This window comes from Coregonus lavaretus (genome assembly GCF_964263955.1).
Source record: "Coregonus lavaretus genome assembly, chromosome: 14".
NCBI lineage: Eukaryota > Metazoa > Chordata > Actinopteri > Salmoniformes > Salmonidae > Coregonus > Coregonus lavaretus.
In genome coordinates, this window is record NC_140001.1 from 26,463,786 (window position 1) to 26,607,964 (window position 144,179).

Here is a 144,179-nt window from a genome sequence, read left to right on the forward strand (position 1 = left end):
GCTTGTGGTCATGCATACCTATGTACAGTATGATAATGTAATGATCTCTCCCAATAATGTGCATTTATGTAAACAAAAATACATCATTCTCCCAGACCTTTGGCATTTGCTGCCAAAGCTATTATGTTTGTTGGTGGGGCCTTGCACTCAACTGAAGTGTATAGGGGCATAGAAGTGCATAGGAGCTTTTTAGCAACAGTGGGTACCTGTGGGTACCTCAGGTAAAATCTGAATAAGAGAAGCCAAGTATACAAGGGTAAGAGTCATTTTCTAAAGCGAGACAGAAGTGGCAGAAGTGTAAGACAGCCAGAGAGGTTGTGGTGCAGAGAGGTTGAAGGATACATCTAAATCAGTAGAGTACAACGTTTAAATTGTTTATCACAAAATTGTTGTGCATATCCTAATCTAAATTAGTTTGATGTGTGATTCAAATGCTCTGCTTGCTTTACAGGGGCATAAGTGAATTATTTCTCTATTGCTCAGTGCACACATGCTCTTGCCCTTGAATTTACTGCACTTTAACCAAAGAGAGATTTAAGACCTCCAGTCTGTCCTCAAACCTTGTGTCTTGAGGGATTGGGTAGAGTCTATGTGCTGTCTCTGGAAATTCTCAAAGACACTTCCATATTTTTTATGGTACTAGGACTTGAGCTTTGTGTGATATTCCAGATGCTCTTTGGCCAAGGTATTGTCAGGTTACTGCATATTTATCTTGACATGTTATCTGTTGGGTCATCAACACACAGGTGGTTACAGTACATTACAGTAAATTATAAATATTTAAAATAGCTTGTTAACAATATTTGTGTAATAATATTGCAGCTCTCAAAGTGCTTAAAGCTCTGATGCTATGAACCAATTGCTATTCAATAGATGTAAATTCTACTTCTAACAAGTATTCCAACTTTTTGCATAAAGAAAATGATTCTGAGTTATTTGTAGTTGTATCTGTGTGAAGGCTTAAAGTTATATGCAACTGAAATATGATTCAGTGTAGGTGTTACACATGGCTTGTTTTTCATCCAACAGCGATTCTGAGCATAGTACTTGTAGTTTGAGTTACATACTGTTTCTTGTATTTTCCTTGAGTCTCAACCCTCACCCCTTCTTCCCCTAATGGTATCAGACTGAAACCGTTGGAGGGGGAGGTGACAACTGGAAATGTATTTTGGGGTCCATGGATAGTTTGTTTTCATATCAGGCTGCAGGAAATGGATCTTGGAGACATGTAACTATTGGTTTCAGTACTTTGTCACATTTTTTAAGAGACATACAACACTATCAGTGATGTCACTATTATAAAACCTGTATTTCTGCATGTTAGCTGTTCTACACTGATAACAAACCCAGAGTAGTATTCATCATCATGAGTGGTCTGGGCTATCTGCCTAAAATCTCCAGGTATGCTAGTAATGTGCCCCTATCTGAGCTGTTTAGTCTCTGTATGGTTTGAATATTCTGGGTGCACTTTGACCCTGCAGAATACATTTCCTGGCCCGTTGTGTTTCTTTGTCTACAACTGGGTCTGGCATGACTTGGTTTCCCACTTCCCCAGCCCCTTCAGATGGTGGGGTGCTTTTACTCTCTTTATGACCAAATAAATCTGACCGGTGCCAAAGAACAAAAAAAACATGGGATTAAAATTCCCCTTTCGCTGTGTCTTGAAGAGCCCAGCTGCACGGCGCTGTTTGTTCTTCAGAGCGCGCTGCAGCTGCACAGCCAAGCATTTAAAAGTAAGTAGGCCAGTGCTAAGCAGAAATGACTTGTTTTTATTGGCACGTACAAGCCCTTTCACTAAGTGATAATTGCGTTGCAGAATTCGTGGCGAAAAGAACAACAGTCTGGTTAAGACCATTTTAATGTGCGCAAATATGTTTTCTGTTTTTGGGTGTTTTGGAGTATTTTATGCTGTTAGTAAAAAAAAAAGATATATATATATATTTTTTTACAGTAGCTCTTTTCAACACAACAGTGTGACTTTCACTATCAACTAGCACTGTGGGGTGATTGGTCAGTGTGTCCATCATCAGATAAAGACAGAACGTGGTGAAGTAGTGGGAGGTATTGTGATGCATGAGTGATTCCTAAACACAAAGAAAGAATGTGGAACGGCAGGTAGGACATGTCTGTGGGGAGTATCTTCCATGCGATTGGTCAGACGGTTCAGACAGGTTGAATGTGAATGAGCATGACCGCTCAGCAGGTTTATGAGTACCTTCACATCTGAATGCACCCTTTCAATACTTGGCAAGGCCTTGGGAAGGACTGATCCGTCACAGAGGGAAAGGGGGTCAGCCTTTCACTGAATATCCTGATTTGCTCTACCAAAACAGAAAATCTATGCCAGCCCTTAAACACTGAAAAAGAAAAACAAGTTGTCCAATCAAACAGGATGACCTCGACATTTGAAGAGAGCCTTCAGTATAATTCCACATCACCTGAAAATAACCCCTGTATCTATTTTTCACCTAGAGTGTTTTCTCTCTGAGCTAATACATAAAGATACTATATTATCGTAGATCAGCATAAAGAGATGTCTCCTCTGCTCATTAGTATAGTCTCACCGACGGTGAAGAGAAAAGTCTAGAAATAACACAGGCCTATTTTTCCACAACATTCATTCCTTCCACACCCAAATCACAGCTGTAGACACATGGTTGGTGCTCAGGAGCACGAGGCAAATGCCTGAAGAAGGTTGTGTAGTAATTTTATGGTCCAGAGTTTTATACACTAACACATAAAAATGATGGCTTCCAGACTGTCCATTATATTGGACAGGATCTTACGTGAAAAAGGGAAAGAAAAAAAACTATTAAAAGTAATCCATGAGCGAAATGAAAGATCCTATAAACTGGGAATAACTGCATCTTCTCCTGTGGATTCATACTGAGGAATAAAGCTCGGACACTAAAAACATGTAAAAGACTTGTGGTACAGTTTCCCAAGGCCAGAGAAAGGAAATAGTCGGACAGTTTCTCCCTGACCTCTTTACTACCCCTGTAACCTCTAAACAACCCCCACAGGGGATCCTGTCTCTATGTGTAAAACAGACAGTCAAAAAGCATCCTGGAAACTCTAAACCCCAAAGAATCAGGGGACATGAGGAAGGCCAGTAAGCCTGTACATAGCAGGGCTCAGTCAAGAGATAATCTGTGGCCCACACAGACCAGGCGCCCAATTTATGGTGTTGAAGTATGGCCTTGGCCATTCCACAGCACAGCAGAGCACCACGGTTATTGTTGTCTTTGGAAAGTAAGCAGCTTTAGTAAGGGCAGTGGTGTGAAAACCATCTCTCTACTTCAGTGTCTGCTCCAGTCCCCTGTGTTGACATATAGGACAGGTGCAGCTGCTCTCTCAAACCCTATCAACTAACCACCATCAATACACGCACGCACACACACACGCACGCACACACACACACACAGCTTGGAGGTCACAAGATGCGGGTTTATGTAGACAAAGCCATTTTCTTAAATATCTCTGCAACAATCAGCAAGGCATTGCTGGGTTAACACAGGGCCCACAGAGATGAAAACAATGGGTGGATTCTTCTTGGTTGAGGATGGCTATGGGAAATGGCAGGGATGCCAGTACTGATAAGTGACTGAGAGTCTCGAGTTACTTCCAGCTGTCTACAGCTATGCATGCCTCTGCTCAACGTATGGTTCATGCATAATGAAAACCATCTCATACACGTAAAACTCCTAAAATCTGGCGGACATATTAAATAAAGTCAACATCCTCTCACTTGTATAGGGTTTACATCACAGGAAAGGACCTCCAATCCTCCAAGGAGCTCTGCTGTGCATCCTCAGCTGACACAACACCAGACAGTTAAAAAGGGCTAAAATGTGTGATGGCAGAATGGGAGAGTCCCATATCTGGAGAGAGCCTCAAGTTATTTTGCACAGTCCAATACAGGGGACAATAGAGTATATTACGTTTTTAACAGTGATTTAGATAAATTACAGTAATCTTGCATTGGCATGCCAACTGCACTAATTGTGAATAACCTAGCCAGAAGGTATAGTTGATATTACTGTAACTTTACATTTGTACTGGATTGTAAAACGTAACATTTTTTACCAGAGCTTTTTTCAGTTTTGAAAAGAATGAATTGCTTCAAGCAAACGTGGAAAGCATCAAGTAATTTTTACAGGGTAGTTAGTAAAATTATGTTGTCATGCATGGCACTCTTCCCTTTTCAGTTTTCATTAGAGTGTAAATGGGGTTAATCTAGAGTTGTATATGAATGATCTCAACAGGGCAGAGTACAGTGCTGGCTCAGTCACCGGGGACAAACAGGGTTATGTGGAAAACAAGCGCTGCACTGCATTAACATTACCTCAATACCAGCGAGTGCCTCTTCCTGTCCATTTGGAAAATATAAGGACGTTTTCAAGAGGAGAGGAGAGTGCATTTGGCAGGCTTTGAAGTTCTCAGAAATAATGCTCCTTAAAAGAAACCTCTGCATTACAGAACACAAACAGGTATTTCAATCAAAGGCCCGCGTAAACCGTAAACACACAATGGAAGATGCACTGATACATGTTTCCTCTTTTTCCTCTTGACAGTGTTTTTGGGGAGTCTCATAAAGCAGAACTGTATAATGTATGATAGGATTATTCAGTATGAACAATTTAAAATGTGCTCATATGAGCTTTAAAACGGGCTAAATTGGGATTATATTCACTGTTAAGATTCACTGAATTTATACAGAGATAATGTGAATCTTGCGTGTGAGCAAAACGTAGTTTGAATCAATGTAAAAATGAACACCTTACTGTATCTTTTATTTTATTTTCTCTGCACAGTTTAGTGTTTCAGTTACACCCTCTTGGCAGTAAAAACTGTCATCTAATATAGTGTCATCATACAGTCTTAACTACCACGTACGCCCTACCAGCTTGAAAAAGGGGCCTTTCTTTAGAGAAAACGGATATGAAGTTAATTAATAAAACGTATGATTGCATGAGGCACTCCCACTAAAAGTGCTGTCTGTGGAGGAGATAGGAGGGGGAGAGAGACAAATAAATAAACATGGGGACATGGCTGTATGAGTTGCGGGTAGCCCTGTCAATCAACAAAACATCAGAAAACATTCTCAATGAAGTGGAAAAAATATGTGATTGCCTCTGAATAACAAAGGGGAAATGGTAAATTTTGTGCTCTAGTAACTTCCGGAACAACTCTAATAAACAAGATCTTTCAATAACAATAAAGGTGTTATGGAAAAATCCCACTTGAAGAGAGAACTTGTACGTTCTGAAGTATATCAAATCAAAGATCAGTATGACAGAAAAGAACAACGTATTATTTTTCCACCTGTGAAACCAGTTATATCAGTTCAACCTGCTTTATATTCACAGTTACTAACTGGCTTCATTGTTACATTTGTGACACACTGAATGGCCCTAAGAGTTACAGTGGCTTGCGAAAGTATTCACCCCCCTTGGCATTTTTCCTATTTTGTTGCCTTACAACCTGGAATTAAATTTGATTTTTTGGGGGGGTTGTATCATTTGATTTACACAACATCCTACCACTTTGAAGATACAAAATAAGACAAAAAAACAGAAAACTTGAGCGTGCATAACTATTCACCCCCCCAAAGTCAATACTTTGTAGAGCCACCTTTTGCAGCAATTACAGCTGCAAGTCTCTTGGGGAATGTCTCTATAAGCTTGGCACATCTAGCCACTGGGATGTTTGCACATTCTTCAAGGCAAAACTGCTCCAGCTCCTTCAAGATGGATGGGTTCCGCTGGCGTACAGCAATCTTTAAGTCATACCACAGATTCTCAATTGGATTGAGGTCTGGGCTTTGACTAGGCCATTCCAAGACATTTAAATGTTTCCCCTTAAACCACTATGCTTAGGGTCATTGTCCTGCTGGAAGGTGAACCTCCGTCCCAGTCTCAAATCTCTGGAAGACTGAAACAGGTTTCCCTCAAGAATTTCCCTGTATTTAGCGCCATCCATCATTCCTTCAATTCTGAACAGTTTTCCAGTCCCTGCTGATGAAAAACATCCCCACAGCATGATGCTGCCACCACCATGCTTCACTGTGGGGATGGTGTTCTTGGGGTGATGAGAGGTGTTGGGTTTGCGCCAGACATAGCGTTTTCCTTGATGGCCAAAAAGCTCAATTTTAGTCTCATCTGACCAGAGTACCTTCTTCCATATGTTTGGAGAGTCTCCCACATGCATTTTGGCGAACACCAAACGTGTTTGCTTATTTTTTATTTTTTTTGGCCACTCTTCCATAAAGCCCAGCTCTGTGGAGTGTAAGGATTAAAGTGGTCCTATGGACAGATACTCTCTGCTGTGGAGCTTTGCAGCTTCTTCAGGGTTATCTTTGGTCTCTTTGTTGCCTCTCTGATTAATGCCCTCCTTGCCTGGTCCGTGAGTTTTGGTGGGCGGCCCTCTCTTCGCAGGTTTGTTGTGGTGCCATATTCTTTCAATTTTTTAATAATGGATTTAATGGTGCTCCGTGGGATGTTCAAAGTTTCAGATCTTTTTTAATATCCCAACCCTGATCTGTACTTCTCCACAACTTTGTCCCTGACCTGTTTGGAGAGCTCCTTGGTCTTCATGGTGCCGCTTGCTTGGTGGTGCCCCTTGCTTAGTGGTGTTGCAGACTCTGGGGCCTTTCAGAACAGGTGTATATATACTGAGATCATGTGACAGATCATATGACACTTAGATTGCACACAGGTGGACTTTATTTAACTAATTATGTGACTTCTGAAGGTAATTGGTTGCACCAGATCTTATTTAGGCGCTTCATAGCAAAGGGGGTGAATACATATGCATGCACCACTTTTCCGTGATTAATTTTTTAGAATTTTTTGAAACAAGTTATTTTTTTCATTTCACTTCACCAATTTGGACTATTTTGTGTATGTCCATTATATGAAATACAAATACAAATCCATTTAAATTACAGGTTGTAATGCAACAAAATAGGAAAAACGTCAAAGGGGATGAATACTTTGGCAAGGCACTGTAAAAAAACATGTGTCATGTTCATGTGTGGATCTATACGTACAGTGAGGGAAAAAAGTATTTGATCCCCTGCTGATTTTGTACGTTTGCCCACTGACAAAGACATGGTCAGGCTATAATTTTAATGGTAGGTTTATATGAACAGTGAGAGACAGAATAACAACAACAAAATCCAGAAAAACGCATGTCAAAAATGTTATAAATTAATTTGCATTTTAATGAGGGAAATAAGTATTTGACCCCTCTGCAAAACATGACTTAGTACTTGGTGGCAAAACCCTTGTTGGCAATCACAGAGGTCAGACGTTTCTTGTAGTTGGCCACCAGGTTTGCACACATCTCAGGAGGGATTTTGTCCCACTCCTCTTTGCAGATCTTCTCCAAGTCATTAAGGTTTCGAGCCTGACGTTTGGCAACTCGAACCTTCAGCTCCCTCCACAGATTTTCTATGGGATTAAGGTCTGGAGACTGGCTAGGCCACTCCAGGACCTTAATGTGCTTCTTCTTGAGCCACTCCTTTGTTGCCTTGGCCGTGTGATTTGGGTCATTGTCATGCTGGAATACCCATCCACGACCCATTTTCAATGCCCTGGCTGAGGGAAGGAGGTTCTCACCCAAGATTTGACGGTACATGGCCCCGTCCATCGTCCCTTTGATGCGGTGAAGTTGTCCTGTCCCCTTAGCAGAAAAACACCCCCAAAGCATAATGTTTCCACCTCCATGTTTGACAGTGGGGATGGTGTTCTTGGGGTCATAGGCAGCATTCCTCCTCCTCCAAACACAGCGAGTTGAGTTGATGCCAAAGAGCTCGATTTTGGTCTCATCTGACCACAACACTTTCACCCAGTTCTCCTCTGAATCATTCAGATGTTCATTGGCAAACTTCAGACGGGCATGTATATGTGCTTTCTTGAGCAGGGGGACCTTGCGGGCGCTGCAGGATTTCAGTCCTTCACGGCGTAGTGTGTTACCAACTGTTTTCTTGGTGACTATGGTCCCAGCTGCCTTGAGATCATTGACAAGATCCTCCCGTGTAGTTCTGGGCTGATTCCTCACCTTTCTCATGATCATTGCAACTCCACGAGGTGAGCTCTTGCATGGAGCCCCAGGCCGAGGGAGATTGACAGGTCTTTTGTGTTTCTTCCATTTGCGAATAGTCGCACCAACTGTTGTCACCTTCTCACCAAGCTCCTTGGCGATGGTCTTGTAGCCCATTCCAGCCTTGTGTAGGTCTACAATCTTGTCCCTGACATCCTTGGAGAGCTCTTTGGTCTTGGCCATGGTGGAGAGTTTGGAATCTGATTGATTGATTGCTTCTGTTGACAGGTGTCTTTCATACAGGTAACAAGCTGAGATTAGGAGCACTCCCTTTAAGAGTGTGCTCCTAATCTCAGCTCGTTATCTGTATAAAAGACACCTGGGAGCCAGAAATGTTTCTGCTTGAGAGGGGGTCAAATACTTATTTCCCTCATTAAAATGCAAATCAATTTATAACATTTTTGACATGCGTTTTTCTGGATTTCTTGAATTGTTATTCTGTCTCTCACTGTTCAAATAAACCTACCATTAAAATTATAGACTGATCATTTATTTGTGAGTGGGCAAACGTACAAAATCAGCAGGGGATCAAATACTTTTTTCCCTCACTGTACATTTAGGCAAACTTTGAAGTTGTGGACAGTGGAGCGAGACTTGAACCTTTAAGGACTGTGATAGAGGGGGACAGCCAGTGTGGAGTCTGACATGTCTCTCTATCCAGCCACACATACATGTCACAGTGACTAGGTGGACTCCTGTAGCTCAGTTGGTAGAGCATGGTGCTTGCAACGCCAGGGTTGTGGGTTCGTTCCCACGGGGGGCCAGTATGAAAAATGTATGCACTCACTAACTGTAAGTCGCTCTGGATAAGAGCGTCTGCTAAATGACTAAAATGTAAATGTAATAATGTGCTCAACATAACACTGCAGATCAGAGCAGAGAAAAGAGCCCCTATAACACCTAGAAAACAGTGAGGCAAATTCGTGACTAGGAGGCTGGAATTAGCTCTGAATTAAACATTACTTTGATGGGAAACTGATTGAGCGAAGATTGGCAAAACATAAAAGAATGACCTTGAATTTGCTAAAGCAAGGATGGATAGGCACAGAGTATCCCACCCCTTCTCTCTCTCTCCCTCTCTAGTACACACACACCACACACACTCGTTCTATTTCTCTCCTTTCGCTCTCTCTCTTCAGAAAGGAAAAATGGGCACAAAGTCACGTACGACAAGCCAGAGTTGAGAGAACAACTTCAAAGTAAGGCAGATGCAGGGACAGCACCCTCTGAATACATTTTCTGGCCACCAGTCCATCTGCCCTCAGGCTAAGATTGTGGCTGTTCTCATCTCTCCTGACCCCTCATCAGTTCCCAGTTAAAATGAATCCCTCACTAACAAGGAAGACAAGGAGAAAATGAGAGCCAGAATAACATGATAAGAGTGGATATTTAGAAGAGAGAGGGATTCTATTATCAACTGTAGAAGTGCTATAATGGGTTAAACAGCCTTCAATTTTATTCAAGAATATATAGTACATATTAATGAAGCACTACTGTATTAATCATTACCTTGCTGTATACTCCCTTGAGTTTTCACTTCATCATACAGGTAAACAGTGAGGGAAAAAAGTATTTGATGCTGATTTTGTACGTTTGCCCACTGACAAAGACATGATCAGTCTATAATTTTAGTGGTCGGTTTATTTGAACAGTGAGAGACAGAATAACAACAAAAAAATCCAGAAAAACGCATGTCGAAAATGTTATGAATTGATTTGCATTTTAATGAGGGAAATAAGTATTTGACCCCCTCTCAATCAGAAAGATTTCTGGCTCCCAGGTGTCTTTTATACAGGTAACGAGCTGAGATTAGGAGCACACTCTTAAAGGGAGTGCTCCTAATCTCAGCTTGTTACCTGTATAAAAGACACCTGACCACAGAAGCAATCAATCAATCAGATTCCAAATTCTCCACCATGGCCAAGACCAAAGAGCTCTCCAAGGATGTCAGGGACAAGATTGTAGACCTACACAAGGCTGGAATGGGCTACAAGACCATCGCCAAGCAGCTTGATGAGAAGGTGACAACAGTTGGTGCGATTATTCGCAAATGGAAGAAACACAAAAGACCTGTCAATCTCCCTCGGCCTGGGGCTCCATACAAGATCTCACCTCGTGGAGTTGCAATGATCATGAGAACGGTGAGGAATCAGCCCAGAACTAACCTGTATAAAAGACACCTGACCACAGAAGCAATCAATCAATCAGATTCCAAATTCTCCACCATGGCCAAGACCAAAGAGCTCTCCAAGGATGTCAGGGACAAGATTGTAGACCTACACAAGGCTGGAATGGGCTACAAGACCATCGCCAAGCAGCTTGATGAGAAGGTGACAACAGTTGGTGCGATTATTCGCAAATGGAAGAAACACAAAAGACCTGTCAATCTCCCTCGGCCTGGGGCTCCATACAAGATCTCACCTCGTGGAGTTGCAATGATCATGAGAACGGTGAGGAATCAGCCCAGAACTACACGGGAGGATCTTGTCAATGATCAAGGCAGCTGGGACCATAGTCACCAAGAAAACAATTGGTAACACACTACGCCGTGAAGGACTGAAATCCTGCAGCGCCCGCAAGGTCCCCCTGCTCAAAAAAGCACATATACAGGCCCGTCTGAAGTTTGCCAATGAACATCTGAATGATTCAGAGGAGAACTGGGTGAAAGTGTTGTGGTCAGATGAGACCAAAATCGAGCTCTTTGCCATCAACTCAACTCGCCGTGTTTGGAGGAGGAGGAATGCTGCCTATGACCCCAAGAACACCATCCCTACCGTCAAACATGAAGGTGGAAACATTATGCTTTGGGGGTGTTTTTCTGCTAAGGGGACAGGACAACTTCACTGCATCAAAGGGACGATGGACGGGGCCATGTACCGTCAAATCTTGGGTGAGAACCTCCTTCCCTCAGCCAGGGCATTGAAAATGGGTCGTGGATGGGTATTCCAGCATGACAATGACCCAAAACACACGGCCAAGGCAACAAAGGAGTGGCTCAAGAAGAAGCACATTAAGGTCCTGGAGTGGCCTAGCCAGTCTCCAGACCTTAATCCCATAGAAAATCTGTGGAGGGAGCTGAAGGTTCGAGTTGCCAAACGTCAGCCTCAAAACCTTAATGACTTGGAGAAGATCTGCAAAGAGGAGTGGAACAAAATCCCTCCTGAGATGTGTGCAAACCTGGTGGCCAACTACAAGAAACGTCTGACCTCTGTGATTGCCAACAAGGGTTTTGCCACCAAGTACTAAGTCATGTTTTGCAGAGGGGTCAAATACTTATTTCCCTCATTAAAAGGCAAATCAATTCATAACATTTTTGACATGCATTTTTCTGGATTTTTTTGTTGTTATTCTGTCTCTCACTGTTCAAATAAACCTACCATTAAAATAATAGACTGATCATGTCTTTGTCAGTGGGCAAACGTACAAAATCAGCAGGGGATCAAATACTTTTTTCCCTCACTGTAAATGCTATGTCGCAGTGTGTTGCTTTTGGTTCTTACGTGTATAACAGCATGTTTTTCAGCAATAGTACTACATAGCTCAGTGTCAGTGTGTTGGAGATTTTTTGGTTCAGGAGGAACCTATGTCATTGTAATGAATTTTATAAGGTGATTATTTAATATTTGATTGGGTAAATCATTCATAAGTGTGTGGTGTGTAAATGAAGGTAATTATGTCTACTGGGACACAGTATCAAAATCACATACACACATTCATTTAAGCTTCCTCAACCATCACACACATACACACACCACACACACACACACTGGAAGGAGTCAAAGGACTAATATGTAATGTGATGCAAGTAATGGGTAAGCACCAACAATCGGTGGTAGAAACTATTGTGGTTGTGGTTAGGTTATCCATTTGGACATACAATAGAGCAAGAGTTTTCTATGCATCATGGGAAAAAGGTTTTCTATAATGTGCTGGGCATGCAGTAGGGCAAGAAGAAACTGAGATGTAGCCCTTGGGGCAAAAATTCACCTGCATGTGAGGAACTCTAAGATGGGTCTATTGTTCATGATCACCATACCTGCAATTCATAGTGATATGGTACGCATGTGCAAAACGCGAACGCGCACGCACACGCACACACACACACACACACACACAGGGGGAGTGGGGCTCTAATGAGGCCCTTGGAGACCCTGCTGGATTGTCAATCAAGCCTCTGCATGCTGACACGCGGTCGACAATATCAATGATATTTTTCCCAAACAGATAAAAGGCTGTCAGATTGCATCAGAAGAGAAGGAAATCAGAAGTCCATAGGAGTTTCAGTGAGAAAGGTGAAGAGGGAGGGCTGAGAGAGGACATGAGGAAAGAAGAGTAAAAGAAAAAGAAAAGAGGGCTGGAGTAAAAAAAGAATAAGAGAAAAAAATGAATGAAAAGCCGTAGAGAAAGAGATTGTGGGCATGGAAAAGATGATGATGGTGAAACTTTTCTTCCCTCCAAATGTACACTATACAGTCTATACAAAAGTATGTGAACTACCCTTCAAATTAGTGAATTCGGCTATTTCAGCCACACCCATTGCTGACTGGTGTATAAAATCGAGCACACAGCCATGTAATCTCCATAGACAAACATTGGCAGTAGAATGGCCTTACTGAAGAGCTCAGTGACTTTCAACGTGGCACCGTCATATGATGCCACCTTTCCAACAAGTCAGTAGAGCTGCCCCGGTCAACTGTAAGTGCTGTTATTGTGAAGTGGAAACGTCTAGGAGCAACAATGGCTGCGAAGTGGTAGGCCACACAAGCTCACAGAACGGGACTGCCGAGTGCTGAAGCGTGTAGCGGGTTAAAATCGTCTGTCCTCGGTTGTAACACTCACTACAGAGTTCCAAACTGCCTCTGGAAGCAACATCAGCACAATAACTGTTCGTCGGGAGATTCATTAAATGGGTTTCCATGGCCGAGCAGCCGCACACAAGCCTAAGATCACCATGCGCAATGCCAAACGTCGGCTGGATTGGTGTAAAGCTCGCCACCATTGGAGCAGTTGAAACGTGTTCTCTGAGTGATGAGTCACGCTTCACCATCTGGCAGTCCGACGGACAAATCTGGGTTTGGCGGATGCCAGGAGAACGCTACCTGCCCCAATGCATAGTGCCAAATGTAAAGTTTGGTGGTGGAGGAATAATGGTCTGGGGCTGTTTTTCATGGTTCGGGCGAGGCCCCTTAGTTCCAGTGAAGGGAAATCTTATTGCTACAGCATACAATGACATTCTAAAGGATTCTGTGCTTCCAACTTTGTGGCAATAGTTTGGGGAAGGCCCTTTCCTATTTCAGCATGACATTGCCCCAGTGCACAAAGCGAGGTCCATACAGAAATGGTTTGTCGAGATCGGTGTGGAAGAACTTGACTGGCCTGCACAGAGCTCTGACCTCAACCCCATCGAACACCTTTGGGATTAATTGAAACGCCAACTGCGAGCCAGGCCTAATTGCCCAACATCAGTGCCCGACCTCACTAATGCGCTTGTGGCTGAATGGAAGCAAGTCTCCGAAGCAATGTTCCAACATCTAGTGGAAAGCCTTCCCAAAAGAGTGGAGGCTGTTATAGCAGCAAAGGGGGGACCAACTCCATATTAATTCCCTTGATTTTGGAATGAGATGTTCGACAAGCAGGTGTCCACATATTTTTGGTCATGTAGTGTATTTTCTGTTGTGCGGCTCCTCCAGAATAATATTGTAGATCTGTTTACTATGAATCGTTCAATAAACAAAATGTTAATTGTCACATGCGCCGAACAAAACAGGTGTAGACTTAACCGTGAAATGCTTACTTACGAGCCATTTCCCAACAATGTAGAGTTAAAAAGTATAAAAAAGTAGCTAAATAAAAAAAGGAAATAGTAACACAATAAAATAACAATAACGAGGCTATATACAAGGAGTACTGGTACCGAGTCAATCTACAGGGGTACGGGGTAGTTGAGGTACAGTTGAAGTCGGAAGTTTACATACACCTTAGCCAAATACATTTAAACTCAGTTTTTCACAATTCCTGACATTTAATCCTAGGAAAAATTCCCTGTCTTAGGTCAGTTAGGATCACCACTTTATTTTAAGAATGTGAAATGTCAGAATAATAGTAGAGAGAATGATTTATTTTAGCTTTTATTTATTTCATCACATTTCCAGTGGGTCAGAAGTTTACATACACTCAATTAGTATTTGGTAGCATTGCCTTTAAATTGTTTAACTTGGGTCAAACGTTTTGGGTAGCCTTCCATAAGCTTCCCACAATAAGTTGGGTGAATTTTGGCCCATTCCTCCTGACAGAGCTGGTGTAACTGAGTCAGGTTTGAAGGTCTCCTTGCTCGCACACGCTTTTTTCAGTTCTGCCCACAAAGTTTCTATAGGATTGAGGTCAGGGCTTTGTGATGGCCACTCCAATACCTTGACTTTGTTGTCCTTAAGCCATTTTGCCACGACTTTGGAAGTATGCTTGGTGTCATTGTCCATTTGGAAGACCCATTTGCGACTAAGCTTTAACTTCCTGACTGATGTCTTGAGATGTTGCTTCAATATATCCACATCATTTTCCTTCCTCATGATGCCATCTATTTTGTGAAGTGCACCAGACCCTCCTGCAGCAAAGCACCCCCACAGCATGATGTTGCCACCCCCGTGCTTCACGGTTGGGATGGTGTTCTTCGGCTTACAATCTACCACCTTTTTCCTCCAAACATAACGACGGTCATTATGGCCAAACAGTTATATTTTTGTTTCATCAGACCAGAGGACATTTCTCCAAAAAGTACGATCTTTGTCCCCATGTGCAGTTGCAAACCGTAGTCTGTCTTTTTTATGGCGGCTTTGGAGCAATGGCTTCTTCCTTGCTGAGCGGCCTTTCAGGTTATGTTGATATAGGACTTGTTTTACTGTGGATATAGATACTTTTGTACCTGTTTCCTCCAGCATCTGCACAAGGTCCTTTGCTGTTTTTCTGGGATTTATTTGCACTTTTCGCACCAAAGTACGTTCATCTCTAGGAGACAGAACGCGTCTCCTTCCTGAGCGGTATGATGGCTGCGTGGTCCCATGGTGTTTATACTTGCATACTATTGTTTGTACAGATGAACGTGGTACCGTCAGGCATTTGGAAATTGCTCCCAAGGATGAACCAGAATTGTGGAGGTCTACAATTTTTTTTCTGAGGTCTTGGCTGATTTCTTTTGATTTTCCCATGATGTCAAGCAAAGAGGCACTGAGTTTGAAGGTAGGCCTTGAAATACATCCACAGGTACACCTCCAATTGACTCAAATGATGTCAATTAGCCTAACAGAAGCTTCTAAAGCCATGACATAATTTCTTGGAATTTTCCAAGCTGTTTAAAGGAACAGTCAACTTATTGTATGTAAACTTCTGACCCACTGGAATTGTGATAAAGTGAATTACAAGTGAAATAATCTGTCTGTAAACAATTGTTGGAAAAATTACTTGTGTCATGCACAAAGTAGATGCCCTAACCGACTTGCCAAAACTATAGTTTGTTAACAAGGAATTTCTGGAGTGGTTGAAAAACGAGTTTAAATGACTCCAACCTAAGTGTATGTAAACTTCCGACTTCAACTGTAATTGAGGTAATATGTACAGTAAATATAGGTGGGGGTAAAAGTGACTAGGCAATCAGGATAGATAATAAACATAGTGTGAAAGTGTGTCTATGTGAGTGTGGCATCAATATGCATGTGTGTGTGTGTGTGTGCGTGTGTGTTGGAGTGTCACATATTGACGCCACACTCACATAGACACACTTTCACACTATGTTTATTATCTATCCTGATTGCCTAGTCACTTTTACCCCCACCTATATGTCAGTGTGTGGGTAGAGTCCAGTGAGTGTGCATAGAGCCAGTGCAAGAGAGTCAAGTATGTGCCTCAGATGAGGGCAACTTGTTTCTGACTTCAACTAAATGATCAGGCAGATCCCTTTTTGACTGTTGTAATCATTGTAATATTTATGCCCTTCCTCACTAACACTTCACAATTTTTGTTTTCAGTACAGATCAATAGATACTGTACATACATTCCATGCAGGAAAAAAGGACTATATGAAGTTTAAATGAATATATAAAATGTTCCTTTGTCAGCTTCACAGCCGTGCATTTAAATGCACTAGGCTACACTAGTATTTAATGCTGAGCCTCGAAAGATGCACAATTTCCAGGGCTGCACTTTTTGTCACAGAAAATGTAGGTTAGGGAAAGTTTGCATGTGACAGACAGGTACTATAATATTAATGCACAGTGACAGGTACCGTTTGACTATTTTTCTTCTTTGCCGCATTTCTGAACTGATCTGACAGTGACAGCTATAGACATGATTCATTATAGGTGATGATCGGAGGGGGGAGGTGCATTTTAATCTTAAATTACAATGAAAAAGCATTTTATTTATCTTTGAGAATATAGCACACCTCTTTGGAAATATATAAGTATAGTAGAAAAATTTCTTTAATAATTTATTTATCCTTCTTATATTAGCTGCAGTGGGTATACGTGTTGGCATTGTCCCTGTTTAATAGTCAACATCACACATGTAGATTCCCCTCAATGGTACCCCCAAAAGCCCCAACTTTTGGGCATCATGCAGCCAGGGTTAGTGCAATGGCCAGGACAGTCCTGTCTAGGTGGGAGGGCTGGATATCCAACATCATAACAAGAGGATTTCATTACCAAACCAAACCTAAAACTCTGCTAACAGACCCTGCTTATTCCATGCTGCTGGGCCATGCCTTTCCAAGTGCATTGTTCCAGGAACACACACCATCACACAATTAGCATGGCAGCGTGTAATTAAGACTATTTTACTGAGCCTGTCATTATCACATGGCTTTAGCTCAACATGGTTGCTGCATGCTGCTGCTGCTGGGTTCACAGCTTGGACAGGAGACAGGGATGCATGGGGGGCCAGTATGAAAAAATAAAAATAATAATAATACAAAAAAATGTATGCAATCACTAACTGTAAGTCGCTCTGGATAAGAGCGTCTGCTAAATGACTAAAATGAAAATGTAAATGACATGAGCATGAGAGACAGTGCTGCTGCTCGATTCAGCAGCACAAAGAAAATAAATACATTGTTGTTGGAGGATTAGGTATTTCTAAAGATTACTGTATAGTATTATCATATCATATTATCATAATTATTGGTCTGCTTGATAGAAACCCCAACTTCACTCTCTGTCAGAAAGTTAAATTCTGTCAGTAAGTGCCCACTAGAACAAACGTTTATGAATATTACTTTCTCTATTTCGTAGAATAATTTGCCTAATAAATATGGCCGGCTACGTTGTAATTTAAAAGGTTTAAATTAAAGTATAGACCTATTAGTTGACATTGTCATGGATCTTGGAAGCATTGTTAGTCACATAATAACCATTGATATTTTGCTGATGTTGAAACAACAGGATACTATTTCCATATGAATGGTAACGTTGTAATGTATAATATGGTCAAACTGTTCCTTTAAGCATACCCGTCTACATGGTGAATGAAGTGTCGTTTTTCAGCGTTAACTCCTCCTTTGCATTCTGAACAAGCAGCGCTTTTTCTTCCACTTGAACAACAAAGTAGTTTTTAAACGCATTCCCCGTTAGCTAATGTGGAGGGAAAGAGTTTTGTTTTGACCTACCCGAAAATATAGATTTGGCACCGGATATCATTTGACAGTTAACGTAAGAACATACAAAGGTCAGTTATTAAAGGTAAACTTCCTCGAAGTAAATAGAGTTTTGATCGAAACTCTTGACTGAACGAGTGTCCTGCGAAGAAAGCAACAGCTGTGGTTCGATTTCCATGCTTATAATAAGACTAATCTTTTGCCTGTCGAATTGAAACTCACATATGATATTAGGAAGTGAAATTTGACGTCATCCTTGAATTTCAATTGGTTCATGCCCAGTTTGTTTGCCTGTGAGCGTCTCTGGAAGAATATCGAAGTTGCATTCTTCAGCACCCATACGGAGGGAAAGTGGGTTACAACTAACCCACTGGGAAGAGTGAAGAAGACACTTTTGCGAAGTTGCTTTATCCGGCTATTGACGCCGAAATTAAAACCGTTGCATTTGGTGGATTATTGGAGAGTTCATCATCATGGAAAAATTGGAGATTATTCAGTATATCAAAATGGAGATGTGAAAACGTGGCATTTTGTTTTCATACTGTCAGTTTTGGGTTTATTCTAGTGCGCAAACTGGACGGTCCCCCCCCTTTGCAAATAGACGATTTGTTTCTAATTGTTGGAGCGATCGTGCATTCTTGTCAACTTTATCAGGGAGAAACTTTTTCATCAGAAAAATGCCACAACTTAACGGAGGCGGTGGCGATGATTTGGGGGCGAATGATGAAATGATATCATTCAAAGATGAAGGAGAGCAAGAGGAAAAAATATCCGAAAATGTATCAGCGGAGAGGGATTTGGATGATCTCAAGTCTTCGTTAGTGAACGAATCGGAAAACAACAGTAGCTCGTCAGACTCCGAGGTAAGGCCGTTATATGCTGATCTGAAGTCTGATCTATTGCAAAGCTTGTCTATAGGCGTTATCCTACATCCCCGTTGCAAAATTGTTATTTTTGGTATAGCCTATTGCTGATGTAGACTACTATTACATTTTCCCCCTTCTTGTTCTGTGTGTGCCTCTGTCCTTGTCAGCAAGCAGAGCGGCGCCCTCAACCAAGACCAGACTTGGACAGTTACGAGAAAACCAGGGATTACTTTAGTGAAGGTAAGAACTGTCACTTGCAATGCTACATTGTTGCATTTGCTTTACTATTGTTTAATGCACTTCATATGTATGTGATGTCCTTTCTCTTTACTGATATTCATGCTCTGTCCCTGCAGCACTCAGAAGACAGCAAGATGGTGGCTTTTTCAAGAGTCCCCATTATCCTGGGTACCCGTTTCTTATGATCCCAGATCTTACCAACCCCTACCTATCCAATGGGGCCCTGTCCCCTAGCGCAAGAACGGTGAGTGACCATAACAAAGTTAATCTAGAATGTAGGTTACTCTTCAGTGTTGCCAGTAATCTGCGTTGCTTTCCACAGAAGGCATGTGTAAAAATTGGTTATGCACAGCCAGACCGCCATATTCCCTTCGAGTGGCCTCTCAAGGAGTAGCCTAATGAACATTAGTTCTTTGTTCTTTTGGGATTTTTTGCCCCTGTCAGACTTCTGTAGGGTACTAACTGCAAACTTTTAGGCTCGATCTCTAATTCACATGAAGGGCATGATTTATCTATGTGTTGATCTATTTATTTCGAGGCAGAAGTGATTATGATAAATATGAACATTTAGGTAAATAAATTCCAAGCCCATCTAATGTTCCCTAGAGACCAATTTCAATAATATGCATGAAGAAAAACTTTGCAATAATGATAACTTGTGGGTGATAGCCGACATGTACTCTTACAGACATACACTTTATGCACAGGGCATCATCAGATGTTGCAGTCAAGAGACCTGGGCAAAACATGATGTAGCAGGCCACAGTAGTGTCCCATAACCTGTCTTGCTGAATGTGCTTATTTTCATGAGTTGAATATCCTTTCAAAATTAGTTTTAGCCCAGTTATTTACCCAAAATCATATGCCCATGATTTAGAAAGTATTTTTTTTCTTTAAAATTCTGCCTACTGTATGCCTACTTGTACCAATGTATTCCAGGTTGTGTGGCATATTATGAAAAAACACTGAGACTTGCATGTTCAGGCAAATTATCGTTTTCTGCTTAAAATATATATTTTTAGGACATAATATAACTTATCACCTTAGATATCTGTATGCATTTCATGTAGATAATGTTATCCATTGTGTATATAATTAACAATTTAAAAATGATCCTTTCCATGCATCATTATCAACTAAAAACAATGTGGATAGTGCAAACGTCATTAAAATACCACCTAATGAAATAATATTGTTGTTAAGAGCATTTCCATCCCCCAATCCTTATCTCACCCTAAAAAGCAAGTGCTTTGGATGGGACCAGTCAAGCATTTCAGTGAAAAGCAATAACCCCCCCTTCCTTTCTCTGCTTTCCCTGCCTCCTTTTCACTGTTCCAAACCAACTCTCCCTGCCTCCCTGTACCTTCCATTCAATTAGGGAGGCGTTTGTTGACCATTGTTATTCTGAGCAGGCACTTGATGGCTTCATTGGAGGTCTCCATTGGGCCTCATTAACTAAATGGCTACTCTCTACACACAAGTTGCATACCACTGTGGAGATCCTCTTTTGTTCCTCAAGCCATTTGTAGGGATAGTCAATTAGCATAATTGTTGCATCAAATTAGCATGCCTGTGTTTATTCCTGTTTAATTTTAATTCTCATATGGCCCATGGACATGATCTATATCTATTGCAATTTTTGCCTTAATTTCGGTTCCTTCGATCTATGGTTTGAATCATACTTCATTTTTGTACACTCCTTGCCGGAATTTGGCAATGAGATGAAAAAAGTGTTTCTAATTAAGATTATTTTCTTTAGAAAATGTTGTATGATCCATTTTTGTGCAAGCAATCCATGTTGCTCTCTCACATCATAAAAATATTAATTGTGTGGACAAATATACAATATTTCCCTTCTCACCTCTTCCTTCTGGATGTTTTTCCTCACTTCCTCATTTTTTGTGTGCAAGTTGACCAAATGTAAATAATTTCAGTGCTATCAGAACGTTTTTGTTTTCTGGGTGTTTTTTGCAAACGTGCCAGGCCCTATTTACTAATAACCTTATTTATATTGAAAACCAATTCCATATTGTATTCCTTGCAGCACTTAGAATTTTAGCAGAACTTGTGATCAAATATCGTATTTATTATGTTGAGGTAGTGAAATAATAAGTAAATACATTTTGGTTAACCCTGTCTTGACCTCATGTTGTTCCTCCATAACCCCTCACACAAAGCATGCTGGGACCTAGAGCTCCACCTCCGCATGGTTTTGATTTGGTTCAGAAAAACAAACTCTTAAACAAAAAGTTAGTTAGGAGGGCTGTCAGTTTTTTTTCTCTCAATGTTATATGCTTTAGGGAGGGATCCACATTCCTTCTAAGCCTTTCCAATTTGGAGCTATATCCCCTTAATGATATGGGGAGGATAGAATCAGGTCAATGGGCTGGATTGAGCCCACTCTGTCAATCACCACCACCATGGTAGAGAAACCACAGTGGCTGGCTGGAATACTCAGGATATTTACTGAACAAGTAGTCCTAAACTGTGACTGCACATTTACTGGTATTGCCACATTGAGCTGAATAAAACTAATTGCCTGGGATTTAGTAGAAAATGCTCTGAATTAGAATAATCTGATAATTTATAATCTTTTAAGCCTACAATGACAGTTTTTGAATCGGTATGCCGAGTTGGATACAGCTGCATTTAATAGAGAATACTTGTCACTGGTCTCTGCTCAAACATTGGGTTAACAAGTTTGTTAAACTAATGAGTTCCACAGTAACATTTGCTCTGTACAATTCTTCAAGGTTTCCTAATTGGTTAGTTAGCTGGAGAGTGTGACTGAGGTCTCTATACAGGCTCATATAGTAGATAATTAGTCTTGTTGAGTTTGACAGCATTGCTCCAGATTTGGGCAGAGTTATGAGTTGTTCCTGAATGAAGGGCAGAAAAGTTAAGGCTTTCAAACAGAATACCTAACTGCCCTCAAGCTGCAGATTTTAAGTTATGAAGATATTCTACGGTACTTTTGTATACTTTTTAGCCATTCGTTCTGAAAGAAACTCTCATGAGCCAAAAGTGGTCCCTGAAAATTGCGTACTACGTCACAAATGTGCAGATATGTGCACCACGTCATTGTTCTCTCTCTCTCTCTCTCTACTGTGTGTGCGTCTTACTAGCTGTCACTCAAATGGAGCAGGGCTGAAGCTCATTGGCTGAAACTCAAATTGCTAGGGGGCAGGCCCACGTTAGGGGGTAAATGTTGCTTTCAAACTAGGGACTTTGTGGCTAATTGAGGTAAAACAGTAATTCTGCTCATAGATTATGCATGTATGAACTACACATTGGCACATCCAGCCCAAAGTGGGAGGTAAAAAAATACTTACTAGTTGCCAAAGTACCGGAGCATGTCTTCAATTTCAAATCAGTTTCATACAGTCCCGTGTAGCTCCGTTGGTAGAGCATGGCGTTTGCAACGCCAGGGTTGTGGGTTCGTTTCCCACGGGGGGCCAGTATGAAAATGTATGCACTCACTAACTGTAAGTCGCTCTGGATAAGAGTGTCTGCTAAATGACTAAAATGTAAAATGTACAGTAGTTTGGTGTTGTATTCTGTTCTCGAGCTCAGTTAAAACAGAGTTCAAAATACCTGTACAAATAGAATAAGGAATGTAAACACAGATATTGGAGCAGTAAAGGTACATCAACAACACTACCTTCCTTGCTTTATTCCTAGTCCTGTTGAACCAACCAACTGATAACAAGCGTAATGGATGTATCATGACTTTAGTAGTAAATAGTGAATGTTTCATATCGCTAACCTTCAGGTGGAATTGTTAGGGAAGTCTTGCTTTTTCTCCCCAAGGTGCATTCTCTCTGTCTCTGGGACAATGCTGTCGACATCTCCCCCTTCTGGCCCCCCAGTAACTGGATAAAATAATTGCAAACAATGTGATATAATTATTTTAGAAATGAATATTTTAAGTAATATAGAGACTATGATAATACGTGGGCATTTTCAATCAATTGATATGGCATGTTTTTGAAGAAGTAATGTAATATCCAGATGAAGAGAGCAGTGACAGATGAATAAGCATTATTCATAGGCTTCTCAAGAGACCAGCATGCTTTCCCAGAATACGCCTTGTTTCTACACCTGAGTCCAGTGTTTCTGGTTTAAGCTAGTATGGTATGTCAATTGTTTTGAGGCACAACTTGAGAATGTCGATATGACAGCCCTATCGTGAGCAATGTAAGACACTTTGGCTCAGCACAACACAAATCCCTAGAGGGAGAAGCATAACTGATTTAGTGGCTGTTCTGAGCTGAAATTCCACTGTAATCCGCTGAGAGTTCAGGAGGAACTTTCTTTTTGGAATTAAGTTTTACTAGACTTTTGTCATGGGTGGAGGGCCAAGGAGGCTTTCCCCTGTGAGGTAGAATATCAGATTGTTGTTTTTAGGCCTAGTGTAGATCGATGTAATTAAGAACTCACAGTGACGAGTGCTGGAGGAGTTGTTCAAGACTACAATGTTCATCGGCCCTATTATATTTTAGTCAAGATTGTTTTCTTTTTAAAAGGGACACCCTTTGTACAATGTTGTCAGTAAACAGTGATTTACCTCTTGTGTGAGAGGTGTCAGTCATGTCGGCTAAAGTCAATTGAAGAAAACTGACAACATGTATGCTAGTCAATCATGGGCTTTGAAATAGGGGTGCCACTATGTCTGAACATGTCAGTTACTACAATTGCATGCCTCTCTGACGTCTTCATTTTTCCAGTCTTGCTGATGGTTTTGGTGCTTAAAAATGTGTAGACAAAGAAAAGTAAACAGTGACATTGTCCTGTTGAATAAAAGGACCCCTCCTTGTATAAGCAAATAGTGTTTGTGTGGAGCTGTCTTTTCATCAGGTAGGACACTGCCTTTTCCACTAACCTTGCAGTCCCAATGGTGGAGGTGAAGGTGGAGGGGTGGTTGAGGAGACGTGAGCATCAGGGGAGGTTCTGTGGGTGCTCTGCTACAGAGGGAACAGTGTCCAGGGCGCTCATTCTGACAAGCCTCGATGCTGTGTGCGACTGCTGAAAGTAACCTCAATGTTAGCTTGCACATATATTTTTTTTACAAGGACTGTGTAAACAGAGCTAACATTTTTTTACTATGTTTATGTTTTCAAAATGTTTTTTTTCTTCAAAGGCAAACAAATCTACATCAATTTAGTAGCAGCTTTTCAATTAAAGAAAGATTGCATGCGCCCTCAGGAATGTCAAGGCCAGCTAACATCTCACCTCTAAAATGATTTATTTATCATAAATGGTCTTATTGTTTGCAATGGGGGAAATTAAATGCCCAAAAAGCATAATTATTTTGCTAAACTGAAGTAAACTACGGATCTGTAGAACGGTGTTCTACTAATACTTTAATATACAGCTCTAACCCAGATTAAAGTTCTGATATGTTTTTAAAGACTGTTTGAAAACCTTTCTCTAGTACCCACCCATAGTAATTGAATGAATAGAGTATAAACCATGTTTAACACCATAGGAGCTTGGTTTTACGCTTATGATAAAGATGAGGCATTTGCATTTGTTTTGATTTTGGCATTAACGTTTCTACTGATTACTTCATGCAGTGGTGAAGGTGCTACTTAGGTCATTGCTCTGGAATCTCAGCCCAAATCTCTTCCTGTGTCTCGGGGAGGAGGGATATTTCTCTGTATTTCTTCTTTCGAGCTGAGGTTTGTTCATGTTCGGTTCGTAACAGCACTTGTATTGAAGTGTGTGAAATGGTGCCAGTCCTGGTCTCTATTCCTTCCTCTTTGGTCTCTGTGGAAAGCATGAGCTGGCGTCAAATCCTCCTGCCACCCCTCGCCTGCTAGCTCACCACCTACCCACCCTCCCTCCAGCCTGCCATTAGAAATTCTGTTTATAGCACTCGCTGGCTTCTCAAGAGCAGGGCCCATCAGGAGCATCTCGGCACCCTTTGAGGAAAGGATAACCACCCCCTCAGCCGCAGACTCCCTACGTTCTGTGACATCAATGAATCCTTTTGAAGTTCCAAGATGAATATGTGTGCAAATGTGTTTTTATCAATTTATCCCAGAGATGTGTTTTGGTCTGACCAGAACTACTGCAGAGTTTGAGATGTAGTACAGTACTTGTCTTCATGAAAAAAATGTGGACTACTTTTTGTCAAACTTGATAGATATTTTGCCAGCCAAAGCATGAATACCTTTCAAATCCACTTTGATAGCATCTGTTTTACATAATACAGTAAGTAGAAATGTGTATGTTTTGTGAAACAAGTCACCTGGCCTAGTTTTCCAGGTTTAAGTTAGGATCAGGTTGGCAGGCATCTGAGTAAGTGTTTATCACCATGAGTCAATGGCTTGAGTCAATGTAATGTTGTCCAACATCAAACCCCAGCAGCAGGTTTCAGGAAACCACACATGTGGATCATATATACCTGTATATCACTCATTTCACCTAATATATCTTCAACATTGTTACTGTGAAGGCAGTTTCCTGACCTTCTCCATGCCTGAAAAGAAAAGACAGCACAGCACTGTATGGTGTACATGGACTTGCTGATATTTGCAGCTCTTTTTTAGCAGATTCTCTTATTTTTCTAGCGTCTTTGGGATGGGCCTTGACGGGGTTCAGTGAGTCAGAGGAGCTAAGGTAGTAGAAATGCAATTTGATTCTCAGAGACAAACACGTCAACTTCAGCATGAAGGTAAGGGCTAAGCCATGTCACCGCCAGTGTGATATGTGGAATTCTCCCCCTAAACAATGGAGCTCCTAGCAAGGCCACACAGCTGTTAACTGTATTGAAAGTAAAAAGGTTGCCATGACATGAGCAGGAGGTTGTGGGGGCTGGATCATATATCATATGAATGCCAGCATGTCTCATGCTCACTAATGTCTATGGTCTCCGGTATTAGGAGTAAGCCTCCGTTTAGGAGGGAGTTTGGCTCCCTGGTTTTATCAGGGGGTCTGGGTAATCAATCTGCCTCCAAGGTGATTGGGTCAATGGCTGATTGATGGGGACGGGGGCACAGTGACGGCACCACTACTCAGGGCTTTGGGATTCCTTGTATGTGGCCCTCACTTTGCGGAGCCCTGTTTTATATTACATTAACTAAGGTTAGCTCTCAAAGTGTACACTAAAGTCTTCATTCCACGCTAATAAAACCTGATTGTACGGCAAAAAAATAATAAATCTAAATAGGTTTCATCAGTCTGGTATTACAAACAGCTGTTTTCAGTTTAAGCTGTGCAGGCAGAAGGAGAGGGGAGCAGGAAGGTAAGAGGAGAGATTGTTGATGAGATGTGGTGGTGGGAGCATAAACTGGGGCAGATATAGGCCTCGCTATTCCTTCGCTTGTTATCCCGAGGTCGGCCAGCTTCCAGACCTTGAGGCTCTCTCTTATCTGAGGGATTCTCTCCCCCACAGAGCTGCACTACTCTGCTGTGGACCAGAATACTTTGCCCTTCCCTCACAGGCCAATCAGAGGGCTGCAGGATACTATCAGATTTTACAGATCTAGATTCCCTGGTACTTAGATATTAATCTGGTCTCACTTAAATGTATATAAAGGCCATGGAAATTATTTTTAAAGGCTTACTCTGCAACCTTTACTTTCAGGAACGCAGGATAAAGTAAGTATAGTAACTACTGGTAGGGTACCATAGGTTAATAGTGTTTGTGAAGTGTATATACTAGTATGGACAGATTAGACTCTCCAACATGTACTATATAAAGAAATGGATGGGTATCTTTCCAGCATGAGTTTAGTTGTCAGTGAGCGGAGCAGCTGTTGTTCATGTTGAAGTTGTAAATCAGTGTGTCTCATTCCAGCACTGCTGGTCCTGGCTTAAGTCTCCTGGTGAAGGGAAGTAGAGCCAGCACGTTGCACCTGCATGCATTCTAAAGGTCCTAGATACCACAGTAACACAGTAAGATGAGGACATGTTTTCTTGGACATACATGGGCATTGGACATAAGTGTCCCTCTGTCATAAGACCTACATACTAGGTGATTACATGACACTTTGAAACATTTGTCAGAAACGTGTGTTAATGAACATGCAGTCCATGTAATCAATGTCAAACAAGTTCACTAAAGTGTGAACTGGTATGCTACTCCCATTTCAACTCCTATTACAATTACATACATATTTACAGTGTAATAACACTAGTGTTTATAGTACACTAGTGTAATGTAAGCTTGCATACATTTACAAGCAGCAGATGGATGTATTGGAATGTTTCTTGGAAGAGAGTAGACGCTACCCATTTTTTCTGAATTTCAACATTTATTAAATCACTTCCGAAATTAAGCTTCTGGAGATAAGGATTAACTTGTTGAGTGGAGGATGTCTGGCGAAGATGCAAGACTTTCAAACAAGGTTCTTTGGATAAGGCATGTAGGTGGAACATCACTTTTGGACCTGTGACAGTCCTGAAAGCACAGCTGATGGACACTGACAGAGCTTTCAGTGTAATGCCATAACTGAAATGGTTATTTTGTTATCATTCAGCTTGTTGATGTGGATGTTGTCCTAACATTAAATTCCCCATTGCCTCTGGGTGCCTTAGCTGCCTCCAAATAACCCCTGTAAACCAATTGTACTTGTTAAGGAGTCACAATGTTCTGCAGAGCATCAAATTTGATTAAAGCAAAGACACAAGTCATCTGAAATGTGTAGCTTCGTTGTCTCCACTTGTGGATCTAGTTAGTCAGATGAGACACAGCTTTTAATTGTTGATTTGTAGTTTTTATGGCCTTTCATGGAATATATCAAACCATTATGCAATGTTCTTGATTAACCATGAATAATACACACTGATGAATTCCAGCTGAGATCCTCAAGCATTGGTTTCAAGTGATTTGGGGATTTCCCCTTCTCCTGCCTTTTAGAAGGGACATGCACATAGGATTGTCTACTGTTCGCCAGCTGAGAAAATTAGCACCTCTGAACAGAGTGTCGGTAGTCAATCTCTTTTGTGTTCACACAGCAAAGACCTTGAGGTCGTCAGCCACTCAGCCTTGTTAAAGTACTCCAAACCAGAAGGTGGCTGTAGCGTTGTTTGGCAATGCATGTCCGTGTGTGTTGCTTAGTTTGTGGTCTAGCTTCCAATGTTAGCTAGCTAGCTAGCTGCGCTAATGTTGCTATTTTGTAGAATGCCCATGTTGATACAGTGCCTTGCAAAAATATTCATCCCCCTTGGCGTTTTTCCTATTTTGTTGCATTACAACCTGTAATTTAAATTGATTTTTATTTGGATTTCATGTAATGGACATACACAAAATAGTCCAAATTGGTAAAGTGAAATGAAAAAAATAACTTGTTTTCAAAAAATTAGAACAAATAAATAACGGAAAAGTGGTGCGTGCATATGTACACCGCCTTTGCTATGAAGCCCCTAAATAAGATCTGGTGCAACCAATTACCTTCAGATAATTAGTTAAATAAAGTCCACCTGTGTGCAATCTAAGTGTCACATGATCTGTCACATGATCTCAGTATATATACACCTGTTCTGAAAGGCCCCAGAGTCTGCAACACCACTAAGCAAGGGGCACCACCAAGCAAGAGGCACCATGAAGACCAAAGAGCTCTCCAAACAGGTCAGGGACAAAGTTTTGGAGAAGTACAGATCAGGGTTGGGTTATAAAAAAATATCTGAAACTTTGAACATCTCACGAAGCACCATTTAAATCCATTATTAAAAAATGGAAAGAATATGGCACCACAACAAACCTGCCAACAGAGGGCCGCCCACCAAAACCCACGGACCAGGCAAGGAGGGCATTAATCAGAGGCAACAAAGAGACCAAAGATAACCCTGAAGGAGCTGCAAAGCTCCACAACGGAGATCGGAGTATCTGTCCATAGGACCACTTTAAGGCGTACACTCCACAGAGCTGGGCTTTACGGAAGAGTGGCCAGAAAAAAGCCATTGCTTAAAGAAAAAAATAAGCAAACACGTTTGGTGTTCGCCAAAAGGCATGTGGGAGACTCCCCAAACATATGGAAGAAGGTACTCTGGTCAGATGAGACTAAAATTGAGCTTTTTGGCCATCAAGGAAAAGGCTATGTCTGGCGCAAACCCAACACCTCTCATCACCCCGAGAACACCATCCCCACAGTGAAGCATGGTGGTGGCAGCATCATGCTGTGGGGATGTTTTTCATCGGCAGGACTGGGAAACTGGTCAGAATTGAAGGATTGATGGATGGCGCTAAATACAGGGAAATTCTTGAGGGAAACCTTCCAGCAGGACAATGACCCTAAGCATACTGCTAAAGCAACACTCGAGTGGTTTAAGGGGAAACATTTAAAAGTCTTGGAATGGCCTAGTCAAAGCCCAGCCCTCAATCCAATTGCGAATCTGTGGTATGACTTAAAGATTGCTGTACACCAGCGGAACCCATCCAACTTGAAGGAGCTGGAGCAGTTTTGCCTTGAAGAATGGGCAAAAATCCCAGTGGCTAGATGTGCCAAGCTTATAGAGACATACCCCAAGAGACTTGCAACTGTAATTGCTGCAAAAGGAAGCTCTACAAAGTATTGACTTTCGGTGGCTGTATAGTTACACACGCTCAAGTTTTCAGTTTTTTTGTCTTATTTCTTGTTTGTTTCATAATAAAAAAACATTTGCATCTTCAAAGTGGAAGGCATGTTGTGTAAATCAAATGATACAATCTATTTTAATTCCAGGTTGTAAGGAAACAAAATAGGAAAAATGCCAAGGGGGGTGAATACTTTCGCAAGCCACTATACTAGCCAGATGGCCACAGCTAGATAATTACCTACCAAGATGACGAAGAAACAATTTAATTCACTCTCCGTAATCCCATACTGCCAGTGCCAGCCCATAGCCAAATGTTTAGCTAGCTAGCTAACGTTAGCATATTCATTAGCTAGCACAACATAGCTGGCTAGCTAGCTAAGGACACTGCACTAACTCGGCAGCTAACAAAGGCAGTTGTTTCCAGGAAACTAATCCACTGTGATTTAAATATAATGTCAATACTAGCTACTGTGGTTAGATAGCTTGGAGAATATATTTAGTGTTGTGTGCATTGTGTCTGTGCACTTAGCTAGCTGCCATCCCATAGCCTACATTTTCATATGGGGCGACAGGTAGCCTAGCTGGCCAGTAACCGAAAGGTCGCTGGTTCAAATCCCAGAGCCGACTAAGTGAAAAATCTGTCTGTGCCCTTGAGCAAAGCCCTTAACCCGAATTGCTCTTGTAAGTCGCTCTGGATAAGAGCGTCTGCTAAGTGACTAAAATTAAAACATTTTAAAATATGAAGTGTGACTGGCTTATGACATTTAACTGTGGATGTATGCACTCACTAACTTTAAGTCACTCTGGTTAAGAGCGTCTGCTAAATGACTAAAATGTAAAATGATGTACTGAGAAAATTCCCTATTTTTTCCCTTTTTGTTGTCATTCCTGTTGGCTCCCCCACGTGGGGGGTTGTACTCTCTGATTGGCTCAAAGTCAAGTTGTTGGCCACTGACTAGCATTGCGATTCTACAAGTGGAAATGGCAAATTCATCACTATCGGGTCAGCACGCAGCAGGTACCACTTTTGTTCTAACAAGAGAAGGAGTGGCCTCCCACTGTGATAAGTACCTATCAGCAGTGAGATTCTCTGTGTTTTTCATGCTTTAGATTATCCTTGTGATTCGTTCATTTGACTCTTGTCCTTATTTGGCTTAAAGATGTTTTCAAAAGTTTGAAACAGTTGTGCCCTAGCATGATTGATCAATAGTATACTAAAGGAAAATACTTCAAATTAGTTCTGGAAAAATGTCCAGAATTAAACATGTTTAAGAGAGGGGTCTCTATATGTGCAATGTGCAGTTGCAATATGGCGAATCTTTGGAATGATTAAAGATGCAAACTCCTCCACACCTTCCATTGGTATAATCTCTCATCCATTTACATGGTTTGATACAAAATCCTTACAAGTGTGAATGACTTATTTACTGCATATTCAGACCAGTTGGCTACATTAAAAAAGCTCTAATCAAGCCTATATGACATGGAGTAAGCCAAGGAGTCCTTTTGTTTGATTTGTACATGGGCTGGAAAGGCCTGCTATTGGAAATCCCTGAAGCAGGCTTTGGGGGCAGGTCTGATTCTCGTGTGAAATGGGAAGGATCTATAGCTGTGGGCTGAGTTGACTGGGGCTGTATGGGTGTGTTGGCAGTGAGAGTGCTGGTCATGAATAAGGTCTTTGACTACCTCAGACTTGCCCTAAAAGGCAGGACAAAGACTCCAGGGCAACGACTTCGAGCCTCACAGCTGAGCTACAGAATGCTGCCTTCGCCCAATGTTCCTCTCTGCTTGCCTGATTTTAAATACTACAGTGGCTTTAAGCTTTCTGGAGACCAAGGCTCACATTCACTTCTATGCGCCACATTTGCCATCAACATTCTCCAGTGTTTTTGTTTACAACATGCTACTGCTAGGAGGCTATTTACGTGAGCTATTGTGTTGAATCTTTGGAAGAGCGGTGCATATACCTCAGTGAGTTCCTTATAAACAGACTGGTGATTATTTGTTTGTTTCATGTATTTTTCGATAATGTGTTATTAAATGTTTTTCTCTCCTTTGCTATAACTCATAATAGTCTGGGTTTAGCAAAGCCCCTCGTTAAACATGTATAACTAGCTCCATGGAACCTCTCTCTCGCTTGTTGTTGGTAACCACAGCTTTGCTTGGCGTCAGTCGGGTGAAGTTGTTCATTAGGGAACAGTGTTGTTTGCTCTCGGATAATACAGAAGTGTTGGCAAATAAATGAGATTAAATTAGATGAAGACTTTGACCTCAAATTAGTTGTTTGCTTCATTATTTTGATTGAGCTGTGTGCTACCCCATGGTTTAAGATGCGCAAAAGAAAAAAAGGCACTAAATCTTATCAGCAGAGTTAATGGGTCAGTTCAGCCCTGTCCAGACACTCTCTCCCCATAGGGTCTCCTGTTTCAGATGTCACTCAGAGCTTTGTTTGCCCCTCAAGGTGAAGGGTGAGAGGTCAAGGTTCAGGGCCAGTTGGCTGAGTGGGCACCAAACCCCACCGAGCACATCCGTTTCCTTTTTCACACCAGCCCTAAGCTATGAAAAGAGAGGGAAAAAGCCACACCATTCTTTTTTTCCCCCTATCACAATGACTTACCTAAAATAAATGTTGAGTTTCACTCTAATTCATTGATGTGATTATGGTGGTTAAATACTTTCACATGGATGTAATGACATTGGCTTAGAACTTATGCTTGAGATATGGATATGGCATCTTTTTGCAAGCTACGCTAGTGCCATTGTATAACTGTGATTTGTTCAAAGAGGATATTGGTATTTTTGCTGGAGGCCTACTTTGTTGCTCTCCCTCAATAATTACCTTTCACCTCAATACATAATGGCATTTAGATTTATTGAGCTTTTCAACGTCTGACTTATTATTTGAATGTGAAAAGTCATATTGTGAGGTTTACGCAAGGACACTCCATCTCGAGCGCCTATCAAGATCAACAATCTTGTTTTGCACCTCAGCAAAATTTCACACCACACATATAAAAGACTCCCAGCCTGTATGTCCATAACACCTCCAGAGTATGTGAGCCAAAGACCTCACTCTTGTCAGCCCCCACCAACAACTCCAGCCTCTTTCCGCCCCACCACCCCCACCCCCAAAATGTCCTCCAGTCAGGTTTATTATGCAGTTTCACGCAGACCAAAATTGCAGCTGCATGGAGAGCAATCTGGATCACATTATCTCAGGCGCTGTGATTTATAAATTGTTTCTCAGGCCATAAATCCCTACTGTAATTGTACACAAGCTCCCCTCTCCCTTCTCTCCCCCTCCCCCTTCTTTCCTCCATCAGCTTCCTCTCTCTCTCTCTCTCTCTCTCTCTCTCTCTCTCGCTCTCTCTCGCTCTGAGACACACAGCTTACAGTGCTCGGGTCATCTTACATTTTTTGCAGAATTGAGCACTTTGGATTTGGAAGAAGTTTGTTGCATTGTGAAGTAGGACAGGTTTTGTTTTTTAGGAAAGAATATATCTGAATATAAAGATATTTTCATCCACTCTCCATCAACAAAACAAATATGTGAGCTAAACAGCATGTGCGGTATTGCTATGGCCAGTGGTGATTGTGGAGAGTGGTCGGTGTTCAGGTCTGTGGCAGCGTGGTCTTGGCTCTACATTCCCGAACACTCTCAGTGTAATTGGTACACTGCCCTGTCCCTGCCTGGGAATCTGATATTTACTGCAGCCCCTGATCATAATCACCTTGCCCCTCTCATAAGAATGTATACAGATTGAATGATCGTAATATGCAGCGACTGGAATATCTTTGGAAAATGGCAAGGTCAGCCTTTAGTTGATGTTTGTGTAGTTACACCATCTTTATGGATTTCAAGATCTTACCATTGGCATTTAGTGGCACCCATTCTCCATGATATCATTGGCATTCATCAATACTATTGGCTAACATTGTGCCTTTGGTACTTCCCATCATGCCTCTCAGATACAGATAATTTTATTTAATTTGACATGGCATTTATTTAGATTGTTTTATTTCTTTAAGCTCACTGAATTTCATCCATCTCCCTTTTTCCTCCAAACCCTCTGAAAAGTATTTGTTCCAGAGGTTTTTCTTAAGTATTGACAGGGACTGAGAGGTTCATGTGTGCTTAGGAAGGTGAAGATTCCCTTGGAAATGTTTACTACTCCATTGTTTTGCTCTCAGGCGACTTGGTGATCCTTGAAGAGGTTAAGGACCTTATGACCCAGGCTCATTTTGCTCCATGTTCCTCCTAAAGGCTGATGTTTCTGGAATTAGGGAACTGGCAAGCAGGAGTATGTGCTGACCGCTTGCTCTGGGTTAAATTAATTTAAACTCTTAGGAAACCTTCTTAGGAAAGTGTCATTTTATTCACGTTTGTACTAGTGAACATTTGAATGATTTTGTATTGTTGCCGTCGTTTGACGCATTTTAACATTTTTGTCTAGAAAGGTGAGTTAGCAACACAGTCTGACTTTGTCTGATTAATAATTTTTATGTGAATATGATTTTTTAAGTCCAAAATGCTGCCATATCAAACTTGAACAACTTGACTTGGATGTATGGGCTGTAGTACCGCAAGAGGAACATTGTGTTCAGGCATGCATACCCACAGTGTGCGTGTACGTGTGTGTGTTTTAGAGAGAGAGAGAGAGAGAGAGAGAATAAGTTAGCAGTGGGGTGAGAGGGATGTCAGGCAGTAAAACTGAGATGAGGCAGGGCTGAGACTTCAGGCCCTGAGATTTGTGCCTGCTTGCAGTGCAAACACAGGAGGCATCTGCAGGCAGCTGGGGGGGGGGGGGCTTGGGGGGGGGGGCTTGGGGGCTGCAGAGAGAACACAATCATCCCTCTGTTTTCATAAGACTTGTGGTATGTGAGACCAGAAACAAATGTGTTTAATTTAGGCCCTTTTTCTCTCTCTTCTTCTCCCCAGCACCCCACCCACCCCACTTTTTCAAACTGACTTTTTCTAAAAGATGCTTAATGGCCTCCTGGCTCTGTCAGCTGCTCTGAGGAAGTTTTTAAAAGATGAGACAAAATCTGAATGTGTGCTCTGTCTGAAAAGCACTTAAAGAAAAGTTGGCAGACTTATCATCAATTAAGATCAAATTTACTCTGAGGTGTAAATATTTATCTATATTTTCTGGAAAAAGTTTATTTTTACGTTTCTACCTCAGTTTAGAAGTGATTACTGTGTAGCGGTATTTTCCCTGTTGTGTGGGTGTATGGCGGACTTATTATTGCTTCTTAGCTTGGCAAGCACCATACACTCCATTATATTGGTAACCCATGCTGTCTCTTTTAGTCAATATGTGTTTTGGTTATACATGAAAAATGCAGGTTTCAATTATGTAATTTGTGTAGATGTTGCACATTTATTTCCCTCCCTCGCTCTCTCACTCACACACACACACACACACACACGCACACACAGAGTTAATTTGATTTCTCTGTTGAGCTCTACAGGAAACATCCAGCTAACCACTGTTAACCACCACATGTTCTGGAGTTAATTACACAGAGGTTTACAGCTGTGCATTTCAATGAAAGTAGGCTGCTCCCCAAACAATAAAATGGTGTGTTCCTGCACAACTGGACAAACAATGCCAGTAGAAATGATGTGAAAGACAGACATCTCCTTCGTTATTGGTGTAGCATGGTTTGATATTGGACTGCATTAACACTGGGCTTACCAGAGTAGGCTATCACAATTGAAACCAGATACTCCAGGTATGGAAAACCACATAACTGACTTTACATAATTGAGTGCAACAGCATGGCAGCCTCCTCTCCTCTCATGCCAGACGCATTATTATTTTCTTGTGGCTCTAATTATACGTTCAGTTTTATTTGACCTGCCTGTTGTTGTGTTCTATAATACAATTGCTCACTTATTCCAAACTTTCACCCCAACAAGGCCTCACAAAGTGCTTATTTTCCTTAACCACATCTGATTGAAATGGCCTTAAAGTCAATTAAATGGAATTAAAACTATACTGTGCTTCCTTTAAAAAGGCATTCACTCTGCTGCCGTAGCAACACACTTTAAGCTCTGGCTACAGGAAGCAATAATTCAGGATCACATAAAAAATAAAAAATAAAACTGAAATAACTGCTTGAGCTGCAAAAATGCATAGTCTCACTAAAGCCACTGTCTTTTACTCTCTAGTAAAACCCTCTAGGGACTATTCAGAAAGGCCTAAATAAGAGTTAGCTAAATCCAACACATAACTTGGGCTTACACTTCTTGTTCATGTAAAAAGAGATTGTGTATTGAGACTGAAGTCCAAATTCATTAGTGGGACTTTACAAACAAAGCCTAATGTTTGCAGTCTAAATATCTCAGGGCTTGAAGACCAGTTTGGCATTTTTCAGAATATGCATGAGCTAGTCATATGACACAAAAGTTAATTGAGTTCAATGAAATTGAATCTCTGGTATGTTTGTGTAATATTTAGAAGTCTTTTCCCTGTTGAGTATCAAACCAATACGAAAAGTGTGGATGAATTGGCAAGTATTTTTTTTTTTCTGTGTCTTAAACCTCAACTTTGTAGCTTGTAGATGACCATGGCAGTGATGTCAGCTCTGTATTGGACTAAGACTGATAGTTGTAAGAAAGCATCGATGGATGTTATGTTGGATTTATCTGGGACTCTTTGGCACAGTGTGTAACTTTAGATTACATTTTAGTCATTTAGCAGACGCTCTTATCCAGAGGTTGAGAATCTTGGAAAAGTCCCTCCACTGTGTTTTTAAGACCTCCCTCAGCCTGCCTTCCCTCTTCACTCTCCTCTCTCCCTCTTTGCACTAATAGTTATTTTGTGTACAAGAGAATGTTAAGAGGCAAATGAGCCTGGCCTTCATAGGCCATGTTGCCATAGAAACCAGTGCACTCTGGATGGCTGACCTTTGACCCAATTTTCCCCGGCTGTGAATAAAAGAGTAGGGCGACAAACCGGGTCACAATAGAGGCCCAACGAGCTGAGGGAGTGCCCCTGTCACAGTCACTTAACTTCACTCCTCTACTTACTAATGGATACTTCAAATGTGCTAGCCATTAGCAGGATGCTAGTGACACTGCTGGAAACAGCGGCCTTCTCAGGGTTAACCCCACACATAAACTGGGTGTTTGCTCTGGGTTGGGGGGCATTTTAGAAATATCATCCTATTATTCACATATCCTATCACACGCATCTATAATTTTTATGTACTCAGATTCAAAATGGCCTAGTTGGTAATGTATCCATTTTATGGCATGTGCATTTGACACACAGTTTTTCCTGAAAATACAGTTTTGGGGGGGATTATGGTACCAACACTGATAAGGACATTGAATGTCTCTTTTTATTGCCTTGGAGTAGTTCATCAATTTTTACGAGACACCAAGATATATGTAAACACTACATTGTTTGGTTTGGTTTAGTTTAAGAACATAACTGTTTAAGGAAATATTTGTCTTTAATGTGAAGAGCATCTTGTTATTTACTGACAACCCTTTAAAGGTGGCCAGTGTATATCTATGTTTAGGTATGAAATGATAAATACAGTGTGTGGATATATTCACAGTAAAGAATTGTTATTTCCATCAATTATGTAGGCACCATAATATTTTACTCATGTTTTATTTCTCTGTGTAAATTCCTTAGTTTTCCTCAGGATTGTTTTCATTGACAACTTCCTCCTAAGGTAATCCACTTTACTGCAGAGAGTCAGACTGGATAATGGGCTGTTTTTCCACTAGGGTCATTCCATGTTATTTCAGCCAGCCATGACACCCACCATCTCAGAATTTTCTGAAATATTTTCTGTAATTAGAAACAGATAAGATTAGCATTCCTGCCACATTATTTTGTTGAAATATAATTTTATCTCTGATAAATTAAGCTAATTGATTGCACCCAAATTGGCAATTTTAATTTATAGGATTCATATAGTATTCAATATTTACATTTACATTTACGTCATTTAGCAGACGCTCTTATCCAGAGTGACTTACAAATTGGTGCATTCACCTTTATGATAGCCAGTGGGACAACCACTTAACTTTTTTTTATTTATTTTTTAATGTTTTTATTTATTATTATTTATTTTATATATATATTTTGTGGGGTTGGGGGGTAGAATGATTACTTTTATACTATCAATAAATATAGTACCTAACATCTGATTTGAACCAAACTTTTTTATAACAATAAGACATGAGGAATCCAAAGAAATTATCAAAAGCCACCAACAGTCGCCCCCACACCCACACCAATCCCACCCTAACAAGAAGTATACAGTATCAGTTCTCTATGTCTGACAAGTAGTATGTATACTGAACAAAAATATAAACGTAACATGCAAAATTTCAAACATTTTACTGAGTTACAGTTCAAATAAGGAAATCAGTCAATTGAAATAAATCCATTAGGCCCTAATCTATGGATTTCACATGACTGGGAATAAAGATATGCATCTGTTGGTCACAGATACATTTAAAAAAGGTAGGGGTGTGGATCAGAAAACCAGTCAGTATCTGGTGTGACCATACAATGTGAATAATCTCCTTCGCATAGAGTTGATCAGGCTGTTGATTGTGGCCTGTGGAACGTTGTCCCACTCCTCTTCAATGGCTGTGTGAAGTTGCTGGATATTTGCGGGAACTGGAACACGCTGTCATACACGTCGATCCAGAGCATCCCAAACATGCTCAATAGTGAGTATGCAGGCCATGGAAGAACTGGGACATTTTCAGCTTTGTTTCAGAACATTCAATTCTCTGCCAATAGCGCTGGTGGACATTCCTGCAGTCAGCATGCCAATTGCACGCTCCCTCAAAACTTGAGACATCATCTGTGGCATTGTGTTGTGTGACAAAACTGTACATTTTAGAGTGGCCTTTTATTGTCCCCAGCGTAAGGTGCACCTGTGTAATGATCATGCTGTTTGATCAGCTTCTTGATATGCCACACCTGTCAGGTGGATGGATTATCTTGGCAAAGGAGAAATGTTCACTAACAGGGAGGTATACACATTTGTGAGAGGAATAAGCCTTTTGTGCTTATGACATGGTACCAACACTTTACATGTTGCGTTTATATTTTTGTTCAGTGTAGATCGGTCTCTGAGTATTATTTCTTCATCCTATGTAATGTATTCCCAGTGAATTTGGTGACGTTTTTTTCCCCTGTTCAGAGTTGTTAGGTTTATGTCCCATCCTTCATCCTTATATTACCAGGTTCTGACCACTAGATGGTGCTGTTCCAGGTGATTTTATTTAATTGTTCTATCCCCCCACACCTCAATGTTAAAGGGATATTTCACCCAAATTCCAAAATGACATTGGTTTCTATACCATGTACGCAGTCTATGGACAAGGTATGACTGCAATCCAGGCTTTGGTTTTGTTTAACTGGCCGTTGTCTCAAATGCTTACATTTGTGGCACAAATCCAAAGCAAGTCAATAGTACCTATATTGGCAATTCCGCGCTTCATATCCAAATCCTCTATAAGTACAATCATTGAGTTACACAATACATTTGTAGATACTTCAGGATGATTTGGACATGAAGCGTCAACATTTTAATTTAGGTACCATTGACCTTAATTGGATTTGTGCCACAAATGCTAAAAAGTTAGCATTTGAAACAGTGGACAACAAAACCAACGCATGGATTGCTGTCATACCTTGTCCATAGACTGCGTACAGGGTATGGAAACCGATGTCATTTGGGAATTTGGGTGAACTATCCCTTTAACATTGCGGTGTGGAGATTCTTCAAAAAAGAAATAACCCAGAACAGCACCATCTAGTGGTCAGAACTTGGTAATATCAGGATGTAAGATCAACCTAATTTAAATTACTAATTCTCTGAACAGGGGGAAAAAACATCACCATACTACATGTCAGACATAGAGAACTGATACTATATACTCGTTGTTGGGGTGGGGTGTGGAGGGTCTGTGGGTGGCCTTTGACCCTTTCTATGGATTCCTCATGTCTAACTCATTGTTAGAAAAATGTTTGGTCCAAATCGGATGTTAGGTATTATATTTAATGAATATTATATGAATCAATTAGCTTAATTTTTCAGATCAAATTATATTTCAACAAAATAATGTTGCAGGATTGCTAATCTTATCTGCGTCTAACAACAGAAACAATTTCAGAACAATCTGACATGGTGGGTGTCAAAATGCTCTTTCTTGTGCTTTTTGAGGTGGAATGACCCACTAACAGCTATTTCTGTGCCCAGTAGCAGCCAAGCTGACCAGCAGAACTGCTTGTCGTTTCCCCATCAATTAACCACTAATTAGCACAATGAGGGCAGGAGTTGCCTATGTCTATGTAATTGCCCGCAATGTCTGCAAACAATGGGTCTTAATTCAAACTCTGAGACAAGGTGGGACTATTTACAGCAATTGTCTTTGCTCTGCAAGCTTATAATTGTATGTCATGCATAGATCAAGTGGAGGTGTCAATGGCTCGCATAAGCAGGTGAAATGAGCGGAGAGAAACGGGGGGACTATGGTGTAAGGTTTGACAGGGCCAATGTGTGGAGCTGCTATTCATATGGGTAGAGGATCATTAACACCTCACTCTAACAGCAAGCTGTGTGGCCCATTTGTTTTCTGTTGGGGGGCAAAAGAAAACCATGGGGAGAGGCTCTCCACACAGTAGGTGATTGACATTATCTGCTGGAGCAATCCCTAGAAGCATTCCTCTGCCCCTGCTGTTTGGAGAGGAGAGGGGTGGGAGGGGGCTTGATGCCACAGCGCAAGGCAGCTTTAGGGCAGGTCTGTGCTGGAGTGTCACTGTCAATTAATCTGTTGCCATTGGAATCTTAGAACAGTGTATTAACATTTTATAGTAATTTGGTTAGTCATTTGTAACCTTAAATGTAACCATAAAAAATGGGCCTACAATAGGGTTTTTAGTCAAGATTGCTCTTTAAAATAGACACTGTAGACACTCCAAAAACACATTTTTGTAGTTTGTTGGACTATAGAACAAAAGACCCTCAGGACGTGTCATACCATTGACATCAGATTGATAACACTTTTTTAGAAGGATTTGTAAAACACTCCAAAGTCTGCAGATAGTAGGTGGAAAAGTTTGGCATGTTTTTTCTGTCTCTCTGGCAGAGTGTCTGATTTACTTTGACAACAAATGTCCAGACATCTGCCTCTCCTCTCCTCCATGCTCTGATGTTGCCTGGCCAGCAGTATGGCACCACACACTTCAGAGATGACAAAGACACTTGGCTATGTTCCCCCTGCTCTGTGAGAGAAATGTAACAATTAGAACCCAACTCTGGCAGTCAATATGCCCAAGAGCATATGCTGTATTCTCTCTGTTCGAAAAACCAAAGGGCTTCATCTTGGCTTTTTGGAATTTTTTTGTGGCGACTTTGCCACCTTTGTTGCATCTGGGTCCCTGACAAGTGCCACAGTATTCTACTGATGTCTATTTTGAGTTCTGGAGGCAGAGGGAGGCTGGAAGACAATTAGAGAGGCATGGAAATGGATCAGATATTTGAGGAAGTTGACTTTATTTGCACAGCTCTCACAGCTTTCTATCTGACACTTCACTAGAGCAGTCTCTACAGTGAAACCAGCGTCTCGATGGAGGCCAACCATAGGCCTGCTCAAATTGTGTTTGTTTCTAATGCAATTAAGGGCATCTGCAAAGCATTACAGGACTGCCTGAAGTTTACTGTAAAATGTAATTGCTGATTTTAGTTTATCAGTGGTTTCAATCTTTTACAGACAATTCAATAAGACTGCAGCCATGGGATCCTCCTTTTCAATAGTAACTTCCTATTTACCGTGCCTTCCTTTCTGTGTTTTTAAGTAGCTTTTTATTTTTGGGGGATTTAATAAAGTATCCTAACCAGGTTTCTGTGTTATAGTCAAAAACACCATTTGGATTTGATTTTGATTGAATAGGGGGGCTTGATTCTTAGCCTAAATCAGGGGTACGCACTAGATTAAGCCGCAGGCTGATTTTTGTCGGAGCGGATGGTCAGAGGGCAGGAACATAATTCTAATAATTTGTTCACTGCAAATAGACCACAACTTAGCCCAAAAATAGATTGTTTAGAAAATAAGAATAATTTCATACCTAGATTACATTGAGACACGATCATGTCTCTTTTTTTGGGTGAGGGGGGGAATACTTGGTGAACCAATTTTCTAAATGAAACACATTTTTAACTGAATTTCTGGTCATTTTAGCAACCCCTGGCCTAAATGTTCTGTTATTTTGCAGAGAACATACCATTCCCATTTGGATTTGAGGCTTCCTCCCCGAACTTAGAGTGGGTGATCTGAAAAGTCATAGTCAATCGATCCAAAAATGTTTATTTTTAATTCACAATCTGTAGAAGCAATGAGAATAGAAAGGTTCAGAACTTTTGTAAAACATCACAGTACGGTTGAAATATATATGGCAAATAGAAATCCTATATGGATGGTGTTAAGAGATAGATGGGAGGTATTGAATGGAGTTGAAGGATGGGACTAATAACAAATAACAAATAATAACAAGATAACTAATAATGGATGCATACTGTGTCCATAATAAGTATATAGGTTGTATGTTGGGAGCTTTTGGGAAAGAGCACAGTTAGAAAGATATGGCGTATAGAAGCAAACCGGATGGACATCATGAAAATGATCGGAGAGGTTGAGAGTAGAAGAAGTTCAGGAGTAAAAACAAATAAAATATAATTATTGTAAAATTGACTGTGTCCATAAGGTGTAGATAGTACGTATAGGCTGGAAGTAGAGGGCATTGTTGTTCACTAATTTACCCCAAGTAGGGAAAGGATGGCGAGGTTGAAAAGGAATAAAGGGGAGTATATATATAAAAAACATGGGGGATTGGAAGTGATGCAGACAATTACATTGATGGAAGTTACAATCTATCTGCAATATTAAACTGATCTACCCCCTTAAAATAAAAAAATAAATAAAAAAGATCTTCATGAGGAACACTGATCTTTTGTCAGTGATCTCTCTTGTGCATTCGGAAAGTATTCAGACCCCTTCCCTTTTTCCACATTTTGTTACGTTACAGCCTTATTCTAAAATTGATTAAATTAAATGTTTCCCTCCTTAATCTACACACAATACCCCAGAATGACAAAGTGAAAACAGGTTTTTAGAAATGTTAGCAATGAGACTTGAAATTGAGCTTAGGTGCACCCTGTTTGATTGGACATGATTTGGAAAGGCACACACCTGGCTATATAAGGTCCCACAGTTGAAAGTGCATGTCAGAGCAAAAACCAAGCCATGAGGTCGAAGGAATTGTCCGTAGAGCTCAGAGACAGGATTGTATTGAGGCCCAGATCTGGGGAAGGGTACCAAAAAATGTCTGCAGCATTGAAGGTCCCCAAGAACACAGTGGCCTCCATCATTCTTAAATGGAAGAAGTTTGGAACCACCAAGACTCTTCCTAGAGCTGGCCGCCCGGCCAAACTGAGCAATCTGGGAAGAAGAGCCTTGGTCAGGGAGGTGACCAAGAACCCAATGGTCACTCTGACAGAGCTCCAGAGTTCCTCTGTGGAGATGGGAGAATCTTCCAGAAGGACGACCATCTCTGCAGCACTCCACCAATCAGGCCTTTATGGTAGAGTGGCCAGATGGAAGCCACTCCTCAGTAAAAGGCACATGACAGCCCGCTTGGAGTTTGCCAAAAGGCACCTAAAGGACTCTCAGACCATGAGAAACAAGATTCTCTGGTCTGATGAAACCAAGATTGAACTCTTTGGCCTGAATGCCAAGCGTTACATCTGGAAACCTGGCACCATCCCTACGGTGAAACATGGTGGTGGCAGCATCATGCTGTGGGGATGTTTTTCAGCGGCAGGGACTGGGAGACTAGTCAGGATCGAGGGAAAGATGAATGGAGCAAAGTACAGAGAGATCCTTGATGAAAACCTGCTCTAGAGTGCTCAGGACCTCAGACTGGGGCGAAGGTTCACCTTCCAACAGGACAACAACCCTAAGCACACAGCCAAGACAACGCAGGAGTGGCTTTGGGACAAGTCTCTGAATGTCCTCTAGTTGCCCAGCCAGAGCCCAGACTTGAACCCGATCGAACATCTCTGGAGAGACCTTAAAATGGCTGTGCAGCAGTGCTCCCCATCCAACCTGACAGAGCTTGAGAGAATCTGCAGAGAAGAATGGGAGAAACTACCCAAAAACAGGTGTGCCAAGCTTGTAGCGTCATACCCAAGAAGACTCAAGGCTGTAATCGCTGCCAAAGGTGCTTCAACAAAGTACATAGTAAAGGGTCTGAATACTTATGTAAATGTAATATTTCAGTTCTTTTTATTTATGGGGTATTGTGTGTAGATTATTGAGGGGGGGAAAAACAATTTAATCAATTTTATAATAAGGCTGTAATGTAATAAAGTGGAAAAAGTCAAGGGGTCTGAATACTTTCCGAATGCACGGTATATATATATGTGTGTGTGTGTGTGTGTGTGTGTGTGTGTGTAAGAGTGTGTGAGGAAAGATTGATAAAAAGCAGTTGAATAACTGAGGCTCCCCTGAGTTGATCCCTGAGTTGTTTTGCTCCCTCTTGCTCTCCTTGTGTCTCCCCTACCACAGCCCACTGTACTGTTCTCTCTCTCTCTCTCTCTCTCTCTGTCTCTGTCTCTGTCTGTCTCTCTGTCTCTCTGTCTCTCTCTCTGTCTCTCTGTCTCTCTGTCTCTCTGTCTCTCTGTCTCTCTCTCTCTCTCTTGTTAGTTGTGTGTAGTTGACTACAGTGAGGTAGGAACTGCTGAGGTAGGGTGTGTAAGGTAGAGTAGACATTTGCAGGGAGGGTAGTGGAAGATGGTAGTTTGAGGTTTTTTTTCTCTAACCAGCCGCTCCATAGAGTACAGTGGCAATTATATAAAGGAGGCTCGCTCTTCTGAATGTAAAAGTGCCTCAGGGCATGTTCCCCAGTCCTGGTAGAAGCTGTCAAATAAGGGAAGGAGGGGGTGGGGGAGCTGGGGGTAGGCATGGTCAGGGTAGACCAAACGCTCACAATGGGGCTTGTTTCGTTTGTGGAGGGACTTGTGAATGACATAGATTAGACAGTGAAAACTGTATTGTTTTGGTTTTTCCCCCAGAAAGCAGCATTCATTAGGCAGTATGCACAGCGCAGAATACATTTTCAATGGGGAGCTAGCAGCCTCTAAAAGCAAGGGCCTTTTGACAGTTGTATGGACTTGGGCCCATTAGTTGGAACCTGCGATTCAGCCTTGAGCAGTGTGGTGAAAATGAAAAGGGCTGATGTCAACTCCAAGAATTCCCCCCCTTTTAGATGGGAATAAGGGTCCCCCTCACTCAGTGCTCTATTGGACCTCAGCTGTCAGGAAACAATACCCTCTGCCTGCTCCGACAAACTCACTCCTGAATGTTTTTTTCCCCTCTCTCCCTTTCCCCCTGCTGTTATAATGTATTTTCCATTTTTAACCCGCAGTCATCCAAGTTTCCTTCCTCCCTACAAACTCAGAGTGATGAATGAAGCTTTAAAATCCTGCACAGATGATTGTCAACTCTTTTAAGCCTTGAATAGGCTTTTGTCTTCTTTCATATGCATGCAGTGAGTTTTCCCCACCATATATACATAACTTTGTGCAACAGTATAATTCATGAATGAAAGTGCACAGCCTTGGTTTATGTAACGTGAGGAAACGTGCCACGTCTTATTGTACAATATGACTTTTTCCCATGCAAAATACTATTTCATTTGTTTGATTCTGGAATGTGGATTTTAGAAGTAAAACAGCAGGACACAGTGAGGGTATGAGTCAAATATGATGTGTGAGAGAGCAAGAGAGAGAGCATGTTTAAGTGCACTAGCCCCTGAATCAGCTGAGCTGTTAAAATGGTCTTAAAACCTTCAGATCATTACAGTGAAACAGTCAAAGGTCGACTGATAAGACCCAAGCCCAGGTGGATCAGGTTGGTTACGGGGACTCTGAGGTCCACATCATCCATCATTTTCTCTCTATATAGCCTGCTTCTGATCTAGCCATTTTGGGGAGTGTCATACTCAACATAAATTACACTACTGAGTAATGTGCTAAACAACTAGCAACTAGTGGATACATTACTAAACAGCAATGCTGTTACATTACAACTGACACATGCAGAGGTGTTGGAATCATGTTGATATTATATGCCCAAAAGGAAATTCAGATGAACTATGATACCACATATCTATGTGTGCATGCACAAATGCAGCATAAGCTGAAATGAAAACCCTTTTAATTAATTTGAAGTCGTTGGATACCATGGAGAAAATCCACATGCATGATAATCTGCTGTATCCGGTATTTAAACTGATTCACAAATCAGATGGCGGCGCTCTGCATCGAACAGAGCACCAGCTCCACACAGCACCAAGACTGATAGGGAAAATATATTTGAAACATGTTGCTTTCAGGAGATAAAACAACTCCTGTATACATGATCCTGTTCCATAGCGAGGACGCATGGGTTGGGCTGCCATAAAATAACAATTGTGTTAAAAACTCTGTGGAAAGGAAAACACTAATGCTCCAGATAATGATAACATCTATGATAACAAGATGAAAACTGCTAACAGTGAAAGTGGATTAGTTTGGTTTGGGTCAAAAGGCCAAAATAATTCACCAGGATGCCATAGGCTTAGTGCTGAGACCCCACCCCTGCCTTTCCCTCCCCTTCTGATGGAGCTTCCTTCCAGCTGTCCCTTCCCACCCGCTAGTCGATGGGCGACCACAGCTGGACTCTTGGTTTTCCCTGACAAACGGTGATTTCACAGTCCCCCTCCAGTCTGCTGTGTTCACTCCCCCCCCGCTGCCAAAAGCCAGTGTCTGACTCCAACAGCATATGAGTCTCATACAGGTGTCTGTCAGTTATGGCTCTCTGCTGGCTCCTACACCATTTATGACATGGTCTGCTCTGGAATAGCTCAACCATATTTCATGCAATTCAGTTTCAGCAAGTATTAGCGAGTTAGTCTAAACACATTATAGCAAGTTAGATAATGGCATATGGTGTAAAATTATGTGAGTGGTAACTGAGTGTGAACCAAGCGGATTTGGTATTATTGTATAAGAAATACATTCCTTTTCACTCTTTTAATTTAAATTTATCTGAGGCATAATACTGCCCCCCCCCCCATGTTTTTGTATGCATGTCCATTTTGTATTATTTCAGTGTCCAGACGTGTGTGTTTCATGTTACTCATTCTTCACCCCACAGTACCTGCAGATGAAATGGCCTCTACTGGATGTCCCTGGAGCTGCCGTACTCAAAGACCCCCGCTCCCCCACCCCAGGACATCTAGTGAGTACACCATACCATCCATCCAGCCACTCCTGCATCCCACCCCAGGACACCTAGTGATGAGTACACCATACCATCCACCTAGCCACTCACTGTGTCTAGTAACGGCTCCCAGCACCCTCTACTACTACATCATTACGACAGTCATTCCATACCATGAAGTGGGGAGAAAGTAGAGCAACGTATTGTGACTTAGGTCATATCTGGGTGATCTGGGGTTAGGGAAGTGATCTGTAGTTGTGCTCAGAGAGCCACCCTTGGTCACCGCTGTGGTTAAATAATCACAGACTCAGCCTGTGACCTCAGTGATTCCGGCTAGACGGGTCTGTTTAGTTTGTGGTGTGTTTGTCGGATTGCATAAACACAATGATGCACTTGACAAAGTTTTCATTGAGTGGCGTCAATGGGAAGCTGTTGTCAGTGGGAGCAGTGTTGGCCTTGCCCTGGGGAATCCAGAGCTTCTCTGTGGCTGACTTCACTCTCAATTGGAAGCCAATTAAATATATTTTATTACAGTGCTGACCTGTCAGTGACTCTCTGAGTATGGCTCGTTTGTCTGTGGGACACAGGGCTCGCTGTGCCCTGTTTTGTTTATGCCAATGGATTTTATTTTATTTACTTAATATATGACATTATGAAATGCATGGGCCTGCATTTTAGGGCAGCAAAAAAATCTGAATAAGAAGCAGAGTAATCGCAATTGAATTAGGAGGAAATGAAAGGGGCTATTGAAAACTGACGTGGACACTGAGGTCTTTGGCTTGGTTCCATGCTGCCCTACCTGGATCCATGCTGCCCTACCTGGTTCCATGCTGCCCTACCTTGGCTGAACTCAAGAAAACCTACCAATGTTTCTCTACACCAATTTGTAAGTCGCTCTGGATAAGAGCGTCTGCTAAATGACTTAAATATAAATGTATGTCTGTGCGACCTTCATCTTTATTACATTTTACATTTTAGTCATTTAGCAGACGCTCTTATCCAGAGCGACTTACAGTTAGTGAATACATCTTTTTTTTATACTGGCCCCCCGTGGGAATCAAACCCACAACCCTGGCGTTGCAAACGCCATGCTCTATCAACTGAGCTACATCCCTGCCGGCCATTCCCTCCCCTACCCTGGACGACGCTGGGCCAATTGTGCGCCGCCCATGAGTCTCCCGGTCGCGGCCGGCTGCGACAGAGCCTGGATTCGAACCAGGATCTCTAGTGGCACAGTTAACACTGCGATACAGTGCCTTAGACCACTGCGCCACTTTATTGAATGTCTACATTGAACCAGGAAGGTTGATAGAGAGAGACTTATAATGAATGAGGACCAGGACTTTGACATTCAGACATGTAGGATTTAGCTGATTTTGAAGGAGAATATTTTACTTATTTAAATTGCCTAACTTTAGATTTTGTAGTGGACAGTTTGCTTGTTCCCATTTCAAGTCACTGTCTCCTTTCTCTTTTATATTTTCTTGCCCTTCAGCTAAATCTCTTCTGGCAACAGAGTATTTTACAGTGGTCATGTTAACTAGAAGAGGAAGTAGCCATGCTAGATCAGGTGATCTGAGACATAGGGTCATCAGATGTGTGAGCAGAAGCATCCTTTGATACCCAGGCCATTCAGACTGAAACACCCCACTGTGCCCTTACCCCCACCATCCACCACCCCCACCACATCCCACCCCCACCACATCCCACCCCCACACACACCATAGCCATAAGCCCACATGCCCCTCTGGTGAGCTGCTGCCAGGGAGCCAGGCTGATTATGTGCTCATTACCCCAGCAGCAGAGAGGGGGAGAAGGGGGGAGCTCCCCAGGCCTGCAGGGCCCCAGCACTGCACTAATGAGAGCAGGGGGAGTGGATGGGGTCCGTGGGGGTCCAGGGATTACTGCCCAGGGGCCAGGGCCAGCCAGAGGGACCTGAGGAGAGGGAGCCGGGGGACAGCAGCATCTTTATGTATTCCTGCTCTCTTCTGCAAGCACTCATTACATGTTATAATTGTATATTCATGATGGCTGGCGTGGAGACAGAGTTTTTGTCTGGTATTGATTATGTGGGACTTCTGGAGATGACCGTCAAGAATGCACACACATATACCTTCAAAATCTTCAACTGTTCATGCACATATGACCATTCATTGATTTTACTTATCTGCCCTAGAATGTGTTTGTTGAAAGGCCTTCCCTCCCCTTAGTTGCTTTGCTGATTAATAAGTAATTTAGCAGCAGCACTTTAGCAGTAATGAGATGATGAAGCCATTGGTGATGATCAGATTCCTGGTGACTCAGATCATCAAGTGTCCCTCACGGTGCTTGGCCTGCAGCAGACAACAATGTGCATTGTAATGAATGATGGAGCTGGTCTCACTAGGACTCCTCTCGCTGTGTTAGTGGACCAGGAGTGAGAGGAGTCTGTGAAATAGAAATGAAACCCTTCTGTGCATATGAGAAGCCCGGGAACAGGGAAGGCTGTCTGTCCTGTCGCTGCTGTGCAGATTGGGTCCATAAGGCCCGTATGCTAATCAGAGCCTGCTCCGGCCGAGGTCCTCAATTATTCACGAGACAGGTTTGTTTAGCATTCAGTTGGTATTGCTTTTGGTAGTATGGGGGGTGGGGGGTGGGGGGCTGGATATGGAGAAGGGAACGAGCTTGTCTGTGAATACCACCCCACCGCCCCCATATCACACCCTGTGTTCGGAGAGCTGCCTATTCATGCATTATACATCAAAGGCGATGCAAGGCCAGGTGATGCATTGTGGGTGTCAGCCTCAGCCTTGTCAGTCACCAGTAGCGGTAGGCCAGCCGGACTAGACTGGACTGAACAGGGAGAGAGCTGCCTGCCTTCTGGTTCCTCAGAGCAATAACACACTCCTCAAACTAGACTAACTCCGCCTGAACATCACCATGGTGATCAAGCTGTCAATAGCACACACTTCCGCTCCTTCAGGTTATTCTACCATTCCTACTGATTTCTCCATGTTAGACCTGTCGTTGGTAACAAGTGACTCACTGTTAAGCAAGTTGACGAAGCAATGTGGCTTCCTAACGAAGTCTTATAGTCCTGACTTCAGTGTCTATATGCCCAGTCCAGTCATCAGATCATCAGTACTCACAGCTCAAATATGGCCTCCTGTTCTGAATTTGACAAAGACAGAATAATTATTACAGCGCCATCATGATGTCTTGGTCCCTGTGTGTCAGCAGCATGTCATAACTCACTTAGTTGAGTATGGCGGTCACCTGCTTTCTTGTTAATTGAATTGAAGTGGTAAGACCTCAGCATTGACATGGATTTGCATTCCAAAGATGGCTTCTCCATGAAGTGCCTGTTGCATTTTTCAGCACATTAGACTGAGCAGAAGTTTTTGTAAAGACGTTGACAGAGAATGGTACAGGTTGGGTTTGCCAAAGATACTTTCTGCTAGCTCGCAGTCAAAAATAGTTTGAAAGACCTTTGACTGGGTGTCCTCTGAGATTTGCCAGTGTTGCATTACGCATTGAACAACCAGAGTCCATCATGAAATCAAAGGCTTTGGAAAGCCTACACTGAATACTGATGGGAAGGCTGCAGTCCTTCCACGGCTCTGCAGAAACACTGCTTTTATAGACACACACTGGACTTAGTACCTCAGTGAAAGTCAAATATAGGAACCAGGTCCCAATATCCAAGTACATAGCCACTAATAAACAAGAAAGTGCACTTTAAAAATTTGCTATAGATAGAAGCAATGTTCCCTCAAAACATTTTGGGCACTGAGCAGATTTCAGGTCTGCTGAACACAAACTTGAATGTTGTGAAAATTCTGTGCAACTTCTGGCGCGCGTTTATTGTGAACACTGATGCTGTACCCGCTTTAAGGTACAGTTATAACAGTGGCCAAGTAGGCTACTGTGGTCATAATGTAGGCCTATCAGAGTGGCCTAACATCAAAAAGAATGGAGAAAATGCATCTCATAACATTTTAACATGGAAATAGCTGTTCTATCCTTCAGCCTACAGTAGCAGCCAATGTGTGCTGTTCATTGTAGGCCTACATTCCGTAAGACTTTTGGAAGAAATATGCAGGGCTTGACATTAACCTGTTTATCCACTTGTCCTTCAGACAAGGAGGTGACTGAAAATGTGTTGTTTGATGCAAGAAACCACTTTACAAAATAAAGTTACAGTGAGGGGAAAAAAGTATTTGATCCCCTGCTGATTTTGTACATTTGCCCACCGACAAAGAAATGATCAGTCTATAATTTTAATGGTAGGTTTATTTGAACATTGAGAGACAGAATAACAACAACAAAATCCAGAAAAACATATTTCAAAAATGTTATAAATTGATTTGCATTTTAATGAGGGAAATAAGTATTTGACCCCTCTGCAAAACATGACTTAGTACTTGGTGGCAAAACCCTTGTTGGCAATCACAGAGGTCAGACGTTTCTTGTAGTTGGCCACCAGGTTTGCACACATCTCAGGAGGGATTTTGTTCCACTCCTCTTTGCAGATCTTCTCCAAGTCATTAATGTTTCGAGGCTGACATTTGGCAACTCGAACCTTCAGCTCCCTCCACAGATTTTTTATGGGATTAAGGTCTGGAGACTGGCTAGGCCACCCCAGGACCTTAATGTGCTTCTTCTTGAGCCACTCCTTTGTTGCCTTGGCCGTGTGTTTTGGGTCATTGTCATGCTGGAATACGGGCTGAGTCGTGCCTGTCAATGCAATAGAATCCTACTCCGGTGCGTTCCGCCTACAAGAAAAATTCATTTACATTTACGTCATTTAGCAGACGCTCTTATCCAGAGCGACTTACAAATCGGTGCATTCACCTTTATGATAGCCAGTGGGACTATTTATGATATTTTTAATTTTTAGAGTATATTTTTTATTTTCATTTGTTTTATTTATATATATATATATATATATATATATATATATATATATATATATATATATATATACACACAGTGGGGAGAACAAGTATTTGATACACTGCCGATTTTGCAGGTTTTCCTACTTACAAAGCATGTAGAGGTCTGTAATTTTTATCATAGGTACACTTCAACTGTGAGAGACGGAATCTAAAAATCCAGAAACTCACATTGTATGATTTTTAAGTAATTAATTTGCATTTTATTGCATGACATAAGTATTTGATACATCAGAAAAGCAGAACTTAATATTTGGTACAGAAACCTTTGTTTGCAATTACAGAGATCATACGTTTCCTGTAGGTCTTGACCAGGTTTGCACACACTGCAGCAGGGATTTTGGCCCACTCCTCCATACAGACCTTCTCCAGATCCTTCAGGTTTCGGGGCTGTCGCTGGGCAATACAGACTTTCAGCTCCCTCCAAAGATTTTCTATTGGGTTCAGGTCTGGAGACTGGCTAGGCCACTCTAGGACCTTGAGATGCTTCTTACGGAGCCACTCCTTAGTTGCCCTAGCTGTGTGTTTCGGGTCGTTGTCATGCTGGAAGACCCAGCCACGACCCATCTTCAATGCTCTTACTGAGGGAAAGATCTCGCGATACATGGCCCCATCCATCCTCCCCTCAATACGGTGCAGTTGTCCTGTCCCCTTTGCAGAAAAGCATCCCCAAAGAATGATGTTTCCACCTACATGCTTCACGGTTGGGATGGTGTTCTTGGGGTTGTACTCATCCTTCTTCTTCCTCCAAACACGGCGAGTGGAGTTTAGACCAAAAAGCTCTATTTTTGTCTCATCAGACCACATGACCTTCTCCCATTCATCCTCTTGATCATCCAGATGGTCATTGGCAAACTTCAGACGGGCCTGGACATGCGCTGGCTTGAGCAGGGGGACCTTGCGTGCGCTGCAGGATTTTAATCCATGACGGCGTAGTGTGTTACTAATGGTTTTCTTTGAGACTGTGGTCCCAGCTCTCTTCAGGTCATTGACCAGGTCCTGCCGTGTAGTTCTGGGCTGATCCTTCCTCATGATCATTGATGCCCCACGGGGTGAGATATTGCATGGAGCCCCAGACTGAGGGTGATTGACCGTCATCTTGAACTTCTTCCATTTTCTAATAATTGCGCCAACAGTTGTTGCCTTCTCACCAAGCTGCTTGCCTATTGTCCTGTAGCCCATCCCAGCCTTGTGCAGGTCTACAATTTTATCCCAGATGTCCTTACACAGCTCTCTGGTCTTGGCCATTGTGGAGAGGTTGGAGTCTGTTTGATTGAGTGTGTGGACAGGTGTCTTTTATATAGGTAACGAGTTCAAACAGGTGCAGTTAATACAGGTAATCAGTGGAGAACAGGAGGGCTTCTTAAAGAAAAATGAACAGGTCTGTGAGAGCCGGAATTCTTACTGGTTGGTAGGTGATCAAATACTTATGTCATGCAATAAAATGCAAATTAATTACTTAAAAATCATACAATGTGATTTTCTGGATTTTTGTTTTAGATTCCGTCTCTCACAGTTGAAGTGTACCTATGATAAAAATTACAGACCTCTACATGCTTTGTAAGTAGGAAAACCTGCAAAATCGGCAGTGTATCAAATACTTGTTCTCCCCACTGTATATATAGTTTTTTTATTTTGTTTTTATTTATTTATTTTTGTGGGGGGGGGGTAGAAGGATTACTTTTATACTATCCCAGGTATTCCTTAAAGAGGTAGGGTTTCAAGTGTCTCCGAAAGGTGGTCAGTGACTCCGCTGTCCTGGCGTCGTGAGGGAGTTTGTTCCACCATTGTGGTGCCAGAGCAGCGAACAGTTTTGATTGGGCTGAGCGGGAACTGTGCTTCCGCAGAGGTAGGGGGACCAGCAGGCCAGAGGTGGAAGAACGCAATGCCCTCGTTTGGGTGTAGGGACTGATCAGAGCCTGAAGGTAAGGAGGTGCCGTTCCCCTCACAGCTCCGTAGGCAAGCACCATGGTCTTGTAGCAGATGCGAGCTTCAACTGGAAGCCAGTGGAGTGTGCGGAGGAGCGGGGTGACGTGAGAGAACTTGGGAAGGTTGAACACCAGACGGGCTGCAGCGTTCTGGATGAGTTGTAGGGGTTTAATGGCACAGGCAGGGAGCCCAGCCAACAGCGAGTTGCAGTAATCCAGACGGGAGATGACAAGTGCCTGGATTAGGACCTGTGCCGCTTCCTGTGTAAGGTAGGGTCGTACTCTGTGAATATTGTAGAGCATGAACCTACAGGATCGGGTCACCGCTTTGATGTTAGCGGAGAATGACAGGGTGTTGTCCAGGGTCACGCCAAGGTTCTTTGCATTCTGGGAGGAGGACACAACAGAGTTGTCAACCGTGATGGCGAGATCATGGAGCGGGCAGTCCTTCTCCGGGAGGAAGAGCAGCTCCGTCTTGCCGAGGTTCAGCTTGAGGTGGTGTTCCAACATCCACACTGATATGTCTGCCAGACATGCAGAGATGCGATTCGCCACCTGGTTATCAGAAGGGGGAAAGGAGAAGATGAATTGTGTGTCGTCTGCGTAGCAATGATAGGAGAGACCATATGAGGATATGACAGAGCCAAGTGACTTGGTGTATAGAGAGAATAGGAGAGGGCCTAGAACTGAGCCCTGGGGGACACCAGTGGTGAGAGCACGTGGTGCGGAGACAGATTCTCGCCACGCCACCTGGTAGGAGCGACCTGTCAGGTAGGACGCAATCCAAGAGTGAGCCGCGCCGGAGATGCCCAACTCAGAGAGGGTGGAGAGGAGGATCTGATGGTTCACAGTATCAAAGGCAGCAGATAGGTTTAGAAGGATGAGAGCAGAGGAGAGTTAGCTTTAGCAGTGCAGAGAGCCTCCGTGACACAGAGAAGAGCAGTCTCAGTTGTATGACCAGTCTTGAAACCTGACTGGTTTAGATCAAGAAGGTCATTCTGAGAGAGATAGCAGGAGAGTTGGCTATAGACGGCACACTCAAGAGTTTGGAGAGAAAAGAAAGAAGGGATACTGGTCTGTAGTTGTTGACATCGGAGGGATCGAGTGTAGGTTTTTTGAGGAGGGGTGCAACTCTTGCTTTCTTGAAGATGGAAGGGACATAGTCAGCGGACAAGGATGAGTTGATGAGCAGGTGAGGTAAGGGAGAAGGTCTCCGGAAATGGTCTGGAGAAGAGAGGAGGGGATAGGGTCAAGCGGGCAGGTTGTTGGGCAGACCGGCCGTCACAAGTCGCAAGATTTAATCTGGAGAGAGAGGAGAGAAAGAAGTCAAAGCATAGGGTAGGGCAGTGTGAGCAGGACCAGTGGTGTCATTTGACTTAATAAATGAGGATTGGACGTCGTCAACCTTCTTTTCAAAATGGTTGACGAAGTCATCCACAGAGAGGGAGGAGGGAGGGGGAGGAGGAGGAGGATTCAGCAGGAGGAGAAGGTGGCAAAGAGCTTCCTAGGGTTAGAGGCAGAGGCTTGAAATTTAGAGTGGTAGAAAGTGGCTTTAGCAGCAGAAACGGAGGAAGAGAATGTAGAGAGGAGGGAGTGGAAAGATGACAGGTCCGCAGGGAGTCTAGTTTTCCTCCATTTCTGCTCGGCTGCCCGGAGCCCTGTTCTGTGAGCTCGCAATGAATCGTCAAGCCACGGAGCAGGAGGGGAGGACCGAGCCGGCCGGGAGGATAGGGGACATAGAGTCAAAAGATTCAGAGAGGGAGGAGAGGTGGGTTGAGGAGGAAGAATTAGGAGATTGGAGGGAGAAGGATTTAGCAGAGGGAAGAGATGATAGGATGGAAGAGGAGAGAGTAGCAGGAGAGAGAGAGCGAAGGTTGCGACGGCACATTACCATCTGAGTAGGGGCAGAGTGAGTAGTGTTGGAGGAGAGCGAGAGTGAAAAGGATACGAAGTAGTGGTCAGAGACTTGGAGAGGAGTTGCAGTGAGATTAGTAGAAGAACAGCATCTAGTAAAGATTAGGTATTGCCTGCCTTGTGAGTAGGGGTGGACGGTGTGAGGGTGAGGTCAAAAGAAGAAAGGAGTGGAAAGGAGGAGGCAGAGAGAAATGAGTCAAAGGCAGACGTAGGGAGATTAACGTCACCCAGAAATGTGAGGGGTGAGCCATCCTCAGGAAAGGAACTGATCAAGGCATCAAGCTCATTGATGAACTCTCCAAGGGAACCTGGAGGGCGATAAATGACACGGATGTTAAGCTTGAATGGGCTAGTGACTGTGACAGCATGGAAAATCTATTGCATAGTTAGTTTTGCATAATAAGTCTTGCATAGTTATTTTTGTTTTCGGTATGTTTCATTGAAAGTGGCTAATATTGGCAATTTCCACAGTAGAGGGGAACATTGATAGTGTAAACTAAAGGGGAAAACTAGAAAGTTGAGTAAAGTTCAATCGTATGCTTCTCTACACGGGCTGATATTTCTTCTGCAAGGGAGTCCCCGGGAAGCTGCGCGCCCGCAGCTTAGAGGGAACATTGCATAGAAGGTATCTACACTGCTCAAAAAAATAAAGGGAACACTTAAACAACACAATGTAACTCCAAGTCAATCACACCTCTGTGAAATCAAACTGTCCACTTAGGAAGCAACACTGATTGACAATACATTTCACATGCTGTTGTGCAAATGGGATAGACAACAGGTGGAAATTATAGGCAATTAGCAAGACACCCCCAATAAAGGAGTGGTTCTGCAGGTGGTGACCACAGACCTTCTCAGTTCCTATGCTTCCTGGCTGATGTTTTGGTCACTTTTGAATGCTGGCGGTGCTTTCACTCTAGTGGTAGCATGAGACGGAGTCTACAACCCACACAAGTGGCTCAGGTAGTGCATCTCATCCAGGATGGCACATCAATGCGAGCTGTGGCAAGAAGGTTTGCTGTGTCTGTCAGCGTAGTTTCCAGAGCATGGAGGCGCTACCAGGAGACAGGCCAGTACATCAGGAGACGTGGAGGAGGCCGTAGGAGGGCAACAACCCAGCAGCAGGACCGCTACCTCCGCCTTTGTGCAAGGAGGAGCAGGAGGAGCACTGCCAGAGCCCTGCAAAATGACCTCCAGCATGTGCATGTGTCTGCTCAAACGGTCAGAAACAGACTCCATGAGGGTGGTATGAGGGCCCGACGTCCACAGGTGGGGGTTGTGCTTCCAGCCCAACACCGTGCAGGACGTTTGGCATTTGCCAGAGAACACCAAGATTGGCAAATTCGCCACTGGCGCCCTGTGCTCTTCACAGATGAAAGCAGGTTCACACTGAGCACATGTGACAGAGTCTGGAGACGCCGTGGAGAACGTTCTGCTGCCTGCAACATCCTCCAGCATGACCGGTTTGGTGGTGAGTCAGTCATGGTGTGGGGTGGCATTTCTTTGGGGGGCCGCACAGCCCTCCATGTGCTCGCCAGAGGTAGCCTGACTGCCATTAGGTACCGAGATGAGATCCTCAGACCCCTTGTGAGACCATATGCTGGTGCGGTTGGCCCTGGGTTCCTCCTAATGCAAGACAATGCTAGACCTCATGTGGCTGGAGTGTGTCAGCAGTTCCTGCAAGAGGAAGGCATTGATGCTATGGACTGGCCCGCCCGTTCCCCAGACCTGAATCCAATTGAGCACATCTGGGACATCATGTCTCGCTCCATCCACCAACGCCACGTTGCACCACAGACTGTCCAGGAGTTGGCGGATGCTTTAGTCCAGGTCTGGGAGGAGATCGCTCAGGAGACCATCCGCCACTTCATCAGGAGCATGCCCAGACGTTGTAGGGAGGTCATACAGGCACGTGGAGGCCACACACACTACTGAGCCTCATTTTGACTTGTTTTAAGGACATTACATCAAAGTTGGATCAGCCTGTAGTGTGGTTTTCCACTTTAATTTTGAGTGGGACTCCAAATCCAGACCTCCATGGGTTGATAAATTTGATTTCCATTGATAATTTTTGTGTGATTTTGTTGTCAGCACATTCAACTATGTAAAGAAAAAAGTATTTAATAACATTATTTCATTCATTCAGATCTAGGATGTGTTATTTTAGTGTTCCCTTGATTTTTTTGAGCAGTGTATATCAAAAGGTAAAACGTATAGGAATTTGATTATATAATTATATATTATTTGTTCATATACCATGTTAATGATTAGACGTTGATTTAATAATTATTCTCTGCTTCCTCTTAATAAATTCTCCATGTTTTTAGCTTGGGCAGTTTTCAACAAGCAGGCAGGCCAATGCAGAGCCCATCTGGCTCCAGATTGCACATGACGGCAATCACTGCCAGGCTCAACGGCATTTACCGTCGGGCTCTCATTGAAAATAATGACATCCGGTTTGCTGTCTACAGTCGTGGTCAAACGTTTTGAGAATGACACAAGTATTGTTCTTCACAAAGTTCGCTGCTTCAGTGTTATGAGAAATTTTTGTCAGATGTTACTATGGTATACTGAAATATAATTACGAGCATTCCATAAGTGTCAAAGGCTTTTATTGACAATTACATTAAGTTTATGCAAAGAATCAATGTTTGCAGTGTTGACCCTTCTTTTTCAAGACCTCTGCAATCCGCCCTGACTGATGGCAGCCCATTCTTGCATAATCAATGCTTGGAGTTTGTCAGAATTTGTGGGTTTCTGTTTGTCCACCCGCCTCTTGAGGATTGACCACAAGTTCTCAATGGGGTTAAGGTCTGGGAAGTTTCCTGGCCATGGACCCAAAATGTCTATGTTTTGTTCCCTGAGCCACTTAGTTATCACTTTTGCCTTATGGCAAGGTGCTCCATCATGCTGGAAAAGGCATTGTTCATCACCAAACTGTTCTTGGATGGTTGGGAGAAGTTGCTCTCGGAGGATGTGTTGGTACCATTCTTTATTCATGGCTGTGTTCTTAGGCTAAATTGTGAGTGAGCCTACTCCCTTGGCTGAGAAGCAACCCCACACATGAATGGTCTCAGGATGCTTTACTGTTGGCATGACACAGGACTGATGGTAGCACTCACCTTGTCTTCTCCGGACAAGGTGTTTTCCGGATGCCCCAAACAGTCGGATAGGGGATTCATCAGAGAAAATGACTTTACCCCAGCCCTCAGCAGTCCAATCCCTGTACCTGTATCAATTGTACCTGTATCAATTGGTAGAGCATGGCGCTTGTAACACCAGGGTAGTGGGTTCGATCCCCGGGACCACCCATACGTAAAAATTTATGCGCACATGACTGTAAGTCGCTTTGGATAAAAGCGTCTGCTAAATGGCATATTATTATTATTATTATTATTATTATTATTATATTATTTTGCAGAATATCAGTCTGTCCCTAAAGTCTTTCCTGGAGAGAAGTGGCTTCTTTGCTGCCCTTCTTGACACCAGGCCATCCTCCAAAAGTATTTGCCTCACTGTGCATGCAGATGCACTCACACCTGCCTGCTGCCATTCCTGAGCAAGCTCTGCACTGGTGGTGCCCCGATCCCGCAGCTGAATCAACTTTAGGAGACGGTCCTAGTGCTTGCTGGACTTTCTTGGGCGCCCTGACGCCTTCTTCACAACAATTGAACCTCTCTCCTTGAAGTTCTTGATGATCTGATAAATGGTTGATTTAGGTGCAATCTTACTAGCAGCAATATCCTTGCCTGTGAAGCCATTTTTGTGCAAAGCAATGATGACGGCACGTGTTTCCTTGCAGGTAACCATGGTTAACAGAGGAAGAACAATGATTTCAAGCACTACCCTCCTTTTAAAGCTTCCAGTCTGTTATTCTAACTCAATCAGCATGACAGAGTGATCTCCAGCCTTGTCCTCGTCAACACTCTCACCTGTGTTAACGAGAGAATCACTGACATGATGGCAGCTGGTCCTTTTGTGGCAGGGCTGAAATGCAGTGGAAATGTTTTTTAGGGATTAAGTTCATTTTCATGGCAAAGAGGGACTTTGCAATTAATTGTAATTCATCTGATCACTCTTCATGACATTCTGGAGTATATGCAAATTGCCATCATCAAAACTGAGGCAGCAGACTTTGTGAAAATTAGTGTTTGTGTCATTCTCAAAACTTTTGACCACGACTGTACCTCGTGCCATCTAGACGCAGCATAAGTAACATAATAAAAAAAATCTCCATCAAAATCTGTCAGTTTAAACTAGAGATACAGTATCTAGCTTTTTGAACGGGCTGCATATCAATCCACCTTATCTCCCTATGTCGCCCTTCCATACCTGAGGTGGAAAGTGGCAGAGCTACAGCGCTGTTTGTCAGACCAGGAGACATTCCGAAAATTGGTCTTCTCACAAAAACGGCTGTAGCATCTGAACGGCCTACAAACTAATATGACCACCCTATAGAAAGGGGAGACTCTCATAAACACAGTGATATTCTCAGTTTTACACATGTTAAGTTTGCTGAAAATAAACGCAGTTGACAGTGAGAGGACGTTTCTTTTATTTTATTTTATTTTTTATATATATATATATAATATTTCCTGAGCTTTCTTATATCTCCTAGATATAGGACAGACACTTCAAAACCGTATTCTTTATGATTCTTTTTTGACTGTCTGTTTTGCGATTTATGAATGTATTATTCTATGGGCTATAGTAGTAAAGGCCAAATTCAATATTTTATGAAATAAATTTTTTGGGGCCTACCTAAAGGGGTCCTAAAATTCAAAATCAAAAAGGTAAATGATCCATGACCTTCTTAAAACAATTCCATATGTCAGCTTAGAACCAATTGCCATTGCCTTTGTTTTTAAAACAATTTTTATTTAATTTTAGCCACTCATAATATTCAGATCTAGAGGGAGGGCAATACCTAATAAGCCAGTAGAAGTTGATGAGGTAACCATCTATGTCCCTAAAGGTAGACCACAGAGGGCCCTCTCCTCTGGAGATGGTTTAAGCAGGTAGGCCGCTGGCCAAAAATGGTTTTGCATGTGGACAGCCCAAACCTACAGTACATATTTCTGTTCCATACTTTTTTTGGCTTGTTCTACTCAAATGCAGTCTGGTATCCATGTTGAAGCTGGCGCTGTTAAACTTAAAAATCCATTCTGAGCAAACATGTGATTGGTGTATTCCAAAGTACGAATTATTAATGCAGAATTTCCAATTCTCACTGAAGTGCTTCCCAAAATGTGTTGGCACTGAGATCTAGAGGTCTCAAACAGCATCCACAATATAGGGGAAATTCTATCACATTGTACATGAAGTAGAACAACAAAGCCTGCCTAAAGTATACATGACATTTGAGCACTGGGTTTTCTACATAATTCAATAATGCTTTATGTAACCATGATATAATATGAAAGCTTTATCCGTATCATGGGTTCTTTGTTTGTTTACACCTAATGTGCACTTTGAACAAATAAATGTACTTCACCTTTTACAAGGCGTTAAACATTTGAAGTTAATTTTATCTTGCTTTGTATTTGTAAATATTATCCTCATCACAACTGGCATTTCTGAAATCAAAGCAGGCTTTGGAAGCAGGAGAAACAAGTTTGCTAAGACTTAAAAAGGGGGAAAGGTTGGAACTGCTATAAAAAGGGGCAGAAAAAGCATGCCTGAAATTTGGAACAATTCTAAGCAGCGTGAAGTAAGAGAGCGTACAGCCGTCTCAATGCAAACCTTGTTCCCTCCTGGACCTCATTGGTTAGACGAAAGGTTGAGAAGGAGGTGGGGAGGGATACTGAAGAAAGGTTAGGTTTGAGGAACAATATTCATTTCTCCCCCCCCCCCACCCCTGACCCTCCCATGTGACGAGTTGGGCCAACAAGCGTTCCATTGAGCGGGGCAGCCAGGGGAAATGACTGAGGCTGAACGCTGCCTAATGAAAGAGACGCTGGTTATTATTACCATCCTCCTCCTCCTGGCTGTCCTGGCCAGCTCTAGTGCAGTTAGCTAGCAGACTATGGGGATCTGGAGTTTCTCTGGCACCACACAGCTCTATTAAAAAAGCTGAAATAACAATGAGTTTGCTCCAACAAAATCTAAGTTCTTTAACTTCTTGAAGTGTATATCCCAACTCCCATTGTGATTTATGCTGTATTGTGAGTGCTTTGAGTGTATAGGATTTTATTCCCTTAGACCATATAGATAGATCTAGTACCAGTGTAGTGTACTCAAACCAAATCAATGAGAGAACCTACAAAATTGTTTAGGGGTAACGTCATCCTACACTCCGATCAATTGAGGGCTGAATATTGTGTGGGTGAGTTAGAGGCGTGAGATAAGGGATCCAGCCATGTGTATGGGCATTGAGCTACCTAGAGTACTTACAGGTGTGACTTTTGGATCTTGGGCTGTGTTGTTTTGCCTGTTGAGCTGAACAAACAGTTCTCTCCTCCACTAAATGGCCGTAATGGTGTTGGCATGTATCCACTGGCTTTCACTGTGCCTTGGTGGGGATCCAGATTGCATCATAGGGCCCGTCACACGCACAGCCACAGCCTGCTTTGTTTACCAGGGAGGAAGGGCGGCAGCCAAACAGGCAGGCACAGACATAGGGGCTCACCTTTACACACATGACTCAGTGATACAGTGACTACCAACAACATACAGTGCATTCAGAAAGTATTCAGACCCATTGACTTTTTCCACATTTTGTTACGTTACAGCCTTATTCTAAAATTGATTAAATTATTTATTTTCCTCATCAATCTACACACAATACCCCATAATAACAAAGTTAAAACAGGTTTTTTGAATTTTTTGCAAATATATATATTAAAAAAATATTTTAAATAAAACCTTATTTACATAAGTATTCAAACCCTTTGCAATGAGACTCAAAATTGGCCTCAGGTGCATCCTGTTTCCATTGATCATCCTTGAGATGTTTCTACAACTTGATTGGAGTCCACCTGTCGTAAATTAAATTGATTGGACATGATTTGGAAAGGCACACACCTGTCTATATAAAGGTCCCACCTAAGCCATGAGGTCGAAGGAATTGTCCGTAGAGCTCCGAGACAGGATTGTGTCGGCACAGATCTGGGGAAGGGTACCAAAAAATTGCATTGAAGGTCCCCAAGAACACAGTGGCCTCCATCGTTCTTAAATGGAAGACATTTGGAACTACCAAGACTCTTACTAGAGCTGGCTGCCCGGCCAAACTCAGCAATCGGGGGAGAAGGGCCTTGGTCAGGGAGGTGACCAAGAACCCGATGGTCACTCTGACAGAGCTCCACAGTTCTTCTGTGGAGATGGGAGGACCTTCCAGAAGGACAGCCATCTCTGCAGCACTCCACCAATCAGGCCTTTATGATAGAGTGGCCAGACTGAAGCCACTCCTCAGTAAAAGGCACATGACAGCCTGCTTGGAGTTTGCCAAAAGGCACCTAAAGGACTCTTAGACCATGAGAAACAAGATTCTCTGGTCTGATGAAACCAAGATTGAACTCTTTGGCCTGAAAGCGTCACGTCTGGAGGAAACCTGGTACCATTCCTACGGTGAAGCATGGTGGTGGCAGCATCATGCTGTGGGGATGTTTTTCAGCGGTAGGGAGTGGGAGACTAGTCAGGGTCGAGGGAAAGATGAATGGAGCAAAGTACAGAGAGATCCTTGATGAAAACCTGCTCCAGAGCGCTCAGGACCTCAGACTGGGGCGAAGGTTCACCTTCCAACAGGACAACGACCCTAAGCACACAGCCAAGACAACGCAGGAGTGGCTTCGGGACAAGTCTCTGAATGTCCTTGAGTGGCCCAGCCAGAGCCCAGACTTGAACCCGATCGAACATCTCTGGAGAGAACTGAAAATAGCTGTCAAGCTTATAGCGTCATACCCAAGAAGACTCGAGGCTGTAATCGCTGCCAAATGTGCTTCAACAAAGTACTGAGTAAAGGGTCTGAATACTTATGTAAATGTGATATTTCTGTTTTTTTTTTATAAATTTGCAAAAATGTCTAAACTGTTTTTGCTTTGTCATTATGGTCTATTGTGTGTAGATTGATGAGGGAAGAAAACAATTCAATCAATTTTAGAATAAGGCTGTAACGTAACAAAATGTGGAAAAGGTCAAGGGGTCTTTATATTTTCTGAATGCACTGTACCTTCATGCTCACTGGCTCCATGGTGGATTTGGAACATTATGATGCAGAGGGCTATACATGTATGTCAATGAAAATGTCATATGTCAAGCATCATGCACAACATGTTACAAATGTCAGACTGTGTTATCTGTATGTTATGGATGAGCCTATTTCTGTGTTTGGAGACCCAGGGAGACCAGTAAACCCCTGGTCTATCCTATCCTCTCTCTCCCATGTCTAAAGTCCCTCTGTGTGTTCCTCTTGTCTCTCCTACAGTCCAACAAGGTCCCAGTGGTGCAGCATGCTCACCACGTCCACCCACTGACCCCCCTCATCACCTACAGCAACGAACACTTCTCCCCCGGAACCCCTCCCTCACACCTCTCCCCGGAGATCCTTGACCCAAAGACAGGTACACACACAACCTCATGGAATATGATGTTGCTGCCTAGTATAGCCTCTGATCCAAAGCATTACATGGCTTGCATTAAACTTTAACTGAGGTATGTCTGACTTAATCATCGGTTAATTTCTTAGAGAAAATGACCTTGACTGTGACTAGTAAAATGACCTAAATGCTTAAGTTGTCCCCTCTGTGTTCCCTTCAGGCATTCCTCGGACTCCCCACCCATCAGAGCTCTCTCCGTACTACCCCCTGTCTCCAGGTGCAGTGGGACAGATCCCTCACCCTCTGGGCTGGCTGGTGCCACAGTGAGTAACACACAGCATTAAATAGTACAGTCCAAATCTCATATAGTATAGGAGAAACATTGACTACAGTCTGATGCATTTCTTGAACTTTAAAGCACATTCTGATGTAGTTTTAATATTAAAACACTGTCATATTTGAGATATGTATGATAAATACTTCACATTCTATGGGTTTTGTCATGGGTCTTGTAATCAATTTGAATGGTGCTGTTCCGCAAGCAGGGGATTGCAGTTGATGAGGGCTGGATTAGTGCTGCTGCGTTCTCTCTCAGCTGTGTCTGATCCTCTTCTCACTGGTGCCTCTCTCTCATTCTCAGGCAGGGCCAGCACATGTACTCTATCCCACCAGGGGGGTTCCGTCACCCCTATCCCGCCCTCGCAATGAATGCATCCATGTCCAGGTGAGTGGATCTCTCTGCTCTAGTGGTTATATTACACTCTGTAGTCATGTTTCTGATGTTGTCATTGCTGATTTAGTTTATAACAGTATTAGGACAGGGGTATCCAACTATGGACAGTCAGTGGGGTAGGGACTATAAAGGAATGTGGGGGCTAAGTCTTCTAAAGATGAGATCTGACTTCCTTCCAAAGAGAAAGTGAACAGACTATTGGCATTCAAAACCCTACCCGGTAGACAGCACTGTCTTTTCCTGCTCAGGCCAATATTCTGAGTTTCTCTGCTACACACACACACAAAGATGAAAGGGCTAAGAATCGATTAGGACAAATCAAAGCTCATCTGAACCGACAACTCCCATCTGATTTAACTCTCTGCCCAACTGTCAAAATTGGAAAGATTTGTAGCGAGCCTTCCGGTGCTAGTATGGGATGAAATATTCATCAGGGTCTCAATGGGATCAATAGTACTCTCAGCTCCTGCCACATTGTTATAAAGTTTGTCTTACCGTCTGCCCCCCTTGAACAAGACTTGATAAGTGTGTCAGGTAATACTTGACAGTTTTGCCATAAATATATGATAATACTGTATGTACTGTATCTCGTACAGTATGTAGCTAAATGTCTGCTTGACATTTTATGTTTTATATTTTCCTTTTCCTCATAGTTTATTTGGGCTGCTGGGATGGTAATGGTTGAAGAGGTCCCTCTTACGTATGAGATGATAGTTTAAGTCAAAAAATATTGGTGAGATTAGTTTAATTACATTTCCCCTATTGGGTTGTCCTCAATTTGACTTGTTACTGTTATAGGGATACTTCAGGATTTTGGCAATGAAGTCCTTTATCTACTTCCCTGGAGTCAGATGAACTTGTGGATACCATTTTTATGTCTGGGTGCAGTTTGATGGAAGTTGCTAACTACCGTTAGCGCAATTGCTAACTAGCATTAGCGCAATGACTGGAAGTCTATGGGAACAGCTTGCGAAACTACCTCTAACTTCCTTCATACTGGACACAGAGACATAAAAATGGTATCCACAAGTTCACCTGACTCTGGGGAAGTAAAGCAAGAAAAGAGTCTGTGCACACTCACAAACTTACAGTACAAGGCTATAGTATATTTTGGACTTTCATGGACCATATCTGTCTTAAATGTTATGAGATTTTTATGAAGCATTAAAGGTTTTGCCATTCAATCATGCATTTAACAGGAATGCATGGCAGAGGAGCATGGACCTTAATTTTCCCCTTTGTCCATGTACAATGTACCATTGTGTTGTGTTAGCACCACTCTCATTTTCCGACAGCTATCTGAATGTGTTCTGTTCTGGTAGCTGTGGAAGGCCCTCCATGGTTTGGAACACAGGGAGGAAAGTGGTTTCAGGTGTCAGGGCCCCTTGGTCACCATGGTTACCACACACTCCACTTTTCTCCAGGCATGGTCGGATAAAGGGGCTTTTGAAGAAGCCTTTATTTGAACAAAAAACTAAATATGTAGCTAATTTTGGACATTACTTTAGTCTAGACTCCAGACAGACGGTCAAAGCAGTTGAAGTTGACTTGACAGGGCAGACAGAAAGTGCCTGTGAAAGTTTAACAGTTGGTGTTGTTTGTCTTTGTTGTTTTCCAGCTTGGTGTCTAGCCGTTTCTCCCCCCACATGATGCCCCACCACCCCCATGGCATGCACCAGACTGGCATCCCTCATCCTGCTATCGTATCACCAGCCATCAAGCAGGAGCCCAACAGTCATGACCACATGAGCCCCTCTATGCATTCGTAAGGACCATTAACTAACAGATTCTTCATATTTACTTATAGCCAAAAATATAAACTCTTCATACTCTGATCTTATTCAAATTGATTATTGACTGAGTATCCAGTCTCTATTTATAATTCCATTTAGAGGGCCAGGATTCAAGAATATCCAGTCTCTTTGTAACAGGTCAGCCAGGTCTTCTGGAAGGGAATCAGACCTCACACACAAGGACTATTTTAAGTGACATTTGCAATGTGTGTTTTGTTGTCTCAGCAGGAAGTCTCCTGGCCCGGTGAAGAAGGAGGAGGACAAAAAGCCCCACATCAAGAAGCCTCTGAATGCCTTCATGCTGTACATGAAGGAGATGAGGGCCAAGGTAGTGGCTGAGTGCACCCTGAAGGAGAGCGCTGCCATCAACCAGATACTGGGCCGAAGGGTGAGCACAGCACACTGCCTGACCACACACACAACAGTTTGGGGATGTGTTTGTGGACGTAAATTCTGTACATGCTTCGACTTGTTCTCTGACTTTTGTCATGTTTGTGTTCACAGTGGCACTCACTATCGAGAGAAGAGCAAGCCAAATACTATGAGCTGGCAAGGAAAGAGAGGCAACTCCACTCCCAACTCTACCCAGGCTGGTCAGCACGAGATAACTATGTGAGTAGGACATTTTTCCATGGATCTTTTAACAATGAGGGAAATGTGGGTTGCTTAAGCGCCCCCTCATTTCCACTTGGTTTAAAAATGATTCCATACTGTATCTGTAATAATAACTGTACTTTTGTTCTCATACACTGAAGTTGTATGAGGTAGTGTTGAAGCATGTTGCTGTCACTTGGATAGTGACCAGTTTTTTCTAAATACATTGTTTTGTTATCTGTGCAGGGAAAGCGGAAAAAGAGGAAGAGAGATAATAAGCCAGACTCAACACCAGAGGGTAAGGGGCCCTTTTCTCTCTCTGTTCTTCTTGGATCTTTCCTCTCTATATAAAGAACTCCATCTATAGGCCTGTGTGAAATAGTGCCTCAAGCTTCACTTGGCTTGTCATGTGACTTGACAGTGGTCCAATACAACATGCAATACGCAAAATAACACCTTTTTATGTTTTGACTTGAGTTTTTCCTTCTTTACTATCTCCTTATTAACTCCTCTCTTCCCTCTATAATTTGACAAGCAGCATATGAGGTTCAGTGCTAATAGTGACGTTGTGGCAGGTATGTCTGCTGTTATGAACCAGTGTGGCTGAACTGCAGGTCACTGCTCTCCACTCCACCCACAGTGTTCTGGTCTGTTGCAGCACAGCACTCAAACCCCATTTACATGCAGGCATTTAACGTGTCATCGACTTTGTTTATATGATATCACAGAGTTTTTTTCCACCCGATTGTTTTGTTTTGTTTTATTTATAAAAGTGTATGCCATTTTGTTGTTAATTTCACTTCAGCAATTTAGACTATTTTTTAATACATTAATTCAAAGTTGATCTGTTTGTCCCAGACCTTTTGGTTTTCCATGTTCTGTACATTGTCTGTGAATGTTTTGTATTTTTTGGCCAGCTATCATGTATGCAAGGGAACGGGCACTGTTGAAGGACACGATTTTAGGCTTCTTTAACAGCAATATTGACAAAGCCCCCTCCTTTTGTTTCCCCAGACTTCTCAATCAGGAACAAGAAGCAGTGTGTGCAGTACCTGCCCTCAGAGAAGATGTGTGAAAGCCCTGCCTCGTCTCACGGCAGCATGCTGGATTCTCCAGCCACACCCTCTGCAGCTCTGGCCTCCCCAGCTGCGCCTGCTGCCACCCACTCAGAGCAAGCCCAGCCCCTGTCCCTCACCACCAAACCAGAGGGACGCCTGCACCATCATTTCCTAACTGGCAAGCCCTCTGGATCCGCTTCTTCTTCATCATCTTCATCCTCTTCCTCTTCCTCCTCGTCCCACCCAAGCATCTCTATCCCTATTGGTACTTCAGGCAGCCACTCCAGTCACTCCGCACCAATTTTCTCTCGGCCAATCCCCTTCAGCTCCCTACACCACTCGATGCTCTCCCCGCCCTCTCCTTTCCATCAAGCAGCCCTACATTCCCATCACGCCCTGTTCCAGTCGCAGCCCCTCTCCTTGGTAACCAAATCGTCTGACTAAATCTACAAAAGCAATTATTTTCTCTTTTATTGTGCTGTATATTGCTTTTACTTTTCAAAAAATAGATATTAGAACAACTTTTTTTTTAATGATGAAAAGGAAGAAATATTATTGGTCAATATTTGATCCCCTCCTTTCCTACTCTCAATGAAACAAAATTTATTTTTTTGTAAAGTTTACTGCAGAACTGGTTTCTCTTTTTGATGCATTTATCCAATGAACTAGTTGTATAAAATAACCCATGTATAAAATGTTTCTTTAAGAAAAAACAAGGAAAATAAAAAACACCCTCTCCTTTTAACCAAAACCTGGTTTAATGTTAGTATTGAGTTTAATTAATAGTTTTTGCCAATTATTTCAGTAATTTCAACGATCCCTTTTAAATTCCCAAGCGTGTGACCTTCCTTTGACATGTTAAATAAACCTTTGAGATTGTTTCTTAGAAATGCCTGGTTCTCTTTTCTTCCATGCGCTCTGCAAGAGGAGTGTTACTTTCATCACTCCCTGATCATGCACATTCATTTGAATATGAATCAATAACATAATTGTTACATTATATGAATTTTGAAGCAATGTACACATTTCCTACAGATTCAAACCATGTAGATGTAAATACAGGTGCAGATGCTAAGTTGGAAGGAGCCTATTTGCTGGGAGTTTTAGAACTTATCAACAGCTGATGGAGATACTATGAAGTTCTTCAAGATAAATATTGGAAGTGGGCATTCATTGGTTAGTGACAGATATGTTGTATTTTTGGCACTTTAGTTGTTGATAATAAATATATCATGACGGTAGTGGGGGAAGAATCAATAGTTAATCTTTAATAGGGTGAATTTAGGCTAACCACACTGGAAAATGAGAACCTGTGCCAAATTATAGACTTCCTGGAATGTAGAGTCCCATAACAACGACAAACAAGCAGGTCAGCCTCCTCTCCAGCACACCAAACCCCTTTCCCTCTCCCTGTTCCTCGCACAGTTTTACTGCATCTTTATTCACCATTTGGCACAGTGCTGAGGCTTTAATTAACTCAGAGGTAATGGGATGTAGCCCCTGGGACCTAATTAGGCTATTCAGTTAGTGAAAAATACACAAGGTAGGTTACAGTTTTTGGTGGCTTTGGAGATGAGGACAAGTGCCAGGGATGGTCCAATTAGCCTCTAGCTGTGGTACTAGCCTGGAAGAGCACATTGAAGTTCCTTCGCCGTATGACTCTGTATGTTATACAGCTTACCTTGTCCTTATCCACACCTCTCATAAAGAAGGGAGAGAGGAGAGCTACTGTTAGATTGTCATTGAGATAATTGGTAGTTTGGGTATTCTAAAAATCAAATGGAAGTAAGCAATTAGTCATTGTATTCCTGCAACATCCAGATGGTAGGAGACTGACCAGTCTTCCAGTCCCAAATCCACTCCTTTGGTTTCCCCAGGGTATCCCCTCCTGTGTAACACTAATAATGGTTGACAACATGCACACTCATTTGCTTACCATGCTCAGTATCCTTATCAGCTCTGATTGAAAGGCTATGAACATACATAATAGCCTAGTTATGATGGAGCAGAGTAAACAAATATGGCTCTGTACACAAAATGATGAGTTTTATTCTAATTCTATATGTATGCAACCAATACCAATAGCTGTCATTCATTAGTATTGTCCATAATCAATAACTTGAACCATTTCCTCAACACAGTTGTAGGACAATGCCCTCAGACAAGGGCGTCTCTCTCTCGCTCTCTCTCAGACAGGGTTCTTTATGGCCTGAACTGCGAGTGACAGACTGATGGACATGTGCACACAGAGGATTTGTTTCCTTTTTTGCCCTGCGGTGAGATACTGAGATGTCAGTCTCCAAGCAATGTTTTAACTAATCATTAGCTATAATAAGTCTCTGCTTGTTTTCCTCTGTCTTACATCATCACAGGCAGAGGCTGTGGTCTCTGGTGCCATGCCTGCCTGCCCTCAGCTACTTCTCCATTCCATCACTGAAATTACAGGTAATGAGTTGTCAAAAACAGCCGATAAAACTGGCTCCTCAAGGCTACACATCTATTGTAATGTTGCATTCTCTATAGTCAGTAACCCATTATAAAACTGAGAGACTCCAGGTGAATGACTTAAAATATGTTGGCTATTCCAGGCTGGCTTCAAGCCATGTAAAGCTGCTTCAAGACATGGCTGCGTCAAGCAATGTCAATGAATTTCAGTCAATATCCATCTTGTTTCAAAATTATCGTAGGAATACAGGTTCACAATTTGTGATGAGGCAATAGTATTAGATGTTGTTCTTGTTTCATACACTATATATACAAAAGTATGTGGACACCCCTTCAAATTAGTGGATTTGGCTATTTCAGCCACACCCATTGCTGACAGGTATATAAAATCGAGCACACAGCCATGCAATCTCCATAGACAAACATTGGCAGTATAATGGCCTTACTGAAGAGCTCAGTGACTTTCAACGTGGAACCGTCATAGGATGCCACCTTTCCAACAAGACCGCCGAGTGCTTAAGTGCGTAGGACATAAAAATCATCTGTCCTCGGTTGCAACACTCACTACTGAGTTCCAAACTGCCTCTGGAAGCAACGTTAGCACAATAACTGTTCGTCAGGAGCTTCATGAAATGGTTTTCCATGGCCGAGCAGCCGCACACAAGCCTAAAATCACCATGCGCAATGCCCAGTGTCTACTGGGGCCAGTATGAAAAATGTATGCACTCACTAATTGTAAGTCGCTCTGGATAAGAGCGTCTGCTAAATGACTAAAATGTCAAAAAGAAAATGTGTAAAGCTCGTCGCCTTTGGACTCTGGAGCAGTGGAAACGTGTTCTCTGGAGTAATGAGTCACGCTTCACCGTATGGCAGTCCGACGGACAAATCTGGGTTTGGTGGATGCCAGGAGAACACTACCTGCCCAATTGCCTAGTGCCAACTGTAAAGTTGGGTGGTGGAGGAATAATGGTCTGAGGCAGTTTTTCATGGTTCGGGCTAGGCCCCTTAGTTCCAATGAAGATAAATCTTAATGCCACAGCATACAATGACATTCTAGAGGATTCTGTGCTTCCAAATATGTGGTAATAGTTTGGGGAAGGCCCTTTCCTGTTCAGCATGACAATGCCCCCGTGCACAAAGCGAGGCCATACAGAAATGGTTTGTCGAGATTGGTGTGGAAGAACTTGACTGGCCTGCACAGAGCACTGACCTCAACCCCATCGAACACCTTTGGGATGAATTGGAACGTCATCTATGAGCCAGGCCTAATCGCCCAACATCAGTGCCCAACCTCACTAATGCTTGTGGCTGAATCCCCGCATCATATTCCAACATCTAGTGGAAAGCCTTCCCAGAAGAGTGGAGGCTGTTATAACAGCAAAGGGGGGACCAACTCCATATTAATGCCCATGATTTTGGAATGAGATGTTTGACAAGCAGCTGTCCACATACTTCTGGTCATGTAGTGTACGTAGCTGCAATGTATCAAATTCATATATGAACAAATTCTATCCTTTTTGTTGCTTCCTACATAAAGGCTAGATGCTGAATTTACTTTTCTTGATATTAGTATTTTAGGTTTAATTTGCACAACATTGTGACGTCTGAATCGTTAGCCCCTCGTTGATTAACTATAATAGAGTGATAATTAAATCTTATGATGTAACTAAAAATGTAGCAATAGCATTCTACCTATAAACATTTTCCTGATCCCATTTGAAAATAACAGATATTGGTACTGTATGTCAACTGTTGTTTATTGAAAGAGGGGGGTTACTGTCACCCATTGTAAGTGTGCATCCCTAGCCCTTACTCGTCACTGTTTATCCAATAGTAAGTAATGTATTTGGTTGCCTCTACTAGACATCTGCCATGTGCACAAGGTCAGATTTAATACATGTTAATTTTGCTCATTAATTTCTTGCAGTCTCTTGTCAAGGTTCTTTTTTGGGCCCTCCTTTGATCTCAAATTCATTCCAGGTTAACTCTTTGATATTTCAAATGCATGACGTGGAGACATTGCATAGACACGTCTCCACTTTAGAGACCAAAATAAGTCCCCCATTAGACAGAGGAGTTAATACGATTCCTCTCAGGTTAGAATATCTGTGGTTAATTCTTAGAGATAAACCATACTATTGGATTATAGAGAAGGATCCATTCAGATTGGCATTCAGGTGACACTGTAACATCCTGTTATTATATGCAGGTAGCATTCTGTCAAAAGGACATAAAATCCTAGGAGTGGCTTATAGGCTACAATATTCAGGTCTGGATAGCATGTATGAGCCATAATAACAGTCAGGATGAGTAAGTACTTACTGACTTACTGCAAATTGAGATTATGTGACTAAACTCAACAAAAAGAAGAAGAAACTGTATTATGAAGCCAAGATCAATGATATAAAGAATGATGGAAAAAAACTTTGGAGTACTTGAAATGAAATTATGGGCAGAAAGACTAATTCAACTCCATCTTTCATTGAATCAGATGGCTTATTCATCACAAAACCATTTGATGTTGCCAATTATTTTAATGATTACATCATTGGCAAAGTGGGCAAACTTAGGCAGGAAATACCAACAACGAACAGTGAGCCATCGTATTCATGCATAAAAAAATGAATAATGAAAGAAAAGCATTGCAAGATTGTATTTTGTAAAGTTCACTAACTTCAACATTTTGTGGGAGAGATGGATTTTTTTTTGTTATCGATCAATAATGACAAACCTCCTAGCATTGACAACTTAGATGGAAAGCTACTGAGGATAGTAGCTGACTCTATAGCCACTCCTATCTGTCATATCTTTAATTTGACCAAATACAATGCTATTTCTCTGTAAACAAATTAACAACAGACTTTCAGCATGCTTATAGAGAAGGGCACTCAACATGTACTGCACTGACACAAATGACTGATGATTGGTTGAAAGAAATTGATAATAATAAGATTGTGGGAGCTGTATTATGGCTTTTCAACCTCTGCCATATCGTGGATTCAGAGCTATCTATCTAACAGAACTCAAACGGTTTTCTTTAATGGGAGCTTCTCTAATGTCAAACATGTAAAGTGTGGTGTACCGCAGGGCAGCTCTCTAGGCCCTCTACTATTTTCTACTTTTACCAATGAACTGCCACTGGCATTAAACAAAGCATGTGTGTCCATGTATGCTGATGATTCAACCATATACGCATCAGCAACCACAGCTAATGAAGTCACGGAAACCCTTAACAAAGAGTTGCAGTCTGTTTTGGAATGGGTGGCCAGTATTAAACTGGTCCTGAACATCTCTAAAACAAAGGGCATTGTATTTGGTACAAATCATTCCGTAAGTTCTAGACCTCAGCTGAATCTGATTATGAATGGTGTGGCTGTTGAACAAGTTGAGGAGACTAAATTACTTGGCGTTACCTTAGATTGTAAACTGTCATGGTCAAAACATATAGATTCCATGGTTGTAAAGATGGGGAGAGGTCTGTCCGTAATAAAGAGATGCTCTGCTTTTTTGACACCACAATCCAAAAAGCAAGTTCTGCAGGCTCTAGTTTTGTCTTATCTTGATTATTGTCCAGTCGTGTGGTCGAGTGCTGCGAGGAAAGACCTAGTTAAGCTGCAGCTGGCCCAGAACAGAGTGGCACGTCTTGTTCGTCATTGTAATCAGAGGGCTGGTATAAATACTGTTCATGCCAGTCTCTCTTGGCTAAGAGTTGAGGAGAGACTGACTGCATCACTTCTTCTTTTTAGAAACATTGTGTTGAAAATCCCAAATTGTTTGCATAGTCAACTTACACACAGCTCTGACACACACACTTACCCCACCAGACATGCCACCAGGGGTCTTTTCACAGTCCCCAAATCCAGAACAAATTCAAGTAAGCGTACAGTATTATATAGAGCCATTATTGCATGGAACTCCGTTACATCTCATATTGCTCAAATAAACAGCAAACCTGATTTTAAAAAACAGATAAAGTAACATCTCACGGCACAACGCCTCTCCCCTATTTGACCTAGATAGTTTGTGTGTATGTATTGATATGTAGGCTACGTGTGCCTTTAAAATAAAAAAACATATATGTACAGTCGTGGTCAAAAGTTTTGAGAATGACACAAATATTAATTTTCACAAAGTCTGCTGCCTCAGTTTTTATGATGGCAATTTGCATACACTCCAGAATGTTATGTTATGTTAGACCCATGGGGCGGCGCGCAATTGGCCCAGCATCGTCCAGGGTAGGGGAGGGAATGGCCGGCAGGGATGTAGCTCAGTTGATAGAGCATGGCGTTTACAACGCCAGGGTTGTGGGTTCGATTCCCACAGGGGGTATGAAAAAATTTATAATGTATGCACGAACTAACTGTAAGTTGCTCTGGATAAGAGCGTCTGCTAAATGACTAAAATGTAAATGTAAATGTTATTTAGAGTGATCAGATGAATTGCAATTAATTGCAAAGTCCCTCTTTGCCATGAAAATGAACTTAATCCCCAAAAAACATTTACACTGCATTTCAGCCCTGCCACAAAAGGACCAGCTGCCGTCAGTGATTCTCTCGTTAACACAGGTGAAAGTGTTGACGAGGACAAGGCTGGAGATCACTCTGTCATGCTGATTGAGTTAGAATAACAGATTGGAAGCTTTAAAAGGAGGGTGGTGCTTGAAATCATTGTTCTTCCTCTGTTAACCATGGTTACCTGCAAGGAAACACATGCCGTCATCATTGCTTTGCACAAAAATGGCTTCACAGGCAAGGATATTGCTGCTAGTAAGATTGCACCTAAATCAACCATTTATCAGATCATCAAGAACTTCAAGGAGAGAGGTTAAATTGTTGTGAAGAAGGCGTCAGGGGGCGCCCAAGAAAGTCCAGCAAGCGCCAGGAACGTCTCCTAAAGTTGATTCAGCTGCGGGATTGGGGCACCACCAGTGCAGAGCTTGCTCAGGAATGGCAGCAGGCAGTGAGGCGAATACTTTTGAAGGATGGCCTGGTGTCAAGAAGGGCAGCGAGGAAGCCACTTCTCTCCAGGAAAAACATCACTGACAGACTGATATTCTGCAAAAGGTACAGGGATTGGACTGCTTAGGACTGGGGTAAAGTCATTTTCTCTGATGAATCCCCTTTCCGATTGTTTGGGGCGTCCGGAAAAAAAGCTTGTCCAGAGAAGACAAGGTGAGCGCTACCATCAGTCCTGTGTCATGCCAACAGTAAAGCATCCTGAGACCATTCATGTGTGGGGTTGCTTCTCAGCCAAGGGAATGGGCTCACTCACAATTTTGCCTAACAACACAGCCATGAATAAAGAATGGTACCAACACATCCTCCGAGAGCAACTTCTCCCAACCATCCAAGAACAGTTTGGTGACGAACAATGCCTTTTCCAGCATGATGGAGCACCTTGCCATAAGGCAAAAGTGATAACTAAGTGGCTCAGGGAACAAAACATAGACATTTTGGGTCCGTGGCCAGGAAACTCCACAGACCTTAACCCCATTGAGAACTTGTGGTCAATCCTCAAGAGGCGGGTGGACAAACAAAAACCCACAAATTCTGACAAACTCCAAGCATTGATTATGCAAGAATGGGCTGCCATCAGTCAGGATGTGGCCCATAAGTTAATTGACAGCATGCCAGGGCAGATTGCAGAGGTCTTGAAAAAGAAGGGTCAACACTGCAAATATTGACTCTTTGCATAAACTTAATGTAATTGGTCAATAAAAGCCATTGACACTTATGGAATGCTTGTAATTATACTTCAGTATACCATAGTAACATCTGAAAAAATATCTAAAAACACTGAAGCAGCAAACTTTGTGAAGACCAATACTTGTGTCATTCTCAAAACTTTTGACCACGAATGTAGTTATGTCCTTGAGCTGTTCTTGTCTATTAATGTTCTGTATTATATCATGTTTCATGTTTTGTGTGGACCCCGAGGAAGAGTATCTGCTGCTTTTGCAACAGCTAATGGGGATCCTAATAAAATACCAAATATCCACATTCTACATGGACAGTCTGGGAGGGGCAGGACTGCAAAAAATACATTTAGTGCTGTCTCAAATTTCAATTATGTTATTGTCTACAGCCAGAATGGAAAGAGGCTACCAGATTATCAACTAAAGTAATACATGCATACAGGGTTCAAATATGGGTTCAAATATGTCATCTTTCTGTACTTATCCAATCATCCTATCATTATCTTGATGCCCCAATCGATAGATAACAGGATGTTGGAAGTGTCTGGAAGGTTTCAGTGTGTTTGCTTCTCCCCTGCTTTCTCAACGTGATATTAATTGATTGTTTCCCCCCAGTTTGACAAGACTCAGCTGGCACCTCTATGAAGACAGGTATCGCTGGCTGTGAGCTTAAGAACCCCCTGCTTAATGTATTATTCATACCCATTTGACCTTAAAGAAGGCAATGCAAATGTAGCTCAAGAATGAGATAGATCATCCAACTTTCTAAATGTCAAACACCATAATGAAGACACATTCATTACAAGAATCCACAGGTCTCTCATTTCCAGCTGAGATGTAAAGTACCTCTCATTAACATTTGGATGATTATCACTTCCACAAACTCAGGTCATGTGCTCAAACAAGTTGCATTTTATTGATGATTCAGTATGGAGGATTATCTCAAGGCTTTTGCACATATTGAAAGATGTTTATTTTGCTGTGCCTAGGAGGATCTAGAGCTTTTTATCGCATAAATTGACAAACCAAATTGCAAACAGCTCCATGGTAATTAGTTGTCAGACCCCACTGATTCACTCTGCATTTGCATATGAGTGTGTTCACAGTAAGATCGTTCACAACACTGTGGCCCGGCATGGATCCCAATGTAATTTCATATGACACCATAAAATAATAATTGTCCTATTTCACACATGTACAAGTGTGAATAAATACACGTGTGAATTGGAAATATATTTTTTTGCAGATCCCAACTCCCCCCGAGAGTGGGGTCACAGCCAGGGTCTGCTATTATCAACAGCGACCCTGGAGCAATTAGGGTTAAGTGCCTTGCTCAAGGGTACATCAACAGATTTTTCACCTTGTCGGCTCAGAGATTCAAACTAGCAACCTTTCGTTCACTGGCCCAACACTCTAACCGCTAGGCTATCTGCTGACAAAATACACAAGAAACCTTTACTTCATAAAAACAATGGATTTCTTAAACCAAACCACCTTGAAGGATCACAAAATGCTCCTCATGGGATTTGAACCAACAACAATTTGCAACCTGGTCTCAGCGCATTTCGTATTATTCTCTTTGTAAATCCGATACTCTCCATTTAGTATGATAATTACATTTCGTATGGTATGTATTCATTTGTGGATGTCCCTCACCCATTCCGTATGATATGTTACGAATTACAATTTCTGTTATATGTTATGAATTTGCTAAACTTGTTATACACTGAACAAAAATATAAATGCAATATGTGAAATGTTGGTCACATGTTTCATGAGCTGAAATAAAAGATCCCAGAAATGTTTCATACACACAAAAATGTGTGCACAAATTTGTTTACATCCCTGTTAGTGAGTATTTCTCAATAGCTAAGATAATCCATCCACCTGATAGGTGTGGCATATCAAGAAGCTGATTAAACAGCACGATCATTACACAGGTGCACCTTGTGCTGGGGACAATAAAAGGCCACTCTACAATGTAAAGTTTTGTCACACAACACAATGCCACAGATGTCTAAAGTTTTGAGGAAGCGTGCAATTGGCATGCTGACTGCAGGAATGTCCACCAGAGCTGTTGGCAGTAAATTGGCAGTACGTCCAACCGGCCTCACAACTGCAGACCACGTGTATGGCATCGTGTGGGCAAGCGGTTTGCTGATGTCAACGTAGTGGACAGAGTGCCTCGTGGTGGTGGTGGGGTTATGGTATGGGCAGGCATAAGCTACGGACATCGAACACAATTGCATTTTATCGATGGCAATTTGAATGCACAGAGATATGGTGACAAGATCCTGAGGCCCATTGTTGTGCCATTAATCCGCCGCCATCACCTCATGTTTCAGCATGATAATGCAGAGCCCCATATCACACGGATCTGTACACAATTACTGGAAGCTGAAAATGTACCAGTTCTTCCATGGCCTGCATACTCACCAGACATGTTACCCATTGCGCATGTTTGGGATGTTCTGGATCGATGTGTACAACAGCGTTTTCCAGTTCCCGCCAATATCCAGCAACTTCACACAGCCATTGAAGAGGTGTAGGACAACATTCCACAGACCACAAACAACAGCCTGATCAACTCTATGCGAAGGAGATGTGTCGCGCTGCATGAGGCAAATGGTGGTCACACCAGATACTGACTGGTTTTCTGATGCACGCTCCTACCTTTTTTAAGGTATCTGTGGCTAACAGATGCATATCTGTTTTCCCCAGTCATGTGAAATCTATAGATTAGGGCCTAATTAATTTTTTTCAATTTACTGATTTCCTTATATGAACTATAACTCAGTAAAATATTTTAAATTGTTGCATGTAGCGTTGATATTTTTGTTAAGTATATGTTACGAATTGGAGAAACTTACAATATGTTACCAATTTGCAAAATGTATGGTATGTTATGAATTCTAGCTAGGTGGCTAATGTTAGCTAGGCTAGGGGTTAGGGTTAGTGGTTAGGGTAAAGGTTAGGGTTACGTTTAGGAGTTAGGTTAAAGGGTTAAGGGTTAGCTAACAAGCTAAGTAGCAAGTAGTTGAAAAGTTGCTAATTAGCGATTGTTGTTTGTGATGAAATTTGAACTCACAACCTTTGGGTTACTAGACGTTGGTATTATACACCCACCCTAACCAAGTAACCATCTGTCTTATGTAACCATACAAAATGTAACGTATCATACTAAATGGGGTGTCTCGGATTTACATACAGAATAATACAGAATGCTCTGAGAACAGGTAGCATTTTGGTCTGTAAACAGCTCCCATTAGACTTTAGCTGCAAACTGGCCTTTCTCCTATACAGATTGTGACAAGCTCTAGTAGCTAGCAGGCCTATGCTGATTGGAAATGTATCACAAACGTAATATTAATCGGTTGATATAGGCTTCTACACAGACCGGTATAAATATAAACCACTTATAAGACATACTGGAAAATATGGTTTAATATGATATTCTGTGATACTAGTGATCAACTTCAAGGTTTATCACACCATCAGTTGGCCTGTACTGACCTCTGCTGGATTTCTTTAAATATTGCAATTGGCCGACAAAATACATACATTTTGGAGCGATTGGAGTTGTGTGAACGCGCATCGCATTCAGTTTGTATAACCTACTATTAATGTAAAAAAAAAAATCATCTCTGTTTTGTTGACAATTATTCAATCTGTGACGTGAGATCAGGGGTGTATTAATTACCCCTATTCTGTTGCAAAACGTTTCTTAAACGGAAGCCAACGGAACGAAACGGGGAGGGATCTAGCAGAATTTGTCCAATAGAAACTGTCGTTTTACTTGCAAAACGGAACTGTTTGGACTAACGATTACACCGTATTACACTCCTGGTTTTGGCAGCCATGAACAGGAGAAGAAGGAAGGAAGTGTTTATGTCAGGATTTGAGTTATCGCCTATGAGCCAAGCATTTACGGGAAAGCTTTCCGTAGTAATTTCTTATACCTAACTAGGTTTGTGTTGCCTCAAAGCCACAATGAGGACAATATTTATGTTGTTTATCGTGCTGGCTTATTTGTCTGGTGGTGTCAGAGGTGAGAGTTTTTGTCAAATATTAAAATAGCTAGCTAGCTAATTTAGCTCTCAATCTGCTCATTTTAACTAGCCTAGATCAGGTGCATGCCATACTTCTGATATAACGTTACTTAAACAAATGTTTTACCCCAAGTAACGTTACAGTAACTTTGAGCAACCAATCTTTGCTTTGACGTGTGCTGTGTACCGAGACTGTCTATACGTTAAATTAATCGATTTGATCAGAGGGATATTGGAACATGACACAGCTAGCTAACGTTAGATAACTACCCAATGACGTGGCCAATTAGCTTTGCTATAACCCATTCATAGACACTAACTACCTTTAGCGCCTTTTGACGAAACACGTGTTGGTGCGCAACTATGGGGCAAAACAGACAGGGTTGGCTTAGGGTGCGTTTTTAAATTCACTCTGGCTATCTACACCGATTTCAGAGCACTCTCATCTGATGCCATATGTCCACGCGTTTTGCTGTGTGTTGTTTTTGCCAGATGTCCGTACATGTGCGCTTCACAAGGCTGCAGAACGGTTTGCAGCATGGAGGAAATCATTTTTGCTCTGTTCGACCAAAGCTAATAATTACAACAGATGAAAGTTATTCTCCTATTCACCTACTGTTTTTTAGGCTTGCAGAGCTACCAACAGACTGGTAAGCACAAGGGTGCATTACAACAATTAATCTAGTTTGTTTCTATTCTTCTGTCACTCATCATTAGAGACATCAATAAATTGAACTGGTTGTTCACATATAGAGTAGTGATTTCAAATCACTAGCTTCTCTTGCATGGTGGCAAGCTAAATTATGCACAGAACAGTTCTGTGCGTATTAATTTTGCACACCATTCTGTTGGCTGGGCGCACTACCCAAGTGTCGTAATGATGCATTGTCTGTCATTCTTACCTGAGACAACTTTCCAGTCGTTCAGCCGGTATCTTCTCTTCTCTAACTACACAATAGTCCTCATCATTTGGCCTCTATGGTGCAACCCCCGCCATGGGAACTTTTATGAACTTGCGTTTGTACCACCGCAAAGTAATGCAACGCACAAGTTGAAAATATTGAATGCATGCGGTACACAGAACGCACCGCAGCCTAGTGTGGCATCCCAAATGTAGCGTTGCAGACTGCTCCATTGACAATGGATGATGCCTTGATCACACCGACAGCATCATTACACAAAATGGTACGCAGCATCATCTGGATATGTGTGAAACAAAAGTTCAATCTTCACCTTCTGCTACCATTTCTGTCAAGCCGTCTACGCATACAGTTTGACACATACGTTCGATAAATCGAACGTATGCACAACGCACTGCATCTGCAACGTAATGCTGCAAGGCAAACGCAGCATTCCATTGGAAATGAATGTACTTCCGGTGTGATCGAGGCGTGACTTCCACCTGAACACAAAGAGTCTAACGCATCTGCTGGACATGAAGCTTGAGTGTGCCAGAGCGTAGAATAATTGATGAATTTACGAACGTGCAACACCCGTAATTATGTTGTTGCCAGCAGCACAGTTACAGACACCAACGCTGTAGATAACAGCCTAACCACCTCTGCTAGGGGTAGTAAAATGACCAGAATGAGGTGTTCTCTCATTTGTGTCTAGAAGTAGGTAGCTAGCAAGCAAGCTAGCCAACTTTAGCCAGTTAGATTGGTTGCTTGACTGCCGTTGTGAGGTCAGAACCCTCAATCAACCATATGCCAGAGTGTCCAGTGTGCGCTCTAAACGCTCTGAGTGCGAAACACTCTGAATTTACGAATGGCCAGAGCACACTCTGAGCGCACTCTGGCACTCCAGAGTGAATTTAAAAACACGCCCTTAGATTGTTGACAACATGTAAGCTATATTTCCTCTCCAATGTTTATTGAAAACATAAATACATTTGCACAATGAGCACTTGTCTCTCAAATACATTGTTACAGTTGTTGGTTAGCAAGCTTGCGAATTTTTGCCATATTAGCTTTGACATGAAATCAGTCAAAACACCTCAAAACAAGACATGATATCAATAACAAGATGAAACGAGCTGAAACGAGCAACATACGATTTCCCACATGGCAGTTTCTTGTCATTCTTGCTAGCAATCTGCCCATCCAGAATAACAACAACCCGCTGACTTCTGCCCCATGGAAGCGCACATCGTTTTCGTGATGTCAGCTAACCCATCTGTAGTATCTTCTGGCCAGGGTAATTTTGTTAAGAGACCAGACGCTCCTTCTGAATGTTAAAACACATCGCTTGTGGTACGGTTTTGGAAACATGAAGGAACTTATCTTTCATATCAACAATAAATAATGTTTTTAAAAATTATTATTATTTGTTGTATTTTACCCTTTTTTTTCCCCAATTTTGATCTTGTCTCATTGCTGCAACTCCCCAACGGGCTCGGGAGTCGAAACATGACCCACAAAACCGCGCTTCTTAACACCCGCCCACTTAACCCGGAAGCCAGCCGCACCAATGTGTCGGAGGAAACACCTTTCAACTGATGACCGAGGTCAGCCTGCAGGCGCCCGGCCCGCCACAAGGAGTTATTCGAGCGCGATGAGCCAAGTGAAGCCCCCCCGGCCAAACCCTCCCCTAACCCAGACGACGCTGGGCCAATTGTGCGCCACCCTATGGGACTCCCGATCACGGCTGGTTGTGATACAACCCAGGATCAAACTCGGGTCTAGTGATGCCTCTAGCACGTTTTATAGGGTTTTGTTCCCACACTGACCATATCCATGTTACAGCGCTTGTTTACGGAAGACAGACTGAAGACAGTGGCTGACAATGCAAATAGTCCGGGTAGCCATTTGATTAGCTGTTCAGGAGTCTTATGTCTTGGGGGTTGAAGCTGTTAAGAAGCCTTTTGGACCTAGACTTGGCGCTCCGGTACCGCTTGCCGTGCGGTAGCAGAGAGAACAGTCTATGACTAGGGTGGCTGGAGTCTTTGACAATTTTAGGGCCTTCCTCTGACACCGCCTGGTATAGAGTTTCTGGATGGTAGGAAGCTTGGCCTCAGTGATGTTCTGGGCCATACGCACTACCCTCTGTAGTCCTGGTGTGTTTGGACCATGAGAGTTTGTTGGTGATGTGGACACCAAGGAACTTGAAGCTCTCAACCTGCTCCACTACAGCCCCGTCGATGAGAATGGGGGCGTGATTGGTCCTCCTTTTCCTGTAGTCCACAATCATCTCCTTTGTCTTGATCATGTTGAGGGAGAGGTTGTTATCCTGGCATCACACGGCCAGGTCTCTGAGATCCTCCCTATAGTCTGTCTCATCGTTGTCGGTGATCAGGCCTACCACTATTGTGCCGTAAGCAAACTTAATGATGGTGTTAGAGTCGTGCCTGGCCATGCAGTCATGGGTGAACAGGGAGTACAGGAGGGGACTGAGCAAGCACCCCTGAGGGGCCCCCGTATTGAGGATCAGTGTGGCAGATGTGTTGTTACCTACCCTTACCACCTGGGGGCGGCCCGTCAGGTAGTCCAGGATCCAGTTGCAGAGGGAGGTGTTTAGTCCCAGGGTCCTTAGCTTAGTGATGAGCTTTGAAGGCACTATGGTGTTGAACGCTGAGCTGTAGTCAATGAATAGCATTCTCACGTAGGTGTTCCTTTTGTCCAGGTGGGAAAGGGCAGTGTGGAGTGCAATAGAGAGCTTATCATCTGTGGATCTGTTGGGGCGGTATGCAAATTGGAGTGGGTCTAGGGTTTCTGGGATAATGGTGTTGATATATTCCAGTCTGTGCTAGCAAAACAGTCCTGTCGCTTAGCATCTGCATCATCTGACCACTTCTTTATTGACCGAGTCACTGTTGCTTCCTGCTTTATTTTTTGCTTGTAAGCAGGGATCCGGAGGATAGAACATTTAACATGCTTGTTTTATTATTAAAAATTGGAACATGAATTGCTTCATTTAAGTCACAAGTGTGTGATGGGTTTATTGATCCCCCACCATTCTCTGGAAGTTACCCTCGGAGTATCGTCAGCAACAGGTGACAACAGAGGGCCCTCTGAGCGAGTTGGTCGGGGCAAGGCAGTAGTTTGGGATTCACTGAGAGGCGCTCACCTGTGCTAATTAACTATCTAGCATGCTCCGAACACCTGGGTGTAAGCGTAACTGGGGAGGAAGTGTCGTTTGTCAACTGGAGGCACACACAGCATATGGATCTGTGCAAAACTGCTACATTAAGTGTATATTTTTAATTTGAAAGTATCTTTCTCACTGATATGAAAGATAAGGGGCATATCAGCATATGTTTCAAACTGTTTCGCAAGCAATGATTTTTTACGTTTCTAAACGTTAAAACACAGTGTCGGAATTGTAGTTCACACGCAGGCAACCGTGGGTGACGCTAACTGTTGAAAACCCAACAGAGAAGGGTTTTTGAAAGCTAGCTTTGCTAGTATCCTAATGTTATACCGAACTGGCTAGCTAATCAGATCAAATAATTGTTGGATGGAGGGAGCTAGCTAAATCAGACACTATACTGCCAGTGCCACATTAGTTTTTTATTCATATTTTGGTTTAAAAACTCTGTACTCTGCTGCAGCTTTCTTCATCATATGTATTCGGGTGTGGGCGCGCTCCAGGTCTTACTATAGATAAGTAAGAGCTGCGGTCAGTTTAGTTCTCACTAGGCAGTCCAGCAAATGTTTTTCAAAACATTTTAAATCAGCTCAACATCCTTATTTAATCTGTTAAATCTACAGGTGCTCCTCAAGCAGGATCAAAGGAGCCAAATTCTCTATCTAATGCCCCTGTAAGTGATACACCAGCACAGATCATTTCGGCAAAGGACATGTCAGCACCAGGAGCATCTATTGGAAAGAAACAAGAAGCAGGAGCACCTACTGGAATGGAAATGGGACTGGCACCAGTAGACCCTACTGAAAAGGAAACAGCACCAGTAGACACGGTTGAAGAGAAACCAACACCAGCACCAGGAGACCCTGCTGAAAAGGGAATGGCACCAGTACCAACTGCTGAAAAGGGAATGGCACCAGTACCAACTGCTGAAAAGGGAATGGCACCAGTACACCCTACTGAAAAGGAAACGGCACCAGTAGACACTGCTGAAAAGGAAACCCATGGCACACGTGATGAGGCAGTGAGCAGTCACTTCTTTGCTTATCTTGTGTGTACAGCTGTGTTGGTGGCAGTGCTCTACATTAGCTACCACAACAAGCGAAAGGTACTTGGTTAATATCGATTTACACATTACAGCTTTTGATTCTTCGCCATAATCTGGGTCATAATAAGCGTCTTTGAGATTCTCTTTGTGATTCTCTATGTAATGAAAAGCACTATATAAAATACATGTATTATTATACTGAACAAAAATATAAACGCAACCTGTAAAGTGTTGGTCCCATGTTTCATTAGCTGAAATAAAATATCCAAGGCATTTTCCAAACGCACAAAAAGCATATTTCTCTCTAATTTTGTGCACAAATTTGTTTACATCCCTGTTAGTGAGCATTTCTCCTTTGCCAAGGTAATCGATCCACCTGACAAGGTTTGGCATATCAACAAGCTGATTAAACAGCATGATCATTACACAGGTGCATCTTGCGCTGGGGACAAAAGGCCACTCTAAAATGTGCAGTTTTGTCACAACACAATGCCAAAGATTTTGTGGGAGCGCGCAATTGGCATGCTGACTGCAGGAATGTCCACCAGAGCTGTTGCCAGAGAATTGAATGTTAATTTCTCTACCATAAGCCGCCTCTGCCGTTTTAGAGAATTTGGCAGTACGTCCAATCGGCCTCACAACCGCAGACCACGTGTAACCACGCCAGCCCAGGACCTCAACATCCAGCTTTTTCACCTGCAGGATCATCTAAGACCAGCCACCCGGACAGCTGATAAAACTGAGAAGTATTTATGTCTGTAATAATGCCCTTTTGTGGGGAAAAACTCATTCTGATTGGCTGGGCCTGGCTCCCCAGTGGGTGGGCCTATGGCTGCGCCCCTGCCCAGTCATGTGAAATCCATAGATTAGGGCCTAATCAATGTATTTCGATTGACTGATTTCCTTATATGAACTGTAACGCAGTAAAATCGTTGAAATGTTTACGTGTTGCGTTTATATTTTTGTTCAGTATATGAATTAGTCCATAAAAAGATACCTCCAAAACAAGCACATCCAAGACAGTAGTGATATTAATGTGTTAGCTAAAAACATGTAAGAGAACAGTCAATGAAACAAGTTGTGACACAGGCCTATTATTGTTTGTTTTTGTCAGATCATTGCCTATTGCGTGGAGGGAAAGAGGTCGAGATCGGGACGTCGGCCCAAAGGCGCAGAGTACACCAAGCTGGAACAGAATGTAAGTATGGATTCCATAGTGTCAATTAAATCCCTTTCATTGTTTTATTTATTGCTCTGTCCATACATGGAGGTTTCTGAATAAAGTTATGATGCTCCCTAAGTGTAATGCAGGGTTTCAGAAGCAGATTGGTGGTTCTTTCCCTGTCTGGCACTAATTTTTTATTTTCTTCTTCAGTAGTGAAGGTGCATCACTGTCATGAAGTTATTGCCAGAAAACTGTGGATATAGGTGTTAAGATGAAATAAGGCACCAAACTGATTCCTGGTGAAAGAAGACTTCCTTGGTTTAATCAATATTGATTTCTTTTTTTAAACAAATGGATGTTACTTCATATATTTTTGTCTTTGGATGCTTATTGCATGACCATGCAGAGGATACTGTTGCTGAATCTATGAAGCTGAGAAAGATAAGCATGCTTGTGTTTGCACTCCTGTGTTATTGTGGTACTTTGGGATGTCCTTTGTGTTTTCAGTTCTGACTCAAGATCATTTTTTGTCACAGAAGAAATTGTTAAATTGTGAGGATTCTAACTGGTCCCTTAGTGTTTGAAAGTACTGTAGGACAGTAGTTGGACACCTGCAATGATGACCACAATGTTGGCCAGATGAATGTAAATGTACTTCTTGTATGTTTTGGAGTGTTGTATTTTCTCTTGTTAGCTTGATCCCTTCTGAGATGGCAGAGGAAAGGGACTTTTTAGTTGCTATGTTGCATTGTATTGGCTGTTGGTTGGAGTGGAGTAAGTGAAAACAGTGAAATTGATTGTGTGACTGATAATGCCGGTGGATGAATGATACTGAAGTTAACCTAGGCCTAAATTCCAAATAGATTAGAGCAGGGGTGTCAAACGCATTCAGTCTTCACGAGGTCCGGAGGGCCACATGTAAAGTTTGTTATATTTCCTCACTGTCAGAATTTGAAAAAAATAGTCCCATATACATCACTTTTGGAATTTTCAATGCTCCCTGTCTAGCATTCGATTAGATCAGGGTTTCCCAAACTCTGTCCTGGGGCCCCCCCTGGGTGTACGTTTTGGCACTTCACAGCTGATTCGAATAACCAACTCATCATCAAGCTTTGATTATTTGAATCGGCTGTGTAGTGTTAGAGAAAAAAACAAAACGTGCACCCAGGGGGGGGGGCCCAGGACCGAGTTTGGGAAACCCTGGTTTAGATGACTGTTAGCAAGCTGGACAGACTGAAGAGACTATATAAATGTAGGTCCATTATAATTTTTCCAGTTTCAATTTGGTTTTAGTCATTTTAATGTGAATTGAGATTGTTTAAAAAATTTATATATTTTTTTTTTTACACCAGCCCCCCTCCCCCGAGGCATGGATTGAATGAGCTCCGGCCCGCAGGCCATATGTTTGACACCCCTGGATTAGAGCTCTGTTACATGACCCGAGCCAGACGGGCCCCAACATTATACATCGGGTTAGGGCCGGGTAGGGCCTGTTTTTTTCCATCAATAACTAGGGTACGGGCATCACTAAATTGATCAGTAACATTTTAAAGCTGAGCCATTTGCTTGTGCTCTGCTGCTCAGTACAGTCACATCTGACTAAGATCATAACATGGTGTCAGAAGTGCTTAAAATATGACAGGAGAGATTATTTCACAGAAAATAATGTTCCTTGAGTTTTGTAGGAGTTTAGAGTGACAAAGTAGCTAAAAGCCGATTTATGGTTAATCTGGACTCTGTATTGGCAGAAGCAGAAGTCAAGGCATTCATACTTCTTGTGGAGCAGAGTTGTTGTCAAGGAAGTGCGTTTGTGTTTATACAGGATGTACCGCCCCCACCTACCATCAACCAATCATGTCAATGCAGAGCTATACAAATCTATACGGAGCCCTCCTTATTGTGACATGCGTCCTCCGCAAGCCTCCGGAGGTTGTGACGCAGCTGCGGCGCATCTGGAGGCTTGCTGAGGCCACATCGCCTCTCAGATTTTGTAACAATGCGGAGGGCTCCTTATAGCTTTGAATAGCTCTGCATTGACATGATTGGTTGACGGTATTGGGCTTTAACAGCTCTCTCATGTCTCAAACTCCCGAGGGGCGCAGTGGTCTAAGGCACTGCATAGCAGTGCTAGCTGTGCCACTAGAGATCCTGGTTCGTATCCAGGCTCTGTCGTAGCCGGCCGCGACCGGGAGACCCATGGGGCGGCGCACAATTGGCCCAGCGTCGTCCAGGGTAGGGGAGGGAATGGCCGGCAGGGATGTAGCTCAGTTGGTAGAGCATGGCGTTTGCAACGCCAGGGTTGTGGGTTCGATTCCCACAGGGGGCCAGTATGAAAAATTAAAAAATAATGTATGCACTCACTAACTGTAAATCGCTCTGGATAAGAGCGTCTGCTAAATGACAAACAAAAAAAAGTCGTCATTGAGCAGAGCAGCCCAAACGGAGCCGTTGTTATGGTGTGTGGTTACACAGACTCAGAGTCGCCATGAGCATAGTGCATGCAGAGCGAGCTGCCTGCGCGCAGGGAGCGAGAGACACAGAGAGGAGCACCTAATGGATTTACTAAGTGAGGAAGTTGTTTCGGGCCTTAAATTTGGCAGAAGCAATCGGGCCTGGGTAGGGTAGTGTCTGAACGTCGCGGGCATGTGTAGTGCTTAAAATTCATGCCCGTGCAGGGCTCTACCCTGGATTTGAGCTATCTAGCATGTGAAGGGGGGCATTATGTAATTTATGTTCTTTGTTATGATGTACCTAAAGAGGGATAACGTGAATAGCTGATCTGTGCCAAACCTTTCATGGTCTCAACAAAGTTGTCCTTTGAGGGCTTTAGGTAGGGTAGACATTTTGACAAAATGAAGAGTATTGAGTAACATTCAGAGGAATGTAGAGGAAGATTGAATATCTATTGGATAATATTTTCTTGACTGTGAGCCAGTGTATATTTCTCTCCTATGCCTGCGTCCTAAATGATCACTATATTTCTACCCAGGGCCTTGTTTCATAGAGATCTTTCCGTACAATGTGCTTTTCAATAGTCAATAGCTGAGTATATGGCAAATGGAAGTAGTCATTTTGCACAGGTCCTTTTTGTATGCTGGACCAATTTTAAGCTAAACATGGATTAAAAATGACATTTTATAGTTCTACGATGTTGCCGTGGTTTGGTCACTATAGTCACAACAATGCAAATGTTTTTCTTTTTTGGTGGGAGTTGAAATGAATAAAATGTATTTAACAATATTCATTGCCATTTGAATTAATATTTTTTTACTATTCTACCTGGGGACACTTCTTACCCTGGATGACCATATGTTGAAGTTGTAGCCTTTACAAAACATTTACAAACCTTTTTTGTTTAGTTGTAAATCGTAAAGAGTGACATTGTACAAGTGTAATTTTTTATTCAGAATCATAAAGTTTACAAATACAACATTTGAGAGGACCACTTCCAGTTCAACTCAACATACTGGATATAAAACATAGTAGTAATGCATTTTTACAATTGGGTTGACAATCATTTTAACAGTGAAGGTCAAAGAGGAAGCATATCTCTGGTCTCCTCTTCATAAATGTCAGGTATTTCACCCATGGGGGAAGTTATCATTGTGACCGTGGCACCACCACGGAGCTTGCGCTCATACTGGATGAGTTGCTTCCAGAATCCATTGTTTGGCCTAATAATAGGTCGACAAGATTTGACCTTTTTGTGGGCCTCCAAAAGTGTAATTCCATGGTATTTCATTAGATACACCAAGCATAACGTAGCTGAGCGACTCACACCTGCATTGCAGTGAACCAATGTGCGTCCACACTGCTCCCCAACGAGCTGGATTTTATCCGCTACCTCATCAAAGAACTCACTCAGAGGCGAAGATGGAGAGTCTGTAACAGGTATATGGACATATTCCACCTCTGCAGTGGAAGTGTTTGTGATGTTTTGTGTGGCATTGATGATGCAAGTGATGTTGAAATGAGATATGATGGCCTTATCATTTGCAGCTCTGCCGTTGCTGAGGAAAAGGTGTTCGGTAACTTGACACAAACCTGCAAGTCTCTGTGCCCCAGATTGATGCATGGAAACAGGTTAACCAAAGGAAGTACGTAGGCAGCGTTGTGTGGACCATGGATAGCTGACTGGCAGACAAGATAATGGCACTGTTAAAATAGATGGGAGAAAGACACCTATTAGGCAACAACACATGAAATGATAGAATAATCTGGCTGCATTCCAAGCCACCTGCAGACTACTTACCACAAATCTAAAAGCATTGGCTTGGTGGAGACATGGGTTCCATCTCAAATGGCACCCTATTCCCTATATAGTGAACTACTTTGACCAGGGCCCATAAGGCTCCTGTCAAAAGTAGCTAACTATAAAGGTAGCTAACAATGCGCCATTTGGGACGTGGCCATGGGCTAGGCTAGTGGGAGTTTCCACCATATTTCTTATACCAGTCATTCCCTTTCAAATTATTGAAGGGAAGTAGATAAGTGAGTCATGGCCATATGTAACGGATATCACGCTGCCTGCTTATCGAGTACTGCTTACTCCTGGTTAGCCTCACACCGAGGCTCGAAACCAGGACCTCTGCCTTGTTAGCACACGTGACCGCTCTCCCGAAGTGTCTTGCCAGTCGTGCCACGCAAAAAGCTAGTTATTCGGCATTCACCCCTCAAACTTACTCCACAGCGACCCTAGCGTTGAGCTGAGTGCAACTGCAGATCCGAGTCAAGGCACCATTTGTAACGAATGTCACGCTGCTTGCTTAACGAGTACCACTTCCTCCTGATTCGCAATTGGGTACACTTCAGGCTGAGGAGTGAGTTTCACACATCTCCATGTGCTACGCAAACGCAATGGACCAATCAGACCAAATGCGGAAGTAAGCAGGGGAGTAATCAATAGTCCAAACAGTTGCAAAATGGTTTTGCAACTAAAACGAGAGTTTCTATTGAACAAATTCAGGTAGATCCTGTTTCGTTTAAGAAACGTTTTGCAACAGAAACGGCATAATGAATACGCCCCAGGTGTTGAACATCGCAGGTAGGCCTACCACATAGGGGTCCTTTCTTTGCAGCTGTGCCATAATGGGCAGCACCATTGAGGGCTTTCTCTCTTTTAAAGTAGTCAAGGGTGTTTACTGCCACCTGGAGTGTGTTGTCTGAACAGGTATAAAGACAAGGTTGCTGATTTACTGCCCGCTTCAGTTATGGACTGTTTACTCAGGAGTATAATTCATTGGCTGATCCCTCCTGATGACCTGGATGGAATTATGTGATCCTTCCTTAACCCATAGGAAGTCCCAACCAGTTGACTACTTCAAACTTGTGAAAGTCAAGTCCAGAGACAGAAGAGGAAGCGAGACATCTCACTCGCTCCTTTTTTCTGGTACAAAAACGGCACGTGTCAAACTCATTCCACGGAGGGCCGAGTGTCTGCGGGTTTTTCGCTCCTCCCTTGTACTTGATTAATGAATTAAGGTCACTAATTATTAAGGAACACCCCTCACCTGGTTGTCTAGGGCTTAATTGAAAGAAAAACATAAACCCGCAGACACTTGGCCCTCTGTGGAATGAGTTTGACACCCCTGAACTATCCAGAACTAGCTGCTATCATATTGGTGCCTATGGGACAGCGGCCCCTTAAGCCAGGGTTTCCTAACCCTCTCCTCTGGCCCTCGCAGACGTTTCACATGTGTTTTAACCCTAAACTGGCACACCTGATTCAATTAGTCAAAGGCTTGATGATTAGTTGGCTAATTGAATCAGGTGTGCCAGTTTAGGGTTAAAACAAAAATGGGGCAGAGAAGAGGCCCACAGAGGAGGGGGTTGGAAAACCCTGCCTTAAGCAGACCGGAACAGTGAATTTTATTTTCAATGCCAAGCGGCCTGAGTAAGACCTCTTCATTTATCCACCATCTTTGAAAGGTCTTCAATGGCACTGCCCATGCTAAAACAGGCTTTGGGGCACTACAGCCAAATATTTTTTGTAACTAATCCTGTGCTAGAGCTGTCTTAGTCGGCCTTTCTTAAAGTATGTATGTTGCGACCTTTTTTAAACAACATTTAGGAACTCAGTCGGGGTCTTATTCTTGAATTAGAGTACTAGACTACACAAGGTGCAATTTCGAGATTTGGTTGTGGTCTTATGTCAGTCACTCAATTAGCCATGTCAGTTAACAACTTTTAGGTTGGTAAATTAGTCTAGCCAGCTATCTAAACTTGAAGTAATCACGGCCGAATACCGACCGGGCACATGCCTAGTGGCCCTGACCTCCAGGGGACCCCCATTGATTTTGTTAGTCACTCATCTCAGATAACATTAACATGGCATAAATGTAGAATTGCAGGAAATTAGCTTTAAAACTGCAAACAATTTTATCTCCGCCCCATGGCAAAATGAATAGAATTTGCAGGAAATGTAGTAGTAAATGTTTCTCTCTGCCAGCTAGGCGCAAATCTCCCTTAGGGCCCCCTAAAGGGGGCATATTTTCATGAGCTTGGGTCCCAGGAAAACACAGAATTTCTCATTTGGATCACAGGCTGAAAGTTTAAGAAACCCTGGTCTAAGTCCATGGCCTACAATCAATGAAACCACGTTCGGGGGATCAGCCTAAGCAGAATCACTAATAAACAAATGACCTTGCATCCCAAATACTAACTAATGTATGATCAGCTCTCTGTATCTCGTAATAATTTCTGCAATGAGACTTAAATATTTAGCTACCAGCCTGGAACGTAGCCAGAATCTCTAGCCCCGACCATCAAATGGCGCTATTATTCCTTTTTACGTCTCATGAGTCCAACTGGAATGTATGCAGCCCGCTATACACTCGTGTCCCCCGGCGACCGGCTCTGCATAAAACATGCTCCATTCAACTGCAAGGGTGTCGGTTTCCCCTTTAACGAGCTCCCACCGGGGAAAAAAACTGGAATAATTTCTCCATGCTGCTAACTGTTAGCAGCATGCTAGCAACAACATAGCCAGCCAGGACATTTGCTTGCAAGCTGCTAATAAACAGCAACTTCATCATAGCTCTCTGTTTATTAAAATAGTTCATTTCTTATGCCAAAATATCCTTTACCAATTATAAACATGGGGGGGAAGAAGAAAGCCAAACAACCTCAATTCAGTGCGCGAGCTCGCAATCTTTTCAGGAAGTAGCAAAGTGACGTCTGTTTATCTCAACTACGGAATCTCGAAGTGACCATATCTTACAACGCGTTTCGTTTAAAGGGTTCGTTCACCCAAATTACAAAGTGGAATGCGTGCGATGAATGAAGTAGATCATGTAGACATTTTCGCATAAGTATAATACAGGAAAGTACAATTTATAGTATAATATTTACACATGCATCAGGAAAGGGGGGATTGGGGGGGCAAGTGATTAAATTGTACAGTATTAGCAATAGTAAAGTCTGGTAGAAGCAGTTGATGAGTGTGTGTGTATGTATATGTGTGTTTATGTATGTATATATACACACTACCAGTCAAATGGTTGGACATACCTACTCATTCAAGGGTTTTCTTTATTTTTACTATTTAATAGAATAATAGTGAAGACATCAAAACTATGAAATAACACATAGGGAATCATGTAGGAACCAAAAAAGTGTTAAACAAATCAAAATACATTTTATATTTGATATTCTTCAAATAGCCACCCTTTGCCTTGATGACTGCTTTGCACACTCTTGGCATTCTCTCAACCAGCTTCATGAGGTAGTCACCTGGAATGCATTTCAATTAACAGGTGTGCCTTGTTAAAAGTTAATTTGTGGAATGTCTTTCCTTCTTAATGTGTTTGAGCCAATCAGTTGTGTTGTGACAAGGTAGGGGTGCTATACAGAAGATAGCCCTATTTGGTAAAAGACCAAGTCCATATTATGGCAAGAACAGCTGAAATAAGCAAAGAGAAATGACAATCAGTATTAAGAAGGAAAGTTCCACAAATTAACTTTTCACAAGGCACACCTGTTAATTGAAATTCATAGTTTTGATTTCTTCACTATTATTCTACAATGTAGAAAATAGTAAAAATAAAGAAAACCCTTGAATGAGTAGGTGTATCCAAACTTTTGACTTGTACTATATATATGTGTGTGTGTGTGTGTATGTGTGCATATAATTGCTTTCTGTGTGAGATGAGGCTCTTATTTAGATGAGGTTATAGGGGGTTGCACATAGGAGTGCGCTTCCATTTAATTTCCCCATGGCGCTGTGCAGGCAAGGATATTAATGTGATCATTTCTGTTTCTTACCAAACTGGACACTGGTCTTAAATGGTGACATAGAATAGCCCCATATTTACAATATGCTTCATTCTATTCGATTCTAGCTCACCGCAGAGATTATCTTGTTGTTGTAGTGTAGTGTCGAGACAACGATGCTGATATGCTGTGTAGACAAGAAATCCGCTTGACACTGTACCTGATTATAAATGTTTATTATATCAAAGGTTCCAGCGTCAATTTACAGTTTTCTGCAGAAATCCGGAGAACAACTAACCCAATCTAAAAATGATTATTCTCCCCGTCCTTTGTTCCAACCATGGTATTTATCCTATGTAACATAATATGGGTGTTTTGAATAGACCAATCCCTGGCTTCCACATATCCAAGTCTCCTCTGTTTCAGGGGGCCCCTATAGTAATGCTTTCCAGATGTTTCAGCAAAGCAGAGTAAAATTCCTCTAACACACCATTTGCAAACGTCAGCCAAAATTATAAACTGTTCAGATACTACAGTAGCCAATTTGAAAATGCTGGGACAGCGCCCACAGGCACGTTTCTGATTACAGAGGGTACGCAGATGGTGGAGGTAACAATAGGACATAGACTTCTGGCAGCTGGAGTCCGTAGCCTACACGCGCTCGCATACAAAATACAGACATCGGCATACTAGTTAATTCCTCGTGCCATCTAAACACTCCTTTGTCCAGGCTTCTGTCTTTTTATTTACTATTTTAACCGCCCATAAGAGGCAGCTGCTTGCCATGCACGGTGACGCACTCCACAGCACGACCTCATTTTAGAGGATATCGATGCATGGGTAAGTTGGAATAGGTTTTTGTGCACTGCGCATCACAAAACCATTGAACATGATTCGTTTTAATTTAGAATACACTATATATGAGTGATCATTTTGTACATCTCTCATCCTACCCGAAGAGGATCGGACACAGCTCGAGCACTTCATCGCGCCATTGCTGACACAGATGCTGCGAGACAGGTGCATTTTGGACGGATGGTGAAACTTGCATCAATGCAAAAGGTAAGAGACCAATGACCGGGGGGCTTTACATCATGCGCAGGAGAACATAGGGTATTCACAAGATGATTAAAACAATCATAATGTTTGGGGTTTAATAATTCAAGCTGGGTTTGACAAATCTTCATTGCGAGGTGCATTTTGAAATGACGTTTTATGAAGCGCTCTTATAGCACGATAGATACGCTGATTTATAAGAGCTAAATACCCTTTCAACACCCATTTCAGTGAAGTTGAAAGGCAAATACCTAATACAAGCAGGCACACACACACAAAGCTCCGCAGGACCAGCTAGTCTAACCCTACATTAATAATTGAGACATTCGAATGCAGCAACAGCGCAGTGAGTCAGATACCACTGTATCCTATGCCATGTTCGTTTAGGCAATCTGCTGTTCCATGATGGAGTTTAAAAATGTAATCATAGGATAGGTATATACAACATGTATTTTTCCTTGGGCAGACATTCATGCTTGCAGCCCCTCTATTACATTTACATTACATTTTAGTCATTTAGCAGACGCTCTTATCCAGAGCGACTTACATTTAGTGCATACATTTATTTTGTTATTTTTTTCATACTGGCCCCCTGTGGGAATCGAACCCACAACCCTGGCAACTGAGCTACATCCCTGCCGGCCATTCCCTCCCCTACCTGGACGACACTGGGCCAATTGTGCGTCGCCCCATGGGTCTCCCGGTCGCGGCCGGCTACGACAGAGCCTGGATTCGAACCAGGATCTCTAGTGTCACAGCTAGCACTGCGATGCAGTGCCTTAGACCACTGCGCTCTATGGCATCAGCATTTGATGATGCAGGGGCAGTGTGCATCAATCAATCAATCAATCAATTTTATTTTATATAGCCCTTCTTACATCAGCTAATATCTCGAAGTGCTGTACAGAAACCCAGCCTAAAACCCCAAACAGCTAGTAATGCAGGTGTAGAAGCACGGTGGCTAGGAAAAACTCCCTAGAAAGGCGAAAACCTAGGAAGAAACCTAGAGAGGAACCAGGCTATGAGGGGTGGCCAGTCCTCTTCTGGCTGTGCCGGGTGAAGATTATAACAGAACCATGCCAAGATGTTCAAAAATGTTCATAAGTGACAAGCATGGTCAAATAATAATCAGGAATAAATCTCAGTTGGCTTTTCATAGCCGATCATTAAGAGTTGAAAACAGCAGGTCTGGGACAGGTAGGGGTTCCATAACCGCAGGCAGAACAGTTGAAACTGGAATAGCAGCAAGGCCAGGCGGACTGGGGACAGCAAGGAGTCACCACGGCCGGTAGTCCCGACGTATGGTCCTAGGGCTCAGGTCTCTCAGTTGGCTTTTCATAGCCGATCATTAAGAGTTGAAAACAGCAGGTCTGGGACAGGTAGGGGTTTCGTAACCGCAGGCAGAACAGTTGAAACTGGAATAGCAGCAAGGCCAGGCGGACTGGGGACAGCAAGGTGTCATCATGCCCGGTAGTCCTGACGTATGGTCCTAGGGCTCAGGTTCTCAGAGAGAAAGAGAGAACGAGAGAATTAGAGAGAGCATACTTAAATTCACACAGGACACTGGATAAGACAGGAGAAGTACTCCAGGTATAACCAACTAACCCCAGCCCCCCGACACATAAACTACTGCAGCATAAATACTGGAGGCTGAGACAGGAGCGGTCCGGAGACACAAACTAGATCAATCTAGTTTTATGACAAACAGCTCTTATCTCACCCTGTCCACTTCCACTGATGCTGTTTAAATAGTGCTGCTGGCTAATGGATGCCCTCTGTATACAGTGGCCAAACCCACAGCCCAGCTGGCAGGATGCAAGTCCCCATGACAACTGGGGTTCCCTGGGGTCCCTGATGGACTGGTGAATACAGGAGCAGGGAGAGACAAATGGGTATGTGTCCAGTATATCCTCATACTGTGGAGGGGGTTCTTGTAAAGGCAGAGGTTTAACAGCTGTTATTGGTGTTAATTCTGTCTTGTGGGCTCCATTCCTCCATTACATTTTTATTGACTATTTTTGGTATTAGGGGAGCTGCTGTAACAAGTTATTCATTTCAATTAGGTTAGTTCAAGGAAAAAAAATTTAAATAAGAAAAAAAAAGGGGGTTAATTAGGTCCATTAGCTACTGTTCCTAAACACCTATGATTCTTGGTGATTTTGCAGATGAATTTAGTAACCCTGCCCTACTGCAGCTCATAGTATCTTTTGGCAGTAGTCAAGGCCAATGGTCCAGCACATCCTTGGTAGGGTTTTGGGGAAAAGTGTTCCACAGCGTTGCGTTCCACTTTCTGCTGCTCTCTGCTCTGTGTTTATCTCCAGATATGCTGAGGAAGATGCTGGGATGGTGCCAGCCCTCAGAGCCTATTTAGACGAGTCAACAACATGTCCTGACTGACTGACTGACAAGGCTGTCTACAACGCTGTTAAACAGGTAACACTATTTTTCAAGCTAATGTAGATTTCCATTGAAGTCATTGACTAAGAATGCACTATTTGTTACTAAATGACCTTGTTAAGGAGACCAACTGGTAACCTACATTGAGGTAGACTGTTTTCTCTGTTCTTTAGATATGACTGAGGCTTTGTTAGGCATTTGAGCAATGAGACATCTCGTTACACACTGGTTCAAGGGCCTTATACTGTCACAAAGAACAGTGCTACCATTGAGGTTTTACTGTACAGTATCTCCTCATGCTGAGAGAGGGGGTATATGAAAGGGAGGGTGAGACAGAAAGTAAGGGATTAGTTTAGTGTGTTTATTTATAAATCCACCGCATTATAACAGTGCAGTCGCCCTGTACTGCCAGAGAAAAAAGGCAGAGAGCAAAACAACCTCAAAGCAGAACCATAACTAAATCAGATTAGTCTAATCTGCTTTCATGGCTGATGAGCTTTAATATCCGACATATGCCAGATCAGCCAATAAAATGGGGGGGGGGGGGGGGGGGGGGTTGTCCTCACCAAGGTAACACATGTCCAGGAACTGTAGTAATTCTTACTGATCGCTCTCTGCAGAGGCTCTAAAGCTTAGAATCCTGCCCGTTGGCAAAAACCTGATTGCACACACACAAGCCCTCTTGCTTATGACTTGAAGATTGTGACAAAATGAGTGACATTTCATGTGCAGACTGAAACAGTTAAGTGCAGACTAAATGTCTGTTGTCCTCTTCACCCTAGCACCATGTCAGCCTGAACCAATGCCTGCTTCTCTGCTCCCTCCACCTGTCTTAGTTGAGGTGTCCTCAGCCAAACTGCCACAATCACTTCTTCTCCAAACCTGTCAAACTGTCTACTACTCAGTTCATAAATCTTTCTCTGCTGCTCAGTTTTCTACACATCTTATTGTGTTATGTAGAACAGGAATCAGTGACTGTTGTCATGTCATTCCTCCTGCAGTTGTCAACGCGGTTCATCCTTACCTAACTGGAACTGGGACGGGAACTGGGACCTATGGCTTTCACCCACTGACGAATGGGGCACAACATTGGCTTTCACCCACTGACGAATGGGGCACAACATTGGCTTTCACCCACTGACGAATGGGGCACAACATTGGTTTTCACCCACTGACGAATGGGGCTCAACATTGGCTTTCACCCACTGACGAATGGGGCACAACATTGGCTTTCACCCACTGACGAATGGGGCACAACATTGGCTTTCACCCACTGACGAATGGGGCACAACATTGGCTTTCACCCACTGACGAATGGGGCACAACATTGGCTTTCACCCACTGACGAATGGGGCACAACATTGGCTTTCACCCACTGACGAATGGGGCACAACATTGGCTTTCACCCACTGACGAATGGGGCACAACATTGGCTTTCACCCACTGACGAATGGGGCACAACATTGGCTTTCACCCACTGACGAATGGGGCACAACATTGGCTTTCACCCACTGACGAATGGGGCACAACATTGGCTTTCACCCACTGACGAATGGGGCACAACATTGGCTTTCACCCACTGCTGATGGGGCACAACATTGGCTTTCACCCACTGACAAATGGGGCACAACATTGGCTTTCACCCACTGACGAATGGGGCACAACATTGGCTTTCACCCACTGATGAATGGGGCACAACATTGGCTTTCACCCACTGACGAATGGGGCACAACATTGGCTTTCACCCACTGACGAATGGGGCACAACATTGGCTTTCACCCACTGCTGATGGGGCACAACATTGGCTTTCACCCACTGACGAATGGGGCACAACATTGGCTTTCACCCACTGACGAATGGGGCACAACATTGGCTTTCACCCACTGACGAATGGGGCACAACATTGGCTTTCACCCACTGACGAATGGGGCACAACATTGGCTTTCACCCACTGCTGATGGGGCACAACATTGGCTTTCACCCACTGACGAATGGGGCACAACATTGGCTTTCACCCACTGACGAATGGGGCACAACATTGGCTTTCACCCACTGACGAATGGGGCACAACATTGGCTTTCACCCACTGACGAATGGGGCACAACATTGGCTTTCACCCACTGACGAATGGGGCACAACATTGGCTTTCACCCACTGCTGATGGGGCACAGCCACACTTCTTTTGCTATCAATATCTGTTAGAAGATGAAATTGATGATTTTTTATAGTGTATCACCTTGCTGTGATTATTTTGATATTTTACTTAGCCTACTTAAAATGAAAGTATCGTTGGCACATTGCTGGTTCCCCTTTAACCTTTTACTGCAGTGGGCTAAATCAGGGTCACACAGTGTTTCTTGGTAGTCTTAAACAAATCTACTTTGAAACAAAAGTATACACCTCACACACGGTTATGGGCTTAAAAAGAAGAAGATACCTGTACCATATCATATATAGAGTTGAAATGTATTCAATTTTGAGTTTGCATCCCAATATTACACTTTATATACATCACAGAAGACTGAAACATAACAAAACCGTTATACATAGAAACACCAGATTTTCGGTGGGTTTTTTGAAATAATGTTTATTAATGATGAAAGATATGAATAACATTCCATCAATGAGGCCACTAGGGGATGATTTGGTCATTTGACTGCAGGAAAGGGCGACTTGTAGTCTATTTTATGCCACGTTGTTCAGGCCTTTATTTGAAAGGACCACATTTCATGCCATAAGAGAGACTCATAAGTTGTGGGGTTGTAGTGTTGTATGTCTGATGCTTTGGTGCTTTTCATTTCCTTCCCTGAAATACTGTTTAGCTGAAGGATGCTTTCTCCCCTCCTCTGTAAAACATTCTCATCCCCTTGCACACTGTTCAGCTGATCAAAGCAGTTGACTAACACCTCTCTCTGATGCCTGCTGCTCCTCATGATGTCAGCACTGTCCTTTCTCTTCTCTGTAACCTTGGCAACACTTTAACACCTTACTCACCTCCTATCTCTGACGTCTAACATGACTAACAAGATTGAGTCTGCTGAGATTGCCTTCCTGTTCATTTCAATTATGTGCTCCTAACCCAGCCAGCAGGGAGCATACCCATGACAAGCCTGTGTGGCTGGAGTGGTAACATTAGTTTACATTTTACATTTTAGTCATTTAGCAGACGCTCTTATCCAGAGCGACTTACAGTTAGTGAATACATATATTTTTTTATACTGGCCCCCCGTGGGAATCAAACCCACAACCCTGGCGTTGCAAACGCCATGCTCTATCAACTGAGCTACATCCCTGCCGGCCATTCCCTCCCCTACCCTGGACGACGCTGGGCCAATTGTGCGCCGCCCATGAGTCTCCCGGTTGCGGCCGGCTGCGACAGAGCCTGGATTCGAACCAGGATCTCTAGTGGCACAGTTAGCACTGCGATGCAGTGCCTTAGACCACTGCGCCACTCAGGAGCCTCCATTAGTCTACTCTAACGTTACAGGAGTATTGAGGATGTTAGAGTTGTGTCAGTGTGTGTAGCTGTGTTTGTGTTGGGGGTGTCTCTCAATCTTACCGCCCTAGTTTAGATGGTCTCCCGAGACCTGGTTTGTCTTGTGATTGCTGCATGTACTGGTAACTCTGAGTACCCTTAGCTGGAGTCGTATAGAACTAACCAACACCGGGGTAATCCTGGTTTACTAACCTGGACTAACAGTCTAACATTCACTAATCAACCAACTAAAACCCAAGCACTGGAGAAGTGCCTTGTCTGACTTTCCCTGGTTACAACCATCCTTAACCTAATGGCCCGTTAAAACCGTTGTGTGTGTGTGTGTGCGCACGCGTGTGATTGTGGGTGTACATTGTGTGTTTAAGAGTGGGGCTGTTCCTGTCACTAATATACTTACACTCTGAAACCAAACCCCCAACGGTCTACAGCTCTCTTGCCATTCCTTAATAAATACACTAACAATAACCCTCTAATACCTAACAGTACTAACGTCTGCTAACAGACCTGTTGTTACTAATACTAACCTGTACTATGGATGATGTTGGCTGGGCTTTAATTTCTAACATACTGACTTTTTTATGGCGGTTTTGGAGCAGTGGCTTCTTCCTTGCTGAGCGGCCTTTCAGGTTATGTCGACATAGGACTCGTTTTACTGTGGCTATAGATACTTTTGTACCTGTTTCCTCCAGCATCTTCACAAGGTCCTTTGCTGCTGTTCTGGGATTGATTTGCACTTTTCGCACCAAAGTACGTTAATCTCTAGGAGACAGAACGCGTCTCCTTCCTGAGCGGTATGACAGCTGCGTGGTCCCATGGTGTTTATACTTGCATACTATTGTTTGTACAGATGAACGTGGTACCTTCAGGCGTTTGGAAATTGCTCCCAAGGATGAACCAGACTTGTGGAGGTCTACACATTTTTTTTTCTGAGGTCTTGGCTGATTTCTTTTGATTTTCCCATGATGTCAAGCAAAGAGGCATTGAGTTTGAAGGTAGGCCTTGAAATACAACCACAGGTACACCTCCAATTGACTCAAATTATGTCAATTAGCCTATCAGAAGCTTCTAAAGCCATGACATCATTTTCTGGAAATTTCCAAGCTATTTAAAGGCACAGTCAACTTAGTGTATGTCAACTTCTGACCCACTGGAATTGTGATACGGTGAATTATAAGTGAAATAATCTGTCTGTAAACAATTGTTGGAAAAATTACTTGTGTCATGCACAAAGTAGATGTCCTAACCGACTTGCCAAAACTATAGTTTGTTAACAAGAAATTTGTGGAGTGGTTGAAAAACAAGTTTTAATGACTCCAACCTAAGTGTATGTAAACTTTCGACTTCAACGGTATATATTTTTGTATACTGTAGAATACTATATTAAATACTACAGTATTATCTGCAAAAAACACTGTAGGAAATACTACAGTAATGTCCGCAAAAACACTGTTTTTTAAAACTAGAGTAATACTAGATTATTTAATTTGCATATGCTCCACATTCCCAACCACCATATCTCAATTTGTGCCAACCATGAGTGAGACACCTACATGCCAAGTATACACCATATATTGTGTTCCCTAAAGATTATTTAAAAAAGAGCAGATGCCCTGAACTATCCGATCAAACTCCAGTCCTACCTACTTACAGGTTATGGAAAATTTGCTCTTTGTATCTGCCCAGCAGGTTTCCTCAAGGAGAAAGCCCCCACTTCTATGTCAAAGATTATAAAACTAAAAACCTTATAGTAAATACTAGAGCAAAATCCGCAAAAAGTACAGTAATTACTATAGTATATGCTATAGTTTTTACTATAGTAATATCTTCAGTATTTATACTGTAGTCAACTTTACCACAGTTTACTAGAGTCATGTCTGCAAAAACTACAGTGAATACTATAGTATACTACAGACATGTCCGCAAAAACAGACGTGAATGCTATGGTATACTTCTGCAAAAACACTACAGTAAATACTACATTATACTTCTGCAAAAACACTACACCGATTATACTATAGTATATCAAGATAGTAATACTACAGTATTTAGAGCATAGTATACTATAGTATTTTTTTATATGGGTTCTCTCAGACTAACATGATGTGACTCTTCCTTCAATCCTGTCACCCACTCCACCCTGCCCCTTGGTGAGATCAAACAGCATCTAGTAGGCCTTGCAGTATATTTTATTTACTTCCTGAGTCATGATGAGGATAGACATCCTTGTGTCCTTGATCGTGTGACACTTTACTAACCTTCTCCTGAAATTGAGTGAGAAAACACTAACTATTGGGTGATTCCACGCCAGCGGGAGCGTAAAATATTTTTGGGTATCTCAGATTGTTCTTGCAATTCTCACATAGAAACTTAATTGGGAGGAAGGATGTTTGAAATAACAAGAATATATACAAGGAATACCGGTACCGAGTCAATGTGGAGGGGTATGAGGTAATTGAGGTAATATGTACATGTAGGTAGGGGTTAAAAGTGACTAGGCAATCAGGATAGATAATAAACAGAGTAGCAGCAGCGTATGTGAAGTGAGTGTGTGACGTCAATATGCGTGTCTGTGTGTGTGTATGTAGTCTGTGTGTGTTGGAGTGTCAGTGTAGTATGTGTGAGTGTGCATAGAGACCCGGTGCAAGAGAGTCAGTACAAATAAAAAGGGGGTCAATGCAAATAGTCAGGGTAGTCATTTGATTAACTGTTCAGCAGTCTTATGGCTTGCGGGTGGAAACTGTTCAGGAGCCTTTTGGTCCCAGACTTGCCGCTCCGGTACCGCTTGCTGCGATACTGTTTGCCGGACGGTAGGAGAGTGAACAGTCTGTGACTTGTGTGGCTGGCGTCTTTGACCATTTTTAGGGCCTTCCTTTGACACCGCCTGGTGTCGTTATCCTCCTTATAGTGTTCTCTAAAACATGGAGTATGTCTAGATTCTGAAATACACATTTGCACATTCATTTATTGAACATTAAAAATATGAATATCTCAAAACGACACTTTTTGATTTAGATTATTTTTTGACATTGTAACAATACACTCTTCAAACCATGTCAAATTTCCAGAGTGGGCTTTCTCATACTTTTAATGATATGACCCATTTTATACATAGAAATTGACATAGTTCACTAACCAATCACAGCCCTCCTTTAGGTCACTGGCAGAGTTCCCTTTGAATCCTTTTTCCCATTCACTGTGTTGGTGGTGCTCATAAAATTGATCAAACCTTCAGAATTAGCAGAGAGCCCACTCTCGAAATTTGATGTACTTGTAGAGCAGGGTTCCCCAACTGGCGGCCCATGGGTCGAATTTGGCCCGCTGGTGGTTTTATTTGGCCCCCCAAGTTCTTTTTTGTTTGTTGGAACTTTCATTGTTGGACATAAAATATTGTAAAAACACCAGGAAATCAGCTCCAAGTGATTTTAATTGAGGAAATGTATTCCCACGCATAATAGAGAGACACGTGAATGTAGCTAATAAGCAAGGTTTGAAATTATTATGTTTTAGTCAAATGATTTGTAATTATGTTCCGGCCCCCCGACCATCCGCTCAAGTAAAATCGTCCCACGGCTGAATCTAGTTGATGATCCCTGTTGTAAAGGATATTGTTCCAAACAATATGTCTTAAAATGAAACAAAATCTAAAAAGGTGGTTTTGAGATATTAATATTAATAGTTCTAATGTTTAAAAAATGTATGTGAAATGTTTTATTTCAGAATCAAGACGTACTGCATATTTTAGAGTACACTAAGGAGTGTGACACCAATGACACTAAGACGTCTGTATCATGTACTGTTCATAGGGTCTTACAGGAGGCATTATAGTTCATCATAATTTAAAAAACAAAAAAACAATTATGATACAAATGTAAAAAGCATGTCAAACATCCTTCCTCCCAATGAAGTTTCTATATGAGAATTGCCAGAACAATCTGAGACACCAAAAATATTTTCCGCTGGCATGGAATCGCTCTGTTGGGACATGATAGCTCCCTACAATCTAACTAACAAACTAACTAACCTACTAATTAACTAAGAAACTAACTGAAATGGCTAATCTTGTGCTCAAAGTTATAAGGTTTTGGTTCAGCAAGCCATCACCCCACTTTGGTGCGCATGTGTGCGTGCGCGTGTATGTGTGCGCGTGAGTGCATGTGTGTACATTTATTCTCAAATTGTGTGGTGATTGTGTCTGAGTGTAAGTGTGTATGTTTCTCTATCAGAGTTTTCTACTGAGTAACATTATGGCATAGCAATGTTGTCCTCATCCCCGATTTAGAAATGATTTTGCCAAAAATGAGACATTTTATGATAAAGAAACAACTGTCAAAGCTTGACTATCAAATTGATCAACCTATGAAGCAGTTTTGCGTTTTTCAGAATAGCTCAGTCATAGGAGTTAAGGATGACCAACCTAGCTAATCAGTGACCACAGTGTAGAAGAGGTATTGCTTCCTTGGCTCCTCTATCCTTTATCTACTGGCATTACGGAATACTGTATCGATGAAACACATTTCCCATGTTCTTTTCACTGTGGAATAAACTGGCACACATTTTGAAAAGAGTGTCTTTGTCTTGGCTCTACAGTATTTATTTTTAGAAAACCCCAAAACATTCTCTGAGCCTGGTGTTCCTTGGACCAATTTTAAGTCCAAGAATGATCTTTCTGTATGTATATTATCGCCCTGTGGGAACAGCAGGTTGCCACTCAACCATACTGCGTTATTTCTCTGTACTCCAGTGTGTGAAAGGATCCCATGGAGGCTCTCTCATTCTGTCTGCAGTAGGCAGCTTTCACACAGCCAGCCAGCCACTGCTCCCCCATGCCGCCCACCACACCCCAGCTTGCCTCTGTAGAGTGACAGACAGGTGACTGTGGCTATGTCTTTGGTCTCTTAATTGCAGTAATCATAGCAGGGTGTGATTACTACCACAGTGTGTTTGACACATGCAGAGCCCTTAATATTCACAACGCTGAAAAACACCTGTGATTAACAAACCTCCTCAAACTGTGGAGAGCACTTCAACAACAATTTCCTATCCAAGTCCAATGTTTGAATTGGAGGAAATATGTTTCGTATATATATTCAAGAAAGCATACTTTCAAGACATCAGATTGTCCAAATGTTAACATCATAAGAATAATATTTGTAACATTTTATAATAGTCAAAATGTCCACAAGAAATTAAATATTATCCTGTGTCCTGTGAAATGAAATATTATCTTGTGTCCTATGAATTGGGTAATAGCAACTTTATAATATCAGAGTGGCATTTTTGTGTGACATCATCAAGTTGAATTACTTATAGTATAAAAAATCAGGGAATATGTATATGAGTAGCACCTTACAAAAAGTTTGTGTCCAACGTCTCCCTCACCCTCCCTGCATGTCGTGTTATCGTATTTTATTACTAGGGTTTAACAGCAGGGGGCAGTAACGCCCCAGGTAAGACAGTGTTGCTGCTGTCTGCAAATGAAGCCTGGCCTGCTTAGATCACACTCTTCTGGTCATGATAGTTCAACAGCTTGGTCGTAAAGGTGTGATTGGGCTTGGTTTAGCCCATGGCATCAGGTGTGTCAGCCAGGTTAGGTATTAGGCCAGAATAAGACTATGCTGTTCTCCTGGACCAACATGCCCTCCCATCCATCCCTACACTCATAACAGGCCAAGGTCTGCACCACTGCTGATAAGGATGATAGTACTGTAATTTGATATTGGACACACTTTCCATAGATGGCACTTAAAGGGGCAATATGCAGTTGCTACATCCATTTTTGGACTTAAATTACATAATTGAATTATATGTACCCAATGATTCTTGAAGAATATAACTTATAAATGCCTCATGAGCTTAGTTCAACTGTTATACCCCATCAGAACCCCAAATATATTGAGGCTATCCAAACACTGTATAGCCTCAAAACATGGTTAAGACTATACTTTTGATATCATGGATGGCAGTGGTGATTTTAGCATGTAAATCTTGGTGGGGCAAAAAAAAGAAAGAAAGTGGGATGCATGCCAGCAAAGCCACAACACAACACTAAACAATACATTAATTGCACTATAACGGTGACAAACGGTGCCCACAAACTGTTAGGGCCTACATAAAGCTGTCCCAACAGCAGAGTCCCAACAGCAGTCCAAACACTGCTACACCTGGCTATCAGCGGAGCCTTGTCTGGCAGCGAAACAGTTCATTCAGCCTCATTTACTGCCTTTACAAAAAACATAGCTGATATGGCTGACTAGCTTAAACAAATGTGGTTTCTACTGACAATTGAGATGTACAAACTATGGCATAAGGGGACGACAAGCGGATAAGAGGCAATCCGTAATTTCAATTAAGACATTAATGAGCGAGCCAGGATGGACGTAGTCAATAACTATTTGTTCAGCGCTTTTGAAATGTACAGCGACAGAATTCAGAACATGGGCCGTTCTTACAGTGTTCTCCCTGTACACCAAGTCAGAACTGTAGGAAAAATAAAGGGGGCATATAAGCAGACAATGAAAGCTCTTACAATATTCGAAGATGACATTTCTCAAAAACATGGCTACATGTGCACCACCGAGTCAGAACAGTAGGCAAAATTAAGAGTGGAAAATAGACCAAATTATTAGGGTGAGGCACATGGGCTACTAACAGCTTACTACACAACATACACTTAGTATTACTTTCTTAGCTACAGTATATATATCTCCCTGGCATATTACATCATTTATGCAGCAGCATATAAGACATTTTTGGACTCACCTTGTTGTGATGTGCTCACTTGAACAGGTAGGTGGCGTGGCGGTCCTTCGTGGGCAAATTTTGTCATCAAAGAAAGAGAAAGAGGCCGGATTTACAATTCCGAGTTGGATGACCGTTCAAAACGTATTTCCCCAGTCTGAGCTCGTTTATTCCCGACTTCCCAGTTGCAATGCTTGCAGTTAGCCACTGTCACCGATTCCTTCCAAACCACTCATTGTTGAATTTGCGATTTCAAACTTGTTGTGTAATGTTTATGTCCAATGGCCGATGAGAACCGATACGTTTTATCTATAATTTCTCTTCATTATTTCTCTTCATATGACAAGGATTAAAAAGGATTTGCCAGTAGATTGTCGACTTGATTCATGATGATGAATGCCAGCTAAGATGTTGACATGATCAGTCCAATCAAAGCTACTGTACATATAACGTGATTTAACGTCATTGTATCTGTGGCCAATGACCTTGAGCCTTCTTGGAAGGGCACTTCTACTGTAACTCTATGGCAGGACCCAAAGGGCTTGAATTTTCGATGTCTACCCTTACTAAAGGCTTGGCGGTGACATAATGTCCCCATAAGTGACAGAACACAGCCAATCACGGTGCAACGCTCCTATTTTCTGCTGGCTTGCCCCAGCACCACAGAAAGCACTGAGCTAGGCTGAAACATCTGCATTTTGGAGCTGCCTTACTCAAGAAAACAAAAAAGAGACAATGTTTGTATGCGGCTTTATTAACTCAATGATATAGATTTTATTTACATTGTTTGCAAACTGATATGTGACACGTATTAATGCCAAAATAACAAGCAAAACATATTTGTTGTTGCTAAAAATGTGAGCAGAGCCCCACCTGCGCTGAATGATGGGTCGCCACTGATGGATGGTCAGTCCTTGCATCCACAGCTCTGACTATGATTTTGAGAGTGGTTACATTTCTCCAGACCCATCCCTCAGCTTTTAACCAAAACAGTGGCGGAGAAACACTTTGTTATTGTTTAAAATGCGGACTGCCCCTTTTAAAGGGATTATATCATATATTATGATTGGGCAATACCATTCTGAACCAGCACTGCATGTACTTTGGGGATTTATGTGAATTTGTACACTATTATGACTTAAGAAAGCTCTATTTTAAATCACATTACATGAGTCATTTATTCCACTTTAAACAGATGTGTTTATCCTGGATTAAGTTACAATTGTTGTAAAAATGCCTCCCACCTGGGATGTTTAGGAATAATATGATCTGCAATCGCATGGCCTTAAATGGCTATACAAATCATAGTAGCAGATCTCACACATACAGCTTTATTTTCATGAAATTTCAGGACTTTTTGGGAAGTAAAAATGTTTGACCATTAAAAATCTTATTTTCCCTAACCCTTAACCTTAACCCTAACCTCAAAAACCCTAACCTTAACCCCCAAACCCTAAACTTAACCCTTAAGCTTAAAATTGCATTTGAACAAATTCAGGACATGAATAAAGTTGTTGTCAGGACAAAAAAGTTCTACATTGTCAGGACATTCTGGTTAATTGTTAGGACATTGGGGTCCTGATAAGGTAAGAAAACAACTATACACACACACACAGGCCTAAAATAGCCTTTTTTCTTGTGGGGACCAGCGAAATGTCCCCAGTTGTCTGAATTTTTGTTGTTTTACAATCCTTTGTGAGGACTTCTGGTCCCCACAAGGATAGTAAAACCACACACACATCCCTTATTACTGTAACTCATCAGTAAAGAGCTGAAGCTAATTATGACCGTTAAATTAAGTAGATGATAATGATTTTTTCATACTCTGACTTTTCTGATTGGCGATAATACACATTGTGAGAGGATTTATGAAAAACAGTTCAGGAGTGCTCACAAAAAAAGATCACCTGGAACACACTTTTTCCTCACATCCTTGTTGCCATGGATACCATGGTCAAAATGTCAGCTGTCTGCATTTCTCTGACACTGAGAGACTCTCTAATGATAAAGCTATGCAGCCACTATTTGCACAATGGTAACCAATATCCATTTGCCCACAGAGACTTTTGCGCTACTTATTACATCTGCACATGCGCAGGCCCTCTTGGACCTTTAGTTGTCAGGAAGAAAGGTCCAGGAATAGTCATCCACAGCCACTCCGTATTATTTTCTTACATGGTCATTTATTTGGTTGGGGTAATTAGAGCTTTGCTACTTGCACACCATTTCAGACGTTAACTGAGTTTAAGGACACGCCTGTCTCTCATTCTCCATTCTGAGAACGTGACCAGAATGTTTGTGTGTGTGAGAGAAAGAGGCAAGATATTGTATTGCACATTGACACATATAGAGACAGGCTTGAGTAAAACCACCAGTGCTTCCACCCTGTTCCCTCCCAATAGACCCCTACTCCCACCTCCCCTCTCCCTGTATCAGAAAAAGGGGTTCTGCTCTCCATTTGAGCCCAATGTGATCCAGATGATGAGGGGTTTCCATGGGTAGGAGTGGCGGCCCAAAGCTTTACGGGTCACCTCTAATTTACCACAGAGCTCAGCACACAGAATCAAAACACACAGGACCCGTTCACAGAACAGGCCAGGAAAGAATTTACACATTACACCTTTATTCATTACCATATCATAGTGGTAACTCAAGGGCTTACAAGATATCATTTTCATTTGCAATACTGTGGCGTTTATGTAAGCACGCAAATGCATATTCATCAAGTAGGGTTTCTTGTTTATTTTGCACAGTAAGTTCACTTTGATAAATGTCATATTGCCAGGCTGTCATTTTAAATAAAAATATATTCTCAATTTATAAATCTGAAATAATTTGGAGATCAGCAGTGCTGTAAATGACTGGTGTAAGTGGGGAGACAGAGGAGAGGGACAAAGAGGGAAAAGTAGGTTGGCTAGATTTATGTTTTTGCTCAGTCTAAATGATCTCATCTTGCAAGAATGTTTTAGATTTGACCAATTATTTTACTTTTTTAGTTCTGTCCTTGTCTGCTCCTCTCCTCTTCAACACTAAAGCAGGGAGTTTCCTGGAATAACCAGAGATACTGTGTGCTGGAATAGCAGCAGATTGCTTCAAACAGAATTTATCTCTAAGCTGTAAAAGATGGTGAGGGAGGAGAGAGAAGCTAAGCTTGGGAAATATGTATTTCCCCAGCGCTCTAATCATTGTGACAGTGCCTGGCCCTGCAGAGTTTAAAATAGTAAATCTGCTCAAAGACAGTTCAAGGGCTGAATAGTGATGTCTCTCCCTGAATCTGCGAGGCTGTGTGCAGTTGTGCATGGGAGCTTGTAGGAATGTTTCAGCCATTGTCTTGATTGCAAGTATATCTATCAGCTGTATGTTTTTGTATATGCTGTATATTTATCTAACTCTTTGGTGAACATATCAGACAACCAGGAAACCTACAATTCCCAGACTGTGTCCTGTAGTCTTTTCCATACTGGAGGAGAGGCATAAACACAGTTCACTGTGGGTTTGAATAAGCACATATCTGTGTTTTTGAGCATGTGTATCTATGTACCTCAAGCACTAGGCAAGGGGAACAAAGGGGGTAATGGGGTTGGCCTAGTATTCCAAATGTTCCCCCAATTCACCTCTAGGGGGAGGGGGAAGGAGTGCAAACTGCGTGCAAATTGTATAAAACCCTCCCTGGCGCATTCTCAAAACCACCCTAAATAGCAGCATTACTCAGTGCTCTAAAACAGGCAATAAACACACCATGTCCATGTATCTGTTTCTGTGCCAAGGCTGTTTAACAAAACATGTTTTACATTACAGGTTGTGACTCACCTGGAAAACCCAGGAGTACACTAAGTCTCAACAACATTATGATGAAGCGTCTATGGTTTAATACACAGGGTTTAATACCATGGCACAACATTAAAAGTAATGACCTTGCTCAAGTGTTATTGATGGGTCAGTCTGGGAGACTTGAAAATGTGCACACATACACTTCCACACTCTCAAATGAAGCACATATGCTGTACTATCTACCACACTCAAATACACGCACATAATCATGTCACATTTCAGTCCTCTACTGGGAACAGGATTTGAGTTTAGGTTTTTCTAAAGATAGCTTAATAGGTCTAATCTGGAAAGCTTTAAAACCATATAGTAAATCAAGTATACAAGCTGATTTGAAAACTGTGGGAAATTATTTAATAGAGGGGAAACCATAGACCATAAATAATGTCATTCCATTTACACTGAACAAAAATATAAACGCAACATGTAAAGTGTTGGTCCCATGTTTCATGAGCTGAAATAAAAGATCCCAGAAATGTTCCATATGCACAAAAAGCTTATTTCGCTCAAATGTTGTGCACAAATTTGTTTACATCCCTGTTAGTGAGCATTTCTCCTTTGCCAAGATAATCCATCCACCTGACAGGTGTGGCATATCAAGAAGCTGATTAAGCAGCATGATCATTACACAGGTGCACCTTGTGCTGGGGAAAATAAAAGGCCACTCTAAAATGTGCAGTTTTGTCACACAACACAATGCCACAGATGTCTCAAGTTTTGATGGAGCGTGCAATTGGCATGCTGACTGCAAGAATGTCCACCAGAGCTGTTGCCAGAGAATTGAATGTTTATTTTTCTACCATAAGCCGTAGTTTTAGAGAATTGGGCAGTACGTCCAACCGGCCTCACAACCGCAGACCACGTGTAACCACGCCAGTCCAGGACCTCCACATCCGGCGGCTTCACCTGCAGGATCGTCTGAGACCAGCCACCCAGACAGCTAATGAAACTGAGTATTTCTGTCTGTAATAAAGCCCTTTTGTGGGGAAAAACTCATTCTGATTGGCTGGGCCTGGCTCCCAAGTGGGTGAGCCTATGCCCTCCCAGGCCCACCCATGGCTGCGCCCCTGCCTAGTCATGTAAAATCCATAGATTAGGGCCTAAGGAATTTAATTCAATTGACTGATTTCCTTATATGAACTGTAACTCAGTAAAATCTTAGAAATTGTTGTATGTTGCGTTTTATATTTTTGTTCAGTATAGATTAATTCCAATCCCATAACATTGAGAAGCAAACTGCGTTTTAAAAGTTTAACCGCAAGAGTACTCTTTTTACATCTATGAAATAAAAATGCCCAACAAAACAAAATATCTGTTTTCCTTTTCATTCTTATTATTTTTCTTATTGCTAGGTAATCTAATTATTTCCTGTGTCATAAATGTAGCCAAAGTAATCTGCAGCTTGTTAAGTTGCTAATGGATACAGACAGAGCTCTGAGCCTCAGTGGCCAGTGGTCATGTTATTTTGGGCTTTATGACTAGAAGTATTGGATGAATGCGGGCATATTGGAAGTACAATAAGGGCTTTTACACCAGGCCAGTACAGGAAAATGGTTAGAGAAAGATATATATTTAAAAGTAATTTCTAAGAACAGAGTGATCTCTCTCTGACAGTGAAGGGCAGGTGTGTGTGTCTATATGGATGGTGCACCTTGCATATGACTTTAAACTTGCCAAAATTAGTTATATCTGCAATTAATTATTTGAATGAGAAAATGTGAATGTCTGAACCACTGATCATAGAATGAATCTACCTATACCCCCTGGAACATAACATTTCACCTGTGGCTAGTGATACTGCTCCAGAGCTGTTCCCTACAACCCTTTTTTACCCTCATTCTTCCTACATGTCCTTCCTCCTTTCCTTATCTCTCTCTCTCATGTCCTCCATTATACCATTCGACACAATCTGTCTTGTTTCCTTTTACATTTCCCCCCTCATCTCATTTCTCTACACCCCAAAGTCCTGTGTACAAATTGTGATATTAAGCTTTTTAAACGGTCACCTTTACCCCCGCCTTCAGCCAACATAGCGAGGCCAGATAAGCGGACAGGTAGAGAGGCCCAATCTATCAGGCACAGCGCTGAATGATGGACAGTAATTCAAAGTTAGCTAATAACCTCTTCACACCTGACATTTCAACAGGGAGGTCTTGGACACCATTATCTACATATAGATTAAAAGGCGTAATTGGCGGGGAGCTAGGGTTAGGAGGATTGCGAAAGGAAGAGAAAATAATCCCAGGCCATCACCAAATCATTAAGCGGAATATCTGAGTGACACTGATTTTGCTCCTCTGCCTAATGCGACAGGAATTTAGCTGAACTAAAATGCTAAATGAATGAAGCCTATCTCACTGCGGTTATTACCGAGGCAAACACTGGCCACAGAAAATAGCTTTAATTTCATAATAATTGCTAGATGGACTTGACTCGTTAGAGACAAAATGTTCAGAGTGGAAAGGGAGGGGGGAGGACTCTGGAAAAACTATTATATGAAGCCTTTATGAAGTATTTTAGCTAGCATTGTCTAGAGGGAATAGTCAGGTGACTCAGTCCAAACTTTTACTGGTAGGCCTAGTGTGGTGTGGTGTGGTGTGGTGTGTGTGTGTGTTGTTGCCAGGGGAGATGATAGGGAGAGCAGAGTGCAATGAGAGGAGTGTCAATTATATGTGCTTCTATACCTTCACACTCCCATATGGCTATGTGGAGGGATTTTTTTCTTTCTAAACTGGAGAATACATGCTTTTTCCACATGGAAAAATAAAGTGCGATGGTATAATTATTTACAAGTTAATATGAAATAGTTTGGCCTTTTTTATTTTGTTGCTAATCTCTACAAATGCAATTACCAATCAAAGGCAGAAACGCCTTAGCTGGCAGTCAGTATTTTATATTGTGTTTCACACTAGTTTCACACTAGAATCTACAGGTTCAAATGATCATATGCTTCAACTGAGACTTGGTACCTTTGAAGAAAAAGACCCACTAGCATCCACAAAACCAGGAATAATTCCAACAGCTCTGTGTGTGCAGATGAAGCTCCCATTAGAGTAATCACACAGTGCATATTTGGCTTCTCTTAATTGTAAGTGCTAACACATTGCTCTGGTTATTCAGTCACGAGGGCCTGGGTTCAGCCAGGGGAGAGAAATAAACTCGGAACATTCTACAATACCTCCCAGCAGCATATTTACACTGATCTCTATCATGTGTCTGGGGCAGATCTGCTGTTATTTTATATTACTACTATGCAATACTTAAGGCTGTTGTGGAGAACTGAAGTACTGCCTGTCATTGATTGTAGCCTGCTACAGTGATACTGTCTTGCACTGCATTAAGGTTGTTGGCATGGTTTTCAATAGATAACATATTTGTGTGCCATTAATTACATTGAGGGGACAAGAACCCTTATTCTCTAGTAGTCATAGTAACTGTAATCATTGACTTATCAGAGTGATATTTATCCAGGACCAGGTTGAAGTTGAAATGGAGGCATTAGTCTGTTCCTGTCTTACCCTTGTCATTATCTACTCACACAGAGCACGTCCCTGTGGAACATATAATAGGTATTGTATGCTCCTGGCTCCACCACTAGATGTCCTTGTTGCCCCAGTGTTAGGCCCATGTTTAGTTGTGGTGGCGTCTGTCCATGACATGTCTCTCCAGAGCCCAAGCTCATCCATCATGTCCAGAGGTGCTAGTTCCCCCAACACCCAAATCAGAAGAAAACACCTATTTTCTCACTTTTCCCTCCCATCTTTCCATCTCTCTAACCCTGTCTCTCTTTTCCTCTATTTTCCTTCCTCTCTCTCCTGTCCTGTTCCCACTCTCCGGTAAAGGGATCACTTTACTGTTTACACTGCAGGACTGGTGTTGTTAACAGGTGTAGGGTAATGGGATCTCTACTGGCAGCAAGGCACTGAGAGGGTTGTACTCCCTGGGCCCCCCTCTCTCTCCTCTGCACCCTCCCACCCACCCACCCGCCCTCCCTCCTCCACACACACACACATACACACACACACACACACACACACACACACACACACACACACACACACACACACACACACACACACACACCCGTCTAATGGATTACACCCACCATTCATCTAAATTATGTCACTGGCAATGAGCAATCTGCTTAATCTGGCCTAAACGAAGCGCAGGGTTTGTTACTGTTGACACGTCCTCAGCACTCACTTCTCCTGATTACTGTCAGGCCCTGTAGGAGTGACAGCTGGGCCCCCCACACAGCCAGCCAGCCAAGGGGAAAGAAGGGAAGGGGTACTTCAGTGCTGTGAGTTCCAAGGTAGCAAGCTAAAACACCCAGCCTGACTACCACTACTGACCTCTCTGCAGCTGTGGGTGCACCAAAACTAGGCCTAATCGCCAAACTAAACCAATAGGGGGCAGGGCACAGGAGGGCAGACATGAATGGCATGGGGTATTAAACCTGTCTGACTTCAGCAAGTAAATGCATTAGTGTTCCCTCACCCCTGCCATTTTGTTCCACTCCTGCCATTTTGGCTCCTCTGTCTCTCTTTTCTCCCACCCTTCCCCGAGGTCCCCCTCCCCTTTGTGTTTAATTCCTTTCTCTCCTGCTGTCTCACTCTCTCCCCAAAATCCTCTCAGCTGCAAGGCAGATGTTGAGACATTCTCTTTCTTTGACTCTTTCTTTCTTTAACTATTTCTTTCTTTCTGTAACTATTTATTTATTTATTTTCACAAATACAAACACAAGTATGTTTTCTTTGGCTCTGAGGCCAGGCTGGTTGGCCACACAGATTGCATCTGTAATGGCCGGCAGCAGCAGAATACTGATCTCCATAATTGCCATAAGGCAAAGCAGAACATATCATCAATCTGTGGGACACACGCCAACAAAATAACTCATAAGCAGGAAGGTTTAAACAAAATCTCACCTGTGAAAATTCCCTTTCCCAACATTTCTTATGATTTTACATGATTTTACAAAATAATGAAATGGTCTAAGGGTATTCTTTATTACCCCAGTCTATGTTCTTGGCAGGGCCAGTTTGCAATAGGGGACCCCCGTGACAAAAAGGAGGGCGGGGTTTATCAACATGGTGGAGCTAATTAATCTCAGTTTATGGCTTTGTTTTCAAAGAGTGTAAACGGTGAACAGTCTACTCCTGGACAGAATTACTAGCAAAGGGCTGCCAACCCTCATACTTCCCCACCCCCCTTATCTCTCTCTCTCTCTCTCCTATTCTCTCTCTCCTATTCTCTTCTCTCCTCTCTCTAACCAAAATCACTCCCACTATCCAATCGGTCCCCTGGATACAGTAAGATTCATTGGCTTGCTAATGTGAGATACTGTATGTGACCAAACAGAAACACACCTTCTGATGTTGACTTGTTAACTAGAGGGAGGAGGGGAGAGGAAACGCTCTGGAAAAGCTATCGCTACAGTGACGGACATATAGAAAAAAAGAGAGAGGAAACTGAAATAAGTCGCCCCTAAAGCACAGGTTCTACAAGTATTTAATTACTTCCTTTTGTTAACCTGGTTTAATGTGTAACTCTTCCTTCAATACACTGCATCTTATGCCTCCCATTTCCTCCAATAAACAATCCACTAAAGGTTTATCATGTTTTATTATTGTATTATTAAATATTTTGTCTCAGGGGGACAAAGGAAATCAAGTGTAGTAATCATGTCAAATCCACCAGGATCATTACTTTTTACTGGAGAGACGTGTGGTATGGGCTTCTCACCCAAAACCAGGAGATATAAATAATGCTGTGATTATTGAGAGAAATAATGATCAAAACTTAGTTTATCTCAAATCTCCAAGACACGTCCCCCAAGCTTTTTACAGTATGCATATTTTACACCCAAATACCTGACAGTTATCTTGTTCATAGAACATCTCACAGAAAGCCATTTCACAACATTTGCATCATTCCTTAGATGTCTAGACATTATATGGTTGTCTTTTTTCCTCCTTCTTCTACGACTAAAAACCTTACATCTGACGCTCTAGTTGTCATCTCCTAAGAGAGCAGTATTTTACTGAAGTCACAATGTAGACAGTACAAAGTGGCTTCATTGGTCCATATTCATGAAGGTGTTGCTATTACTGACACATTTCCTTATAGGAACAAATCACCAGTAGGGAATGGAGGAGCCTGTATGGTAGTGTTTGAAGCTTTGTGCTACTGCAGTCATCTGGCCTGAGATCAGTGCTGCGTGACGTTCACAGCACCTAGGGTGGCTTGTGAAGAGGGACCGTTTTTCTGTCCCCACTGAGAATCCTAAAGATTTAGAAAATGAGTTATTTCCCCTCCCTCTTGTAGGTGGTAACTAGGGAGTTGGTGGTTTGGGAGGAGGGGGGATTGCTGTCCTACTCAAACTATTGCTTACACCCATCTACTGCATGATGAGAGAGAGAGAGAGACCTAGAGACCGAGCCCATAGGCCCTAACTACCGGCAACACTAACTTACCACTATGGCAGAAATTGCACTCAGTTGGAAAAAAAATTGTTGGTTGAAAAATGATGTGCTATTGATTGTTTAATGGGTTGGGTAGACTACAATCGCTTATATTGTATTATAGGTTTTGGTGTATCATAGATTGTTTGTTTGTGGTTATGTGTGCTCTGTCATTACATACCACTGTTCTCCATGCCGATATGTCTGCTCCAGTTGGATAGCATTGAACTCACACAGAGGTGACTACACAAGGGATTGAGGTTAGCAACAAGTCGAAAGCTGAAGCACACACTTCCGGAGGTTATGGAAGTGGTGTGTGTTTGTGTGGAGGGGGTCTGCGGTCCGTCACTGGGCCCGGGTATTCCTCCACTGCCTCATTAGGACTGATTTACACCACAGCCAGGTGAATAGGCAGGCAGGAACACCCCCCCCCCCCCCCTCCTCTCTCACACACACACACACACACACACACACACACTGCCCTGACTTTCTTCCTCTCTCCTTTACTGTCTCTCTCCCTATCTCCCCCTCTCATTTTCCTGCCATGCACAGACAATGGGGCCCTGGAGAATACCGGCTTCTGCTGAATTATTCAAAACAGCAGTGGCATCAAGCCGGAGAGTGAAGGAGAGCGGCAAGGAGGAAGAGGACAGAGAGAGGGGAGGGAGAGTGAGAGGGAGAGCAAGCAAGAAAGAGAGTCAGAAAGAGCAAGCAGAGGGAGAGAGAGAAAGCACGAGAGGGAGAAAGAGAGAATTTAGCATGAGGGCCTGCTGTACAAATTGATGGAAAGTTGTGTTGGGAGGAAAACATACAACGTTATAAAATCAATATACACAAATAACAAATGTGTAGTTAAAATTGGCAATAAACATTATTTGGGTATGTCTATAAGTTGTTGTTGTTCGTGTGTATATGTTTGTATATGGAGTAAAAAAAATATATGTATAAAAAACTTAACAAAATAAATAAAATAAAATTGGCAATAAACACATATTTATTTCCTCAGGGTCATGGGGTGAGACAGGGATGCAGCTTGAGCCCCACCCTCTTCAACATTTATATCAATGAATTGGCAAGGGCTCTAGACTAGTCTGAATTTCCACTGCACTGTGTCAGCACAATGGGCAGAGCGCACCACGGTGTGTGTAAGTGGGCTATGGAAAGCCACTGGGGCAGTTAGGTGTGCCTCCTTTGGGTTTCCATAAAAAGCAGGAAGAAATGCTTCTCATCTCTGTGGCAGGCTAAGTCAATAACGTGATACGCCTCCATCTGGAATATTTGATTTTGATTTATAAGGGCGGGGTCAAGTTTACCAGTCGGGCCCTGGTGAGGACGCCGTGTTGGAGGCCGACTGTCTCGTTCCTGCTCCTCTGCTGTTCCTGTGGGGGGCGCTCTGCAGGAGTGTCTGCCCTATGATTAGGTGTGTGAGGTTTTCATCCCGAGATTGACTGACACTGAATTGATTACGACCGAGCTCTCTCCGAAGCCTGGAGAGGAGAGGGTGCGCTCTGACACTTTCCCCGGGCTTGGAGAGAAAATGACTGCGCCGCAAAATGTTCCTGGGTGTGGCATGGAAGTTGTGTCACTGCTGGGGGGTCTGGAGACAACCCCAATGTCCACTGTGCATCGTTAGGGGTAGAATATTCCCTTACCTGCTTCAACAAAGGCCCATGTGGGGAAGGCCCCTGCATTGCCAAAAGGTTAGTGGACAGTGTTTAGGGCCTGTGCAAAATGTTAATCTGCCTCGGGGCAACTGCTTTGATGTTCCTTTATTTGCTCTGCCAATCTACATTCATCAAATTGACACCATGTTGGTCAATATGTATCATGTACCCAGTGCTCGTTTGGAATGTGCCATTCTGCCTTGCTGTCACATGTCCATTAGTTTGGGTAGTGTGTGCGTTTTAAGGGGGGTGGTTAGAAATACTGAACCGTAATCAGTTGAAGGGAAAATTACCACTGCTACATCCTGACAATGTTTATGCGGTTACTTCTTATGTGTGAGGAACGTGTATCGAGCATAATTAAAAATGTTGGGACCAGAATAAGGGGAGGGGTGTGTGGCGAAGACGTGCTATAGGCACGTCTCTCTCCACTATTGCCACTGACTCCCGCCAATTTGTGTGCACTATTTGTTTCATTGTGTCAATTTTTGTTTTATATATATAGATGGGCATGGACATGTGCTGGCTTGAGCAGGGGGACCTTGCGTGCGCTGCAGGATTTTAATCCATGACGGCGTAGTGTGTTACTAATGGTTTTCTTTGAGACTGTGGTCCCAGCTCTCTTCAGGTCATTGACCAGGTCCTGCCGTGTAGTTCTGGGCTGATCCCTCACCTTCCTCATGATCATTGATGCCCCACGAGGTGAGAACTTGCATGGAGCCCCAGACCGAGGGTGATTGACCGTCATCTTGAACTTCTTCCATTTTCTAATAATTGCGCCAACAGTTGTTGCCTTCTCACCAAGCTGCTTGCCTATTGTCCTGTAGCCCATCCCAGCCTTGTGCAGGTCTACAATTTTATCCCTGATGTCCTTACACAGCTCTCTGGTCTTGGCCATTGTGGAGAGGTTGGAGTCTGTTTGATTGAGTGTGTGGACAGGTGTCTTTTATACAGGTAACGAGTTCAAACAGGTGCAGTTAATACAGGTAATGAGTGGAGAACAGGAGGGCTTCTTAAAGAAAAACGAACAGGTCTGTGAGAGCCGGAATTCTTACTGGTTGGTAGGTGATCAAATACTTATGTCATGCAATAAAATGCAAATTAATTACTTAAAAATCATACAATGTGATTTTCTGGATTTTTGTTTTAGATTCCGTCTCTCACAGTTGAAGTGTACCTATGATAAAAATTACAGACCTCTACATGCTTTGTAAGTAGGAAAACCTGCAAAATCGGCAGTGTATCAAATACTTGTTCTCCCCACTGTATATATTCATATATATACACATATACACACATTCTCCTGAACTTCTTCTACTCTCAACCTCTCCGATCATGTTCATGATGTCCATTCAGTTTGCTTCTATATGCCATATCTTTCTAACTGTGCTCTTTCACAAAAGGTCCCAACCTATAACCTATATACTTATTGGACACAGTATGCTTACATTATTAGTTATTTTGTTATTATTTGTTGTTAGTTGTTATTAGTCCCATCCTTCAACTCCATTCAACACCACCCATCTATCTCTTAACACCATCCATATAGGATTTCTATTTGTCATATATTTTTCAACTGTACTGTGATGTTTTACAAAAGTTCTGAACCTTTCCACTCTCATCGTTTCCACTGATTGTGAATTGAAAATAAACATTTCTGCTAAAAGTATTATTATATTATTGATCGATTGATTGTGACTTTTCAGATCACCCAGTAATGCTATCTGCAAGGTTAGCTCCAGGTAAATATTGCAATCCTTTAGCCATTCCTGGACCTGTGTCCAAAAACAAGCTACAAATGGACAGTACCAAAACAAATGATCTAATGATTCTGTCTCTTCGCAGCAAAATCTGCAGAGCTGGGAAGATTGTATCCCCCATATAAATAACATTATATTGGTAGCAAGAATTGTATATAATAATTTAAATTTAAAGATTCTATGTTTTGAATCCGGTGTCGTTTTGTGTATCAGTTCATAAACACTATGCCATGGGATCGGTGCGTCAAAAATCTCTTCCCAACTATTTTGCAATCTATATGGGAAGGCTGTCAATCCTTTGGTCCTTAAATGAAACTGGTATACTTTTTTATTTATCACAGTTTTCCTTAACCAATTATGTTCTTTAATGCAAGGCCGACAGACAAGTTCCTTACTTTCTCCCTCGTCCACTTTCCTCTTCCATTTTTGTGGTAAGGCTGCAATTATTTGGTTGTAATTTTGGGTAGAGCAGACATTTCCATATGTTTTTGTTAGCTGCATGTGCGACATAACTCCACCAGTCCTACTGATGATATAATTTACGAAGATTATACCTTTTTTAAACATTTTGTCAAAAAAAAAAGGGTTTTTGTCAATTACTATATTTGAGTTTAACCACAATATTTGTTGCATTATTTGTTCTGTAGTTTCTGGAGGATTAAATTGAAATTGCAACCAACTTTCTATGGCTTGTTTTAGAAATAGTGATATCTGGGAGATTATTTCCTTTTGAAATAACTGAAAGTGAGTGGTTGTAATCTGAATAAAGGGAAAAAGGCCATTCTTGAACATTGGTTGAGACAATCTTACTAATTTGCTAGAGAACCAGTTCAGATTTAAGTATACCTTTTGTATGACTGAAGCTTTTAGTGATAGGTCTAATGCTTTAATATTTAATCATTTCTGTCCTCCGAATTCATATTCATTATATAAATAGGCCCGTTTAATTTTGTCTGGCTTGCCGTTCCAAATAAAATTGAATATTATTTTCTCATATAATTTAAAAAACTGTTCGCTAGACGTAGGCAAGACCATAAGCAAATAGGTAAACTGGGATAGTACTAAAGAGTTAATCAGGGTGATTTTTCCACAAACTGACAGGTATTTACCTTTCCATGGTAGCAATATCTTTTCTATTTTTGCTAACTTTCTATTAAAATGTATTGAAGTGAGATCATTTATTTCCTTTGGGATATGTATTCCGAGTATATCCACATCACCATCAGACCATTTTATTGGTAAACTACATGGTAATGTAAAAAGTTGTATTTTGTAGTGATCCAATACGTAATATAGTACATTTGTCATAATTTGGTTGTAATCCAGAAAGGTTAGAAAATGTATCTAGATCCTCTATGAGGCTGTGGAGGGATTCTAGTTGTGGATTTAAAAGAAAACATGAATCATCAGCGTACAATGACACCTTTGTTTTTAAGCCCTGGATTTCTAATCCCCTGATATTATTGTTGGATCTGATTTTAATAGCTAACATCTCGATGGCCACAATAAATAGATATGCCGATAGTGGACAACCTTGTTTCACTCCTCTTGACAGTTTAAAACTTTCTGAGAAATAGCCATTATTTACTATTTTACACCTAGGGTTACTGTACATGATTTTGACCCATTTTATAAGAGATTCTCCAATTCTCTCAATTGTTTGTCAATGTTTATCAATGCCCTGTGAAATATATATTCATCAGTGAAGTTACTGTTAATTCCAACATATTCCCCCATTAATTTGGAAATTTTGATAATTCATTAAATATAATATACATTCATACCATTCTCATTCTCCAAGTGGAAAAGTTGTTTGGAGAGCTCACAAACTGCAACTTTTGGTTAATTTAATTACATTTACCAGATTACTGTCAATTTCTTCGTTGTCTTTGTTTGGAGAGCATGTGTCCGGTTTCTCCGTCATGTTTAATGTTGTGTGAACTTGCATGCTTTAGTGTGCATAAATATACCTGGCCTGCGTGCCAAGAATAGGTGTGGTCAAATGTATTTAAGTGCCCGTAAAGTGTCACTTTTGGGTAACTCAAGGGGAGGCTGTATCTGAGCCTGGTAGACCCCACCTGTGCTTTATTGCCTGATGAGGGGCTTTTTCTTTTGAATGCAGACATTTTGAAGTCAGAACTTTGTATATATATATTTGTAAATATCACCGTCATCTTTGAAACACCAGCGCTGTGTAAATAAATCCAACACTCATTTGCACCTCTATCTGCCTGCCTGAATCTTTGTCCTTACGACTTCTAGAAGGACCCTATTTCATGCTGATACAGCGCAGCTTTATCCTGGCGCCCGGTCTGTCACCAAACAATTCACTAAATTCACTAAATGGGACAAACACCCAATTGAGAATCTGTATGCAGAATTCTGCAAAAATATCCTTTGCATACGATGTAAAACACCAAATAATGGATTCAGGGCAGAATTAGGGACTATGCCGGCTAATTATAAAAATTCTGAAAATAGCTTTTAAATTCCACCACATAAAAGGAAGCGATGCTCAAACATTCCACGACAAAGCCATAACCTGCAGAGAGATTAACCTAGAAAAGAGTCCCCTCAGCCAGCTGGTTCTGAGGCTCTGTTCACAAACACAAACAGACCCCACAGAGCCCCAAGACAGCAACACGATTTAACCCAAACAAATCATGAGAAAACTAAAAGAGAACTATTTGACACACTTGAAAGAATCAAGCAAAAAACGGAGCAAACTTGAATGCTATCTGGCCCTAAACAGAGAGTACACAGTGGCAGAATACCTGACCACTGTGACTGACCCAAAATTAAGAAAATCCTTGACCATGTACAGACTAAGTGAGCATAGCCTTGCTATGCTTGCCATGCATAAAATATATGCACGCATGACTGTAAGTCGCTTTGGATAAAAGTGTCTGCTAAACGGCATATATTATTATTATTATTATTATTATATTACTATCGAGAGAGGCCGCCATAGGCAGACCTGGCTCTCAAGGGAAGACACACAATTAGGTGAAAACAGCTGCACTTCCTTACCTCCTGCCAAATTTATGACCATATTAGAGACACATATTTCCCACATATCACAAAGAATTTGAAAACAAATCAAACATTGATCAACTACCATACCTGTTAGGCGAAAAATATTGCAGTGTGCAATCAAAGCAGCAAGATTTGTGACCAGGTGCCATTAGAAAAGGGCAACCAGTGGAGGACAAACAACAATGTAAATATAACCAATATTCATCTGTATTTATCGTCCCCTACTAATTGTACTTCAAATATTTGCACATTGTTAAAACACTGTACAAAGCTGATAACATAGCATTTGTGAGTGCAATGTTTACTGTTAATTTGTAATTGTTTTTGTTTTCTTGTGTTTTGTTTCTTCTCATTTTTGTTTCTTGTTTATTTCACTTGCTTTGGCAATATAAACATATGTTTCCCATGTCAATAAAGCCCCTTTTGAATTTAATTGAGAGAGAGGCGAAAGAGAGAGACGGAAGAGAGAGAGAGAGAGAGAGAAGGGGGGCAGTGGTGGGAGGTGATGGTGGGAGGGGATGGGTGCTCGACAGCCGCTTGCTGTTGGCAGGAGGAGAATGGTCCGGTAATTAGCCAGCCCCCGTACAGACAAAAACACAAGAAAAAGAAGAAACAAAAAAAAGATGTGCACTGTGAAAACAAGGCTCCTGCCAGGCTATGTTCCTTAGAGGGGAGACCTGGACATGACTGTGTGGTGTGGTGTACAGGCTGGGAACAAAGGAAGGAGAGGAGAGCTAGAGAAGGGAGGCAAGCCGATGAGGAGTGGGCCCACGACAGCGCCTACAGAGCTGCTGGAGAATGGGAGTGTGTGTGTGCGGGGAAAAAAGTATTTAGTCAGCCACCAATTGTGCAAGTTCTCCCACTTAAAAAGATGAGAGAGGCCTGTAATTTTCATCATAGGTACACGTCAACTATGACAGACAAAATGAGAAAAGAAAATCCAGAAAATCACATTGTAGGATTTTTAATTAATTTATTTGCAAATTATGGTGGAAAATAAGTATTTGGTCACCTACAAACAAGCAAGATTTCTGGCTCTCACAGACCTGTAACTTCTTCTTTAAGAGGCTCCTCTGTCCTCCACTCGTTACCTGTATTAATGGCACCTGTTTGAACTTGTTATCAGTATAAAAGACACCTGTCCACAACCTCAAACAGTCACACTCCAAACTCCACTATGGCCAAGACCAAAGAGCTGTCAAAGGACACCAGAAACAAAATTGTAGACCTGCACCAGGCTGGGAAGACTGAATCTGCAATAGGTAAGCAGCTTGGTTTGAAGAAATCAACTGTGGGAGCAATTATTAGGAAATGGAAGACATACAAGACCACTGATAATCTCCCTCGATCTGGGGCTCCATGCAAGATCTCACCCCGTGGGGTCAAAATGATCACAAGAACGGTGAGCAAAAATCCCAGAACCACAAGGGGGGACCTAGTGAATGACCTGCAGAGAGCTGGGACCAAAGTAACAAAGCCTACCATCAGTAACACACTACGCCGCCAGGGACTCAAATCCTGTAGTGCCAGACGTGTCCCCCTGCTTAAGCCAGTACATGTCCAGGCCCATCTGAAGTTTGCTAGAGTGCATTTGGATGATCCAGAAGAGGATTGGGAGAATGTCATATGGTCAGATGAAACCAAAATATAACTTTTTGGTAAAAACTTAACTCGTCGTGTTTGGAGGACAAAGAATGCTGAGTTGCATCCAAAGAACACCATACCTACTGTGAAGCATGGGGGTGGAAACATTATGCTTTGGGGCTGTTTTTCTGCAAAGGGACCAGGACGACTGATCCGTGTAAAGGAAAAATGAATGGGGCCATGTATCGTGAGATGTTGAGTGAAAACCTCCTTCCATCAGCAAGGGCATTGAAGATGAAACGTGGCTGGGTCTTTCAGCATGACAATGATCCCAAACACACTGCCCGGGCAACGAAGGAGTGGCTTCGTAAGAAGCATTTCAAGGTCCTGGAGTGGCCTAGCCAGTCTCCAGATCTCAACCCCATAGAACATCTTTGGAGGGAGTTGAAAGTCTGTGTTGCCCAACGACAGCCCCAAAACATCACTGCTCTAGAGGAGATCTGCATGGAGGAATGGGCCAAAATACCAGCAACAGTGTGTGAAAACCTTGTGAAGACTTACAGAGAACGTTTGACCTGTGTCATTGCCAACAAAGGGTATATAACAAAGTATTGAGAAACTTTTGTTATTGACCAAATACTTATTTTCCACCATCATTTGCAAATAAATTCATTAAAAATCCTACAATGTGATTTTCTGGATTTTTTCTCCTCATTTTGTCTGTCATAGTTGACGTGTACCTATGATGAAAATTACAGGCCTCTCTCATCTTTTTAAGTGGGAGAACTTGCACAATTGGTGGCTGACTAAATACTTTTTTCCCCCACTGTATGTGTTCCAGCAGGTATACCTCACTGGTCATCCCCAAAGCCAACACCTCCTTTGGCCGCCATTCCTTCCAGTTCTCTGCTGCAAATGACTGGAACGAAGCTGGAGACACTTATCTCCCTCACTAACTTTAAGCATCAGTTGTCAGAGCAGCTTACCGATCACTGCAGCTGTACACAGCCCATCTGTAATTAGCCCACCCAACTACCTCATCCCCATATTGTTATTTACATTGTTATTTATTTAGCTAATTTGCACCCCAGTATCTCTATTTGCACATAATCTTCTGCACATCTATCACTTCAGTGTTAATACTAAATTGTATTTATTTTGCACTATGGCCTATTTATTGCCTTACCTCCATAACATACTACATTTGCACACACTGTATATAGATTTTTTATTGTGTTATTGACTGAACGTTTTGTTTATTCCATATGTAACCCTGTGTTGTTGTTTTTATCTCACTGCTTTATCTTGGCCAGGTCGCAGTTGTAAATGAGAACTTGTTCTCAACTGGCTTACCTGGTTAAATAAAGCTGAAATAAAATTACAAATATATAAATAATAATTAACACAGTCCCCTCTGAACAGTTGATGTTGAGATGTGTCTGTGACTTGAACTCTGTGAAGCATTTATTTGGGCAGCAATTTCTGAAGCTGGTAACTCTAATGAACTTATCCTCTGCAGCAGAGGTAACTCCGGGTTTTTCAATCTTGTGGCGGTCCTCATGAGAGCCAGTTTCTTCATAGCGCTTGATGGTTTTTGCGACTGCACTTGAAGAAACTTTCAAAGTTCTTGAAATGTTCCGTATTGACTGACATTCATGTCTTAAACTAATGATGGACTGTCGTTTCTCCTTGCTTATTTGAGCTGTTCTTCTAATATGGACTTGGCCTTTTAACAAATAGGGCTATCTTCTGTATACCACCCCTGCCTTGTCACAACACAACTGATTGGCTCAAACACATTAAGAAGGAAAGAAATCCCACAAATTAACTTTTAAGAAGGCACACCTGTTAATTGAAATGCATTCCAGGTGACTACCTCATGAAGCTGGTTGAGAGAATGCCAAAAGTGTGCAAAGCTGTCATCAAGGCAAAGGGTGGCTATTTGAAGAATCTCAAATCTCAAATATATTTTGATTTGTTTAACACTTTTTTGGTTACTACATGATTCCATATTTGTTATTTCATAGTTTTGATGTCTTCACTATTATTCTACAATGTAAAAATAAAGAAAAACCCATGAATGAGTAGGTGTGTCCAAACTTTTGACTGGTAGTGTACATATTTAAAAACATTTAATTCGTAAAGATTAACGAGGTCCGGACCTCGGTGTCCTCATAGGTAGTTATGGCCCTGCTTACACTGACACCCCAACACACACATACACACTACATATACTGTGGTCCTCTGTAGCTCAGCTGGTAGAGCACGGCGCTTGTAACGCCAAGGTAGTGGGTTCGATCCCCGGGACCACCCATACACAAAAAGATTTATGCATGCATGACTGTAAGTCGCTTTGGATAAAAGCATCTGCTAAATGGCATATTATATACACCCACACACAAATAACATGCGCACACATGCATACTGATGCCACGCACACAGACACGCTGCTACTATCTATTATCTTCCTTTTTCCTAGTCACTTTACCCCTGCCTACATGTACATAGCTACCTCTATTACCTCGTACCCCTGTACATCGACTCGGTACTGGTACTCCCTGTATGTTACAGGAGTGGGTTGCAGTTCCGGAGTGACCCACTAGGTGTCATCCTCTGACAACCTTAGGCACCTCCTCACTCACAGTCAGGACTAATTATAATATAATATGCCATTTAGCAGATGCTTTTATCCAAAGCGACTTACAGTCATGTGTGCATAATTTTTTTTTGTGTATGGGTGGTCCCAGGGATCGAACCCACTACCCTGGCGTTACAAGCGCCGTGCTCTACCAGCTGAGCTACAGAGGACCACATCTGCCTATTGGTGTCACCTGTGGCTATCTGATTCACCTGTGTATTTATGCCCTCACTTCCCTGTGTTCCCTTGCTCAGTTTTCTCTGCTAGCTGCTCAGCAGTACTACGACTGTCTAAGAAGGAAGCTAGCGGTGGTTTAAATCAATTAAAATAGTTAAAAATTGTTTGTAACTAATATAGAGAAGAGTCGGAGCAGTGGTGCGGGCGCTATTCTCCTCGCGGAGATGGCGAAAAATGCGAATTTTAGGGCGATTCCCAGGATTGGGATCACGAACGCAGTTAGGTTTGCGTGGAAGGAGAAGGACATGGAGCCTTTTGGAAGGGAAACATTTAGGAGGACTTTGTTGATGGGAGTGTTAAAGCTGGCGGTAAAGGACGTGATGTGCCTCCAGGCGAACCCCTTGGAAGGGGCTTATGATGTGGTTTTTCACACGGAGGGGAAGCATGACGAGGTCATGAAAAAGGCAAGGGAGGTGGAGAAGGCCAGGCCGATGTGTCACTACGAGGTGACAAGCTTGGCCAAGAACAACTTCAGGGTAATAAAAGTAAACATGTATAACCCGCATGTTAAGGATGAGGAGGTGAGGGCTATTATGGGGAGGTATATGGACAATGTCTCCTCGGCAAGGCTCCTCAAAGACTCACTAGGGTTCTGGAATGGGAGGAGATACTTCCAGGCTCTGTTGAGGGAAGACCCAAAGGGCCTGGGAGGTTACCTTCATCCTCCAGCTCTGTTCTCCCTGGGGGCTGACAGGGGGACATTGTTTTATGGTTTTGGAGGTGGATGGTGGTGAGCCCAGGATGCAGGGAACCCAGGAGCCAAACACCATTCCTGCATCCTGGGTTGGAGAGATGGAGGGGAGTGGGGGGGCATCTGGGGGGGAGTCGGAGTCCCTACAGGAGGAGATGGAGCAGGGGAGCATCAGGTGAGCCTCCTGTTTTGTTTAGTTTTTTGGCGTTTAGTAGGTTGTAATTTGTGAAATGTATTATGGCAGGGATTATTTTATTTTTGTTACTTTAAATGTGAAGGGAATAAGGGAGGATGTTAAAAGAAGGGCGGTTTTGGGGTATTTAGAGGGGGTGGGTTTTGATGTTTGTTTTATACAGGAGGTTCACCTAAGGGATAGTGGGAATGTAATAAGGTTTAAGAGGGAGTGGGACAAGGGAGAGTCGGTTTGGGGTATGGGGGGGGTGGGGGTGCACTAATCGGGGGTAGGGATTTTGTTTGGGAATAGGGAGGTGAAGGTGGAGGGCACTTTGGTAGGTATGCAGGGGAGGGTTTTGGGGGTGGATGTCACAGTAAGGGATGATAGATATAGGGTAATTGGGGTGTACGGGCCACAGTTGGCGGCAGGCAGGAGGGAGATGGTGGACTGCCTGGCGCCGCTGTGTGCCACGAATAGACACTTGGTGATAGGGGGGATTTTAATATAGATATAGGGAGGGGGAGGCACAGTAGTGCAGGTGCCATTGCCGGGCTAATGGCGTGCCATGGTCTGGTAGATGGGGGCCTGCACACTGCTCCGACGATGGCAGGTCCAACATGGCGCAACTCCAGAGGGGTCGAGCGGAGGCTCGACTATATTTTTCTATCCAGGTCACTGGGTCAGTTGTCTAGGCGTTTGTTGCCTGTGTTTTTTTCGGATCATGACGGGGTGCTGCTGCAGGTGGGGGCACCAGTCTGCCTCTTCGGTAGGGGGTACTGGAAGTTAGAACGGGAGGTACTGGATGAGCAGGCTTTCGTTAATGGTTTTGTTGATTTCTTTAGGGGGCTTGAGGGCCTCCGGTCCATGTGTGAGGGGGTGTTAGAGTGGTGGGAAATAGCAAAGGTGAGGATTAGGGTTTTTATATTAGGATATTGTAAGAGGAAAAAGAGGGAGGAAAGGAGGGAGGTGGATCATATCCAAAGGCTGCTCGAACTCGAGCTCGAGGCAGGCAACCTTGGTGGGTCGGTAGACTGGGAGAGATCCTCTGCCCTAAAGGCGCAACTTAGGGAGGTGCATGAGCAGAAGGCTTGCGCTTTCCTGGAGTGTGCGCATAGTGGGTTTTTAGAACACGACGAGACTTGTTCCGCCGTGTTCTTAAATCAGTTAGGGGAAGACAGAGTAGGAAGGTAATGTACAGGGTTAGGGAAGAAAATGGTAGAGTAGTGAGAAAAACTGAGGAAATGGTCAAGGTGACCACAGAACATTTCCGAGGTTTTTTTCAAGAAAGGGCAGTAGATGTAGAGCAGGGAAACGTGTTTTTAGAACACCTGTCCCGGCGAGTGCCAGAAGACATTAGAGAAGCGATGGAGGTTCAGATCTCCCTCGAAGAGGTTGAGAGCGCCCTCAGGAGGATGGGAAAAGGGAAGGTGCCCGGGATGGATGGGCTGCCGGCAGAGTTTTACCTGAAGTTTTGGGGGAAACTTGGTCCGTCAGTCCTTGAAGTCTTGAAGGCCATCTTCGAGACGGGGGTCCCGGGGTGATCGATGGCAGTAGGTGTGCTGTCAGTTCTTTACAAGAAGGGGGACGCAACAGACATTGGCAACTGGCGGCCGTTGACCATGCTGTGCGTAGATTATAAACTGCTTGCGAAGGTTCTAGCGGACCGGTTGCGCACAGCCCTTCCCTACGTCGTCCATGAGGATCAGACGTGTGGGATAGAGGGCCGCTCTATTAGGTGGAACCTGAGTTTGATTAGGGACTCCATCGCTTGGGTAGAGGATAGAGGGCTGCCGTTAATGGTAGCAGCACTTGATCAGACTAAAGCCTTTGATCGAGTGAATAGATATTTTCTTTTCAGGGTGTTAGGTAGGTTAGGTTTTGGGGAGAAGTATATATGGTGGATCTGTGCTTTATATGTCGGAGCAGGGTGCCGGGTTAATGTAAATGGTCACATGGGTGACGTTTTGACCTCACGTAGGGGGTCAGGCAGGGGTGCCCGCTCTCGGCACACCTTGCTTGTCCCTGGTAGCGGTGGGCTGCACGTTAAGATGAAGCAGTACACCGACGACACTTCCTTGTTACTATGCAAGGACTCGTGCCTGACTAGGTCCTTTGCCATCATTGGGGAATTCACTCGAGCGTCGGGAGCAGTTCTCAATCACGCTAAGTCTTCCGTTAAGTTTTTTTGGAAGATGGCGTGGGAGGACGGATGTGCCTGCTGGGATATCTCTCTGTATCGGGGCCCTGAAGATTCTCGGGGTCTTGTTTGAGACCTCCGGCTCAGCGACGCTGAACTGGAACAAGAGCATCGCAGTGGTACAGAGGAAGCTGGGAATGTGGAGGGCTAGGTCGTTGTCCTTTATAGGCAAGGTCCTGGTCCTCAAGGTGGATGTGTTGCCGTCTCTTTTGTATATGGCGTACATCTACCCATTGCCAGCTAGTCTGAGGAGGCCTCTAGTGAGGCTAGTGTTTCAGTTCATGTGGGGTGGCAGGCTCGAGCGTGTCGCAAGGGTTCGCATGCTCTGTCCCATCGGGGAGGGAGGTAGGGGGGTACCACATTTCCCCCTCAAGCTGGACTCGATTTTTGTTTCTTATTTGTTGACTGAGCTGGCTCATCCGGTAATACACCCGTCTGGTTACTTCCTGCTGGTGTTCTTCTCTTACCAGGCGAGAAGCGTAATGGTGTGGACTAACACGGGTCCTCGGGCGGAACAGCTGTCAGCCTATTTTTTGGAGACCTATGTGCTCCTCATTTGTTTTAGTGTATAGTCTGTTGTTTTGTATCCTGGTTTTTGGACCACCAGTAAAGATCCTTGTTTCACCATCCTTGCCTACTGCCTACTGTCTATCCTGCACCACACCTTTTTTTTATTTTTTATTTTTTTTATTTCACCTTTATTTAACCAGGTAAACCAGTTGAGAACAAGTTCTCATTTACAACTGCGACCTGGCCAAGATAAAGCAAAGCAATGCGATAAAAACAACAACACAGAGTTACATATGGGGTAAAACAAAACAAAGTAAAAAAATACAACAGAAATACATATATATACAGTGTGTGCAAATTTAGCAAGTTATGGAGGTAAGGCAATAAAATAGGCTATAGTGCAAAATAATTACAATTAGTATTAACACTGGAATGATAGATGTGCAAGAGATGATGTGCAAATAGAGATACTGGGGTACAAATGAGCAAAATAAATAACAATATAGGGATGAGGTAGTTGGGCGGGCTAATTTCAGATGGGCTGTGTACAGGTGCAGTGATCGGTAAGGTGCTCTGACAACTGATGCTTAAAGTTAGTGAGGGAGATAAGTGTCTCCAGCTTCAGAGATTTTTGCAATTTGTTCCAGTCATTGGCAGCAGAGAACTGGAAGGAATTGCGGCCAAAGGAGGTGTTGGCTTTGGGGATGACCAGTGAGATATACCCGCTGGAGCGCAGACTACGGGTGGGTGTTGCTATGGTGACCAATGAGCTAAGATAAGGCGGGGATTTGCCTAGCAGTGATTTATAGATGGCCTGGAGCCAGTGGGTTTGGCGACGAATATGTAGTGAGGACCAGCCAACAAGAGCGTACAGGTCACAGTGGTGGGTATTATATGGGGCTTTGGAGACAAAACGGATGGCACTGTGATAGACTACATCCAATTTGCTGAGTAGAGTGTTGGAGGCTATTTTGTAAATGACATCGCCGAAGTCAAGGATCGGTAGGATAGTCAGTTTTACGAGGGCATGTTTGGCAGCATGAGTGAAGGAGGCTTTGTTGCGAAATAGGAAACTGATTCTAGATTTAACTTTGGATTGGAGATTCTTAATGTGAGTCTGGAAGGAGAGTTTACAGTCTAACCAGACACCTAGATATTTGTAGTTGTCCACATACTCTAGGTCAGACCCGTCGAGTGTAGTGATTCTAGTCGGGTGGGCGGGTGCAAGCAGCGTTCGGTTGAAGAGCATGCATTTAGTTTTACTAGTGTTTAAGAGCAGTTGGAGGCTACTGAAGGAGTGTTGTATGGAATTGAAGCTTGTTTGGAGGTTTGTTAACACAGTGTCCAATGAAGGGCCAGATGTATACAAAATGGTGTCGTCTGCGTAGAGGTGGATCTGAGAGTCACCAGCAGCAAGAGCGACGTCATTGATATACACAGAGAAAAGAGTCGGCCCAAGAATTGAACCCTGTGGCACCCCCATAGAGACTGCCATAGGTCCAGACAACAGGCCCTCCGATTTGACACATTGAACTCTATCTGAGAAGTAGTAGGTCACACCTCACACCAACCCTTACACCTGTATATAGACATGTTATTTTTACCTTTTATTGTTACTCGTTATTCACTGTGTATTTATTATTCTTGTCACTATTTCCATTTTTTATTTAATGTTTTATTACTGCATTGTTGGAAAAGGACCCGTAAGTAAGCATTTCACTGTTAGTCTACACCTGTTGTTTACTAAGGATGTGATAAATAACATTTGATTTGATCCCCTAGCAGAGTGAATGCTAATAAACTTAAGTCTAATGGAGAGACTCCCTCCTGTTCCTACTAATTAACTCTCACCCTCTGCGGTTTGCATAAGGATGACTGAGAACGTGTGTGTGTGTTGGTGCATTTCAGTACATGTGTACTGTGTGTGTGTGTGTGTGTGTGTGTGTGTGTGTGTGTGTGTGTGTGTGTGTGTGTGTGTGTGTGTGTGTGTGTGTGTGTGTGTGTGTGTGTGTGTGTGTGTGTGTGTGTGTGTGTGTGTGTGTGTGTGTGTGTGTGTGTGTGTGTGTGTGTGTGTGTGTGTGTGTGTGTGTGTGTGTATGTGTGTGTGCTGAGACAGAATTTGACCTGGAGCCCAGGGCTAGCCTCATTAGTGAAAGGGCTTGGTTCATTAATTGATGTGAGTGAGGAACGTGCGGCCTGGGCTCTGAATGCTAAAAGAGAATGATCTACCACATCAGCAGCACAGAGAAGCAGCTTCACACTGAGATGTCCTTTTGTCTTTGAAATGCTCTCTAGTCTTACAGGAAACAGTAAAAACAATTAAAAGGTTGTCGATAAATGTCAGAGCTGGTCAGTAAAGCCATCTCTCCCTTCTGTTCCTCCCCCACCTGAGCAGGGTGGAATAACCTCAGTACTCTCTCTGCCAATGGGGTCACACACACAAATCCCAGAGCAGAAACTATTGATAACAAGTTGCTCTCTTGAGTGAGTCAAGTAGAATGAAGAATGAGAGTGAGACAGAGAAAGAGGCTAGTGGAAAAGTGACAAAAAATATAAAATACTGGAACCAAGACTTAAAAAGACCTGATATTGGCACAAGGTGGAGGGAATATTAGAACATAACTAATGAAATGTACACTTAATCCAGTTTGTTTATACTGGATTAAGCATACATTTTCATTAACTGTAAGAATTTATTATGCAAGAGACACAATTCACAAATTCTACAGCACAATGGCAGAGTCATGTCTGAAGTGTAAAACTAACGACTCAATAATCCATGTCTTCTGGGAATGCTATAGAGTCAAAGTTATGGCTGTCAGAAGTATTACAATGTAAATGTACTTTTAATCTGTCTGTCTGCATATTTCAAGACATAGCATATAAGGGTGCAGTGAGATACCCTATGGGCTGGACGATACTTTCCTCATCAATCATCTTAAAAAATGGAAATCAACCAATCCGCCATCGTTAACACAATGGAAAGGTAAAATGCTTTATCTAAATGTTGAAAGTGCGTGGGTGACTGAGAGAAACAAAATGGTGCAGTTTGAGGCCATGTGGCAGAGAATGTTATGGGCGCTGGAGATGGGGGTGTGAGCAGGTGGGTCTGGGCAGGGTTTATGTTGTGGATGTTTGTGTGCGTCTGTATGTTGTCGTTTGTATGTTCTGAATGTAAAAAAAATCCTAAATTAAATCTTTTTTTTTTAAGGAAAAGAAGAGACGGGAGAGTTAAGGAAACTCAAGGGAAAAAAGAGCAAGGTATTGATGTGGATAGAATGTTCGAATTACAGATAAAACACGCTAAAATGGTCCAACCCACTGCACTCCACTCCAAACAGTCCTTCCACGCTATCACTGATGCTTTGAGGCCTACTATGGCAGTATGCGCTGAAGATCGATCCAGTCGCTATGCCTGAGAGAGGCAGGCTGGTCCAGCCAGGCAGAGTCCCGGGAGAGCCTTGACACAGGCTGGCTCTTTGTTTGACATGCTCCACACTCCTTGAAGCACAGCCTCCCAGCCTCTGTCTGGAGTATCAGCCTGGCTGGGCCCACTGGGAGCTGGGTTCGGCAGCGCTGACCACAGGGCTCAGATGGACTGCTGATGGGTCCTTCTGCCCAGCAGCCCCGTGAGGCCAGGGCAGGCAGAGGGGTGGGGATGTAGACAGGTGTGTTTATGTTCTGCATGTTGCCCCTCCAGGGGCCAGGACAGCTGCCCGTTGCATGGGTTTTGGGAGGGGGCAGATAGAGACAAAGAGAGAGAGTTTATTTTGTGTCAGATATTGAAATGCAAAGACATGGCTTCTGTACAGACAAAGTAAGGTACAGTGGATAGGTATGAGATACAGTGCAGGTACGCACTGCGGAAGCAGTGGCACACTGCATAGGACTACACTTCAATAACATCCCAGCAAACCAAAATTGGTTCTGTGAATGTTCCCAGAACATTCATTAGGTTGCCCCAAAAGTTATAATAACACAAAAACTGTCCAGTTGTGCTGATGATTATACAATGTTTGTATAAAACATTCACCTGATTTTGCAAGAACGTTCCCAGAACAAATGTTATACATAACCTGGAAACCTAATAAGAACCTTAGGGGAATGTTATGTGGTTTTTGTTACATATGTTGTGCACAACATTTTAGTGACATTTCCTTATGTATTATTCTTGGAAAAAAACTAACATTTTGTTATCCAAAACATTATTTGAATGTTTTGGGGATGTTGTCATCCTAATGTTAGATACAACCCTGACTAGAACTTAATGGGAATGTTTGCTGGGATGAGGCTCAGCCCACTGGGCACAGACGTCAATTCAATGTCTATTCCACGTTGGTTCAATGTAATTTAGTTGAAATGACGTGGAAACAACGTTGATTCAACCAGTGTGTGCCCAGTGGGAGAACACCCCCAGATCAGGTGCCAACATAAAAAAAACACACATCCAGAAAATCAATTTTTCTATATGCTCCCAGAGCATAAAAAGGGCCTCTCACAGTCATAACCGTTTGAGAATATTTCAGGAATAGTACCCAATTTTACAGGAATATTACCTAATGTTCTTGGAGCGTCCTCTTTATGTGCTAGGTTGTGAACCAGGAGTTTGGAGGCAACAGAGGTTGGTCTTTGGCTCAGCAGGCTGCAGGTCTCGGGGTAATCAGGGTTTGGGGAGTGTAATCATACCAATTAAGTCCTAATTACAATGTAAACACATTATGTTGCCAAAACCAGAGGCCCCCAGAGTGAGGCCTCTGCACCAGGGCAGGCCATGTAGCTCAGCCTCCAGCCTCCCGCTGCAGAACAACTTGGCCCATACGCACACAGTCAAATGACAGAGCCCAACCACCCAGACCTACTCTGTAAAGTGACAGGACCACACTCAGTCACTTAGCTAGTAACTGACTTACTGTACTGTATATGCACTCACTCATAGACATACAGCACTGAAAGGCAGACCTGGACCATTAAGCCAAAAAATGCAAAGGAAATCTATTGTAGCCCATTGGTGGAGGGACATCCAGTATAAGTGAATGTAAAAGAGATCTAGACAGGGCAGTGTCAGCTGCCCCCTCTCCCCAGCCTCTGGTGCTTTGAGATGGGAGAGGTAGTGTGGAGGAACCCTCTGGAGAGGGAGCAGAGAGGTGACGAGATGTCACTGTGCTGTCAGCTCCCAGGATCAGTGTGTTACACAGGGGTGGAAGGGGAGAGGCTGTACTATGTCTCAGGTCAAAGTGCCAACAGGACCTGTTGTTCCTTCAGAGGAAAAATAAAGACTTCCACCTCTTTCTGTCACAATTTTTATTTTATCTCTGATTTCCCCTCTTTTTATTTTTTTTTCCTCACACTCTCTCTCTTTCGCTCTCTCTCTATTTCTCTCACGCTCCCTCTATCTCACACAGCTAATACTCCTTAACAGTGAGTGATCTGTTCCACCATCCCTGTTGTCTGTAATGTATCCCATGACTGTCCTTGGCAGCCAGCCCTTCTCTGATTCTCTTATTGGGCTGTGGCCTGTTCAGCCCCTTATGGCCCTGGCCCTTCATCCTGGGCCTTGGCTGCCCTCCCGAGCCATGTCAGCCCACCCCCAGTGCCACATAACCAGCCTAATCATCATGCCACTTTCCATTACCCATGTCATCCCTCACTCCACGCTCCCTTGCCCATGTGCTAGTGCCCAGCCAGCTGCTCCCCAGGTGGGGGTAGGTGGGGGCAGGTAATGACAGGGCAGGGTGTCGCCATCCACAGTCACCCCAGAATCTCAGAATGATATGATCACTATGTGTATCTGTAGTGGGAGGCATGCATAGGAATGTTTCCTCTATTGTTTTGCTGTACGTGAAGGCCTTAGGTGCAATACTAAGGTATCTTGTGAGGTTAATGATTAGCAGTATTAGGACAAAACAGGTGAGACCAGTGAGTAAAGATAAGATGTGCTAAACCTCATATTTTCAACAAAAGTATTTTAAAGGTGGTTTATAGGCACAGGATGCCGCTAGTGTTCAGTGTTTCAATGGCAGCAGCATCTCTGAAAACAACGCTGAGTAAATGAAGAATACATTTGAACAGCTGTCTCATTACTTTAGTAAATGTAATCCCCAACCCAAACAGATTGCCATCTTCTGGCTCCCTCTCCCTTCCCTCCCTCCATCCCTGTGGCTGTATCTATTACTGGCTTTTTCCATTCACAATGTAGTGGAGCTGGGCTTGACAACTCCCACACCCCTTCTACTCACCAACTGTACAAAGCTGAAACTATATTCAGTAAATGAGCCAGGGAGCAGTGGCCATGGTTGACTGGTCGTGTAGCTGAAGCTGAGGCAGTGTCCAGGGGAGAGAGAGGGAGGGGCCAGAGGTCTGGGAGAATGAGAGCCTTTCACAGCCGCCATGACCTCAGACGTTACTCCAGTGTGACCTCATGTTTTACTGTAGGTTTAAAGAGGGGTGGGGCACAGAGAGAAACAAGATGTTACTGGTCTATATTGGGGGCTCCTCCAATATAGCAATATATTGTACCCTCTCCTGTCCTGCATATTCAGTTCTGGTTCATATCCATTTGCAACTGGCCAGTTGTATGTCTATTGCAATGCATGATTGTCAATCATCTGGACTCCCCCACCTCCCCCCAACACGAAAACACACAAACACACAAACACACGACACTCACACTGTGAAACACAAAGTGTAATGCAATACAAGCCCATGAAAGATGAAACGAGGGGATGGAAAAGAGAAAAAAAACAGGAGATGTCAGAAAGGAAATACAGTAGGAGGGGCAAAAATGTCCAAGTGACATTTAACCGCAACAAGTTCAACATGCTAAATCATCCATGGATTGTTGTGTGTGTGTGCATGTGTGTGTGTGCGTTGAGCAGGTGTTGGGTTGATGGTTTGGAGGGGTTGGTGGGTAGAAATGTCTGACATAGTGATTTAGAAATCGAGGCAAAGCCCTCCACCTGAAGAGCAATCACCACACTGATTTCTGTGCCCTGACTTGTGTCACTGTCATTGGGTGAGATATATTGACAACAGAGTGACACTGAAGGAGTGGTCTGTCTGTAATCTGCGGTGCTGCAGATGCCAAGGTTAAATTGATTTGGGAGGAGGTGGAACTCTTACTCTTCTTCTTCTTCTTCTTCTTCTTCTTAACATACAACTTTGTGGCCGCAGCTTTATGTGCTGCTATACATTCCATGTTTCTACACTGTACAAAATTACTCTTTGGATCAACCCCAAAAAAATACTTAAACTGGTCACAAATAAATGAGTTATATTTTTGCAATTGAAAGATACAATATTTTTTTTAACCAGATATATGATTCAATGCCAAATGTTTTTTATTATTATTACCAAACCTATATTTCAAGTTGCAACCTATTTCTTTCAACACTTAACTTATTTTCCCTCTTTGGTTAAACCTAATATACAGTATAACAAATAGCCTACAAACTAATATTTCATGTAAATACAAACATTTTTTAAACCCAAGCAAATTAGCAATAGATTCCATGCATGTAAATCAAGTTGGTTTCAATAACTTCAATAATGTTTGCGAACATATTCTTTACACAAGACTTTCAAATTTAGTAGCCACAATATTGTTACCAAATATTGGCTACCTTTATAAGGTAACATAGAACCTTATCAGGCTCTTTAGTATCATATCCACTTGTGCAAGTATAATTACAGATGCTGGCAGTGTACAAGTTTAAGTTTGAATAACGAATACAATAGACTAGGGCTGTGGCAGTCATTACATTTTGTCAGCTGGTAACTGTCATGCAAATAACTGCTGGTCTCAGGTAATTGACCTTGAATGAACATAAACACGTTAAGCATCTCCGGGCTTTTACGCATAGGACCTTTGGAACATCTACATTTTTAAAGGTCTAATAAATCAATTTAAAATAGCTTACACCATCACAATAAATCCATTATTTATTTTAGTCAGGTCTAAAGAAACATTTGCCTATGATATGAAGTAAATGTAACCTATTTCAGAAGAACAGGATAGCATATTCTGAATCGTCCTTATGTTAGACCCTGATTTGGCTATGCCATATGGCTGTGGGCTAGCCTACACTAGTTCATTTAGCAGACAAGATTTGCTTATAATTCCCGTGGCATTATTTTATAGCAAAAATAATACAATTGAACATAGCTGAATAAAACAAACATTTCTATTTTTTCCAAATGATTTCCAAGTGAGCACATGCGGCTATTATGTGTTGAGCTTATCAAAGTGGTAATTTGAAACAGATCCTCCTATATGCTTAATTTAGAGTTATTTATGCAACTTTAATTGTGATGCAAACCTTAGACTATATGTTTTGATTTAAAATCTAATCAAATCAAATTGTATTTGTCACATGCGCCGAATACAACAGGTGTAGACCTTACTGTGAAATGCTTACTTACAAGCCCTTAACCAACAATGCAGTTCAAGAAATAGAGTTAAGAAAAATCTGAAGTAAATTCGTACAATATGTTAAGAATTTGCTAAACGTATGATGTGTTAAGAATTTTGTAATACATTCTAAGGCTGCATGATGCGATCCTAACGATGATTTGAAAAAAAGTTGCATGAAAGTTATGTGCTCTGCTCTGTTCCATGCACAGGATGCACACTTCATCAGTCTCTCATTCACAATTTGACAAGCACTTGATAATATTCTCACCTACTAATATATGTGTGTAATAATTGTTTATTTAGAATGATCCACCAAAAACAAACGTGTCGTAGCCTGGAATAGCGAATGGAGGAAGCACTTTTTTAGCGTCTTTGCAACTACTTAGCATGTTAGCTAACCCTTCCCCTAACCCTAACCTTAACCCTTCTGCCTAACTCCTAAACCTAACCCTAACCTTAACCCCTAACCCCTTGCCTAGCTAATGTTAGCCACCTAGCTAACATTAGCGTTAGCCACCTAGCTAACGTTAGCCACAACTAATTGGAATTCTTAACATATCATACATTTAGCAAATTCCTAACATATTGTACGAATTGCAATTCATAACATATTGTATGAAATGGATGATGGACATCCACAAATTAATACATACCATACTAATTGCAGTGTCCCGGATTTACGTTTACTATGTTACATCTACCCCTGGTTGTAAGAACACGTTTCACTAGGCTCTGTAGGCTATGGGCTCTCCAACCCTGTTCCAGGGGTCCTAGGCCTATAGCAGGGGATCCCAAACCTTTTTTGACCACGACCCCATTTTGATATCTGAAAATTCTCGCTACTCCAACCATGTGAAAAGATTATGTAATTAACAGCCCAATGATTACTTTATTCATTGGGGCTATGGCAGTCAATTGAAAAACATTCTAACAGTATTTCTGATTGTATTCTCAACTCACCATCATACTTTTAATCTGGGGCTATAACTGTCAATTGCAAATTAGTCTGACATCATTTATCTTATCTCACCACCACTAATGAGATGCATGTTGCCTCGGAGCTTCTCAAAGTCAGGGGGCGTGGTCGACAGTGATCACCTCATCTCTCCTGTCACATCCAACCTGGATCGATATTTGTTTTTAATGCAGACGAGAGCACTGAATCAGCGTACCATGAGTTTTAATGCTCAGAGGGAGACGGCACAGTATTCCCTTTGAGTCAGGAACCAAAACTCCTCCATAGTGACCTGTGAATGCGTTGTCTGCAGCATTTGGTCACATGACAGCTTGATCAGCTGTTCGATTTCACTTAGCACACAGCATGTCAACTGAGCCAGGATCACAGTCAAACGGATTTCGCTGATTCGGCCACTAGTCTGTAGATTTTTTTTGTATTTCCCCTGCATGCTTGCGTTCACTTCATTCAGTTTCCCAAATATTTCTGTTACGTAGGCCTTGGAGACCAGTGGCGGCTCCTGAAAAAATTCTCAGGAGGGGCAATTTTTCTGATGATTTAGGTGACCTACACACATTTTAAAAAAGATATGTCCAGCAACAACATGAAGACAGGGGCAGCATATAAGTCAATACCAGAAGCATTTATTGACTGATCTGGGGAGATGGATTCCAGTTTCTGTGACAGATTATAAATAATCTCTGATGCCTTTGTTATATTAGCTTTTGGTTGAATGTACTGTCGTAGTAAATATATAATGTTATAGCTTGGTCTGACTAAAATCTTGTGCATGACCCATTTTGTGTTGGGCGTTTGTTTTCAATCAATGCTGTTCCTATCCTATAACAATGGACAAAAGAGTCCTATCTTGTCAGCCTTGTCAGCAGGTGGCCAAGGACAACACCCACGCCATAGGTCTCTCAGTTCTTCCAACTCACGAGTTCTTGCTCTGAGGACACACACACACACACACACACACATCATCACTGATAACACACACACACACACACATCATCACTGTTAAACACACACACACACACACACATCATCACTGTTAAACACACACACACACACACACAAAAATCCCCTCTCTTTAGGCTGAACATTTGAAGACAGAGAACCCGACTCAGAGCCAATGCAACAGTGGAGGGGACCTCGCCCAACTCATCAGGACCAATCAGAAGATCAGAACTACTAGATTCAACCTACATCATTTATTGTATAAAATGTCAGCACACAATGTTTTCGGGGCTCTCTTCAGATAGCTCCCTAAGAGTTTGACGAACGAGGCCGTGCACGCGATTCCAGATATCTTTACCTCTGAATAAACTGCCTTTATTATACCATATCCACCCTGTCCAAAGTCTCTACTTGGTCTCAGTTCTCCAGTAAACTTGTGATTATCAACAGTACACAACGGTAACAAACAATTGGGGGAACTCACGGGGCAGATAGTAAGGTCACAGTGACACAGAAAG

At 42.5% G+C, this 144,179-nt stretch overlaps 2 protein-coding genes across 4 annotated transcripts; one reads left to right on the plus strand and one right to left on the minus strand.

Annotated features, from left to right (window-relative positions):
* Positions 1-17,670: 17,670 nt before the first annotated feature.
* Positions 17,671-69,059, plus strand: LOC311141391 (transcription factor 7-like 1-B). 2 transcript variants are annotated; one of them, XM_084176701.1, is made up of 12 exons: positions 17,671-18,609; positions 18,780-18,852; positions 18,969-19,096; positions 46,619-46,702; positions 63,883-64,018; positions 64,215-64,317; positions 64,635-64,718; positions 66,346-66,492; positions 66,746-66,908; positions 67,025-67,132; positions 67,361-67,412; positions 68,129-69,059. In XM_084176701.1, the coding sequence occupies exons 1-12, from the start codon at positions 18,424-18,426 to the stop codon at positions 68,614-68,616; spliced, it is 1,752 nt and encodes a 583-aa protein (XP_084032827.1). In that variant the 5' UTR covers positions 17,671-18,423; the 3' UTR covers positions 68,617-69,059. The 2 variants fall into 2 exon arrangements, with proteins under 2 accessions (XP_084032827.1, XP_084032828.1); XM_084176702.1 differs by having other exon boundaries at positions 18,069-18,609; positions 66,749-66,908; positions 68,129-69,057.
* A 21,005-nt stretch (positions 69,060-90,064) lies between these two features.
* Positions 90,065-93,838, minus strand: LOC311141471 (dual specificity protein phosphatase 18-like). 2 transcript variants are annotated; one of them, XM_084176810.1, is made up of 2 exons: positions 93,782-93,838; positions 90,065-90,812 (listed from the first exon to the last, which is right to left on the minus strand). In XM_084176810.1, the coding sequence occupies exon 2, from the start codon at positions 90,730-90,732 to the stop codon at positions 90,190-90,192; it is 543 nt and encodes a 180-aa protein (XP_084032936.1). In that variant the 5' UTR covers positions 90,733-90,812; positions 93,782-93,838; the 3' UTR covers positions 90,065-90,189. The 2 variants fall into 2 exon arrangements, with proteins under 2 accessions (XP_084032936.1, XP_084032937.1); XM_084176811.1 differs by lacking the exon at positions 93,782-93,838 and adding an exon at positions 90,910-92,055.
* Between the last annotated feature and the right edge of the window lie 50,341 nt (positions 93,839-144,179).

What these genes read in the sequence shown, in the direction of transcription:
- LOC311141391 (XM_084176701.1), top strand. Translation starts at nt 18,424, where the DNA reads ATGCCACAACTTAACGGAGGCGGTGGCGATGATTTGGGGGCGAATGAT. An exon ending in GTAGCTCGTCAGACTCCGAG is followed by an intron (nt 18,610 to 18,779) that starts GTAAGGCCGTTA and finishes TGTCCTTGTCAG; the next exon opens with CAAGCAGAGCGGCGCCCTCA. An exon ending in CAGGGATTACTTTAGTGAAG is followed by an intron (nt 18,853 to 18,968) that starts GTAAGAACTGTC and finishes CTGTCCCTGCAG; the next exon opens with CACTCAGAAGACAGCAAGAT.
- LOC311141471 (XM_084176810.1), bottom strand. Translation starts at nt 90,732, where the DNA reads ATGCATCAATCTGGGGCACAGAGACTTGCAGGTTTGTGTCAAGTTACC.